The sequence below is a fragment of the Antechinus flavipes genome, chromosome 2, assembly GCF_016432865.1.
Source record: "Antechinus flavipes isolate AdamAnt ecotype Samford, QLD, Australia chromosome 2, AdamAnt_v2, whole genome shotgun sequence".
In the NCBI taxonomy this organism is placed as follows: domain Eukaryota; kingdom Metazoa; phylum Chordata; class Mammalia; order Dasyuromorphia; family Dasyuridae; genus Antechinus; species Antechinus flavipes.
In genome coordinates, this window is record NC_067399.1 from 608,473,354 (window position 1) to 608,617,532 (window position 144,179).

At 34.4% G+C, this 144,179-nt stretch overlaps 1 protein-coding gene and 1 pseudogene across 2 annotated transcripts; one reads left to right on the forward strand and one right to left on the reverse strand.

Annotated features, from left to right (window-relative positions):
• Positions 1-2,842: 2,842 nt before the first annotated feature.
• On the forward strand, positions 2,843-109,197 carry HECTD2 (HECT domain E3 ubiquitin protein ligase 2). Of its 2 annotated transcripts, XM_051981633.1 has the most exons (22): positions 2,843-3,525; positions 3,891-4,164; positions 33,697-33,826; positions 44,275-44,413; positions 49,195-49,297; positions 49,704-49,793; positions 51,186-51,250; positions 56,208-56,253; positions 58,645-58,754; positions 59,883-60,031; positions 60,675-60,798; positions 61,047-61,143; positions 74,819-74,926; positions 75,673-75,805; positions 78,452-78,540; positions 82,326-82,484; positions 89,830-89,904; positions 95,904-95,991; positions 96,098-96,204; positions 100,857-100,972; positions 101,519-101,662; positions 109,044-109,197. In XM_051981633.1, exons 2-22 carry the CDS (start codon positions 4,006-4,008, stop codon positions 109,162-109,164), a joined length of 2,352 nt encoding a protein of 783 aa, XP_051837593.1. In that variant the 5' UTR covers positions 2,843-3,525; positions 3,891-4,005; the 3' UTR covers positions 109,165-109,197. The 2 variants fall into 2 exon arrangements, with proteins under 2 accessions (XP_051837593.1, XP_051837592.1); XM_051981632.1 differs by lacking the exon at positions 2,843-3,525 and having other exon boundaries at positions 3,788-4,164.
• On the reverse strand, positions 100,338-100,734 carry LOC127552299 (60S ribosomal protein L32-like; annotated as a pseudogene).
• Positions 109,198-144,179: the final 34,982 nt, after the last annotated feature.

Consider the following 144,179-nt stretch of genomic DNA (forward strand, 5'->3'; position numbering starts at 1 on the left):
TCAGGGCATTCTTGACATCAAGATTCTTAAGCAATGATCAATTTACCCTACCAAGTCCTGTTGCTAATTATTGCATGGAGATGATCCTGGGTTCTAAAAAACTATGCTCTTGGATCACACTGGAATGTGAACCTTATAATAGACATTTTTTTTCCCTGAGGATGAGGCAGGCCAAGTCAGAAAGGATTCATCAACAGGTAATTAGGTACCTCATGGCGAATTTTGTTGGCCACTGCAACTCATAAACCCACCATCTATGGAAGTACAGTTTCTGATCTACTTCAATGGAGTCAATATCCACAACAATGAAATATTAGGCCATCTGAATGAAAAATTCATGCACAGGGAAGCTGCTTGCATGATAGCAAAACTGCCATAGCACTGTGATTTTTCTCATGCTTCTCTGTTAAGTAAGTAATTAGGTGAGCACTGTGGTCCCTTCTTGTTCCTAGCAACCTAACCTTACAAATAGACAATAAAATCCTAGAAACATACTTACAGAACAGCTGTGAAAAATGAATAAAGACCATTTTTTCTCATTTATCTGCAGTTCTCTGGCATCCCAATTCCACCATCATTCCTTACAGAAAGAAGATAGAACTGACTATGCTTACTGTAGTACATAAAAGATTAATTCCAAAATATCTGAAGAATTCCACATAATGAAAGTAATCAGGTCTTAAAAAAAGAAGTAGGGAAATGTATTGTAAGTCTTTCTACTATAATCCTAGAAATTCAAAATTCAGAAATAACTTTTTATAAACATTTACTTTTAAATATCTTATTCTATTAAATCTTACCACATGCATAGACATATACCTTCATTATTGTAGCTGTGTACCAAAAAAGAAAGCACAAAGGGTAAGAAAGAATAGGGTATTTACTTTTATGTCCTTTCTCAGCCAGGCATTTGTATAGTGAACTACTGAATGTAGTTGAAAATTATAACTCCAGGAATAATTTTTCCTAGTTATTTGCTCCCACAAAACAAAACAAAGCTAAAACCATAACTTCAATATTATTCAAATTGAGGTTCTATAATAATCATACTTGGAAGTTAGTTATACACCACTGGCATGGTTTAAAATTGAGGGAAAAGCCTGAAAACAAATTCAAGAATAACTGGGTGGAGAGGGGGGGAAGGGAAGGAAGGAATAGGGAGAGAGAAAAAGAATGAGATTTCAAAGTAAAGTCATTTAGTAATGTCTAAAGATGAATTATTTTCCCCTCCAAGGGTGATTAATAAATACTTGTCTGTTGAGTAGATAACACATTTCCAAATCATATTCAATGAAAATAAAAATAGTGACAGCTCATGAATTACAAGAAGACAGATTTTCTTGAAATTAATAAAACCTAGCATTTTTAATTTGGAGAGGTTTTTTGCACATTGATTTTAACATTGACATTCAATGTTGTAGACTGATTAGTGCAGACTATGTTTACAAAACATTTTCACCAGAAAATAGCATATCATAGTATTAAAGATATTGAGATGTGATTGTCTTTGCTTGTGAAAGGCACATGATATTATGAATAAAACAAAATGTTACCATAATTTTAAAAATCATTTATATTTAGATCAGTAAAGCCTTAAAAAAGCTGCTTATAACAATATAGGGCTAAATATAATATTCTAGGAATTCACAATACTTTAAACTTAGCAGCTTAACAATTGTATATTTTTGGTCAAGTCACTTGATTTTTCCTGTTTTTTCAAAGATCCATTCTAGTTCTAATATTTTATCATTTTATGCTTAATCCTGGAAATGTATAGCAACATTCCTATTTCTGTTAAATTAGAAATGTCTAAAAATATAAGATTGAATGGATACAAGGAGAATATATGCATGGGGAGAAGAATACAATCTATTGAGAATTTATTATACTTTCAATTTTAACAATGGTGGGTAATTTTTAACTTAATAGTAGTTTTTTTTCAACTCACACTCTTAAATCCTTATTAGAAAAGTGCTAAATAAATGCAATGTTTTACAAGGATCTAGAGTCTGTTCTTGATGTTCATGTCATTAGTACATATAAATTGTAGCAGCAGCAAGATAGGTCATCTGTTATCTACAGAGAAAAAAAGAATAGGATGGGAGAGACAGAGACAGAAAGACATAGAGAAGAAGTGGCTGAGGCAGGGGAAATTAGGTCTATGAAAACTTTTTTCATTTATATTTTAAAACTTAAATCAGGGCCTGGCATGGCAGTAAGAGATTAATAAATACTTATTGATTGGTTTACAGGAGTCCCTTCCTGCTCCACCTATTGCTTGTATCTTCTCTCTGAGATTAACTTTCATTTATACTACATATGTTATGCAGAATTTTATATAAGTATATTGCTATGTATTTAAATATATAGTATATGTTATAAGCAATTACATATAATATATACTTGCAAGTATATGTACATTTAGTATACTAAATCTGTGAATATAGACTTAATACACCATACTATTCCTTGTTCAGTCCCATCTGACTCTTTGCAACACTATTTGGGGTTTTCTTGGCAAAGATGCTGGAATGGCTTCCTTTTCCAGCTCATCTTACAGATGAAGAAATTGAGGCAAACTAGTGTCACATAGCTAGTGTTTGAGACCACATTTGAACTTACAAATGCCACTTAGCTGCTTTCATACAATTTATTTTGTATGTACACATATATGTTTTATGTGTATGCATATCTGTATATAAATACAGATGTGCATATGTCTTAAGTATTAGAATCCTTAAAGAATCCTTCTTTGAGGGAAGAGACAAGTTTTTGCCTTTCCTGTTCTCACCTGTAACATATTAGATTGGTGGAGTTTAATAAAGAGTTCTGGATTGATTAAAAGAAGAGAGGAGAAAAAAGTAGGAGTGGAGACAAGGAATCAGGGAGCAAGATGGGACTAGGGAAGGAGACGAAGCAGAGAGAAGATCGGGGAGCCAGAGCTCGCTGGGAAGGGCTGTTTTGGCGGAGGCCTCCCAGACCCCGGGGCCCTCCTCCAGGCTTGGGGTAGCCAGTCGCAGGACCAGAGCGGGTTTCTCTGCCTGCGGCACGGCCCTGGTCTGGGATGACTCGTGCGTCCTCGGGCTGCAGCACATGGTGGAAGGATGCCAGGCTGAAACCCTAGGAGGGGGCAGTGCTCTTCGGCAGGAGACGGAACCGGTCACAAAGCAGCGGAGGGGAGAGGATTTCAAGAGACCCTAGAACCGCTCAGGCCGGGAAAGGGCCGGAGCGCAGTGGAGACAGCGCGTACGCCGCGGTATACGCCAACCCTACCCGGGCGCTCCGCCCCTGCGGGCTCTCAGGCCCCGCTCCAGCCCCAGCCCATCCACAAATATGGCGGCTCCGGAGGCGGCCCCTCCTCCCGGGGCTCCCGGACTAACTGGGGCGGGTCGCGGCCGGCGGCTGCTCGAGAGCCCGGCCTCCGCTTGATAGCATTCCCCCATAGCGCGAGGCCGGCTGCGTGGGCACTGGCCGGCGCGGGCGGGAGGAAGGCGTGGGGCAGAGGCGGGAGATGCGAGGCCCCAGGTGATTGACTCACCGTCGCGCGGGAGGGGGGGAGCGGGGCGGGGCGCGAACCCCCAGGTGACGGAGCTGGCGCTAGGGAGCTGGGGGCGGCGGGGGGAGGGGCCCGGCGGGCGGGCAGGCTGGCGGGAGGAAGCCGCTGTCGCCGGCGGCGCCGCGGGGCGGGGGCGGGAGCTCGTCGAGGGAGGGAGGGAGAGAGCGAGCGGAGGGGGAGAAAGAGAGAGAGGCAGTGGCTGCCTAGTGTTCCGGCCCGGGGGTGGTGGGGACGGGAGGAGGTGTTTGCCAGTGGCTGGAGCGGAGCCCTCTCGCGGCCGCGGCGTCAGCAGCATCCCCTGCATCCCTGCATCCCTGTATCCCTGTATCCTCAGCATCCCCGCTCGCTAGCATCACAGTTCCGAACAGCGGTTCAGCCCAGCCGCCCGCCGCTCACCGCTTCTCCCTCCCGACCCAGACGAGGGTATCCCTGGGCTGTTGGGTGACACCATGAATGAGGACACTCGGGATCCCTCTCCGCCCGCGGCGGGAGCAGCGGCAGCGGTGGAGGAGAAAGAGAAGAAGGAGGAGGAGGAGGAAAAAGGGAAAGAAGAGGAGCGGGAGAAGCTGCCCCCTGTCCTCAGCACTTCCAGCACTGGGGCTTCTGGGGTAGGTCTGCCTGCTAATGTCACTAGGGAGCTCTCGGTGCCGGGATGCTGAGTGTGTGTGTCTTCAAAGATTCCAAAAGAATCTGTATTTGGGAGAGAGGTTGAGAAAGGGAGATTAATTACCTTGATGCATGATCAAAGTCTTGTTTTTTGGTAAACATAAAGAAAATATAAAAGCAGAGTAGGTAATTCATTTTTTAATATTAAAAATAGTTTTCCTCTAGACTTCTAGGGCAGTTTGCAAATTGAACATGAATAACTTCTGAAATATTGGTAAGGTTTTCCACTCCTATTTTTCAAATTATTTATTTTTCCTCTTAGCAGAACTCAGTAACAGGAAGCTAGACTGGAAACTGGGAGATCTAGGGTTTGAGGCTCACTCTTGACTCGTGGTGGTTGTGTTGAACCTAGGCAAGTCATTTTAGCTAAGATAAATAGCAAAGAGAAAAGGTGTTACGAAGAGAGTATCTTGACCTGAAAGTTTCATTTACCGATGAAATCCCAAGGCCACTCCCTGTCCCAATGTCATTGTGTGTACTCTGTATCTAATAGGCTGAATTATTTAAATCCAGTTGTATCACTTGTTCAGGGATGGATTATCTGAAGGATGCCTGCTTGCCGTGTAAGGCAAGGAAATCTTCCTCATGTCCTGGTTTTTTCTCTTTCCCTCATCATTCTGAACTTGTTCTCTAAGTGACTTACTCCCTAATTGTGACTTTTCCATTTCTGTCAAGTAAGTGGGAGGTAGATATCTGATAATATTATTTTTCATATGGTATAGAATAGTGACTTTTAAAAGCTTCCTTAGACCTTCCATCTGAAGCTAAAGTTATTTAACCCTTATCCAGAATGATTTTTCTTCAAAGACAAATTTTAAAGAACTTTCAAGGTTTTCAGTCTTCATATGTCATTGAGCATGGTTTAGTTTTCTTCAGAGTATCCTCTCTCCTCCTTTCCTTTTGCTGACAGTTGTAACACTGGTTAATTTGGCACATGAAATTCAACTCATCTTAATTTCTTTCTATGGCACATACTTTAAGGAAAAACTTTTTTTTTTTTAGCTTGCCTTGTTTAAAAAAAAAACCTTGATAATAACAACAGTGAACTTTACATGACAAAATAATAAATGAAAGTTTAGTGTGAATTGTAAATTTCCATTATTAATACTTTGTAAATCATTTTAAAACCACCCTCAAATGACTAAGTGTCTTACTAAAATAATTCAGTCTTTTTTTAATGTGTTGTATCAGGAATAGTGTTTTGAAGCTGTAGATTTTTAAAATGTCTATGCATAGCTAGGTGGCGCAGTAGATAAAGTGCTGGATCTGGAATCAAGAAAATTGATCTTTCTGAGTTCAAATCTGGTCTCAGGTACTTATGAGCTATGTGATCCTGAGCAAGTCACCTAACTCTGTTTGCCTCAGTTTCCTCATTGTAAAATGAGCTAGAAAATGACAAAAACAAACCCCAAATGGGGTCACAAAGAGTCATATATGATTAAACAGCACAAAGGCTGTAATAAATAGAAAGAAGAGAAAGTTAAAATCCTAAATTATTGTAACAAATAGTGAATTATAAATGAATTAAGTAAAGTTGATTAGAAAGTCAAACCATTAATTATAGATCAATTTGGGGACAGGATGTTTTAATGGAATTCTTTACATACTGCTTCAGATCTTGTTATTTCTGGTTCCTTGGTTACTATTCTCAGATATTAGATTAGTTCTGAATGGTGTAATGTATGGTGTTCTAGTAGTGTAAATAGATTATATGGCATTTCATTTATATGTTCTCATAGAAAATATTATAAATGGTGTTTAGGTTCCAAGGTTGGTCCACAGATAATCTACTCAACCCTCAACATGCTGAAATAATGTATATCCATAATAAAATATAGTAGAAATGAATATTGCTACAATACCAATAACTAAAATTGAAATATAAAATTGCATAAGAAATAGTTCTTTATGTGACATTCCAGATGTTGAAGAAAATCAGATTTATATCCAGAAGCATATGGAGGCAAATGGAGACTTTTAGAGATTCTTAAATGGATTTGTTTGGTTCTGTCTGACACCTGACTTTTTAAAAGTGTTTTAGAAGTTGATGGCATTAATTCTTATATCTAACCTTTAATCATATGACTTTCATAGTTACTGGTATATCATTAAATTATATATATTTAGCAATGATTAAATCTTTTATTTGACTCATATGTGAAGAGATTTTTTTCCCTGAAGTAAAAGTTGCAAGAGGAAGGGAGTTTTTGAATATGAATGAGAACAGAATTGCCTGAATTGATATAAACAGTTTTCAGCCAGTGAAGGAAAAAAGACAGGTTAAGTACTATCCTCCAAAGAGGAAAAATGACATAATGTATAATGATTGTAGGTAAAGCTGTTTTGTAAAGTATTACATGGCTATATATTGTTTATTGTCACCATGATAAATGAGAGGTCTTATCTTCAAATGCTAGAAAAAAGGTGATCTTGATTTAGATTTTACCCTTAGACAATAAGTATTTGATTCTGACGGTTAGATTTCCATGCTAATAGCTAGTATTTGTACAGTCTTTAAAACTTTTGAAAAATTCTTTATATTTTTCTTTCTTTTGATCCTCACAACAATCTTGTGAGTTATTAGTAATTAATAATAACATCATTGTCTGCATCTAATAGGACAAGGAGAGAAGGCTGAAAAAATTGAAAGGATTATATGGATGAGAGATAAGTGTGTGTGTGTGTGTGTGTCTGTGTGTCTGTGTGTGTGTATGTGTGTGTGTGTTTAATATTTCTTTTGCAAATTGAGTGTAATTAACTTGAAGCAGGACTATCTTTTTAAGGGTAACAATGTGATTGTTAGAATTGTGTCATAACAGTTTGCTTAATTCTGATGTTTTATCAAAATTTTCCAAGTTACACTATATATTTTTTGAAAATTTTGAACTTATGGGACAAATACAGCTGTATATGATAACAGTAATTGGCAGGGCGCTTTGCAATAGTATTACAACAGTATTATTTTCTGTCATTTTCCATGGCAAGTGTGTAGTATTATAGTGATTTAACATATTAAACAGGATTTTATGAGCTAACCTGAAAGCCTAAGTAGCATTTATGACAATGGTTTATGAAAAGATGTGTTTAGATTTTTCAAGAACTGATTATAAATGGCTTGTATTCCAGAAGTTTATTTTAAAGTTGAGGGATACTTGAAACTCTTACTTTCTTATTTTTGGTAGTTTGAATATTATTATTAGTGTGGTTAGTCAAATTTTCTTTGTCTTCAATATTTGAAAGAATTGCACCAGAGCTGAAGAAGTAGATTGCTATTTTTGGACCCTGGGATTAGGTTGTTGGGGGACTAGGAGCAGGGAGGTGATTGGGTGGGGGACAAAACTAGGATCAGTGAATGACAGTTACAAAGAGGCAGATTTACTTTTAGTGTGAGGAAAACTTTCAAAAATCAGAAATGCCCCAAAGTAGTGTGATGAATAGCTCAAACTATCATATATTTATGAGTATGGCTCTTGCACCACTCTACCCTCCTCTTATTTTAGTGAAAACAAAAGTTCAAATAATTTTTTATGTATTTGGAAAAATAAAATCCTATTTAAAAAAAAGAAACAAAAATTCAAATAAAAATAAATCAAGATGAGGCTAAAAGGCCAACCTTGCTCCATCTAACAACAAATGCAATGTGTCATTATTTAAGAAGGTATTCAGAAAAGAGCTCAAGTTTGAGTTGGCAAAGCTCAAAATCCAGAAGGATTTCAATCATATTTCAATCCTGCATTTAAAATTCAGTGAGTACACGGCATATTGAAATTCAGTGGGTACACAGGTTGCCATAAACCCTGTCATATTTTTTAACATCATCCATAAGTATTTTATAATCTGGTCTCCAAAATAATATAACTTTAAAAACTAGAATAACTTGAAAAATGTTATAAATAATTTTTGAACTTTTTAACATTTACATTTAATTATCGTCATTTATTTGTCCTTTTTTTTAAAAAGTGCAAATAATGTTCCATTATGATAGAAAAATTCATGACCAGTTTGAATGGAAAAGCCATTGAAGCAGCTAAAACTAGTACAAGCAAAAACAAAAGAGAAAATTTGAGTAGTGGAAATAAAGAAACACAAAGTAAAAAGCCCAGCTATACTATACTTCTTGGAATTCACAATGTTATTGATGGAAAGGAAAGAATGCTATGTTTGTTTTATGTGAATTATTTAGATGCCAATAGAATGAAGCATAATAAATGACAAGGCTCTCTTAAAAATGTATTGCCAAATATATTGTCCAAGTAAGATTTTTTTTTAAGTTTGTTATTAAGTGTCCAATTGGATTTCTTAAGGTTACTTGTAATTCTATAGAAATTTTGTTGTTACTTTCAGCTATTGATATTGTCAAATAATATGCAATGCATCTTTGAATGTTTCCACTTGTAAATGGCATGGAAGGAAGCAGATTTGCCCATATGTCTGAAACCTTTATGATCAATTAATGAAGAAACTAAAACCTTCCTGTTTTGCTTTATGAGTAGATGACGCAACATTTATAATTGAAGATGCTGGCTCATTTGTTTACATACATAGGGTACATAGTTGAAATTGATTATGGGGAAAATTTGTTATTTTGCAAATCTAATGACAATGCCCCATCAAGAGAAATTTTCAATATAATCCATATTGATTTTGATATAATCAATAATCAATGAAAATTATATAATGTGGGAGAATTTAATTGGACTGTACTGATGGAACTTAATCAGTATAAGCACAAAAATGCAAATCTACAAGTAATAGTTTTAAATGTGACCCATATAATTTGGAAGCATGACATGTTCCACAGATGAAGATTTCCATTGAAAGATATAAGCAGGAACTGCATACAGTTTTTCAAGTTATTAGAGTACTCTCTTTTTTATTTTTTTAAAGTACATTAAAATGAAGTCTTTAACTGTAAAACTGTAAATACTATTAAGGAGAAATAAAAAGTACTTGTATATAATTGTGAAACCTGCTGCCTTGCATTATTTTTTTTTACTAACATTACATTTATTCTTGTTGTTCAGTTATATTCTATTCTTGGTGACCCCAAGGACCATAGCAGAACAATACTGTCCATAAAGTTTTCTTAGCAACTTGGTAACTTGCCATTTCCTTCTCCAGGACATTACTTACCATTATTTTGGATTAGGAGAAATGGCCATTTTTCTTAGAGAGGATAAGGATGAAGCAAATTCTTTTCACACCAGAAATTTTCTCCTGACAAAGAGTCCATACTCTGATGCAAAAAGGTGAAGTTAGTATGTTTACGAGAAATTTAGAGCTGTAGGTAATAAATTTGCAAAGATCATATTCTTGAAATGCTCTTTAATTTTATTTTAATAATATTTTATTTTTCTCCAGTTACATATAAAATAATTTTAATATTTGTTGATATTTTTAAAGTTTTAGTTTCAAATAATATCTCTCCCTTACTCCCCTCTTCTCTTCCTGAGATTATAAGCAATCATATTAGTTATACATGTACAATCATATATAACATTTCCACAGTAGTCATTTTGCAGAAGAAAATTAAAAAGAGAGAAAAAAGTAAAACAAGAGCAGAAGAGAAAGAAACAGAGACAGAGAGAAGGTTTGGGTCTGTATTCAAATGCCATCAGTTCTTTCTCTAAAGGCAAATAGTCTTTTTTCACCACAAGTCCTTTGGGATTGTTTTATATCATTGTATTTCTGAGAACAGCTAAGTTATTTACAATTGTTCATCATACAGCATTGCTATTACTATGTATAGTGTTCTCCTGCTTTTGCTTATTTGACTCTGTATCAGTTCATTCAAAAGTCTTTTCAGGTTTTTCTGAAATCATCCTGCTTGTCATTTCTTATAGTACAATAATATTACATTACAATCACATATTACAATTTGTTCACTACTCTCAGTTGATGGACTTCCCTTCAATTTCTAATCCTTAGCCACCACAAAAAGGTGCTTCCTAATTTTAAAGATGTCTACTTCAAATGAAATAGAAGAAAGTACAAACTTGCTAATTAACCACTTTATTACAGAAGTAATGCTCATTTTAAATTAAAAATTAAATATTTCTAAATATGAAAAGAATATCATGGACAAATATGAAATATTTGGTCTTACTCCATCAGAAGAACAATTATTTTTGACTTCTTGTGATGGAATGTTGAAACAAATGTTTAAATCTTAAAATCTTACTATGTTCTACATTCAGGTGAGTAAACAATTTTCAGGTTTATCAAAGTAATACACATTTCACTACCATTCATAACACTTTATTTTATGAAATGGGGTTCTCTATTATTGCAATTAAAGACAAAATTTGATTTTGATAGTAGTTAAAAGGATTACAATTATTATTAGCGCCAACATATTTTAAGAGATATAGTTTATCACATTGTTAATTACATAATGGAAACATTGTAAAGGATTTTATTAATAAATACATTTTAAAATTTATAATAGATTTTTAATTTAACTTGAATAAAATACAGAGTAGTTAAAAATGTCAGTGGACATGACAATTTTTTAAAAGTGGTGTTCTTCCATAAAACATGGAAACCATTACTTTAGAAAAATTATTTAACTTTTTTGGGCCTCATATGTTTTCATATACAAAATGAGGAAGTTGCCCTAAGTGATTCAGAAAGATTCCTTTCTGTTCTGAAATTCTTCAATTCTGTAATTCTTTAAGAAATGTTATAATTTTCCCCATATAAAAAGATGCCTAGTTCTCAGCAAACTGCAAATTGAACTATACTTTAATGTTCCTAGATTTGGAGAATGATATGACAGAATTAAAAGGGGTTTCAGATGTTATCTAATCTAATTGATCATAATCCTCTCTATAGCTTGTGCAGTATTTGATCTCCAGCAAGTGCCTAGAGTACAACAATAATGGACAATTCGTTATATTTCAAGGTGCCTCATTCCATTTGTGAACAGCTATAATGTTAGGAAGTTTTTACTTACAAACTAGCGTGTCTCTTTAAGTTCAACCAAATGCTTCTTATTATTTTATCTGGGGCCAAGCAAAATTTAAAGTGCTTTCAAATAAAAGTACTTCAAATATTTGAAGACAGCTCTTATATTTCCTTAACACTTTTCCTCTATAAGCTAAATACCCATAGTTCTTTCCCTTGGATGTGTTAGCTACCTCCCACTGTAGGTCCTCCAGCTGGTCAATTTCCTTCCTAAAATTTGGCACCCAAAACAGAGCACAGTATGTAGTCTAATTGTATAATGGAACATTGTACAATAGAGCTATAACCTCTATTGTTCTATAAAACGTGCTGTTTTAATGTAGCTTAAGATAGCATCAGTATTTTTGGCTATCATATAACACTAATGATTTATATTGAGCAACTAAAACACTCTGATTCTTTTTTCTAAGAACTGTGTCATCTAACCCTTTCTCTCCTGTCTTGTACTTGTGTAATGATTATTGAAATGTAAGTATAAGATTTTACACTTATTCCTATTAAATCATACTTTATTATAGTCATTTTAGCCTGTTAAGTTCTTGTTGGATCCTAAATTGGATCCTAGTTATGCTCACCTAACTTTGTGTCATCTGCAGTTTTGAGATATATGAACAAGAATCAGGTCTTTATATAATATCATCATTGTTTAAAGTCTTGAAGGATAAGGATAGAGACAAGCTTCTCTTGTTAGTGTCCATGCCCAGATGACAATTTATCAGCATTTTCATTTCTTGGCATAAAGTAGTAGGTATAGAGTGCTGGACTTAGATTTTAAAGAAGGGTTCATAAAACAGCTTGACAGGAATGTTGGTATTGAACTACATAATCTACCTTACTGGTGTTTTACATGATTTATGAAGATTATAAATACTACCAATGTCTACAAGATATGATGGACAGACAGAACACTGAACTTGAGACGATAACCTTTGGGTTCAAACTCTGCCTCAGATATTAATTCCATGATCCTGAGTCATGTAACCTTTTTCAGCCTTTGTTGTCTCATCTATAAAAATTAGTAATACCTATGATACTTACTTTTCAGAGTTGTTGTAAGCATCAAATGAGATAAAAACTTCAAACTGATGTAAGGTACCAACAATTGTTTCTTCTCATCATTTTCCTTCCATCTTTGTGTTATTGGGGTATCATTATTTATACATGTATTCATACAGACTCAAGAAACTACTCATTCTGAAAAATTCAAAACAACTATCACTCACAGGACAACCAGAAACACATAGTGGATATGGAGAGATAGCAACACATTCTAAATAAAGGATTATGAAGGAGAGCTGAAATAAAAGATGCCACCAAAGATATATAAGAACAAAAAAGAAAGATAGGTTGGTAACATAATGAGAACAAGGAATAACAGAGAAGGTCTCCAGAATTGGACACATGTATTGATGCCCTTGTGGTGAACTTATGGGAAGACTTGAACAAAACTCCCACAGGATGGATGGCAGTCTTCATTACTAAAGGGAAGGTAAACATTATTGAGATTACAGGTGCATTTGAGTATTATGCATCCACAAGCAGCACCAGCTGCAAATTTCTCAGATTGGCTACGATGTCAGGAAAAGCTAATGATAAATGTTGGAGTGGATATGGGAAAACTAAGACACTAATACATTTTTGGAGGAATTGTGAACTTATCCAAACATTCTGGAGAGCACTTTGGAACTATTACCAAATGACTATTAAATTGTGCATACCCTTTGATCCAGCAAAGTCTTTACTGGATCTGTATCCCAAAGAAATCATAAAAAGGGAAAAGGACCCACATGTGCAAAAATGCTCTTATTGTGGTGGCAAGGAAATGGAAACTTAATGGATGTCCATCGGTTGGAGAATGGCTAAATAAGTTATAGTATATGAATGTAATGGAATATTTTTGTTCAATAAGAAAAGAGGAGCAGGCTGATTTAAGAAAGGTCTGGAAAAACTTACATGAACTGATGCTAAAAGAAAGTGAGCAGAACCAAGAGAACATTGTATACAACAACAAGATTATGGGACAGTCAACTGTAATGGGCTTGGCTTTTTTTCAACATTTAGGTGATTTAGGGCAATTCAAATACATTCATGATGGAGAGAGCCTTCTGCATCCAAAGAGAGGACTATGGGGGCTGAATGTGGAGTACAATATAATGTTTTCACCTTTTTTGAGTTGTTTGCTTGCTTTTTTTTTCTTTTTTTCTCTTTTGATCTGATTTTTTTGTGCAGCATAATAAATGTGGAAATATGTTTAGAAGAATTGCACATTTAACTTATGTTGGATTACTTGCTGACTAGGACAGAGGGGAAAGGAGATGGAGGAAGAAAATTTTGGAACACTAGATTTTACAGGGGTGACTGTTGAAAACTATCATTGCATGTATTTTGAAAAATAAAAAGCCGTTATTATAGAAAAAAATCTCAAAAAAAGTTTATGGTATCAAAGTGGTTCTCAACTGTTTTTGGTTCATGGATCAATGAGGAATTGTGCTTAAGGAACTGAATGCTTAAGATGGCAACAAGAAAGATTTCCAGGTTATTGGGCCTTGCTATTTCTTATCATTAGAATTCCTCAACCTCTCCTTTACCTCTCTCATACTTTCTTATTTCTTTACTTTCCCAGAACTCTTAATAGAAGATGTGACTTTGCACCTTCACACATACTGCAGCCATTGTGTTGATGCTAAGCAGGAAGATCAAGTTAGTTAGCCAACTAACATTTATTAAGCACTCACTATGTACCAAGCAGTACAATTCAAGGCATCACTTCCTAGAATTTTCTTTGAAAACCACAGATATAGATGATTTGCTTTTGTTCTTATATTCTCAGTGCTTACAGGGTAAACGATAAATTAATTTGTTAGTTTTTTTTTTTTATCTTAACTGTCAAGTACTTGCCAATCAGAATTCTCAAGCAAAGGAAAAAAGACATTGGAAGTAAGGTTGATTATGCTTTTAAATTTCAATTCCTCGAAAAATCCAGTCTATAGCTAATGTTATTCCCAGGGGAAGGTATCATATAGTTAGCCCTTTTCCTATGCATTGTTTAATGTCCTGATTTTATTCCAGACTTTTATAGATGTTTTGGGCCCTCCTAATGCTGCCCTACTTCCTGAGTAGGAGTCAGAAAAGGAAAGCATAAGAACAACTACTGTTCAGATTTTGTACAGTGTTGGAAAAGCAAAGTAAACTTGTTTATTTTTAACCAGTAGTTGAGTGTCTCTTGCTAGGGGAAGGGAGATGAAACAAAAAAAAAGGTGGAAAAACACAACTGGGAGTTTCTCACTCTCAGTGGGAAAACTACTAACAATTCTGGGAATAGCTGTGATATTTTCCCTCCTGGTTCTTTTCCTTGCGGTTAGGATTGGTTACACAGTAAAGATTTTGTCACATTCGAAAATAACTTCTTTTTGACCTTTATTTCATAAGTATGGTAGAAAAAGCACTAAAAATAGGTAAATCTGAACAAATCCATAAATTTATTACTAATTTGATAGAAAATAATTCTCTGGGCTTCAATATCATCATCTATAAAGTGAAGGCTTTCATAGTTTTTGACATTGTTAACCTCCTGCTCTATCTCTCCTCTCTTAACTTATGAGACTACATTCTCCTGGTTCTCCTACCTCTCCAACAATCCAATAAATATTAAGTGCCTGATATGTTCAAAGCACTATTCTTGGTACTAAGGGTACAAGGCAACAAAATAAGTTCCTCAAGGAGTTAAATTCTACTGGGAGAATCCAATACATATACATATAAGTTATATATAGTTATACAAAGAAATTTAAGAAAGAAAAAAGGAGGATTAGGAAATAACTTATTTTGTTGGCATTTGAAGTATAGGTTGCAGAAAACTGGGAACTATCATAAAGTGAAATGAGATAAAAGAGATGCCTCTACTTTTAAATGTTCATTTCCCTTTACTTGGTTTGATTTCTAAGAATTTCTGACACACTGGGAACTCTGATCTGTACCTGACTCCAACTGCTGCCATCTCTGGGACGACATGCTTCCCTGATGTATGGTGTTACTCAGGCTTCCCATCAGAGAAATAATCTATTACCAGTTCTGTTCACATTTGGTATTTTTGATCTCATTCATGATTTCACACTTCACAGAGTTTAAATATTAAAGTTCATAATGTTAAAAGTATTTTATAAGAGCAGTTTATCTACAACAGAAGTTGCCTTTGTTAAAAGCAGTTTCATTCATTGTAAAGTGGCATTACTTTGACTGCTAGAACAACTTACACTTGGTACACAAGAGAAAGGAGGACAGAAAAGAAGTCTCTTAAAAATTAAAAATAAATACCCAATCTGGAAGTCCAAAGTTCCTGTGGCATTTGTTGTCCTTTTCTTCCAGTGTCTAAAGAAAAGGGGTCAAGTCCTCTTGGATCCAGGCTGAAGATCTAATTCATGACTCTCTCCATTCCACAATTGTACTTGGTTTCAATATTTTTCCATAGCTTTATTCTAATGGGGACATGAATTAAACCTCGTCTAGCGATGCATCTACATTCTGTTTCTTTAAAATAAATCTAGACTCATTTGAGAATTGTTAATTGGGTTATTAAACTCAAGATCAGGAGATTAACTAATTTCCCTCTAAAGATATTGTTATATTCTTCATTTCTCCTGAAGCTAAGCTCTCCTTTCTCTCCTCTAAATTCCAAAGTAAACAAATAACAATAGTCCCTCAGATTATGTAGTTTACCAAGTTTCCATACAACTAAATTTCCTGGAATATCCAAACAATCCAGTCAAGCCCCATTCTCTATGAAGATTGATAGTAAGTATTTGTAGATCATATTTTGGCTGCTCAGTATTCAAACTGAATAAGTATTAATTATCCTAGTGTTCTTGTTGTTGAGTTATTTCAATAGTATCCAATTCTTTGTGATCTCATTTGAAGTTTTCTTGGCAAGGGTAAAAGAGTAGTTTGACATTTTCTTCTCCAGCTCATTTTATTAATGAGGAACTGCAGCAAATGGGATTAGGTAACTTGCCTAGGACCACACAGACCATTCAGAAGTGTCTGAGACCATCTTTGAATTTATAAAGATAAGTCTTCCTGATTCCAAGCCCAATATTTTATCCACTGTGCCATCTAGTTTCCCTATCCTAGTTAACTGAACATCTAAATTTATTATGTAAAATAGAGATGCAATGATGAGAAATGGTTCTATAGTAAAATCCCTAATGAAAGGGCCAGTATTCACCCAAGAATGAATACCCCCTTTCTAGAGGTTAGTATTAGTAATTAACTGTTGGGAAGATTCAAAATGAAGTCAATGGCATTTTTTCAGCTAGTCAGGAAGACACCAACATTGAAGGCATCTGCCCAAAGTTCCTGGAAAGAGGACTTTTTTATTCATAGCTTTCAGGAAGTTTGTGGTAGCACATGCCAACCAATCCTTGAATGCAGAACAGTTTCCAAGGAAGAGAAGGAGCAAACTCTGGGAGTTAAAAACAATGAAAGATTTTTTTAACAAGATGAAGCTCAATGGTTTGAATAAAGAGAAAGAGAGGAACACCTTTATCTGGAGTCAAGCAAGGAGATAAAAATAAAGAGTGTGTTGTGAGGGGAGAGGTGGAAGCTGGCTTCAGGTACAAGAAGCAAACAGCCTTTAAGTAAAGTCTTAGGGTATTATCAGGGTCCTATTCTGGAAGCTCAGTTATATTTTTCTGGTTTTCTTCAACAATTATTCTGTCCCTGACTTTAAAGAATGATAGAAGAAAATAAGGTTGCAGGACGTAAACCTTCAGTATTGCAGCAAAGAGGGACAGTTGCCTCCTCACTGAATAATATCAATAAATGATTGGATGATGCCTTATTTCCTTATTTCTTGTCTTTCAGGGAAGCTGTCAGGAATAATTTGTATGGGCTCATCCAGCCTGGAGGAAGATGAGAAGCAGAAAGGCTGATAGGGTGGAAGTGGGAACCAGACTAGTATAATATGATGCTCCATCTTCTGATATCTCAGAAAGAGGCTTTTTGGTGCAAGAAGGTATCAGGATCCCTCCTAAAGAAGAAAAGGAGCAAAAGTCATGGAGCCTCTCTGACCTTGTATCTATTGGAGGAGTCTAAATCCTAGGGGCATAAAGTTAGCACTGGAAGAAGGCCCCTTTGAGATCCCTTAGGACAACCTTCTTCATCTTGTATATGACACCTGTCCATACTTTCTCTCTGTAAACAAAATCAGCTTTAATTGTTTTCTTGTAAATCAAAAAACTTGTAGAGAGACAGATTTGGGGGTACCAAAAGGGAAAGCTAGCTATTAGCATTTTCAAGTTTCTTCTGAGTAAAGGAAAAAGACGTGAAAGAAAAAAGAAGTGTGCCAAGATCTTTCCTGTCAGGAGGGGGCCTTTAGCACAAGGATTACATGCAAATCACCAATGGTAAACCATGGGCTTCCATCGACTAAATCAAATATTAGGAGTTAATTCTATGATCTCATAAATCTTGGTTTGTCTTGCCTATACTCAAAGTAAACTGTTTCATCACATAATAATTTCTTTTGAGGGAAGGCATATGAAACTAGAAGGATAGGAAAGGTTAGAAAGAGGAAAATACTTTTATGATAATAATCATTTTGAACTGACATGAATTATACCTATGCATTAGAAAGATTGATTTTGCAGTACTATGGTGGAGGGAAACAGGATAAGAGTTTTAGGGAACAGTTGGGAGGCTACAGTAATCCTTTAAAAACTGAACTCAGATTTGATGTGGGTAAATGGTAGAAATTTTTTGGCAGCAGAAACAAGTAGGTTGAGAAAATAGTGGTAGGTAGGTTGAGGCTGTTAGGAGTTAGGAAGTCATCCAAGTAGGTTAATTTGCCACTAGAAGGATACTGGTGACTTTGGAGATGATTTAACAGGTTTTGTCATCATAGTGGAAATTCTGTCTGAGAAGTTAAATGCCTTGCCCATTGTCATACAGAGAGTGTTAAAGGCAGAATTTGAACTTGGATATTTGGGTTTTAAATTTTTTTTAAACCCAACCTTTCATTTTCAATAGTAGATTACCTTTATTTAAAAATATGATCCAAATTATAACAAATTCCAAATTAAAGGAATTCTGAATTTATACAATTTTATCATAAAATTCAGCCAATAAAAAATATACTAAACATAAACCAAACAGATAATCTTTGTTGTACCTCTGTGGACTGTCTTTAAATCTTGATGATTTTTCCTATCTCCTTTTCTAATATACCATATTAACTTTTTCAGGAGGATAGGGTTAACACATACTTCTGCTGTACTCAACAGGGTGCTCTCAATTATCATCCAGCAGGTTATTTGTATTCTCAATCAATGATGAAGAGTGAAGTTATAAACTCTGTCCTTTATCTTAACTTCCAAATACCAATAAGAAAGACATGGCTAAACACACAAAGAAAGCACTTATCAAAAGAGAAAGGATCCTTAGAATCTAAAAGAACCTTCACTTCCTCTTCCGTAGCACGCTACCCCTAACCTTCTATAATTCCAGGATTTTGAAGGGCAAAATTCCTTAATTTTTTTTTTTTATCAATCTTGGATGTTGCATAAAATAGCATTTCTTTCTTTCTTAAGGTTTTTGATAGAAAAACATGATAATTTTAAAAATCTAAGTCAGCTATAATGGGCAAGAATCCAATTCAACAAATATTTTTAATAGTTACTTTGTAAAGGGCACTGTAAATGTGGAAATGAAAAACTGGATCTTTTCTCTTGAAAAACTTACAGTCTACTAGGGAGCTATTCCTTTATACAAGTAAACATGATGCTGAGACTTGAGAAAAGAAAATGAGAAGAAAACTGTATATTCCCTTCAAGTTGTGCCAAACAGGCTGTACAAATGTTTAAAATACATGGAGGCAGGAGATAGTAGGCCAGGAGTGGGGAACAGTTAGTCATGGGAAAGTAATGAGAAATAAAACTAGAGAAACAGGATGGAACCAAGGTGTGGAGAACTTAAATGTCTAGTTAGAGAGTTTATATTCCATTCTCTAAGTCATAGGGGAATCATTGAAAGTTTGAATAGAGAAGTGTCACTCTTGGAACTGTGTCTTAGGAAAATTACTTTTGCCTGTATGTGAAAGATGAGATGGTTAGAGGAGAGAGCAGAGGCAGGAAGACCAGTTAGGAGAGACCGAACAGAAAGTGATGAGTGTCTGAACTAGGACAATACCAATGTGAGTAAAGGGGGAAAGAAAGGGAAAGAATTCAATGTTGGAGATTTGAAAATAGAATTGGCAGGACTTGGAAATTTATCAAAATCAAATTTGAAAACTAGCTTTCTACATATTAGTAGGTTTCATGAATTGTTATTGTCCCTTTTTAAAGATGATTTTACTTGATGTTGATTTAAAAATGTGTGTATATGTGTATGTATACGTATTTATATAAACATATATATGTATATATATGTTTTTTGAAACAGCCAATGTAATCTATATTAAGTAACTGAGAAATCTTTGAAAGTTGTGGAAACTAGTGACTGTAGCTGCTGCCCAAAGTATTCGTTGATAGTTCTAACATTGATGATGAACTAATGAGTACACAAAAATGTTTATTCAGAGAAATACCATTCCAATGTTGAGTTGTTTCCCAGTCATTCACAATTATGCTGTATTGTTTGAGATTTGGTTTCATTGAATTCTTAAAGTGTTTTTTCCTGCCCTTCCTGCTTGCAATTATCACACTTCAGCTTCCAACAGCTGCTTGGGTATCCTGCTACTGCCAATTTATAGTTGTGTGGTGATGAGCATCACTTTGATACTCATAGACTGGCCATGTTCCAAGATTCATCGCTAGTGTTCCTATTCAGCTAGGCTCATAGTAGATGAATGTTTCAAGAAACTGGATATGGAAGTTGTGCTTGGTTGAGGTCTCAAATGAAATGAGAAAGTAATTATTGCTATATATGTTTTAGTCTAAAGCTTGATAAGAAATTCATTTTTGTATGATGCTACAAAATAGCAGAACTGGTAAAAAATGACAATTTTTAGCCTTTATTTTTTCCCAAAGACAATGTTTCACCTGAGCAAAATGCTACTCTATCTTCTTCCACCTTGTTGTTGATCTTTAAGTATTATGCCAGCTCTACAAAATGGTCTTTCATTAATTCTTAATCAGTCATCTTGAATGCAGATGTTAAGACTGTAGACACATACAATATGTTTTTGTGAGATTAGAGACAGTTGGACAATTGAAAAAGATGCTTTGTGAGTCCCAGTTGCAGAATTTACTCCCTGGACCTAGAAGGAAAACAGATGAAGTAAAAGGCCAAAATCTCAGACACATTTCTTAGAGCCACATGAGCTAAAGAGGAAGAAGTTGTTCCCAAGTCTGTCCCCTTTACCAAAGGCATTTATCTGCGATAATTGAAAAAAAAGTCCTTCCCCCCATAGCTGAGCGCTGGGAAAAGTCCCAGTAGTCCAGAGAGTTCTGGCTACACAGCCATTGGAACTGTATAGTAAGCAGATTGTTCATGCGTAGGCCACTTCTCAGGTCTCTCCAAAATCTTCCCTGTGGGTAGTGCTATTTCAGTTAGTTTAGGCATGTCCCAAATCCATATTATAATTTTAACATTTTGTATTGTTAATATTTAGATTTAATCTCTAATATATATTTGCTGGTAGAAAAGATTTGTCTAAAATTATTTGCTTACTTGCATAGATGATACTATAGATGTTTGATTACTCACATAAGAGCATTTGTATCTCAAAAGGAAGAGAATTCTATAGCAATGAAAATCTCTGAGATACAATAGTAGACCAAGAAATTATTTCATTTTTGATAGTATATGTTCTATCCACTATCAAGATAAAATAACAATAATAACAATAATTAAGCAAATGCTTAATGCTAAAATTCACAAATCACTCTACATACATTATATCATTTGATCTTCAAAACAACACTTTGAGATAGTTATTAAGACCATATGAAAATTACAATTTGGTATAATTTTCAAAATTTACAAAATGGTGACTCTTATTTCAGATGTTAAACTAATAGATTTAGTTTTGAGCTGAAATTTAGAATAGTTAAGCTGTCAAAACACACTTCTCCATGTTCCTGGCAAAATATCAGCTGCTAACAGTTTTTATCTTACTGTAAAATATTATTTCTCACTAGGTATAAGTGAAAACACTAACATAGTGTAACCAAGCCCTTTAACATTTTAAATTTTGAAAATCCATCTCTTAAATGTTATGAAAAAAGGAAATATCCTTCAATTATCTGCCTAAGGCCCTATTAACTTTTTTTCCTAATTATGGTGACTAAAATATGATCATCTATAAAATGGTACCTATGTGGCAAGACTTAGAAAAGGAAGACTTGAGTTTGAATCTTTCTCTAGACATTTCCTTGCAGTTGTTATCCTAGGCAAGTCACTTAGCCTCTTTCAGCCACGGTTTAGATAATAATCACACCTATTTCACAGTTATTTTGAAGATCATATGTGATGATGTATATAGAGTATTTTGTAAAGTGTCGTATAAATGCTTTTTTAATTGTTCTTGCTATTGTTATGATGGCACGAAACTTCAATGACTTGATGGCTGTGCAGTCATCCATCTCTTCTTATATCTGAAGCAGGTTCAATAAAGCTCTGAGGTCTCATCATGGAAGCAACTCCTATTGTCTCTACTCACTCGCTGGTGATTATAGCCACTTTCCTACAGAAAAAAAGAGTAGAGAGGTCTCCTCAGTTACCATTCCCAGAAAGATTCCTATTTAGCCTACCTGAGTTATTTATATATTATCTCTGTCCCTTAGTTCCAGCCAATGATTGGAAAAGCTTCATGGAGACATAATCTATAACATCAGTATGCTATTAAATATGAAAGAGTCGTCTGCATAGAAAAACTTTTTTTTTATTTTGACTTGATTTTCTAAACCCTGATGGAAGGCACAGGAGAGATAAGTTCTAGTCCTGACATTAATTAATTATGTGATGTTAACCAAAATCACTTCCCCTTTATGATTCTCATTTTCCTTATTTTAGAATGAGGAGGTTAAACTAGATGATTTTATAGATTTGATTTACAGTCAACTGAGTCCCAAGTTGGATAATCAAAGTTGTTATAATTTGCTAGACTTTTATTTTCAGCTTCTAATTCAACTTTTTTTGCAGTAAAAAAATTAAGTACAATTATAGTTGTGTGGAGAAGCATTTTGTTGGAGTGAATGGAGACAAAGCCTTGTAGGCAAGAGGACATAGGTTCAAATTTTAGTTCTGGCACATATGAGATAAGTAATAAAATAGCTAGAATTTACATATATTTGAATATATATATTCTCAGACCTTTATCTGAGAAACTAGCTATAAAATTTCCTAACCGCTATTTTCTGTTTTCCTTCTGATCTTGATAGATTTGTTTTATTTGAATAAAATTTTTTTTAGTTTAATGTAATTGAAATTATCCATTTTATACCTCATACTACTCTTCAGCTCGTTTATTCATAAATTGTTCAACTGTCCATAAATCTAATAAATATATTCTATGCTCATCAAATTTTCTTGTAATATCTCTCTTTATATCTATCATGTATCCATTTTAATCTTACCTTGGTAAATCACGTAAGATATGCCCAATTTTTACCAGACTACTTTCTAGTTTTCTCACCAATTTGTACCAAATAATGAATTTTTATTCCAAAACTAAAGTCTTTGAACTTTGTACTTGTCAAATACAAGATTATTTTATTCATTTGCTGCTATAAATTATATGACTACTCTGTTCACTGATTTGCTTTTCTCGTTCTTAGTACCAGAAAGTTTTGATAATTACTACCTTATAATATAGTTTAATAACTCATGCTCCTAAACTCCCTTTCTTTACATTTTTTATTAGTTCCTTTGATGTTCTTAATTTTTGATTCTTCCAAATGAATTTTGTTATTACTTTTTTTTCTAATTCAGTAAAATAACTATCTGGTAATTTAATTGAGAGGACATTGCATATACAAATTAATTTAGCTATTATCATTTTATATAATTTTAAAATACATCATTTTTTTCCAGGGAATTCTAATTAAACTTATATCCAAGTTGTGTTTTTCACAGTTTTAGATTTTTTGAAGTTCTTCTTCTCTTCTGGATTTGTGTCTTAGGCATTCCTAGCATCACAATACCTCTTTATCTTCTTTTGTTAACTTATTCTCCAAACTTTCTGTCCAGATTGGGACCTTGTGGTTAGGGCTAAGTTTTGTACAATTCTTGTGGGACTATCCTAGCTTGCTCTGCTGCTGGGTTCAGAGAATGCTTTGGCTTTGTTCTTTGTCTAGGCTCCATGATCGCCTTTTCTCAAGAGAGAGATGTGTGATTCCCAGCTTCTTCTTCTGGGCAAACTGAAAGCTCAATGGCCTTTTGGTCTGGAAATTTATCTTAAATACTTTTTGTAGAGATTGGGGTATCAAGGCTGACGTCCTATTCTTTGCCCAGAGGTGAGTGTGATGTCCCCTATTTCATGTTAGGGGAAGAGAACTGTCACTCTTGTTTCCATAGGCTAAATCTTACAGCCCATCTCTCTAGTCTGAGGGATTGGATGGACAGCACTGAGACTCTATTTATTTCCTGGGATCTGTTTTAGAGTCTTCTTTTTGGGGATTGGAGCAACAGTGTGGAGACACTTTTCTCCATCAAAGATTAAATCTAAGACTTCAGTCCCTGTGTTTTGCTCCTGTGGTCTGGCTCCATGATTTGGCTCTACTCCTATTCCATAGCTTTTTTCATAGTTACATGTTGGTCAAATGTGTGAACTTGTACTGGAAAGATAAACCAGTGTAGCTTCTTTTATCTCTGATATGTTCTTAGTCTGGTACTGAGATATGATATCTTTGTATGATTGTAAGGGGAACTGGGCTGCACTGATTCCTTTCCTTCTCCCTCCTTCCCTCCCTCCCTCCTTCCCTCTCTCTGTTTTCTCTCCCTCCCTCTCTCTCTCTTTCTGTGTGTATGTACATGTATGTGTGTGTGATTGGGGTTAAGTAACTTGTCCAGGGTCACATAACCACTAAGTGTCAAGTGTCTGAGGCAGAATTTGAACTTGGGTTCTCCTGACTCCAGGACTGGTGCTCTCTTTCCACTGAGCCACCTAGTTGCCCTGCACTTCTTCCTTCTATAACTCCATCTTAGTGGTTTCTTTGCCTTTTTAAAGAAGCATTTCTTTATCTTGTCCTCTTCATTAGTTCTCTTCTCCTTATGTCTAATCTAAGGAGACACTTCCTGAGGGATTACCTCAAGCAGAGCACAGTTCCACTCTCAATATTTTTTGCCTTCTCTGCATACGGCTGGGCAGAACTGGAGTCTAGTGCTTGTTGCTGTGGGAAATACATGAGTGGGCAGTGTCAGCAAAAACTATAGTATGAGGTAAGTCCCAGAGAATATCTCAACTCAAGCCAATGTGTTAAGTTTGTGTGCCTTGCTGCAGCATGGACTGCTGAATGAGTGATGGGGATTGACATTTTTCAATTTTAATATATAAGGCTTTTACCTTGTTGGGCTTTTTGTTTTCTTGTTCTGTAAGACAAACTGTAATCAATTCTAGTTCAAGATTCCTCTCTTTAGGTGTGGGGAAAGAAAAGTGGGAAGGGGTTCTTAATCCTCATCTTACTCTTTTTACAATGCTTGACACTATGGTTGATGTTCTTCTACTAAATAAATACCACTCTCTGAGTTTTGTGACTTGAGAGGCCATCAGATGCATTCTTATCATTTTACACATTAGGAAACCAAGGTAAAGAAGGTTTAAATGATTTTTCCAGGGTCCAGCTACTCAATAAGTGTCTGATATGGGGTTTGAAATTGGGTCTTCCTGATTCTAAGGCCAACACTCTGTGTACCACAATAACTCTATCTTGGACCATGCTGTCTTTTTTTCTCTACATTTTCACTTGCATCATAAACTTCCATGGATTATCATCTCTACTCAGGTGTAGATCTAATACTTAGACCTACTACTTACTTTAAAGATAAGAGGATACTTGCAGTTATTGTAGAATCAGTATAACTCCATAGAATGCTGTTGAATCTTATCATAAGTGCTGGACAGAAATATAATAACAGCATTATCTATATTCTTATAACTTATCTTCTCCAAAGAAATAGTTTATAGACATTTTTTTCACTACTAATTTCTTAGTCCCATGAATCAGAATACATTAAAAAGCTGTGTCCAGCTCTACCATTTGATTTCCTTTTTAACACAAGTAAATTACATTCCCTTTCTCTTTCTCCTTTGCTTCATTGTTTGCTATTTTTAAGAGAATTAGAAGGAACTCATGAAATTTGTAGTGAAGGAGATTTAGACTTGTTGTAGATGTAAGGTTTGATCAGGGGAGTTTTCCAGACAATCAATATGGTGAACTTATTATTGAAATCTTTAAAATTTTTGAAAAACATCTCTCTCTGACCTACATAGACTGATGCTAAGTGAGATGAGCAGAACCAAGAGATCATTATACACTTCGACAACGATATTGTATGAGGATGTATTCTGATGGAAGTGGATTTCTATGACAAAGAGACCTAACTGAGTTTCAATGGATAAATGATGGACAGAAACAGCTACACCCAAAGAAGGAACACTGGGAAATGAATGTGAACTATTTGCATTTTTGATTTTCTTCCCGAGTTATTTTTACCTTCTGAATCCAATTCTCCCTGTGCAGCGGGAGAACTGTTGGGTTCTGCAAATATGTATTGTATCTAGGATATACTGCAACATATTTAACATATATAGGACTGCTTGCCATCTTGGGGGGGGGGTGAAGGAAGGGAGGGGAAAAAACGAAACATAAGCGAGTGCAAGGGATAATGTTGTAAAAAAATTATCCTGGCATGGATTCTGTCAATACAAAGTTATTATTAAATAAAATAAAATTAAAAAAAAAGAAAAACATCTCTCTCTGAAGAGTATGGACAATCCCTTTAGACGTGATCTTGTTAAGAGCACAAGGAGAATACTAGATTAGGTGCCAGCTTGAGATTGTCTGAAATCAGTTAGGTTTGTGGAGCAGCCCTTTGGTTCCTTCTAACTAAATGGGTTTTAAGCTCATTTGATTAAGAATATAGACATGCTCCTAAGATCATTTGGTTGGCTAAAACTCTTGCAGGACACACTTTTGTAGGAAAAGCTATTTGTCTATTCTGTTTTTTGAAAGTGAAATAATATTGCTGTTTATTTTTCTTTCCATTTTTTCTTTTTCTCTGTTCAAAGGACAGACTGGAATGTAGCAAAGCAGACCTGGGTTTTCATGTAGGCTTGGGTGGAAGGAGAGAGGAAGAGCAGAGAAAAAGGAAGGAAGTTTATGTATACGAACAGGCTTCAATCCAGGACCCACTAATAGATATCTTGGCATGTCATATAGAAGTCCATGATAGTTGCACAACCTCACCCATTCATGTCTTGCTCAGTGTTACTAAATTCTTGCCTCTCATTCCAGAGGGGGAAATATTTATGGAAACATGATCCCAGAATATAATCTTATAGCATATAATTCCTATAACAGAGAAAAGAGATTTGTGCCAGTTTTAGGGCTTTCCTTGAGAGTAAACTCAACCTCAAGAATTCAGAAATTTGACTTTCCAAGGAGAAAAGGAAAGTACTGAAGTACATATCTCAGGTTGCTGATCTTCTCCTCTGGTTACCATTTGCTAAGTGTCAGTCTCTTCAGGGCCATCTGCTGCTTTCTGCTACTAATTGCTGAAATACAGCAATTGTTAAACCCTGACAAGGGAGACTTATTCAATGTCTCTGTGTGACCTGGGACAATGAAATTTTCCTCTTTCTCATGTTGCTCTCTAACTGTGCATCCACAGAGGAATCTAAAAGCCAAGTGTAATGTCTAAGTGAAGGTAACAGAGCCATAAACATCAGTTTTTATTTCTACTTTTATTATGTATATCTATCAGTAACTGCTGGCTTTTGTGCTGAATTCCCTCCAATATGAAAATTCTGGTATTTTTACCTTTATAAATAATATCCTGAATCACTATATAAGCTGCCCAATCTCCTATGCTATCTTTGGCTATATTTCAGTGTATTCATAAATCATTTTAAAAATATTGACCTTGAGGCAATGGTAGACTTCAGAACATTATAGCTAGTTTAGAAATTAGTTACACATGATCCACCTAACCTAGTTTAGATACATTCTTATATAGTTTATTTTGTTCTGTAAAGAATATACATATTTTAAACTTTTCCTTCTACAGTTTAATTGATTCTTTGTATCAATCTGTTGCTATTTATTCATTTTTCTAGTTTCAAGTCTTGCTTTTTAGGCCAGTCATTTCTCCATTTCCCTTCTTTATTTCTTCTTACATATATGATCCCTTATTTCTCTGTGTGCCTAGAATTTAATTTCTCCCCTTGTCCAGTTAGTAACACTACACATTGTATTATTATTACAGGGTATTGAAACACTATGTTTAAATCTCATTATAACAAACTCTGTGGGACTACAGAATTGATTTGATTAGAAAAATTGTTGCAATGTATAAGTTCCTTGAAATTAAATTCCTAGGAACTAGTTATTATAAAGCTAACACCTGGCTTGCTCACAATGTATTATCAAGTGAAAAGAAGTGCTTTGAATCTAGTGAGATTTATTATAATCAGAATGAGGTTTTTCTGCATTAATAAACACATCTATGATAGATATGAGTGTGAAGTTAGTATTCAAACTGCAAATGGAAATGAGGCATATAGCCAAGCCAAGATCACCATTTAGGTGGAATTATGACTGAGTATGTGTTTATTGTAGCTGTTGTTCTGTAGCTGTAGGTTAATCATTGGGCTACTTTCCATTCAACTTGGAGAAAATCTATTTCATGAAGCAGCTATAGAATATGAGCAAGATGCCAGCTTTTGAATCAAAGATTGACTATTAAGGTATAAAGAAACCACCATTAGAAAGGAACCCTTGTTGATTTGCCTTAATAATTGATCCATTTATTGAGGTGCATTTTAATGTGTCCAGGAAAAAGAAAATAAGGTTTTATAACTCTTGGAAATCTCTGATAAACTACAGAGTATTAACAGGTTCAGTCTGGAACCATTAATTATTTTTTATGGAAATGAAAGATCATAATAAAATTGCTGTGGCAAATATTACTTTTTTGTTGTTGGAAGGAGCCTTTTTGAATAAGTTTTGAAAGCTGAGAACAGGAATAGCAATCCAATCAAACTGTGTCTTGACCAAGAGTAATAACAAGGGGTCCTTTTCAGAGAGAGATGGAATGAGAAATGTTTAGAGTTAAATTGTTAAGAAGGCAATTAATTCCTACATTCTCATAAGCAGAGACTGAGGCACATCATAAGTGACTAGGAGAATAATCTCAAAGCTCAAATTTTTCACTTAAATGTCTTTTTGTTCAGAAGTTAGAGTTAAAGTGACTTCTGGAAGCCAAAATGGTGGAGTAAGCAGTAAATTGCTATAACTCTCCCATGTTTTCCTCCCAATGACCATAAAATAACATCCCCAAACAAATCCTAGAATAGCAGAAAAAGCAAAAAAGATGGAGTGGAACAACAGTCTCTTAGCCTAAGAAACTTGGAACATCAGCAAGAAAAGTCTGTTCCATTCAAATAAATGGAGAGTACAGTCTAGGACAGGAAGCATCTTCAAGGGAGCCAAATTTAGGCCAAATAGTGCCTCCACCAATGTCTTTGTCACCCCAGACAAAGCAGCAATACCTTATCATCTTTTTCTTGCTTTTTCCTTTATATTTTGGCAGTTTGTTCCAATTACTTAATTTGTTTCCCAAGGGACTATCTACCAATATTCTCTGATCATTTTTCTCATTTCTCTCCGTGAGGGCTGGCTGGGACTGGGCCACACCCATTGAATTTGGACAGAATCTAAATTCCAAAAACACCCAAACACGCCAATTGTCGCCAATTGACTCCAGTCACCCTAGAAGGCCTAGCCAAGCCTACCTGTCCAGAGACCTAGAGTTTAAGACTCAGGGCCTCACAGAGTCCTATGAACGACAAATCCCCCCAAGACTGCAAGAGTTTCCCAGCGAGCTTAAATTAGCCTGGGCATTACGCTCCACCTCAGTAAACTAGTGGAAGATCCTGAGCCCCAATGTGGTGGGAGAGGCTAACGCCGGGATCCCCCATGTTCTTTGGCATAGCCATAGGGGAGCTGGCAGAATGCCAGACTGCAACTCTGAAAGGCACTAAGTGGTTTAGCATCCAAATTCTTTTTTTTTAATTTTAATTTTTAAAATTTTTAAAGCTTTTTTTATTTTTAAAACATATACACAGATAATTTTTCAACACTGACCCTTGCATAGCCTTGTGTTTCAGATTTTCCCCTCCTTCCTCCCACTCCCTCCCTTAGGTGGCAAGCAATCCAATATGTTATACATGTTAAAATATATATTAAATCCAATATATGTAAACATTTATACAATTCTCTTGCTGCACAAGAAAAATCAGATTAAAAAGGAAAGAAAATGAGTAAGAAAACAAATTGAAAATGAACAACAACAACAAAAAAAAATGACAATGTTATGTTGTGATCCACATTCAGTTCCCACAGTCCTCTCTCTGAGTGTAGATGGCTCTCTTCATCACAAAATCATTAGAACTGGTCTGAATCGTCTCATTGTTGGAAAGGGTCACGTTTATCAGAATTGATCATCCTATAATATTGATGTTGCCATGTACAATGATCTCCTGGTTTTGCTCATTTCACTTAGTATCAATTCATGTAAGTCTCTCCAGATCTCTCTAAAATCATCCTCCTGATCATTTCTTATAGAACATTAATATTCCGTAACATTCATATACTATAGCTTATTCAGCCATTTTCCAACTTATGGATATCCATTCAGTTTCCAGTTTCTTGCCATTACAAAAAGCACTGCCACAAACATTTTTTCCACATAGCATCCAAATTATTATTATTATTGTTATAATTATTATTATTATTATTACTGAGGCAGTTGTGGTTAAATGACTTGCCTGGGGTCACATAACTAAGGAGTGTTAAGTGTCTGAGCCCAGATTTAAATTCAGGTCCTCCTGACTTCAAGGGTGGTGCTCTATCCACTGTGCCAACTACCTGCCCCTGCATTCAAATTCTTTTTTTTTTTAAATAATAACTTTTTATTGACAGAACCCATGCCAGGGTAATTTTTTTTACAACATTATCCCTTGCATTCTCTTCTGTTCCGATTTTCCCCTTCCCTCTCTTCACCCCCTCCCCTAGATGGCAAGCAGTCCTATATATATGTTAAATATGTTGCAGTATATCCTAGATACAATATATGTTTGCAGAACTGAATAGTTCTCTTGTTGCACAGGGAGAATTGGATTCAGAAGGTAAAAATAACCCGGGAAGAAAAACAAAAATGCAAATAGTTTACGTTCATTTCCCACTGTTCTTTCTTTGGGTGTAGCTGCTTCTCTCCATCATTTATCAATTGAAACAGAGTTAGGTCTCTTTGTCAAAGAAATCCACTTCCATCAGAATACATCCTCATACAGTATCGTTGTTGAAGTGTATAATGATCTCCTGGTTCTGCTCATTTCACTTAGCATCAGTTCATGTAAGTCTCTCCAGTCCTCTCTGTATTCATCCTGCTGGTCATTTCTTATAGAACAATAATATTCCATAACATTCATATACCACAATTTACCCAGCCATTCTCCAATTGATGGGCATCCATTCAATTTCCAGTTTCTAGCCACTACAAACAGGACTGCCACAAACATTTTGGCACATGCAGGTCCCTTTCCCTTCTTTAGTATTTCTTTGGGATGTAAGCCCAGAAGTAACACTGCTGGATCAAAGGGTATACACAGTTTGATAACTTTTGGGGCATAATTCCAGATTGCTCTCCAGAATGGTTGGATTCATTCACAACTCCACCAACATGCATTCAAATTCTTAAAGGAGGAATTAATTGAGTTACAGGTTCATGATCAAATAAGAGATAGAGAACATTACAAAGTATAAAATAAATAATTTTGATTATATTAAATTTAAAAAAAAACTTATGTACAAACAAAACGAATGAAATCAAAATTAGAAGAAAAGCAGAAAACTGGGGAAATTTTTATGCCAAGTATTACTTGTAAAGACCTCATTTATCAACTCTATAGGGAACGGAGTCAAATTTATAAGAATACAAGCCATTTCCCAATTGGTAAATGGTCAAAGATTATGAATGAACAGTTTTCAGAGGAACAAATTAAATCTATCTTTAGGCATATAAAGAAATGATGTACATCACTTTTGATAAGAGAAATGCAAATAAAAACAGCTCTTAAGTACCACCTCACATCTATCAGATTGCTCAAAAATGACAAAAAAAAAAGAAATTGATAAATGTTGAAAAGTATGAAAATTGGTATACTTGTGCACTATTGATGGAATTATAAATTAAACCATTCTGGAGAGTAATTTGGAACTATTTCTAAAGGACAATTAAACTGTATATGCACTCTGATCCAGTAATATCACTACTAGGTCTGAATCCCAAGGAGATCATAAAAAAGAAGAAAGGACCTACATGTGCAAAAGTGTATATAGCAGCTCTTCTGGAATTGGAATTGGAATTTCAACATTGAAATTAGAGGAATAGGAAATTGAGGTAATGTCCATCAAGTGGGGAATGGCTGAATAAGCTGTGGTATATTAATGTAAAGAAATAACATTGTATAATAAGAAACAATGAACAGGCAAATTGAAGAAAAATCTGGAAAGATTTGTATGAACTGATACAAAGTGAAATGAGCAGAACCAAAAAAACATTGTATACAATATCAACAACATTGTTTTATGATCAGTGACTCAGGTCTTCTCAGCAATACAGTGATCCAAGACAAGTACAAAGGACTCATCAAGGAAAATGCCCATCCACATCCAAATAAAAACCTGATGAACTCTGAAGGCATATTGAAGCATAACTTGTTTCACTTACTTTATTCTTTTTCTTGTTTTTTTTTCTTTTACAACTGCATTTAACATGGAGATATGTTCTACATCATAGCACATGCATGACCCATATCAAATTGCTTATCTCAGAAAAAGGGAGAGGACAGAGGGAGGAAGAAAAGCTACTCAAAATTGAATACTTAAAAAGTATCTTGACATGTTAAGTGGGAAAAAATCAAATACATTCAAATTTTTTTAAAAGAAGGGATAAATCAAATATTCATTGTTAATTTAATACTAAATTATATACTGTAAAATGCATTAGTGTTTAGATTTTTGGTTATATGAATATTTCAGTTATTCACATTCACAGCAGTCTAACTATTGGACCAATATACTTAACTAGTTATAACCTACTTGGATGTTCACAGAGGACTATTAGCTCTGGTGTGAGGGTTTGCTAAGCTACTTTCAGGATGTCTACCTATGTCTCCAAGAATTTGTAGCATTCACAGTGGCCATATCCTGGCCATGTCAATAGACAAGCTAAACCAGGTTGAAGGTAACCCACTTGTTAGTGAGTTAGGATAGTGTATACCCCAAGAATATGAAGACTTCACCTTGGAAGAATGGGCAAATTGAAACCATTTGTTCCAAAAGTCGTGAAGGCGGCTGAAGCAGGTGCTGTGGAACACTTAGAGTTTGGACACACCAAGGTCATCCATCCACAGTCATCCTGATTTTGTCTCGTCACTACTAGACTTTGATGACTCTGGAAGAGGAAGTGAGACTGAAAACTGTGTAACTCTGCTCAAATTAAATCCAATCTATCCATGAGTCAAGATATTACCTCATGATGCCATTCATACTCTTGGAAAATGAAGAACAAATGACAACAGTGACTCAAAGTACAGTGTGAATTCTCAGTCAATCTGAGAGTTTGCCTTATAATCCAAAACCTTTTAATAGATATCAGCCCTCAGAATAATCTTTAATAAAATTAGAAGGTTCAACTAGGCTGATTTATATGATTCTTTCTGGCTGTAATTTTTATCGACAAAGTGCCATCTGAATGTTTATGTGAGAGAGAGCTATTTCAAAGTGGACTCTCTAACTCAGGATTTGACCTCAACTCTCATCTCAGACACACCCTGTTTATGTGACCCTGAGCAGTCATTTTACTGTCCCCATCTCCAATTTTAAGATTAAAAAGTGTATGGTAAGTGCTGATCTACATTGGTGGGAGGGAATTCCTTCACTGAAGTTATAGTTCTTCCTAAAATAGCACCTTGTCAGTGCAAATTAGTGATCAGTCTAACTTGTCATTTGTAGATTTCTCAGATATCTTTTCTAAAGTGTTGATAACTTATTTTTAGTTGGATAATGTTAATGATTGTCATTGTATCCTGATTTGAAATAATTTGCTTCTAGTAAAAATTCAATACATGGCATATATAAAAGCATCAGATATACCTGGTTTCAGATTAAGAAATTTGTTGTAAATATACATCTTAGTGATGCAGCTCACTGAAATATTATTTAAAGTGGTAGCTATTTAAGCATATTGAAAAAAACAATTTGCTACAACAACTGCCTTCCTATTTCCAGGCGGTGGAAAGAGGAGCCAAAGGCCAGCTTTCTACTTTCAGCAGTTTCATTTCAACTGTTAGCCAGAAGAAAGAAGTGGCTGGAAAGAGAAGTTCACCCACACAACTTGTTACACCTAACGTCAAGAATGGTAAAATAAAACAACTTTTGTTCTAAAATTCTGAAATTGTGGCAGCAATTAATATGTCTAGCCGTTCTTTGAGAATTAATCATATTTTCTCTGACCTTTTGAAAAGATTTTTTAGCTTAAAATAACCATGCAATTAGCAGCAGATTCATATGGTTTAGACACCATGAAATTTTCTAGGCAGAAAGATATGTATACATATATTTTTTATATAGTTATATATTGTTATTATTACTGCCACTGTCTTTTTACATCCTAGTCCCTAACTCCACCCTCCTCAACTATCTAGGTCACAGCCACAGAGCAAATTAAGTCTGTAGTCATGTAGGAGTGGTTTCTCTAGCTTACCAGAATTCTGTTTCCTGGAGAAATTCCTACTTCCCCAGGTCCAAATTTCAAAGTTATAGCTCTGACTCATAATAGTAATATAACTTATGTAGCCATAAAATTCTCCTACCCCATTAAGAATTAGTGTGTTACAGTGTTGGTGCCAGGAGTGCCAGGAGCAAGAAATGAATGCTGGAAAACCAATGAGGCTGGTAGACTAATGTTATATCTCATTGCCCTGAGGTTTCCTTTCCTTTCTTCTGCTTTTATTTTGACTCACTTTGCCAAAAATCTTTCCCTGGGAAGATTGGCAAAGAATAAATGAGTGAATCAGAGAGAATCAAAACCTTTGAGATGGAAGAGATATTATACAGTGATGATTGAGCTAGTGAAGTTTACCTACTGAGAAGCTAAACATCTTGACTGAGATTACAGGGGTAGTACATAAACCCAAGGCATATCTCCCTTAGTGCCTTGGACATTATACTGAATCAAGTTACTCTTTTCACTTGCTTTTTCTGCCCACCCACACATATTGATTGAGCCCCCCTTAGAGGCCAAGTGCTGTCCAGGGTTCTATGTGAGATTCAGTGAAGAGTAAGACAGACTCAATGCCTTGACTCCCTTAGTTGTTGCCCCTTCTCCCCATTGGTGTTCACGTAGTTATCAATATTTGCCTTCAGGAGCATGTAAGCTTCCTGAGAGCAATAATAACTATTCTGATTTTGTATATATAATCATAGTGTCTAGTATAGTACCTAGCATAGATAATTAATACATGTTTTGTTGATTGATTAATTTATTATCTTTAGTGAGTAATTTTGTTGAGGAAATATATAAACATGAAAAGTCATGTTGCAAAGCAATATGTGATAAACACTAAGTGACTAGCAGCATAAAGAATTGTTCAGTAGATTGAACAGTGACCTCCAGAAACCTAATCCAGAAATTTGACAGGAGATTTTTCTGGATGTTTTGGAGCTGATAATGTGACTTGAGGTTTGTAACACAAATCTCCTTTTTCCCACCTCTTAAAATACACTAAATCAGATAATATTGAGAAAATGACTATAAGGTAGTCTGTATAGACACTGCTGTTTTCTAGTTTCTGGTTTGAGAAAAAACTTGTATAAATATGCTTCACTGTTGTGCAAATGCCCTTTAAAAACTACATTTAAAGACTTGCATTTCACATTGAATGGCAAGAAGCTCAGATGCACTAGAATGGAATTTTGTGTGGCTATGGGGGGAGGAAGAAGTTGATATCTGGGAACGCATGTTTCAGCCTCAGATTAGAGGTCTATCCCTGAGATACATGCTTGCCTTTGCTTCTTCATTTGGCCACACTAAGGATCCTTCACTGTAAACCCTACTTGTCCTCTATCCGTTGCATCTACCCACCTTCGCTTTCTCTGTGGGTTGGGAATTTGTTTGGGTGGGGTTGGCTATGCTTCAGGAGCACATACCTGATTCTCTGACAAGCAGAGGACCTTGCTCTTCCCGGCACAGCTGCTCCTAACCAAGGCAGGCTGACCTGTGTACCTTTTCTCATTCTGCTAGGCTGGCAACAGCAGTAGCTCTGGGTTAAAACTAAACTTTGATGTTTACAATCTGTGTGACACTGGGCAAGCCCCTTAACTTCCCTAAGCCTCAGTGCCCTTATTTGTAAGAGAAAAAAAAAAGAATTGGATTAGATGGCTTCTCAGGTACCTCCCAGGTACCTACAACTGTGAGCCTGTTACTCATGCTATGCATGGAATTGTCTGCAGCATTGGGATGTGCTTACCCATTTGGAAGCTTTTACATACATTCAGTGAACTTTCCTGGACTTGGCTTCCCCCAGCAACCTCTCCAGCAATCAATTCTGGGAATCTTTGTCTACCTGATTATGCTGGAGTCGTTATTCCTCTGCCCTCTTCATGGGACTTTGTTTCCTGATGTCCAAGGTTTCTTTCAGGTCAACCTTCCTCCTCCTCCCTCCCTTTTCCCTCCCAAATACTTTTCAACTGAGTTTAGTGAGTAGGGATAAATGACATACACATATTTGCTACAGTTTAGGAAATTTTTTTTTAACAGCTGAATGGAAAATGGATAAAAGTGGGGAGAGAATGGAGGCAGGCATATCCAACAGCAGCTTATTACATTAGTCCATACTTGAGGTGATAAGTACCTGCACTAAAGTGGTGGCAGTATCAGGGGAGAGAAAGAGGAAGGATATTGCAAAAGTGGAATCAAAAGGCTATGACCACAGATTATATATAGAGAGTGAGAAAAATCATGAAGAGTCAGAGATGACATTCTTGTTCTTACACTTTGTTTCTGTTTCTTCAAAATAATTACCTCTACCTTCTGCTTGAGCATATCTGCCTCACCCCAGGACTCAAATCAAGAACAGATAAATCTGATCCATCCTTGGCACACTCTCCTTATCAATAATAGGTACAGAGGTAATTTAGCTAATAGATATGCAAAATATGAAAACTAAAAGCTAAATCATTCTTTGTATTCCCCAGTGCTTAACATAGTGTCTGAAACAGACTGACGTATAGCATTGATCTGCTCTTGAGTATTTCTTGTGATAGTCTTTTTTCTGCAGTAGTATTTTTATTTTTCCAAATATATATAAATATAGTTTTCAATATTCATTTTTATAAGACTTTTTGTTCCAAATTTTTTTCACTTCTTCCTTTACTTCCTCCCTTCCCAGGACAGCAAGTAATCTATTATAAGTTAAATATGGGCAATACTTTTAAACATATTTGTGTATTTGTCATGTTGTACAAGAAAAATCAGACAAAAGAAAAAAAAGATGAAAATACTATCCTTCCATCCACATTCAGTCTCCATAGTTTTCTCTCTGGACACAAATGGCATTTTCCATCCCAAATATAGACTCTTTTAGTATAAGGGTACTCCTATTCTCCTTTAATGGACACTGTCTCTATAAAAGTCCCAGAATCTGTCCTATTCCCAGAATTATTTGAAAATGACCCAAGGTTAAATCATGCTTCTGTGTTTAAGATCCAGTCTATTGAAATTAGCCACATCAGGTTGAAAACAGCTCTTTTAGTTCTGGCTTTCTTTATTCCCTTTACTGAATGTTCAAACCTCTGATAAGATTGTACTAAAGAATTACTATTTGCTAAAATATATGAAGTATAAGACATTCTATATTTTTTATTAAAGTTACACTTTTTAAAGAAAGAAATATTTCTTAGTATAAATAACATTATAATGAAATTCTTCCAGTATTGTAATTAGCCCATAAAGGAACATTTCTCCCGGGTCCATAACTGGAAAATCAAGTTACTTGGGGCAAAATCAAAAGGCAGAGAAGTCTGTAGCCAGACTTCCATTTTCACTGTTGACCCACTGTATACCCATGACTTCACAATCCTTGGAAATGTTGTCTAAAGTCCTTTTGGTGGTATCATTTACACCCACCTTAATTACTAGAAGTGGGCTGTAATCATCATATTGTCAAGGCTTTGAAGGTAGGTGGATGGGAATGGTTTTCCATTATATTTTAGATATATGCTGCCCCCCCAAAAAAACCCAACATAGCTATCTGTTGTTTTTATCAGGTTGCTACATTGCTGCCTCCTCCTCCCTCTGGCCATTGGAGAGTCACCAGTCACCACTATGCATTTCTTCCTCTGACTCATGTTAGGTGATCTCTGACCACAGTACCTGGGGATTCACATTGTCATTCCTTGGAGGACTAGCAGCAGTTTCATACTTACAGGGCTCAGTTTCCTCTCAAGGTTGATAATAGTGGGAAGATAAAGAAATGTTAGATGGTTTTTACTATAAAAGAAGTTACAGTTTAATTGAGATAAGCCATATATACATGACAGATAATTAACAGTATTTCCTAACAGATAAATGCCAAATAATTTGAATAGTATAATCCGTATAATTCAGAGCAAGAAAAAAAATTAGATATTTATGCATTAAGACATACCACATTTATTTATATAATTTATTCCTGCACAGTGGTGTTATGAATTAAAATCCCAGACCTGAACCTGAGTTAAAAAGTAAAAAAGTTTGGTGAAAATATACTACATTATCTTGATAGTAAAAAAAAAAAAGTGGTGTTTTAGTGTATTACCTTGATTTGGTAGTACTTCTATTGCTAATACTATTATTTGTAATGAATGGGGAATGTTTATTGAAAGCAATGATATGTAAATACATAGAATTTTAAGTGCATATCATTTTTTGTTTTCATCATTCTAAGACATATGCTATCTTATAAAAATTTATGCAATATAATAAAAATTTATAGAAGGAAGAAATCATTTCCAATTGTGAACATGCTGGAGAAAGTAGAATTTGAAATAATGGAAATGGTAGGACTTCGATTGTTTTAAAGAGAGAGTAATTATTCTAAATTGAAGAGGAGATTAAGCTATAAGCAAAACCATGGAGGCAAGAAAATTTAAGGTGTGGCTGAAGAATAGTAAGTAAACGATTTCAGCTCTGGGTTTCAAAAGTGACAAATTTATAATGATGTGATTTGATGGCCAATTTTCCAAAAGGAATTCCAAATTGTTACCTATTTTTATACCTATTTATATGACCTTGGGCATATTATTTAGGCAGATTTCCAGAAATGATTGTACTAGATGAGAATCTGTTTTCTTTTCTGGCAGCCTGCCATTTGGATATCTCATCATTCACTGACTCTTAACTGGAAGATAGGATTGAGAAAATAAGAAGTGAAAGTTGTTTTTGTTAATTGGCCCAAATAGTCACTTTGGAAATTGTTAGTTTTGGTTAAAAAAATTATTGAAGATGAAGTTATAACTTAGCTAAAATGAGTTTTAAAAATAACATTCATTTTAATTATACATTTTTCCTTATAGCTTTGGTTTTCAGTGTAAATTCTAGTTTTAGAGGTCATTTTCATTTGGACTTTAGCATAGTCTCTCTATTTTGTGTTCTCCTTCAATTTAACTCAGTAAATATTAAGTGCTCATTAAGTATGAGGCACATATATCACAATACATTAAAAACTTGAATCATCATAAATTGTTCCAGACATATCAAATATAATTTCTTTCTGGTGGGATAAAATTTAGAACTCTGAATTTTCATTAGACATGGAAACTCTCACAGCAAACTTTGTTGTTAGAGATTCTCTTTAGAATGAAAAGAATGAAAACTGGGGAAAACCTTTGCTTGCTATAAGCCTAAAGTATCATGCCATTTGCAACTTTCTAGCTTCATTCTTTTACTATCTTTACTCTCTCATATATACATGGAAATGGTCCCAACTTTTCTGTGATATGGCAAATTTAAAATGGAGGCCTACACATTTGTGAAGTGTCTTCATCTCCAGTTTTCCTATGCTAACAAATCAAAACTGTTTTCTTGTCAATATTTCTTGGCTAATAATCTTACCATATCTTACAATGTGATATATTTTTCATAATTTTCATAATGCTGCCAGCTCTAACCACAGTCCTTATTCTTTCTGTACTCGTTTTAAGTGTTTTTACTTAATGTTTCTAAGCAACCAACTAAAATTGGCAACACTATATTAAAAGAAAGGAAAAAATGATCACTGCTTATCAATTCAGCACACAACGTTCTTAAGTATTGGCTGAAAGAAAACTAAATGACAGGTTTTCAACTGATAAATGCATTATAGCTTATTTCACAGCATTGTAAAATTCTATATTTCAAACAAATCTGCATGTGCTAAAAAAGAAAGCCTTGCCTATTCTATTTTTAAAATAACTTTGAGTTTAATGTCATCTGTCTTCGTCATAGTCATTGATTGCTTCCTTTTGATTCTTATTTTTAATATCCATTTTTGAGTATAAGCAAGAAATTGTCTCTCGAAACAAAGCCTTGATATTCAGGGACATTAGAGCAGCTGTGAATTACCATTTCCTCCTCCCCTTAATAGCTGAATATCATATCCTGTATTTTGGCTTTCATTCACTAATGTGAGGAAAAGGATTTCATCTTATTACTTAACTCCAGAGTTTCATTAAGATAGAATATACTAGTACTCTGGATCCCTTTTGTCTAGCCCCAGAAAAACCTTCTTTCTGAACTAAATATCACTTCTATCTATATACTTGGATTCTTTCAACTGTAGAATTAGGCTTTGTCTAACATTGCTCTCTACTAAACCAAACTCTTCTCTGTTTTTTGGTGTCCTAGCCTTTCCATTTTTTTTCATATTTTCTTTTTTAAAAAATTGATGCTTTTTATTTTTTATAGCACAAACACCCCTACCTACCTTCCCAACCCTTTCTTTGTCACAAATAAGCATAGTGATTAACTTTACTATTTCATTAGTGTATCAATTAGCAAAATTACTTTCATGTTAATATTATTTCCTTACTAACTCTTATCTTCAAGCACAAACTGAGAGCTTTTCTTGGTCCTCACGTTGGCCTCCGTATTCCCCCTTGACTCCCTCGTTTTTTCCTGGCCATTACTCCTACATTTATTTTACTTTCTTTCCCATAGTTTTTGGGGATAGGTCACTTTTTATTGTAATCCTAGCTTTTTTGCCTTCTGGAATATCTTATTCTAAGACTTCCTCTTTTTTAATGTTGAAGCTACCAAATCTTGTATGATTCTGATTGTGGATCTACACTATTTGGAATGATTTTTTTCTGTTTCCTTAAAGTCCTCTTCTTCCAAACCCTCAACCCCCAGCATGTTCTGGAATCTGTACATCATGTTCCTTAGGAATTTTCATTTTGCAATCTCATTTAGGAGATTATTTGTATTTTACCCTCTAAATCTAAGATACCAAAGCAATTTTGTTGAATAATTTCTTGAAAGATGATGTCTATCATCATTTGATCAGATAGTTCCATAATTCTTATTCTTCTTGATCTATTTTTCAGATCAGTTATTTTGTTCAATGAGATATTTCACATTTTCTTCGATATTTTTCATTCTTTTGACTGTTGTATTGTTTCTTAATTTCTTATGGCGTTATTTACTTCTGTTTGTCCCACTTCCAATTTTGAAGGAATTATTTTCTTTTGTGAGCTTTTGTACATCTTTTAATTTTTGCTTAGTCCTGCTTTTTAAGGATTTGTATCTTCTTTTCTTCAATGAATTTTTGTATCTTCTTTTCCATTTGTCTAATTTTGCTTTTTTAAAATTCTTCTCTTCAGTGGATTTTTGTGTCTCTTTTACTATTTAGCCAATTCTAACTTTAAGATGTTTTTTCTTCAATATTTTTTGTGCTTCTTTTGCCAAAATGTTAATTTTGTTTTTATAAATTTCTCTGTATTATTCTTATCTTTTTCTTTAACTCTTCCAGGAACTCTTGTTGAGTTTGAGTCCAATTACCATTTTTCTTTGAGGCTTTTTTTTTTCTTGGAGACTTTTTTGGGTTTTCACATTGTTATATTCTAGGTTTATGTCTTGGTCTTCCCTGTCACCATAATATTTTTTATGGTCAAATTCTTTTTGTTGTTTAAAAACAACAGCCTATTTTTTGATTTTGAACTTTCTGTTTAAGTTGGACTCTGCTCATCTGGGAGTAAGAAGGTACTATCCTAAGCTTCAGGGTTTTTTTTTTTTTTTTTGTGCTGCTATTTTCAAAGCTAGTTTTAGGGGTCTGAAAGTTGTTGTTGCTTCCAAGATATCATATGTGACCTTGGGAAAGATATGGTCACTGTTCTTATAGGCTGTGTTTTGGGCTTTTCTTGGGAAGAGACTCATCCCCAGCAACTCCAAACAGTATCACTGTACTTTGTTTTGTACTCCCTTGTGACTAGCCATCAGTACTCTTCTCTACTTTGGAACTGTGACCTAGAACTACATAGGGACAATAAAATGGCTGATTAGAATAATTTGCATTCAAAACCAGTAGAGGGTCCCATGTAATCTCTTTCTGACCAGTCGATGACTTCCAAGCTGAGTACACTTGAAGCTATTGCTGTTGCCACCATTGTTGCCTACCACATGTATGAGTTCCAGATAGGCCATCACCCTGGTATCACAGACTCCTATTAAGCCCTTTAAAGTTTTTAAGACCAAAAAAGAATCTCTCCCAACCTTTTGTTGGTTCAGTTCATTCAAAATTTGTTTTGAGGCATTTTAAAATTGTTTGAATGAAAATATTAGGAGAGGTCAGATGAGTGGCAAATCATTATGTGCTATTTTATCTCTGCTCCCTTATTATTTCTTTCAGAAATCTTTCAGATTTCTTTTTTGGTTATGGATTTTAGGTAGTTCCAATGATTCTTAAATTATCTCTCCATGATCTATTTTCTAGGTCAGTTATTTTTGATAGGAGATTCATTCCACTTTTACTATTTTCAGTCTGTCTTGGTTTAATATTTCTTTGTTGGCTTTTGGAATTATCAATTTCTATTTGAGTCACTCTCATTTTTAAGGAGTCCATTCCTTGGATACAGTTTTATATTTCTTGTTAATACACGTTGTTAATTCTCCTTCCAAATCTCTCCTTTCTTTTCCAGTTTTTTTCCTTCAGTATTGTTATATTATTTATAAGCTAACTTTAAATTCTTACTTTATTTCTTCCAAAAATTCTGTTTGAATATATGTTCAAGCTTGCTTTTTTGAGACTTTGCTTGAAGTTGTTTTAAAGTCCTTGGCCTCTTCCAAGTTTATGTTATGATCATATTTGTCACCAGCTAGCCCTTTATAGTAGAAATCTTTCCTATTGCTGCTGTTGTTGTTACTTAACTTTTCATTCTTCTCAAATTGGGATTTGTTAGACTCTGTATACTACTAGGGGAAACATCTAGGTCTCGTTTAGTACTGATATGAATTTTCTGGGTTCTGGCGCTACTTTCTCTGGGTATTGAATGCTGTGTTCTTGAAGGATATCAGGAATTACTTAGGAATTGAAGAATTCCAAGCTTTCAGTGAATTTTCATCTAGATTATCCAAATTGTACCACAATTTGTGGATACCACAAGGGTTTGTCTTGGGAAATATTCTCTTCTCTGTCTCTGCTATTTCACTTGGTGACAGTCTCTTGAGCTTAATTATTATCTCTATGCAGATGATCTCCAGATTTGTGTATTTTACTCTAGGTCTATTTCCTGAGCTTCAGGTCTGTATTACTAGTTGCCTTTTGGTCATCTCAAATAAAATATACTATAAACATCTCAAAGTCAACTTGTGCAAAATAGAACTCACATTTTCCTCTAAACCTCATTTTGTCAAGAGCATTGCAATCATCTATATTTCCAACCTTGTCTTTTCTCTCTCCCTTAATCCCTATATCCTATCATTTACTAAGTCTTATTGATTTTATCTCCACAAAATCTCTCATATCTTCCCTGTCTAGACTTATACAAGCTTCACCCTAATTTGAGTTCTCACCACTTTTTATCTCAATACAGGTAGCTTGTGAGCAATACAGGTAGAATCAGTGTGGCATTTGGGATGATTCTTAACCTTTGAAGGTATTACTTTCCTCATCAAGAAAATGAAAGAATTCTATTAGATAATTTTTTCCTTAAATGTACCTTGTATCTTTAAATATTTAACCTCTTCTTAACTCCTGTGCTATTAATTGGTGTTATTATCAATGGTATCGAACTCAAATAGAAATGGATCTTTGACATTCATATATTTAGAAAACCATAGTTTTACATCCTGTATGTTTTATTGTATTTTTATTTATTTTGTTAAGTATTTCACAATTACACTTTAATCCGATTCAGAGCACTTGGAATTTTCTTGGCCTAGTATGATGCCTCTGGTCTATTCTATTCATTTAATATTGTTTTATTTTTATGGTACTGGACTTTTATATTTTTTTGTACTTTAATTTAAAATTTCCTTATGTTTATGTCTTGATTACTCAACTTGATTGCTGGATTGTAAACTGCTTGATGAAAAGAATCTTAATCTTCATACTTATTGCATTCTCCATGGTGTCCTTTGTCTAATTAACATTTGTTGATTTATTCAATTGCTTTGATTTCTATTAAACAAAAAATTCCATACCACTTTTTCTTTGTTACAAATAAATCCATGCTTAGTTAGAAAAATAAACTTTATACTCTATACCTATTTTCTTTGTTCATATTAATCTAGTAATTTCATAGTTGGGAATAGTGGTTTATAATTATACGAATATTCTGTTTTATCCCTCACAGTGAGAGATCTACCACCAATTTGCCTTGATGTTAGACAAAAACAGCGCCTGTCTATTGATTCATTGTCAACTGAAATGAAAGCACCAATTCCTCCAGAACCTGTCCTTCCTATTCGAACCAAAACTATGAAAGACTTTCAGTAAGTTTCAGTTACCTGATTGATATTTACAAAACTTTGTCTTCATGTCCTCTGAGACTTTTACAGAATATATTGTTCTTTGCTTTTGTGGAGTGTTGAGTTCATGGGTTATCATGGAATTCATCAGTTATTAGTGCTTATCATTTAATTAACTTATTAGCATCTTGGTCAATTAATTAGTGGATCAGTATGTTTTATATACCTTGGATCAATTAAAATAAAGTATTACCAAATTCTTAATATTTAGATTGATAATGTAATTTATACCTTTTTGCTGTCATCTTTTCTACTTCTTTTCAATTATTTCATCATTCCTTATTGCCTCTAACACTGATTGACCCAGAAAAGAAGTGAAATTGAAATCAGTTCCTTTTTCCATGTGTTAGCAACTCTGATAAAAAAGATTTTATAACACAGATGTTTATTATTAATACCAACAATTGCGGACTTTTATATAGTCTTCTATGAGTTAAGAACTATTATATATTATATGTCATTTTTCTTGTTTGAGCCTTACAAAAGTCTTTTAAATCTGAAATTCATATGAGATTTTATGTGTAATAATTTTAACAAATAGTCAAAGAAAGTTTAAGAAGCAGAGTAGTGTCGAAAACCATATAACAAAATATTACTTGCTGTTGGTTTCTAAGAAGCAATAATAAGAGTCAGAGAGCACTTGAAAGTATGATAATCATATTGCAGTGACTACAGTTAATACAGTACCTGTCATATAGTAGGCACTTAATAAATGTTTATTGTGTAGAAAAGGGATGATTTTTAAAATTGACTTTAGAGGCAGCCAACTGGCGCAATGGATAGAGTACCAGCCCTGAAATTAGGAGGACCTGAGTTAAAATCTGACCTCAGACATTTAACACTTAACACACACTTAGCTGTGTGATCTTGGGTAAGTCATTTAACCCCAATTGCCTCAGGGGAAAAAAATTGACTTTAGTAATGGCAGACAAACTACAACCAAAGGGCAGATCACATGTATAGGTATAATAGAGACTATCCATGCACTGATGCCAGTTGTTGTTTTTACATTTGCAATACAAATATTAAGGCTTCATGAATCTTCCAGTAGCCTGTACAAGTTTCTGAAAAGCTGTTTAATATGGCATACTTAAAACTCTGCTTTCAAAAACTATCTTTTAGATAAAAGAAGGAAACTTCAAAAAAGGCACAGGAAGATTTTTAGAAAGAGAATATAGTATAAAGGAAAGAATGCTTAATTTATACTTAGAAGATCTAGATCTGAATCCTTTCTCTGCCTTTTACCAGCTTGTGACCTTCGACAAATCACTTAAACCGCCTGATCCTCAATTTCTGTTCCTCAGTTCACTTGAAAAGTGAAGATAATAGTATTTATATGATCTGTTTCTTAGTATTGTTGTGAAAATATGTATGAAGACCATTAGATATATGTAGAGTTTCTAAAAGTCCCAGGAGAGTTTTAAACTTGGATACTCTAAATAGCTTTGGGGACTCTGTACAAATGTAAGCTAGTCAGCCAAGAAATAAACATTTATTAAGCACTTACTGTGTCCCAGGCACTGTTCTAAGTGTGGAAGGTAAAAATATATAAAAAGGATAGTTCTAGTCTTCAATGAACTAACACTGTCAGGGGAATGTCAATGCATAAAAGGAAAGAAAATGGGAAGAGAGGGGGAAACAAAGGAAGTCCAAATACATGTATGTAGTAGAGTGGGTAATGAAGAGATGGCTGGCCTGAGTACCCTCCTTAAATGGAATTTTTGGAAGAAATTCTCCATTCTACCTTCCATTCAGTAGGGACTCAGTGAGAGAATTAATGGAGTGTTTGTCTCTATAAATTCAGAATAGCAATTAGCAGAATGGAATGTAACTAGTTCTGTCCTGTTCCAGGTTAGGAGACAAGTAGGATAAAAATGAAGCTTTGCTTGAAGTGCTCACATGTGATTAGCTTAGAAATGTTCATTTATCCTCCCAGAAGGAGCTAAAGCTCATTTTAATGATTATCAATGTCTGTGGTGGGAGGGAGAACATATCTAGCAGTAAATATGTAATAGGCATATTGGGAAGCTGTACCCCCTGGAGTACTCAGCAAATGGGGAAAGAAATTTAATGGCCAGGAATAGGAATATAATACTTGATCTTCCTTTCTTCTAAGTGCTCATCCCTAATCTGTAATAGGACATACTTGCTTCTACAATTGTGTATAAAAAAACAGAGTTTAACTTTATCTCTTTCTGAGTTTAAAAGATTTATTTCTCATACCAAGTACAGAGGGTACCGTTGAGGTGTAAGTATCAAGACTAAAGCAATCTTGCTCAATGATGTGGGTCCTGGGGATATAGCAGAATCCAAAAAAATATAGTTAGGTTTTACTATGGCCATCAGGGCCCATAAAGCAAAGATGGAGAATATGATTTTTAAGACCATGTACAATTGTGAAAATGATTTTCCTTTTAATTTACCCCTAAAAATCACTTTTTAATGGGTTTATTTTCTTTCAAAATTATCTCTAGTCTATATTTCTAACCAATCTTTCTTAGCCTCTTGAAGCTTTTTAATTGTTGTCTGTGTAGAAAATTGGGGGAATTTTTTTTTAAAAACCTTTCTTTCTTGATCTTATTTAACTTAACTGTTTATATCAAAAGTATATGCAGTTCTGTAAGTCAATTTAAAATATACCTAATATTTAAAACCAGAAAGAGGTCAGAGAGAAAAAACTATAAATCAGTATCCCTAATGAAAATTGATGCAAAAATATTTAATAAAATATGAACAAAGAGATTAAAGTCATATTTATGATCTTTTAATGAATTAAAATCTATATCTAATATTTCCTGTCAAGGAAATTGGATACTCATATTGGTCAGTTAGGATACACTGTTCCTTAAATAATGTTGAATAACCTCTAAAAATTTTTTACTCTTTGGCTACCTTTTTTCAGAGTTTCATATAGAACCCCACACTCAAATGTTATGAAAAAAATCAAGTTATAATATAGATAAATAGTTTGAAGTTTTTTTGGTGTTTGAATGGTTTCAAGGACATTGTAACTAAACTTATAATAACCAGAGCTTTGCCTTAGAGTACCAGTTAAGTAATAATAATACTTTATTTATTTAGCAGCCTGTCTGTAATGCCATATTAACACCCCTAGGGGTAATAGTAATAACTAACATTTATATAGAACATTAAGATTTGCAAAGCACTTTATATGTGTTATCTTATTTGATTCTCACAGCTACCCTGTGAGGGAGATTCTTTCATTATCCAGTTTTATAGATGAAAAAACTAAGGCAAATGAAGACTTATCCAGAATCCATAACTAGAAAGTGGCAGTAGCAGGATTTGAACTCTTATTTTACTGTACCCCAAGTGCAGTGCTCTATCCACTGTATCAGCTAGCTGCTTAAATATCTTTCTCATGGAATTGTGAGAGTCAAATGAGATCATATAGACCTTTAAGCACTATTTAAATATCCTCTACTATTGTTGTTTTGACTATAAGTCCAAAAATATCCAAAGAAACAGAAAACATTCTCAAACTATTGAGATTTATGGAAAGACTAAAAAAGTTTCAGTTTTCACTGGAGGAGAGATAGCAGAATCTAGAGCTGAAAAACCCTTTGATGATCATCTGGCGCAAACCTCTCATTTTATAGCTGAAGAACCATAGACTTAAGGAAGCTATGATTTGTCTAGAGCAAGTTTCATTTAAGCAGTAGAAGGAAGGAACAATTCAAATGTTATCTTTCAGTTCCAAATCAAGTACTTTTCCATCATCCGAATTACATGAATGAAACTACAGAATCATCAACATATGAGGCCCTTCAAATCTCTGCTGGGCCCTATTTGAACCTTGTAGAGTCTTATATACCTCCAGACTTGAAGACCACAATTTAAATTATTAAGATCATAATATTGTAGATTCAAAGCTAGAAGGTAGCTTAGATCAATCCTCTCCTTTCAGAAATGAAAAAACTAAAGTTCAGAGGTTGAGTACCAGTGGTGAAATTTAAATCCTGGTTCTTTCACTCTAATTCCAATGCTTTTTCTACATATTCAGTATTTATTTTTGTTTTTAATCCAAGATGTGAAATATTTTCATTCATACTTCACATTTACTTATAGTCTAGGGTGATATTTTCATTCAGGTTAATGAGGAAAATGCATTTATTAGAATTTCTGATGATAACCATTAAGAAACCTGAATCCTAATGTCAATTTCACTACTAACTAACTAACCAACCTTCTCTTTGCTTATATTTCTACACCTAGAAATCTCCTAGCTATCTCACTAGGTTACAGTGAGGGGAAAAAAAGAAAAGAATCATTAAAAAAATTATATAAATGTAAATTATATTTTTCATGAAAAGGGAATATTTGAGGTAAAGGCAAATGATTTACAAATGGTAGATTGTAGCTATAGTAGGAATTTATTGGAATAATAGAACCCTCTTTGGATTTGGATATGCATCATGCCCTTGGTAACTAGGCACTTGGCTATATTAGCAGGATGAAATAGGACTGACACCAAATTGGAGGTGAAATAATGTTGCAATCTAATTTAAAAATCACCATGTCATGAAACTGTATTTAAGAGCAAATAACAAGAATATGCTAATCTGAAAAAAAAAACCCTCAATATTCACTTGTATTTCAAAATTACATGCTTCGGTCAGTTTCACCTGTAAGGAAAGAAAATATTATTTTGGAATGAGAGCATACTGTAATTGTGTGGGTATTAAATTTATTTCTATTAAAGTAATCTTTGCTTTTCATTTTAGGGAAGATGTAGAAAAAGTCAAGTCATCAGGAGAATGGAAAGAGGTCCATGACTTTTATCTAACAACATTTGATTCTTTCCTGGAGCTCAGTGCTACATTTAAGGTTAGTTGATACTTTTCCAATTCATTTTGTATTTTCTTAATTTAAAATTCTTTACAAAAATTTACTTTGATTACTTTGTCCTTTGCCTTATCTTTTATCTTTCAGAAATTAACACAAATATGCTTGAACTAATGATGATTTAAATCCTATACAAATACTATTCTGTTCTGTTATGATACAAACATTATTTGTTGTATGATTCGTTTTTCAATATTAAAAAATGAATATATATATATACACACACATACACTTAACTAAATAGCTTCGCTTTCAATATAAGTAATTTTTAAATAAAAAATTCTTTTAAATAATCAGCACAAAAAAAGTAGGTATAGTTTCAATTTTATTACTTAGAACTGCTTTTATAACCTTATGTGACATAGTCAATCATTTAATTGCTTTGCAGAAAGATGCCAATACCCCATTTAATACTATTGAAGATTCTGGGATTAATGCAAAATTTGTGAATGCTGTGTATGATGCCTTACTAAATACTGTAAGTATTATAAAATAAATTGCTTAAAATACATATATGTAAATGTTCTAAAGGTTAAGTGAATTCATAAGTGTAGAATTTACTCTAACTTTTTTTTGAAGCTAAAGATAAAAGATTTGGAAATTACCTATATAAAGTGATATTTTAAGCTGTGAGATTCTTTGAGCTTGCCAATAGGAGAACAAATCAGTCCAAATGTAGATCTCAAAGAATAGAAAAATACAACTGCACACTATTTAAATTCACCTACAGTCTTTAATGAAGAGGTACAAAGCAGTGGCAGACACAGAAAGCTATAAATATACATATGCCAACAAGTTCTGCTAGTAGCCTATTTTTTTCCACAAAAAAAGCATGCTTCCAAGTAATCCTGGCTCTTTCCAGAATTTGAAGATATAAATCTGAGTAATAGCAAGGACTAAGGCTAGTATTGTTTCAGAATAAAGGGGGTTGCAGGGTTTTTTAATGCATCAATAGATGCCTTTTAAATACAACAATCAAAATCAAAATCCTAGGTTAGGATGTACAAATGATTGGCAGAATTCTTCTGGAGGTAGAGGTCTTCTTTTAATGAGGTAATTAAAGAGGTAGTATACTCATTAACATATCAGTCAAGTTATTCTCCCTATTTCTATCTACTGACCCTCTTCTCTCTGTTGAGAGGATTCCATAGTTTGATCAACTGGCATCAGAACAAGGTTGGAAAGGTTGTTAGACCCAGTAGGCCCTTGAAGAGTTTGAATTTTTATTTCATAAACATTTGAGAGCCAGTGAAGATTTTCGTTATGGAAAGTAAGTTTGTTTAATGAATCCCAGAGATGGGTATTTTCTTGTCATGTGACTTTTATGAAAGCACAGCACATATTAAAAAATTCTCATTAACCAAGGTTTTAGTATGTTAACTGTGTTAGTATGTTAACTATATTGTTATTAAAAACAAGTCATTAAAAAGTGACATTTAATGTTCGAAATATATTATGTAATATACTTTATATAAAATATTTACTGTATAACAAATTTATTTGAAATATATCATTTATTAAACTGCATGACATTTTAGGATTTTTTTCAATTGCTTTGTTAAAATTCTCATTTTGATTTTTGCTTTTAATTCCTTTATTTTATAGCATTTAGGAAAAAATTTTACAAAACTTAATAAAGTAAATTATATGCAACTTTAATTTTGTATTCAATATCATCTCTTTTTGTTGCATCCTTGTCAAATTATCCTATAAAAAGAGAGAAAACAAAACTTTTTTTTGCTGTGCAATAAATGTTATTATAGATCAAATATAGATTTTCCCTGTTAAATCCATAAATATATCCAACATGTAAAAGTAACATTTTTAAAGTAGTTAAATGCTAATATTTTTGGTTTCCTTCATTTTACAGCCTCAAGATATTCAGAAGTCAGTACTGAAGGGTACCATTAACAGTCTATTAAGAGAATGGAAAGGGTAAGTGTATTATTTATTTTATAATTAAATTTTAACTCTCTAATACTAAGTAAGGTGAAAATATAAGTAACTTATACTTTTAAAATATCAAATTGAATATTTCCAGTGAAAGTCAAATAAGAATATTATTTTTTCTTAGTATTTCCCCCTAATTTCTTATTATGTAATGTCTGATACCATCTATACCATTACTTTTAGTCTAATGACCTTGTGACTCATCCAAATTATTTATACTTCTGTTTTGAAAATGAATGCATCATTAAAAATTCCACTCCAAGACTTCTGGACCTAGAGAAGAACTCTTAGCATCATAGATTTGAAGTTAAAGGAGCTTTGGAGCAATTTGCTCCAACTCCTTTATTTCTCACATGAGGAAACCATGACCAAAGGTCATTACTTAGTGGGGAGCAGAACTGGATTTTGAACACTGTTCTCTGACTACAAATCCATTTTTTCTTAAAGCCAAGTTAATTTGTTCTTCCCTATTTGCACAATGGACTTACAAATGAAAAGATGTACTTTGAACCCAATAAGAAATTAGGCTGTGACCTTCTAAAAAAGCCTTGACAAATGTCTGTTGCTTTGATTATATGTGTAAATTATCTTATCACAGATCACAAGAGTGATGGTTCCTGTCATATATGGACAAGTCATAATTTCTTTCTCCAGACAACTCTCTTAAGATGATAATTATGGATGAGTTGTTGCTCTGCATTGGTGAATGAATTTTTCCACAGTGGGTATTATACAAACTGATAAAATCACATATCCCAACTATCCTACAATGCTGTTTCCCCCACTTTCTATCATAGAATTGTTATTATAAATCACTCCCCTCCTAAGAGGAGTTGAAGGATGCCATATCAAAGAAAACTAAGGAATATAGATGAAGTCGACAGCCTAGAACAAAAAAAAATGTTTAATTTCTTATGGGGATTAAGACTTGCCAAGCCTTTTGGAAAATGAACTGAGAACTGCTAATACTTTAGACAAGAAACAGATGCTTTCTGAGTAAGAGTTTTGAAGTAGGTAGACAGCAGAGGAAATTTCCTTTAGCCACGGGGAGTAGCTGTTATGACGTGAAGAGAGTCTCTAAAGAAGGCATGATCCTCAACAAGTCTTTCTCAGAGCCTGTTTCCTCATCTTGTAAGTGTGGAGGTTTTACTCTTTAAGGCATTTACTATGATCCACTTATATCCATCCTCAAAGCCACGTCTATTAGGGAAGTGATGAGATGCTAAATTAGAAAAAGAGGTGGAGAAACAAGATTTTGCTGAAAAGTAGAACCAGTCTTAGCAACCTCCCACTGATTGTTCTTCAAGCAAACCAAACACATGTTGAAAAATGAATCAGATGTAAAAGAAATCTTTCAAGAGCCCAAAGCCATGTAGACTTCCAAGAAAGTAAACAAAAGTACAGCTGCAGGCTAAGTGAAGGATAGCCAGGAGCTCAGGAACAGAGAAAGAAACCTCCTCATTTAGAGACTGAGGAATACATCAGTGGAGCTGAGAGTCAGGAGCCAATTGATCAGTTAACAAGCATTGATTAGTCACCTACTGTACTGAGACTGGAGGTACAAGGAAAGCCTGTGGGGTGGATGTATGATGCAGTCCAATAACATTGATGTTTGTACAATGTTGCTGTGAGGGCTACCCTGTGCTTATATACAGAGTACCACCTGGAGTATAACCAAGGAGCCTGCATTCGGTAAAATGTTAAGAAGCAAATGCAGGGGCCAAGGCCTCAGCCTTCTAAGGTCTGTCAACTAATAGAATTAATCAATTGAACTGGAATAAAAAACGTGTGCATCTAAATTTGTTTATTTTTCCTGTTTCGCTTCAGCTGAGCAAACATAAAGTATATACCATGTGCCTACATGATATGTACTTTATGTTTGCTCATACATGAATTATACTTTATGTTTGCTCAGCTGAAGTGAAACAGGAAAAATAAAAAAAAAAATTGAGAAGTGGAAGGGAGCTCACATACAACTCATCACTAAATGGAATCTCCATAGCTAATATTCTCAGTCTTTACCAGAATTTTCATTGCTCCTGGTTGTACCCCATTGGGCGAGAGTAAGTTTGGTCCCTTTTCCATGAATGGCCCTTCAAATATTTGAAGAGGGTTATAAAGAGTTTTCTGTTTTTCAGGCTAAACAACCTAGTGTCCTCAAACAATCTACATTTGTCTTGAGCTCAAGGCCTTTCATCATACTGTTTGCCCTCTTCTGGATACTCTTCCATGTCTGTCCTTAAATTGTGGTGCCCAGAATTGAACATAAAATCCCATATGAAATCTTGACAGCATCTATGGCAGGAGTTCCTAACCTGGGAGTAAAGTGGTTTATTAAAATATCATTACTATTTTCCTTTGAAATCCATCATTTTTTTGCATTTAAAAATCTTATTCTGAGAAGGAATCCATAGGTTTCACCATGTTGTCAGAGAATTTCTTGACATCCAAGTTTTACTCCTTGATATTGTAGGACTATTGGCTTCTTATTCCTGGAAGCAATGTTCCTCTTAATGTTGCTCAAGATCACATTAGCTCTCCTTGTATTCACATTACATTGCTAACTCACACTGAGCTAACAATCCACTAAAATCATGAAAATTTTTTTCAAAACAACTGCCATATATCATTGCCTCTCTCAACCTGAATTTATTTTTATACCCATTTGTATGACATTACATTTAGCTCTGTTGATTTCCACTTTATTAGATTATTTTAGATATTGGTTCAGTCATCCAGTGTATTACCTCTCCTTACCAGCCTGATGTACAAATTGAAAATTTGTTGGACAAGTCATTTATGTCTTTAAGTAACTGATAAAAAAAATAATGAATAGCATAGTTCCCTATGCATCTAGAGACCTGAGACTTGCAGTTATATTGACAATGTGGGACTTGTTAAAGTCACTTCAGTGAGGTCCACTTATTGCCCTTGGGATCTGGACCTGGGCCTGGACTTGGACTGGAGTTTCCTTTGAGCTACTGTTTTAGCGTAGTCATCTAACCAATTTTAATTCCATGAGATTTTGTTTGCTGTGTTGTGTTGCACAAGCAGTATTCCTTGACATATTATGAGAGCTCACCTCAGAGTGATATAAATTGACTATTATGTTCTTAAATTGGGTATTCAGAATTGTGTAATGTCGATGTTGAAATTAGTCATTCTGGGAACTCCTGTGAAAACTTTTCAACGTCAGACTATGCAAGTGCTTTTATCAAATTAGTCAGAGCCTGCATGATAACACCTACTAAAAGAGATTTTCACAGTGAGTCTTCTATTGCCTGCAAAAAATTTTATACTGCACTTAGTATCAAAAGAAATACAGGAACCTTTATCAGTGTAACATTAACCATTTTGAAGCTGGTTAGTTTTCAGTCGTTTAAATAAACTTGACAACCTGATTTGAAAGCTTCCTTAATTTTATTTTAGATTTAGTCTTATTTTAGTTCTCCAAAGGCTATTAGAATTACTTAAAGTGGTTTCTTTGGTATAAGTTTGATCATACTTTTGGCGTTAAAGTAGTAATAATATACATTAGTCAGTCAATCAGCAAGTGTTTAGTAAGGAATTATTATGTGCTAGCCACTGTCTTGGTTTACCTATGACTATTAAGCAACTCATAGAAGTATTTATAGGATTTATGGTAATTAAAAAACATTAAAATTCAGAAATTAGATTTTTGGATTGAACTACTAAGAACTGAAGAAAGGAAATACTATGCCATTATTTATGTTAAAATATATTTTTCATAAAAATTAAAAATTATTTACTCACTTATCAGAAATAAAAGATGAACCAAAAAATATGCCTTGTTCTTCAACATTTGTGTTTAATTCGGTCCCAAGCTTTTCTCACTTTGAAATAGTAGCAACAGCAGCAATAATAGTAGTAGTAATAGTTATAGTAGTGGTAGTAGAAGTAGTAGTTATAGTAGCAACAGTAGCAGCAATAGTAGTAGTAGTAGTAGTAATAGAAGTAGTAATAATAGTAGTAGTAGTAGTAGAAAAAAATTAATAGTAGTAGTAATAGTAGAATTAATAATAGTAATAGTAGTAGTAGTAATAATAGTAGTAGAAGTAGTAGTAGTAGTAGTAGCAGAAGTAGCAGCATCAGTGGTAGTAGTAGTAGAAGAAGAAATAGTAGCAATAGTAGTAATAGTATTAGTAGTAACAGTAGCAACAGTAATTGTAGTAGTAATAAATAGTAATAACAGCAGCAGCTAGCACTTAATATAGCACCTACAATACCCTAGGCACTATGTAAAGTAAGTACTTGTAAAATATTATCTCATTTGAAACCCTGGAGGTCGATGCTGTCATTATGACCATTTTACAGTTTTGGAAACTGAAGCAAGAAAAAGTTAAATGATTTGGCCAAAGACCAAGACCAAACTTGAACTTAAGCACTCTATCCACTGCCTCACCTGAGTGGCCTCGAGTTGTATTTATAGGCTATGGTTTAAATATCTTGTTAATACCCATTTGCTACTTCTTTACTTTGAGCCACAGTGTCTTGAGATGATATCCTGGTAAACTTCTTTCTTGGTTTTCAGAACAGCCAGATTCTCTGCCCAAATATGTCTTTTCTTTCTGCACCACTCCAAAGCAATGTTCTTTTATTTACAGTTTATGAAGAAGCATAAAAATCACAAGGTGTTCAACCTAGAGTAGATTTTAAAGTTATGTAGTCTAACCTCCTCGTTTGGCAGGTGAGGAAATATAGGCCCAAAAAAATTCCTCATAGTCTTATTTGGGAGACAAAATAAATGCTAAATGACGTCTTTGTGAAAATCACTCCTAGGCTAACTAATCCTTCCTTTCTCAGCTCCAAACTCCTAAGCTCTTTTGGCATGACTTAGTTCTTCTGGGAAAATTTTATTGATCAATTCAGGAGAAATTGAATACTTATCATAGACATTGATCAGATCTTTGTTTCTTTTCAGGCCACGATCAAAAGATGACCTTAGAGCATATTTTATACTTTTACAGGTAAGGTCACATTAGCCTATGTATATATAGTGAATAATACAGAGTAATAAAATATAAATTGATATTTAGGGTGAAATATCTTAATATTTTAGAGAATCACAACTATTTGTGACCAAAGAAATAAAACTATTAACATGTTTGTAAAAGACATCTTAGCCAAAGTGGATTTTAATTACTTTCATTATCACATGAACTTTAGTTATGCACATACCCAGAACACACAGGGTAAAAGAACGTACATTTGGCTTGATAGTTAAATAATTTCTTCTCTTTAGTTACCTTCTTTTAGTTATTAGGTTTCAGATTTTCCCATTTTTTTTCTCACAAATGTTTGAGAAATACATTTTATAAGAAACTATGAATCCTTCACCATAAAACCAATGTACAAAACTTTTTAAGGGGAGCTTATGAAGGACGTAGAACCATTGTGAGGGGAAAAGCAATTGACATCCACGTACAAAAGTATATAATTTTTTTTTATTTTGTAGGGTTGTTTTTAAGAAAGCAAGCAAATATTCATCTTGTCTACCTTTAAAATTAAGAGCAGAGAACATAAAACTGCATGAAAGAAATGAAAAATTATGAAATTTATTTCCACTTAATGAGTGATTTAAAAACAAAAAAGGGAAGGAGATAGGACAAAGGAGTAAAAGATGGAAAAAGATAAAAGAAGAAAAAGAGGAGCAAGAGATATAGGAGATGAGAAAAAAACAAAACAAATACTGCAACAAAAGGAGCAAGATATAGACAAGGAAACTCAGTTTCTACTCTTGTCATGTTTAGCTATTCATTTGAGCTATGAGCTATGGGTATCAGACTGAGTTACTTATTGTGACTATCATCTTTTGAAAATCTGCAATCAAGCCATCTTCCTCTTCCTCCTATTCCTACTTTTCAGTATTTGAAGTGAGGTTTATTGTACCATGGAATTCTTTGAGGTGTTTTTGTACATTTTTTGATATGATGACAAAGGTCTCAGAAAGGCATTTCAAAATCTTAAAAACATTTGGCAATTTACTTTTTAACTTACCTATACTTGAACTATTGGCATTTAGAAGTTGACATTTAGGAACTATCAATTTAGCCACAAAATAAGCATTTATTAAGCAACTACCATCAGGAAGAAACAGAGCAAAACAGAAATAGATCCTTTTCTCAAAGAGCTTACAATCTAATGAGAGAAAGAATATGTAAACAATTACATAGAAACAAGATATCTTCTGAATAAATTATAGATATATTTATATGGGAAATTAGATCCTACTTATAAAATACTTCACAAAGTTTGGAGTCAGAATCAGCATTTATTTCATTTTCAAAGTATTTTTGTCAAATCAGATGTAATTTTTAGTTGGGTCATACTTCAGCAAATTTGAGATCTCATCAATATGAATACTCCATCAGTAAACATCACAAACTACCTATGTCTTTTCATTCTGTGTTACTGAGCTCCCCAAGAGCCTAAAATGTCTTTTGCCTTTATCCCCAGTGCTCAGCATAGTGCTTGACACATAGCAAGCACTTAATAAATATTTATTGACTGACAGATTCTTAAATCATCCCATGACTTGCCCAAAGAGGATCTGCCCAAAGTACTAAGGGCTCTTTTAAGTTTGTTTGGGGAATGGTGGAGCACTTGGGCTGGTTATCTCTTGTCCCTTGCTTTAGGTCCTCTCCTTTTGCTGTTATCTTTCACATTTCTTACCCAGGAGAGTTTGTGGTAATGTTCTATAAATTACTTAGACCCATCCTGTATATTTTCCCATTGCCCTTTGGTTCACTTGTAATTTGGATGTTTTCAGGATTGTGATGCCCTATGATTCATAGTCATTATAATTAATAAATTAAGATTAGTAAGTTAAATCACAGTAGGATTGATAAATAGTGAGAACAAAAAAATGAGGGGGAACTCCGTAGAAATAAGAGGGAGAAAGAGTTGGCGCTTAAGAAAGGGGAGGGTAAGGTGTCTCAAGTTTTAATGTTATTATGCTCTACAATTGTTATTATACCCTACTATTCATTTGAGCTATAGGCACCTAAGTTATTATGATTGTTGTCTTTTAAAATTCTGAGTCACTCTCCATCAATTTAGAATAGTCTTTTCTCCCTTGGAAAATGGATAATGTTTTCCATTCCTCCTACTCTCCTCTTTTCAAAGATTGTTTTTTTTTAAAATAAATATAATCATTTCCCTATAAAATTCTAGACGTTTTCTGTACATTTTGAAGGAACAATTTAGACATTAAAGGATATTCACTTGATATTTTATGTTTGAATTTGTTTTCCTAAATTATAATTTATCATCAGATATTTCATTTTATTTAGAATGTGTTATGTATTTCCTTTTAGTGTTACAAAGTTTTAACAGAATGTCTATAATGTTTTTTGCAGAATCCTCAGTTTAATAACACATCTACTTATGTCATCTATGCCCACTTGCTAAGACAGATAGCTACCTTAGTGGAAGCGGACCATCATTTCCTTGTTCACTGGTTTAAAAAGTAATTTATCCATGATACTATATGTTATAAGTTTTATTGTTTGTTTGAAACCATCTGAACGATTTAATAGTGAAATGCTTTGAAATATTTTCAAATATATTATTAGTAACATTTATAAATTAAAGTGCTTCAAAAACATGGTATAAATATTACTGTACAAAGATATTAAATGTATGCTTTAGTAGAAACAATCAATTTTGTATTATTTTAGTGTTTTTAATGTATTTGTTTTATGAGGTAGATTTCTATTGCTAATTTTTCAAATATTTTCAAAATGATGATTTACCATAATGCTTTTATTTCCATCTAATTTTTTTACCTTGCTTATTATTAATTATTTAGAACTTTATGGGAAGGAATATAATAAAATATAAAAACTGAGGCAGAAGACTTGGGTTCATGGCTTAGCACAATTACTTTATTAGTTATTTGGCCTTGAATAAGACACTCTGCCTCTCTTGGACTCAGTTTCCTCTTCTGTAAAGTTAGAAGATCAGACTGTTGTTTTCTAAATATATTTTTCAATCCTAACATTCTGTGGTTCATCCTATTTAAAAGATGGAGGGGGAAGCTAGATAGTGCAGTGAATAGAGTACCAACCCTCGAGTAAGGAGAACCAGAGTTCAAATCCAGCCTCAGACTACTTAACATTCCCTAACTGTGTGACCCTGGGCAAGTCACTTAAACCCAATTGCCTCACCAAAAAAAATTTTAAAAAACATGATGAAGAAAAAAAAATGAAATGCAGATTGGCTACTTGTAAGCAATTTGTATGAGAAATAATGCTCCATTTTGTAATGTATTGAATCCATTTTCAAAATAACTTTTATGTTTGACTTAAAAAGCTAAAAAAAGCAAAAATATCTCAATATCAGAAAATGATTAAAGCTTAAAAGTCCAATAAATTAACTACCTGCTAATCAATTTTATAATAATTATATTTTGGTGTTTATTTCTTATTTAATTAAAATCCTTATTCTAAGAAGTATATATTTTTAAATTCCTCCTAAACATATTGATATAATTTTAAAAGAATGTTAGAGATTTTTGCATGTTTTGCCCAATCGACATGTCACCCAAGTGTAGAAAATGTTAATTTGATTAAAATTATTTCTACATCTTTCCTAGATTATCACAAAAAAGATTCAAGCAATTGGTAGACAGATTGCTACAGTTTATTTCCTTACGCCTATTTCCTGCAAAACCTGAAGAATTCCCACCTATGACAAAATGTTCCTGGTGGATTCCATCAGCAGCCAAAGTCTTGGCTTTACTTAGTAGGTTTTTTCTTCTACTAATTTTATTTTGCATTTATTTATTTAAGTGGATTTAAGTATACAATCTTTCCCCTGTAGATTCCAGTGTCCTACACAGATAAACTAAAGTTCTCTCCCACAAAGAGAACTGTGAAGTAGGTTTTCATTTTAGTAATAGTTTTCTTAATGAATTTACATGAATAATAAAGCATATTCTTAAATATTTTATTGAATTATGTCCTCCTATGTATCAGTGAAGTTTCAATGACATTTTGTAAAGCTAGCAGTTACAGATCACTTACTAAACTAAGAAAGAAATTTCCATTAATTTATTGGGGATCATAGGAGACAATGACTAAGGTTAGAAAATAGTATATGGAAATGGTGGTCTGTGCCCTTTACTGCTGAAATCACAATGGGGTGTGGGGATATGTGTGAATATATGTTCATGTGTGTTTGTAAAGAAATCATTGGCAGAAGTTTCCACTCAATTTAAAAGCATTTTTTGCAAATGGAATTAGAATTTATTGAAATGAGAATCTCAAACAAAAACTTATTTTGTACATTAAGATACTTTATAGCAATAAAACAGATAAATAAGATGCTTGAAAATCTGTTTCATATGTAAGATGATGAAGATCATGCTGTAAGTTTTTTTTTTCAGATGCTGCAAATGATCTGGCTCATCTTCCTCTTATTCCTTATACTGATTTCTATAATTCTACACTGGATCATATTGATCTCATGGAGGAATATCACATCTGGCAGTGCTTTGGAAACTCGCGAAGGTAAGATGGGTAACTAACTAAATGCAACCCTTTCTCACCTGATCATGCATAGCATTGAAAAAAATTTGATTTAATTAAAAAGTAGTTTTGTTATTTACTTTCAGAAGAAAGGCTTATTCCAACCTGGTAAATAGATTATAAAAGGGTATCCATTTAATGGTGGTTTTTTTTAGGTAGATTCCCTTGGATAGTTCACTAAAAAAGAAATGTTTTTCCTTAATCTGTTTTCTGTTTCTGTTTTTGAGCAGGTTTTCCTTCTGTCAGTATCCATTTGTTATTTCTATAGCTGCAAAAAAAATCATTATTCAGAGGGATTCAGAGCAACAGATGATAAGCATTGCCAGGGTAAGCCAGATCATAGAAAAAGTTGTATGTTGTCTATAATCAATACAGTGAACATGCTTTTTGAATTTTCCTAGCATAATTGGTGAAACTTCCAAGTAAACCTTTAAAATAGTGGATAACCAGACAATATCAGGAAGCTCATGTTGAACACAAACCTCTCCTAGATTTCAGCTTCATAGAATCTCAGCCCCTCAGAGGTGTAAGGGGAAGTTAGAATTTATCAAGCCCAATCAGCCCCTGTGTAGGAATCCCCTTTACAATACAACCACCTACGGTGACAGGAATCCAATGCCTCCCACGGCTTCCATTCCTCTTTTAGACAATTCTAAGTGCTGAAGAAGTTTTTTTCCTATAAAATCTATTTCCCTTTAACCTTCACTTCTCCTCCTCATTCAACCTTTTAGGGCCAATAGGGGCAAATCTAATCCCAAAGCCATGTGACGTTTCTTCAAATTCTGAAAGCCAACTAGATATTGTAGCTCCCTTCTTTACAGTTGGAGGGAACCATATTCTCCAGTCTGACCACCCCTTATTCCTCAAGCTATCCTATCATTATAGTATTTTTTCTATTTTATTTGTTCTCCTCTTGATTTACTTCAGTTTGTCACTTCTTTTCACAAAATGTGACACTCAGAAATGAGCATTATATTCCAAGTGTGATCAAACGAAGATTAGTAGATTGGGAATATCAACTAATTTTAATATGTATGTTACTCCTCCATTACTGAAGTCCAAGATTGAATTTGCTCTGTTAGCTGCCATTATTACATCATCTCATCAAATTTGGAAAAGTAGAAGAAAGATGAAATATTGAAATATCTGAACTATAATTTATATATATTAAGACTTAGTTTAGCATAAATCTATAACTATATCAATCCAAACTTAAGTAATCATTGAAATATTGACTAAAAGTATAATAGTCCTATTGTGTCTTCATGGGCTTGTACTGAAATAGTTGGAATATGTGAGAGTTTTACAAAAAAGCAAACACATCTTCCAGAGTATTTTCCAATTGCATTTTAACTTGATTTGACTACACTTGGAAATGTTGCTGGCCACCAACACCCAGATGTGTTTAATATTTTGCATCAAAGCATCACAAAACAAACAACTTTATGTCAAGATAGAATTACTGAGCTTCCCGTTTATCTCTAAAGATTTCAAATTGCTTCCATTTCTTGTTTAAGCTATACTTGACTGGGGGGGGGGGCTTTCTTTTTTTCATGATTAAATATATATAACAAAAAATGTGAAAACTTTGACAAATATTTCCTGTGTTAATTAGAGTACTATGAAGTCATTTCCCCTTCAGGAATATTAAAGTCAATTTTATTAATCAAAATGACTATCTTAGAGAGGCTATCTCATCTGTGCATTCTTTTTAATGTATGAAGATAGTCCTGAACTCATTGCCCACATTCTTATAACAAATAATCATAAGGAAAATTCTCTAAAGATAGCTTGCTATCATCATGATATCCTTATCCTGACAGCTTCACTTCAAGTAAGGTGAGGTGATGAAGGATGAGAAAAGGAAGTCTGTCATAAAAGCTCTCAGTTTTTTTCTCAGTGTATTTCAGTTGGGTACTAGGAGAGAAGTTTGATTAAGCTAAGCTTACATTATTGCTAGTTGCAGCTATTTCTTGCCCAGAATGTATGCTTGTTAAGCCAAGTGAATTTGTTGACTGGTGGAATTTCAAGCTGTATGACAGAGATGTTTTGGAATGGACCTGGAGAGGGTTTTTCCTTAAAATGTCACTATTCAGTTCAATCTGTCTATATATAAAGTGATCTTTGAAATAGGAGAATTAAGACTCTCTTAACTCCTTCTTTCTGATGTGACAGCTGTAAGATGTAGAAAGGTCTCTTTCTCTTTACAGGACTATTTAATAACTTTCTCGGGAGAAGAAAACATCCTTTGCTTTACCTCCTTTCCCCCACAAACTTTCTCTGTGGGCCCTAAGACCTCATTTGGCCCAATATGATATTCACCAATAGAGAAGATAGAGGTATTATTGTTCCACCTCAAGTAAATTTAATTCTGAGTACCTCATTGTATTCTATATACCAGTTCCCAAACACATATGTCTTCTTGAAGACTCCTTGAAGATAATGCTAACTAAAAAATCTTGGAATCCCTATACCATTATGTCTTCTAAAATCATGAACTCTTAAAATTGCAAGATACCTCAGAGTCCATCTAGTTTAATTTGTACTTGAATAAAAATATCTTCTAATAAACACCTTGGTAGATGATTTCTTTAACCTAAATGTAAGACTGCATTTATCCCTATTAATTTCATATGATTAATCTAACTTCTTCCCGAAGACCTCTGATAATGGAGAGCTTGATTATCTTTTTATCTTGATTATCTTTTGGGTTGGCCCATTTTACATTGGGACAGTTATAATTGTTATAAAATATTTCCTTATGGGGAATTGAAATAGGCCTCTCTAGCACTTCCATCATTGCTCTGACCTCTGACATAATAAATCTAACACTTATATTCTGGATAACTAAGTGGTACAATAAATAGAGTGCCAGTCTTGGAGTCAGGAAAGCCTGAGTTTAAATGGAGCCTCAGGCATTTACTAGCTGTGTGACCCTGGGCAAGTCACTTACTCCTGTTTGCCTTACTTTGCTCATTTATAAAATGAGCTGGAGAAGAATATGGCAAACCTCTCCAGTGTCTTTGACAAGAAAAGCCTAATGGGGTTACTAAGAGTTGGACAGGATTGAAATGGCTCAGCAACATTTATATAGAAATCACTTTTTAATATTAGCATCTCATTTGCTCTCTAAGAGATACATACTATTATTATTCGTGTTTTATAGATGAGGAAATTGAAGCTAAAAGATATTAAGTACCTTGTTTAGGGCCATCTGTAGTAAAGACTTGAATTCTGGTCTTTGCAACTGGATATCTAGCACTCTATCCTTTACATCATCTAAGTGCCACAAAAAATCTGTCTTCAGTTATTTTCCAGTTTTCTGCCACATTTCTGGTTCTATACTTACTACAAAAAGTGGTTTTATAAATGTTTTCTTGTGTAATTCTATCTGTGAATCCTAGATAGCTAGAAGTGAGATTTCTGGATTAAAGATTATGGACATTTTAGTCATTTTTTTACAACATAATTCTAAAATGCTTTCTTTTTTATTTTTTTAATAACTTTTTATTGATAGAACTCATGCCAGGATAATTTTTTACAGCATTATCCCTTACATTCACTTCTGTTCCAATTTTTCCCCTCCCTCCCTCCACCCCCTCCCCCAGATGGCAAGCAATCCTTTACATGTTGAATAGGTTACAGTATATCCTGGATACAATATATGTGTGCAGAACCGAACAGTTTTCTTGTTGCACAGGGAGAATTGAATTCATAAGGTATAAATAATCCGGGAGGAAAAACAAAAATGCAAGCAGTTTATATTAAAATGCTTTCCAAAGAGGTTGGATCAATTCAGAGTTCCACAACATCTTTTTAAGATGTATCTCTTTCTCGTTAGCCCTTATAACAATAACTTCTCATCTTCTATCATCTTGCCAAATTTTTCAGATATGAAGTGAAACTTCAGAGTAATTGTGATTTTAATTTTTCCCATTATTAGTGATTTGGAGCGGTCTTTTGTATGTTTGGAAGTTTCCTTCTGAGAACTGTTCATTCATTTCTTTTGGGGAAGGATCCAGTCTTTCGGCCAGTTCTGAATTTATTCTAATTGCCATCACCTATCCCACAGCTCTCCAACCTGTACACAAGACTATCATGAAACACTTTGTCAAATGCCTTACTGAAATTCCAACATTTATCCTTCATATTTCTCTGAGCTGTCAGTCTCCTAACCCTATTAGGGAAAAAATATGTAAACATCATTTTACATGACTAGTTCTTAATGAGCTCTGCTCATTCTCAGTGATCACCTCTTTCCTTTCAAAATGTTCATAATCCCTGTATATAACATATATAACAAGAGATTTTCTAGGAATTGAAGTTATATATTACAGAATGATAGTTCGAAATATTTATTCTTTTCTGTTTTTGAAAACTAAGAAAATATTTGCTTTTACAGCCTTGTGTCATCTCTCTATTTTTCAGTTTTTCAGATATGAATAACAGTTGATTTCTTTCAGTTTTGTAGAATGTGGTTCATCCAAGACTAGTGACTTGAATTTACTAATGGTATTAGATATTCCCTTTCAGTACTCTCAGTTATTTGGTGTTTCAACTCCCTATCAATTGCCTTTGTTCTAATCTTTTCATTATGATACTTTTCCTTAGTATTAAAAAAGTCAAAGCAAAATAAGAATTGAGTAGTTAGTCCTCTCTTCTCTGTATCATCATCATCTTTTAACATTGGAAATTTATCTTAAGGAACAACCAAGATGGTGGAGTAGAAAAAATACTACTAACCTTTCATTAACAACTCCTCCACAAAGATCTAAAAAGCTCGCTAGATTGAATCCTGACTGGACCATCTAATAAAAAGTCACAATGGCTCTTTTTTTTTTTTTTCAGAATAATTGGCATAAGGAGACAAACAGAGAAGCCTGGGGATAGTAGGGATGGTATATAGCCAGGATCAATTGTGCAGAGTATTTTAGTTTATCTCCTGAAAGAGGATTGAGCCTGTTCACCAGGTAAAGAAATCCTAGAACAGAGAGGGCTGTTTACAGAAACGTGCTAACTGGCAGCTCTGCCTATTCACAATCTAGTTCTGAGTCACAGATACATAAAAAACTGAGGAGGGGACCTTCTCCTATGAGCAGCATTTCCTGGAAAGAAATTATCCTGGGCCCTGGGCTATAGAGTGTGCAAGAAATATGTTCAAAAGCAAACAGCAGCTGTAGATCTCTGACTCTGAGAGTGAAGTAGAATAGAAGTCTCTGTTTGTGCCTCTAATGTGAAACTAGCAGCAAAATAATCTGGGCAGTTAGTCTGTACAAAAGGGAAGACTGCTATTATGTCACTCAGGATCAGCAGAGCTTTTTTCCAGTTGGCTGATTATGGCTAAATCCACAGTTATTGAAACCCCAACCAAGGAAAAGCCCACAAGTGTTTCTCAGAACCAAACCCAGGTCAGGAGCTTGCAGAGTTTAGCTCAAAAGGACTATGGTCAGACTTTGTTCCTTAGGAGCACTGAAAGCTTACAAGTCCCCAGCCTGAGCTATTCTTGAGGTCTTGGAATAATATAATACTCAAACACCCCCCCCCCTCAAAGCAGTTATCTGCCTTAATATAAAATCCAAAGTTAGAAAGTAGATTGGAAGAACAAGGAGAAAAAAGAGAGAGAGAGAGAATCCCACCATAATTATCATAATAATAGATAGTTTCAAGACTCAAACACAGAAAAAAGAATGAATTCAAAACTGCTATAAGCAAGGCCTCAAAGAATACTACAACTTGAACACAAGTTCACCTAGAGTTTCTGGAAGAGATGACATAAGAGTTTCTAAAAGAATTAAATATTTTTTATTAATTAAATATGAATTGGGGTAGGGGAATTATAAGGAAAATGAAAGTCATAGAAAAATGTTGGAACTAGAACTAACAGTTTAGCACAAGAGTTATGAACCTTACCTGTACAGCAAACTCCTTGAAAACAAGAATCAACTAAATAGAAATTAATGGCTCCATGACACAACAAGTAGTATTAAAACAGTCAGAAGGCAGAAAAAAAGTAGAATATAAAATATTTCATGGCAAAAGCGGTTAACCTGTAAAACAGATCAAGAAGGAAAAAACCCTTAGGAATCATTGAACCTCCTGAAAGTCAGGACCTCCAAAAAGGAAAGCCTGGACATCATGTTTCAAGAAACCATAAAAGAAAACTACTCAGAGCTCTTAGAACTAGAGGTCAAAATGAAATTACCATCCTTAATTATCCCCTGAAAGAAAACCCAAAATAAGAATCCTCAGAAAAGATGAAGACAAAATCAAGGGCTTCTAAGTCAAAGAAAAAATATAACAAGGAGTCACAAAGAAACAATTCAAGTTCCAAGGAACTACAGTTTGGTCACACAAGATCTAGTATCTGTCACTGTAAAGGAACAGAGTTCAGAATATATGTCAGAAAACAAATAGGTTTACAACCCAGAGTAATTAGCCAACAAAATTAAGTGTAATCATACAAGAAGAAAAATTTATTTTTAATGAAATAAAGGACTTTAAAGCATTTCTGAATTTAAAAAATACAAGATCTGCATAGAAACTTTGAAATATAAACACAAGATTCAAGAGAAATGTTTTTTAATTTAAAACTGAGCAAATGTTTAGTCACAAGGTACTAAACAAAGATAAAAAATTTACATTCTAATATGGGGAGATGGTATGTGTGTTCCCTCAGAACACAATAATAATCAAAAGTCATAGTGGGAGTTTAAGAAGAAAGAAAACCTGAAGGTAGTTTTGTTATGTTTTGATTATCTTAAAAGAAGACAAAAGGAAAGGAATATAGTATGGAGGGGGGAAGGAAAAGAAGAGTGGGGAAAATTCTTTTATATAATCACAGTTTGCAAGTAGAAGACTACAGCTAAATACAGATTAGTGCAAATAAGGAATCCTTTGAAGTGATTGAATGTTTTAAAGCATATCACTATTTAAAGTTAGAATTATGTAAAATATGTTAATTCATTGCAACCCAATGGAAATATATAGTGTGAATACAAATTATTCAGCTACTTCAAGCAGATTTATTCTGCACACTAATCATGACCTAGTTTTATACAGAGAGGAAAGGCAGGAAAAGAGTATGGAAGGAATTCCATTCTAACCAGAATTGTTCAAAGAAGGGAAGAATATAGGTGTGGGGAGGGGAGGGAGGGAGGGAGGAAGGGAGGTAAAGAAACAAAGAGAAGGAGAGATAAAGACAGAAAAAGAAAAAGAGAGGTGAGAAAATCAGAGACAGACAGAGAGACAGTTGAGTACCAAAGTACATTTAGTTCAATAAAGATATAGGTGGGGAAAGGAAAAAAGGAAGTAAAAGGGCAAGCAAAGGTAGAGATTATTCCTAAGCAAAATTAACTAAAGATAGCTCTCAAAAGGGGACTTAAAAAGAAAATATAAGAACCTATTATTAAGCTTCTTAGTGAAAGAAAGAGAAGTAAAGGAGTAGAAGCAAATTACATCAAATTTATAACACTAGTATTTTTATACTCTCTCTCATATATTATTCTTCTTTTTTAAAAATGAGAGCAGAAAACAAAGAGGAAAAAATTAAGAGAACAAGGTGAAAAGAAAAATCCAATTCATTATCATAATAGTGAATACGAATGGGATAAAATCACCCTTAAAAAGGAAGAGAATAGCAGAATGCATTAGAAAGCAAAATCCAGCAATGTGTTTCTTATAAACAAAGGGGAAAGGAAGAGAATAAGCATTTATATAGCATCCACTATGTACTACACTATGTACTAGGCATTGTGCTAAGTGCTTTTTTTTTTTTTTTAACAAATATCTCATTTGATCCTTACAATAATTCTCTATAGTTCTATTATTATCCCCATTTTACAATTGAGGATACTGAGGCAACCAGAGATTAAATGACTTACCTAGTGTCATACAACTAGTAAGTGTGTGACTCTGGATTTGAACTTAAGTGTTCCTGACTCCAAGTCCAGTACACTATTCACAATGCCATCAACTGTCTCTACGAAACACATTTGGAACATAAAAGAATCATAGAGAGTTAAAGGGCTAGAACAAAAATCTATTATGCTTTAGATAAAGTAAATATGCAAGAATTATGATCAGTCTAATGACCAACCCTAATTCCAAAAGTCTGATGATGAAGCACGATACCCAAATCCTGAGAGAAAATATAATTTTAGTCTTAGTCAACTTATCATAATGTAAAAATATGTTTTGCTTGACTGTGCAATGTGTTATAAGAATTTTCTTTTATTCTTTTTTTCAGTTAAAGGAAAGAAGGAAGAAAAAAATCATTGCTTGATAATTGATTTTTAAAAAGTAAAATAAAGTTAAATTACATTTTTAAAAAAAGAACCACTAAAAATGGTCTTATCCTGACTTTGATTTTCCTTTTGTTTCCAACATAAAAAAAAGTTTTGTCCTTATTGGTCACTGTCAGTTTCAACTTGCTCTGAGCTTTGACATTTGGCAGTATTCTTAAAAAGATATGCTATTCAGTTACTTAATCTTCTGTATATACATTTTAAAATTTAAGTTGATGAAAGGCAATGATTTCAGGGGTAAATCATTGTAAATGGAGTTGAGACATGAGTTTCACATTTGCCCCTGAAGCTCACTAGTGGTATGAACATGAATCAAATCACTTAACATATCAAAGTTTCATTTTGCTTATTTTTAAAATAGGGAAAATAGTGCTTGAAATAGCTATAAGACATAGTTGCCTTGAGAATCAAATAAGTTATATAAAAGTACTTTGTAAACAATAAAGAATTTTGTAAATCTTAACTATTTTTAATGTTGTTCAATAATTTTTCTGTCATGTTTGACTTTTTGCGAATCCATTTGGGATTTTCTGGGCAAAGGTACTGTAGTGATTTAGCATTTCCTTCTCCTGCTCATTTTACAAAAGAGGCAAATAGAGCGAAGTGACTTTCCCAGAGTTACACACCTAGTGTCTGAAGTCATATCTGAACTTAGGAAAATAAGTTTTCCTTATCCAGGCCCAGTACTCTATCCACTGTGCCACCGAGCTGTCTCCATCATTGAGGAACTCCTTGTGTGTCCACATTGACCTCTCTAGCCCATCCTTACTTTTATTCTTCATCTCATTTATTTTTTGTGTGGTTGGAGTTTCATTTTTTTAAATATTGCATCTCTCCTGGGCCAAATTCTCCTCTTTAATTTCAGACTATGTGGAATTCCACTTATCTCAATCTGCTGATAAATCAATTTATCTGGACACTATCTTCTACTCTTGAATCCTTTGTTTCCTAATCTTATCACCACTGCTGCCTTGTCCCTATTATTCTAACAATCTTCCTCTTTTGTTCCTGCTCACCTACTTCTGAAAAGAATTTGAAGAAGTCATAAAACCATCCTGGGTCAACCAAATATTTTTATTGACTATTCCAAACTGAGCCCTCCCTGAAATCCTTCTAATCCTGCTTAGTTGATTATCAGGCATGACCATGTAACACACAGTCCCCTATCACCATACCCCCAATAAACTCTCATAGCTCCCTATTATCTCTGAGCTCAAATATAAATTCTGAAGTTCAGCCATACTGCTCTTCTTATTGCTGCTTTTCTGGAAAATATTCCATCTCCTCTGCTTTGCAAAGGTCTGTTCCTTATTCCTGGATGCTCTCCCTCCTCACCTTAGAACTCTTAGCTGTCTTCAAGAGCCAGATCAAGTTTTGCTTTTGGCTAGTGGCTTTCCTTGGACCTTTCAGAGGTTTAATATAAATCCTTAATATAAATTACTTATAATTAATTATAAATTAATATAAATTACTTAGTATTAATTACCTGGTACATGATACTTAAATTTCTGTTGATTGATTGGTTGATATCCAGTCTCTGAGCTCTTTGAGTCTATCCTCCCAAGGATAATGCTGAGTATTTGTCAAATTATGTTCATCTTTTTCCTAATTATCTAATATGAAATTTATAAATAGATCGGTCTTATCTCTTCCCACTGTTCCTTTCATTTCTAGTTTTTACTAGTTCTTTTTGATAAAAATGAATTTTAGAAAAGAGTTCTCCTTTTCACTTTCTCCACATTTTGAAAAATACACACACACACACACACACACACACACACACACACACACACACACACCCCTCCAGAAAATCTCTCTTATCACTATTGTATCTTGCCTCCATGACAGATTTTTAGTATTTCTTGAGCTTATTATTCAGTTCCTCACTCTGTCTAATGACTTGTAATATGCTTTCATCCGAAGTCACTTCTTTTTCTCCTTAATATTTCCTTTACCATTCTCGATTTAGACTCCTACATCATTGCTACTTTTTTTTTTCTGATTTGTTCCTTTTGAACAGTGTACATATTCTGTCTTTATATTCTAATCATTAGTAACAATCAACCAGGCCTCTGTAATTCCTAGGAGGTTGAATTGACCTATTTGCATTAAATATTGTATTTTGTTAATTATACACTGCACATTCATCTATAGATGTCTGAAACCTCTCTGGATAGTCTCCTGTAAAGTATTGGTTTCCTGAACTGAATTTTATTCCTGTTTTTATACTCACCAATCTCTATTGAATCTTGTTCCTGTATTTTGTACTTGCCATTGTATGTAGTAACCAGTTGGTTGAAGATTCTGACTTAAATACTCTTGGTCAAAAGTGCCATTCAGATTTATTTCAAGCTGCCCTTATGAGATGTGCACCATTACTGGCAAGATCCCATCATTCCTTTATTGTAATCCATTTTCCAAAAATCCATACCTCATTCTCAGCTAATTTCTTCTCAGCCAGCTATTTATTCTTGCAGAAGCCTTCACTCAGACTTTATAGTTTCCTGCTCCACTTCTGCTAATCTTTTCTATTTTTGACATCAGAAATACTTTCTCAACACCAGCTCCTAGTTTCTCTGCATTCTTCCTAGTCCCAACACCTGATTGTTTTGTTTTGTTTATTTTTCAGTGTCAAATCCCTTATTGCCCAAGTTTTTGCCCACACAAGAGTTAGACCTACCCTTGAAAAGCAATCTTTATTTCTTCATCTACCATCCCTAGGAGTTTGCCTGTTGTGTAATAGGATAACATAGAATAGCAAATCTCTGAGAAAAGTTGGTCACAGCCAAAAGTTCAGGAAATTTGGCTTTGAACCTTAGATCTCTCTTAACCATTTATAACCAGTTACCATGGAGCAAAGTTATTCAATTCAATACATACTTATTAATGTAATAAATATGCATGTCATTAAATTTGTCATATTGACTGTGTTGTCCATTTTATTTATACTTTATTGACACTTTATTTATCATACTTCAAAGATCTGTAATTTTCATCTGTATGGGTTTTTCTTCTGCAAATGTAGATCATAACCCCTTTTTAATTTGATTAATGTTTTTCTAAGGTTACTGTTCCTGAAAAAGTTATCTTTGTTTTTCTGATTCTTTTGGACTTTACATCACCTTCCATCACCTTTTCTTCCTTTCCCTTCTCCTCCCTCTCTTTGGTGATGAGTCTCTTCAATTTTAACTAGGTTATTCCTTGAAAAAATGAGCCCATACTCACAGCTTTTTCTAACTTAATAGCACTTAAAAGTAAGCCCTACTTGCATATCCTTGAAGAACAGAGGGCCCTCTCCATACCATGATGAAACATGTGAATATAAGACATTAGTGGAGCAAAATGGCACTCCGTCTATATTTAGGCACATAATTTATTATTCATTCATCATAATAATCTGTTCATAGATTACAGTAAGTTGTAGTACTGTTTGTGTTTTAATAAAAGAAAGTACATAGGAAAAAGAAGGGGTTTTGTGTATATGTGTATTTGTATGTGTGTCTGATTTGAGAAAATAAAAAGAGCCTTAGGAGCATAATTAGTATAAAATCTAAAGATTATTTCCTGTGGTAATTCAGTTCCCAGAAGGCAAATATTTCTTTTTGTCACAACCCAGGAAGAAAGCTTTCAGTGATTGGTGACATGCGTAGTCAGCCTTTACTGATCAAAGGACTCAAAAGGGCTATGAGTATGTGGGTACTAGAAGAAAGTTCATTGATTATGCCTGCCAAGAGAGTTCCAAAGCCCACACTGCCCCTTGGAGAAAGAGTTTAACAGGTATTTTTTAGTAGAAAAACTCACCCTTGATCTTGTGTAGATGCTAAAACCCAATAGTGTTTAGTTGAAATAATTCAAGGGGTAGTCCCTATCACTAAATCTATTATGCTTTCTTCCCTTTATTTTCACTCATACTATTTAATATTAATTTTTATTATCTTTCCCTTGACCTATGATTTTTCATATGGGGAGGGAGGGTAGGAACCCAAATCAAGACTGCAAAATTTTGTCAAATTTTATTTTAGCAGTTGTCCATTTGTAGGTAATTTTCTTTTCTTATATTTATTTTACATTTAAAAGAAATAGATATATTTAGTAGATTTGCAGTTTCATATGCAGTCTTTTTATTATATTATGATATTTATGGAAATGCTTGTGTTATTCCATAAATTTAAAAAATAACGTTAAAAAAAAGAACACATCACATATATATTTTGCCACCACCTATATCCCTGGGTATTTATTATTCCTTAGGGGGTCTAGATTCAGAGGAAAGGGAAAAGGTAAATAATAAATTATTGGGTTCAAAAGTACCACTTCAGAACAACAAGGAGAACTTAAAATGACAAAGGTTTTTTTTTTTTTTTTACAGTCTAGAGAGTGCTTTCCTCCAACAGCCCTATGAAATATAAATAAATGTGGACCCTGTTTTGCAGGTGAAGAAGCTGAAGCTGAGTTTTGAAGTGATTTATTTCTAGTCCAAGAGAGCTAACAAGCATCAGAATTAGGTGGTAAACCCAGATTTCAGGGGTCTGAGTCTACTCAGCTTTCTAGTATGTGTTAGGATTTGAGGTTTCCAGAGACTCCTTTAATCAACATTTTTTCCTCTAGCCTGTCTCAGTACCAAAAATTCCAATATTTGAGTGAGAGTCCTTTGGGTCATAACTCCTATTAAAATATTCCCATTGGAGAAAAATCACATTCAACTTACTGATCTTTTAACATCTTAGTGTGCTTTAATTTATGGAGTCTTTTCCAATATGGCAACTCACCAAGAAAGTAAATCCTCCCTGAAAACAGAATACTGAACAAAGTAAAAAGAAAAGTGCAGAGCCAAAGATACTACTGCATAGGAAAGTCAGAACCATTTCATATGCTATATTGAGGAACCTAAGGGCGATTCATAAGAAAGTATTAGTCACCAAGGAATGAAGGTCTTTGGACCCAGAAAATTTTAGTAGAATTAATTGAACAAATCATGAAAATTGTCTTATATATGGATCCTTTTTTAAAGTAGTTTTTTTTAAAATTTTGAAATAGAACTTGTAGTACTTATCTTTTCAATGATAATATTTTTGCATTTTATCTAATACACAAGAGCTCTATTTTCTTTGTTTCAAGAAGTAATGTCTTGTGAGAGATATTTTTATTGAAAGTGTGTGAAGGAGGCTTGAATATGTCTTCTTCCTGATCATGGTTTTAAAAAGTCATTTATTTATAAAATATTCAAGATATCATTTGCCTGACTAGGAGATAACATTTTCTGTTTTGTATTTTATTAATGATACTAGAAAATTATCTAGCTTTAGAAAATAAGTTGGAAATTCATTATAAATACTTTTAATTTCCTATGATTTGGTTATTCTAGACTCTATGAGTTAAATTACTCTAAAATGTTAAAAGATCACTAAGACCTAATTCTTGGATCCCATCCAAGGTAGGTTGATGACTGAAATACAAAAAGGAACCTTAAAATAAGGCAGTTTCACCAATAAGATGGACTTGTGGCACCTATTTATAATGGGTGCCTATAGTAAGATTCCAAAGTATAACTGTTGTTAGTTTTTCAGAATTATCATGTGATATCCTGGTGTTAGCAAAAATATTATGTGTTTTTATAAAATCTTATTCTTTTAATAATTAAAGTTTAATAAAATTATACTTTGGAAAAACTGAAAATGTTCTTTCTCTGATTAAAATAGCAGAGTCTGGTGGACAAAGTTTCTCGAAGGCAAAGACCTGACATGAATATGCTATTTCTAAATATGAAAGTAAGAAGAACGCACCTTGTTAGTGACTCACTTGATGAGGTACAGTGAAATGATTTCTCATTAATATTTATTACTTGAACACTTAATATTTTCAATTCATTCTAGGACTTGATATATGATGGAAATATTGCTGAGTAATACTTTTTTCTAAATGGCAATGAATATTTCTAATTTTATTTAAATATTGTGATGACAGTTAGAATATATAGTTCTTAATAAAACCCTATATTCAAAGGAATTATAAATTACCAGAACTGGAAAATTTTGGAGATCATCTATTTTTATGTTCCTTTTTTATAGCTGAAGCAATATAAATTGCTAAGATAGCACAGCTGAGTTCCAATCTTGGACTCAGATTTCCTTATCCCTTTTTGATAGAATAGTTTCTGACTATTCATAATTCAAAATAGGCAAAGATAAATTGAAGAAATAGAAAGCCTGGGCCCTTGTCCTAACTTTGTCACTAACTAGTCATCAACTTTACAAAAAACACTTTTCATTATCTATAAATGAAGTTTTGAGATTAGATGATTTCTTAGGACACTTCCAATCCTAAAATGATTTGAGCTATTTCTAGATAATAATCAATTTTCCTCTAATGTCCAAAGTTTTACCTATTTTTCAGCTGGAATAGAATAGCCATTTAATGTTCTAAAATGATTCAAGTGGTTTTAAAATTTTAACAAGTTGATGAATTAGAAAAGTAATTAATGCATATTCCCCTTAGTTAAAAGACAACATCTTCATTTTTAACATCTTCACATTTGGGTAATATTTTTAAACAGTTGACAAGGAAAAGAGGAGACTTGAAAAAGAAACTAAAAGTGACATTTGTGGGTGAGGCTGGTCTTGATATGGGAGGTTTGACAAAAGAATGGTTTCTTCTTTTGATTCGCCAGATTTTTCATCCAGACTATGGTAAGTACTTGTGATGAAAGTTTTTCAATTAACATGCCCTCAAATTCACCTAGTTAACAAATATAGTAATTTCAATCTAGATTATAGTGACTTGCTTTGCCCTCCAAAAATTATGTAATCATAGACACAAATGCCAAAATGTTACTTAGGTTGTAAGAGAAAAAAGTAAAAGTTTTAACAGTTTCATGATATGACTACTCAAGTGGCCCTATTTGGGAACACTAAAAAAAGAATATTAATGCAGAAATTATCAAAAAATTTTAAGACACATTATAATTACAGTCTTATGTGTTATGCTATTCTATAAACTACTTCCATTTATCCTAATAAATTTATTTTATGAGTGTTTTCTATTTAAAACTATTTTGATGATTTATTACAAGATATTCTGTTTTTAATTTGTTAACTGAATTTATCAGTGCTGTTAATACTTTCCCATGAAGATTATTCATTGTTCTCTGACTTTTCATTTGAAAAATGCAAATGATTTAAAAGGACTACACTAAGATTACTTAGTTTTTGTCCAGAAATATGATTTTGCAACAATATTTTAAACCATTAGAATATAATTTGCTAAAGGAACTAAATACATATAAAAGTTGTCATTCAGTTACAGGGAACAAGATATAATAGTAATGAGCTGTACTAGATTTTTGTGCCTTGACATTTGAAAATAACACAGAATTCTCATACTTGCTAATTTGGTGTTTAGTCCATGATTTCATTGGAATGAATTGGAATTCATATGGAATCTATTCCATAGATAGAATTGACAACCCCTTCCTATCATTTTATTCATGTAGTTTTCATTCATACCTTTCCACAAAGAGATCCAACACCATGTGCTAGAAGGTCCTTCCTCAGGTAGTTTCAATATCCTTAAAGTAACATAAAGGCCTAATACAGCTCTTCATCATAGTGTAAATGTGATCTAGATTTCTCAGAGTATCTTAGTGGAATACTAATTCTGGCAGATTTTACTATGCATGAAAATCTCCAGGTAGAGTGTCTGCTTTCTGAGGACTAACTTACTGAAGAATGGAATGATTTATCACAGGTACCCTGGTTACTTCGTGATACATTCTTTGGCCATAGTGCTCATGAAACAAAAGAAAATTTAAAATATGATCTCTCCTGAGCTTCAGTTTTCTCGTCTGTAAAGTGGGACTAATAACAAGTCTTATGACTTCTTTGGTATATTGAATTCCAAGTAAAAAAAAATTTCTTTATAATTCAGATCAATACTGTCATGCCATTTGTCTCTGGCATTGAGATGTTAAGGGATTTGCACAAGGTCACACAGTCAGGGCAGAACTTAAACCCAATCCTTCTTGACTCTGAAGCTATCTCTTGGGTGACTTGAGATCCCATTGCTATTCCAGCTGCAGCTTCTTTATGTTTTATCATTACCAGAAGGCTGAGCACGAAGGAATTTTTTTTAATAAACTATGGCAACCCATAAAATAGCCAATGGATAATTTTATGCAGCCCCCTTATGCTTCTGAAGTGATGGTGGCAAAGTAATGGGAAAGGGGGAAAAAATACTAAAAACTGTATGATTCTATGTGTAGAATAAATTGATTTATTGGTATTTGAGGTATAATCTTTGTCAAAAAGCCAACAGTAAAACACAGTACTAGAAAAAATTAGCCACATAAGAGACTTGTCACAGTCTTTCAAATGAAACAGCCCCTGCCCCAAAAGGCAAGAAAGCCTTGAAAACGAGTTTTTGATTCCTTTAGAGAAAGCTTAGATAACATATAGATATAGATGCATATGCATTCATATGTACAGTAATACACACATGTATGTACATAAATATACATGTATATACATACAAATGCACACGTGTGTGAAAGCCAAGGGTGCTCCAAATATCTTAGTCCTGTTAAAACTAACTAGAATAAGATATTTGAATACCCTGTATAAAATTTTAAAGATCTAAAAAAGCATTTTGCATATATATTATCTGACAACGATACTGATTGACATTATATTTTTATTAGATATCATTTGTCTTCTTTAGAGTAGAACTTCAAAAATTATCCTAAATAGGATGTTTTTATAACTATTTTTTTCATCATCTTCATTAATGGAAGTAAGAAAGTCACGGATAAATAAAACCAGTGAATAGTGCCCAAATTTAATTTTGCATATTAACAGTTGAAGTTCATCTATCTCCTGTGCTGCACCAGAACAATCAACACGATCATGTTGATTAAGTAGAATTTCATCCACTTTGTTTCTGTATCTACCCTTAGTTTGGAGCTGATGATCTCAAGATAGGCATCATAAAGAAGGAAAACCTTCACAATCCAGCAAATGAGTAACTTATTCCTAAATAATCAAAGCTGACTTGATTTTTTAAAGTTATGCTCTTGTTGATTAATAAAATGTCATTCTCTTCAAATAGTTATGTGTTACCAATACCAATTGTATCAAAATAAGACTATGTGACTGATGATAGGTAGATGATAGATATATGGTGATTAGGTTATAGAGTTTGTATGAAATTGTTTTAATGGAAAATAAATTTAAGAAGAAATCCCTTTACTATAAAGAAACTTCTATACATATGAATTTTATTGTATACTATTCACTTTTGCTAAATATATTATTTTAATAAAATTGTTTTTCCTTCCTTAGGCATGTTTGCATATCACAAGGATTCACTTTGTCATTGGTTTAGCAGCTATAAATGTGATAACTATTCTGAATTTCGGTTGGTTGGAATTGTATCCTTTAAACTGTCCACTAGGAGGTGCTAACAGACTAGAGAAAAATGTATTTCTGCATGTATTTTTTCAGCAGATTACAGCCATATGTGTAAAATAAAATGATCTTATTAAATATAAACTTTACTAATTTCCACTAACTCCTACTATTGCTGCTGCTGCTACTACTATTACTACTACTACTACTACTACTACTACTACTACTATTACTACTACTACTACTACTACTACTACCACTACTATTACTGCTACAACTACTACTACTACTACTACCACCACCACCATTACTATTACTACTTTTACTGCGGCTGCTGCTGCTGCTACTACTATTACTATTACTACTGTTTATCATAAATAGGATAAATCAATTAGATAAAAATATAAACATTAAAAAGCTAGAAGAATAATTTTCATTTTTTCTAGATAATCATTATACAATTAAAATTATTTCTATTTCATATATAACCTGAATTACAATAAACTCAAATGCTTCAAATTGCAAATTATTTGTTCAACCATGATTTAATATTTCCATAATCTTTAATTTGCTATTTATTATATAAGGTACCAAAATAGCATTATCTGAGATTAGTTTATTCTTAATGAATTAGCTTGAAAATTTTCCTAAATACATACATATTTACAAGAAATAATTTATAGGTAATTTAGAATTGATAGAATAAACCCATTAAGAAATTGAATATGGTTTTAAGCAGTATAAGTAGCATAGAACTTTTATTCTTATAAATTCTTAGATCTAAATATTATCAAGAAATTAATTATCACAATCTGATTGGGGTTACAGAACATATATATATATATGAATAATCATGTAAGGTAGTCAGTGAGTGGTAGAGACAGCAAGTGCAACATAGGTTCAGAGGAAGAAAGGATCACTCTGGATTACCGTAATTGAGGAAAATTTCACAGAGAAGGCAAATTTGAATTGATTCTGGAAGAAAGACCAAGATATAAATTAACCCAGAGGAAATGGAGAGGCAATACAAGTACAATTAATTGCATATGGGAGAATATGGGACATGTTTGAAGGATGAATAGATAAATTTGGCTGAAGCAGACAGACTATGTAGGAGAATAGTAGAGATGAGGCTGGAGAAAGGTAGAGTTCGTGCTTCATTGTCAGAGTAGTTTTTAAGTTTTATTCTGTTACCTGCAATAAATGCCAAGAAAATCAGTAGGCTTGTAGAAAGAAAATATATAGTAATAACTTGGTTCTACAAATAGAGACATATTATACAAAGGGCATTTTATGGAACTATTTTATGTCTCATTAAGTCATTTACTTGTTCAATTTGTTCAGTTCCACTTTTTATTGAATTATTTTCTTCAGTTTTTTAAATTTCCTTTTCAATTTTGTTAATCTCCTTTTGCATTTGGCCAACTAAACTTTTAAATGAATTGTTTTGTTCATTGGATTTTTTTTTTCCATTTCAGAAATTCTGTTTTTCAAGGAATTGTTTTCTTTTTCCATTTCCCCAAAACTATTCTTTAAAGAATGATTTTCTTCAGACAATTTCTGTGTTTCCTTTTCCAGAACTCTCATTTCCTTTTAACTTCTTTTTTTTTCTTCTAACTCTCTTTTAAAATCCTTTTTGAATTCTTCTAAGAGAGCCTTGTGAAACACCAACCTATATCATATCACCTTTTGAGGCTTCATCTGGAGATGTTTTGCCTTTAGTGTCCTCTGGATTTGAAGTCTGTTCTTCCCTGTCTCCATAAAAGCTATCTATGGCCAGAGCTCTTTTTTGCTTTTTTGCTCATCCTTAAGGATTGAGATCTTCTCTTAGAGAAAAGGGAAGATTGTCCCAAGCTTCCTCTACAGGCCACAGTGGCTTTGTGCTGCCCTAGGGTCAGTGTTGCCAGTTTCCTTCCTCATACTGGGTGAGTGTGGCCAAGTTCCATTATGCTGGGGTTCAGGGCTCCCTATTTGCCTTCTCTATTTGCGTCGGAGGTCTCACAGCTGGTCTGCTGATCTACTGGCTTCTGATCTAGGACAGAGTAGCCAATGCTGCTGTATTTTGGCCATAAGCCTTGTACTAGACTCTCCCAGTACCTGAAAGCCTCTCCATTCTAGGTCTCTCTGCATTATGATGTGCTATGCTCTACCTGGGCTAGTCTGCAAACCCCCTCCCCCCTCTCCCCCCACAAATGAAATTTGTTAAGCTCCAAATAATTGTGGGTTCTGTCACTCCAAAACCCATTCAGAGGCTTGATCTGGAGTTGATCTGAGAGAAGCCAGAAAGAGCTCAAAAACTGTCTACTCTCTGTCATCTTGGCTCTGCCCTTATGGAACTATTTTCAGGGTGCTGAGTTTCTATTTTGTACTATTGAGCTCATCATATATTTTCTAAATAGTCACATAGTTATTTGTATTGCACAAAATTATGATATAATTTCCATTTTCAGATCATTATTAATTTTCATTCTGACTTGAGCAAGCTGGAATGCCCAGTTTTCTTCATGATGTTCTCTTTATTTCTTAGTGATATAAAAACACATTCATAAACAAAACTCAGAGTCCTATGTTGCAGTTTCCCCTCTGAGACTATAAAATGAATAGCTTCATTGGTGACCTATTATAATCTTTATTTAGTAGAAGTTTAAATATTCTGGAATGTGATATAAAACTCCTGTTAGCAAACGGGTCAGTTACATTCCTCCCACACATCTGTCATAATATAAATATAAATACATACATACATATATATACATACATACATGTATACATCAAAAAACCACAAACCTGGAAAATTTATAAATATATCCATGTTACTTTATTTTAACTTTGCTATTCCACAGTAATGGTATGAAAAATGGTATGAATTAACTTTTCACTGTAAGATTATAACTATCCTCTAATTTGTCAATAGCATATTTATACAGCTTAACCCAGCTTATTTTCTTCAGATGCTCTAATTTTAAATTTCCTAAAATGACTATAGCCAGAATCAACATTGAGGGTTACTCATTTTAGTAAACTGCTTCTTCCATTCAAATCACCTACCTACATGTTGACCTAATTTTAAAATGTATTAAACATTCTCTAGAAGTGTCTAAAATAGATACCTTTTGTGGTCTTGGATCAAGGTTTCTAAGTATGTCATGAATTATGTCAATTTGACCTTTCTTGTTTTGTTGTTAATAAAAGGATTTTCTTAAACAAAATTAAGGCAGAAATCTTTGAAAGAGAGAAAAGGAAGCTAAATTAAATCTAAAAGAAATTGGAATGGGTATATGAAAAGGCACATGAAATGCTTACTCCGTGCTCTGCTCTGGACATATATAAGTATGAAGTATGAAGTAAGAAAGCAAGATATTTCCCTGCTCTTCAGGAATCAACACATATAGAAAGTTTTTATTAGAAAGTTAAATGGAAAGGCCCAGTGGTCCTTAGGGCTCAATGACAAAGCAGATGATAATTTTAATGTCCATTTTCACTGATAAAACCATGTCTCTTACTGATATTGAACTATTTCACAATGACAGTGGCTGTGATAAGTACTTTTTTCTGGGTTTTCAAAAGCTATTACTGTTGACGAGATGGGAGGGCTTCAATCCTGCAAAGGTACTTGGCTGGTCACGGTGGACACTTTCCAGGGGTTTTGGAATTCCCTGCCTTTTAATGGCAGTTGATCCATGGTTATTGGGGTGGTGAGGATGAGGGTCCCCTTCTTTACAAGGCTTCTTCCCTGGATGATACTCTTATTTAAAATGCAATTGTGATCATGGCTTCAGTTTTAATTCTTAACACTTAACATACATAGCTTATGGGACTAGCTGTATATAACAGCATTACCTTAGATATACGTTTCCCACCCTGCTGTTACAAGAAGCTCCTGAGTCCTCCCATTGTTCCCAGTGATCAGAATACACCAGTCGGCATCTGCAGTGTGACAATAGATGATTTATATCAGATTATGCCTGTAAGTATAAATGTGTTAATCTCTTCCAATTCTACAGTGACAAATCATTTCTTTTTCTCCTGAGTATTCTCTTTGTAGCAATCTCTCTCTTTTAGCCTGTTTCTTTATCGCTCATCCATTCATTTTATTGTACTCAACTCCCCCTTCCTTTATAGATACATTTCAGCCCATGTTGAGTTTTCCTTGGCTTGTAATGGAAATAGAGAAACTAATCATGTCACTAGATGTATGGGAGTTTCAGCAAAGGCAGGAGTAAAGATGGAATCAAATGGGAAGAATCTGTCTCCTGGCTGGTGTGTCCCTGAGATGGGAATAATAATAGGTTCAGTGAAATGGATTGATTTGTAGGGTTAGGTGGATAGAGAGTAAAATGATACATTTCCAGCAAACAACTGATTTTCAAATTATCTCTGCATAGATATCCAGATTTCAAGAATCTTTATTCTTTAGGTTTGGCTCTTTCCTTTCAATACTCCTTAGGGACTTCTTTCCCATATGTTTTTTGTTTTGTTGTTGTTGTTATTGGGGTTTGTTTTGAGGCAATTGGGGTTAAGTGACTTGCCCAGAGTCACACAGCCAGGAAGTGTTAAGTGTCTGAGACCTGATTTGAACTCAGGTCCTCCTGACTTCAGGGATGGTGCTCTATCCACAGCATCACCCAGCTGCCCCTTTCCCATATATTCTGATGACTGTGCGCTACTTAGCTTAGGATAATATTAAAACTCTAGGGAATTTGCTCTTGTAGTGTGTATTTGAACAGAATCTGCTGGCCCTACAGGGACTGTAGTTGCAAAAGGATGATCCTATTGCTGTTATTAATTCATCAAGTGATGATCATAGAAGATTGACAAAATCAGTGTCCTATAATGATGCTACAGCTGGGTCAGAAAGGTTATTACAAGAAAACAAAAGGGAGATTCCTTTTAGGCTATAAGGCATATATCTCTTGAGTGTTTATTTCATGTATAAACTCACTTAAACGCTAAATTGGGAAAGCCCAATAATATATACAAGACTTGGAATCTTATTTCCAAGTATTGCCAGAATGTTGCCTTTGCTTCTGCTAATTTTACAGAGAACAATTATAGGAAGTTATTGATCTCATTACACATACAATACATAGAATTTAGTTTTAGAGGCCCTCTAAAATAATGAAGTCAAATCTCTCCAAAAGCCACATATTGACTTAGAAAATCACATGTTAACATGCATGTTTCATGGTATTTTTTATTAATTTTGTTAAATATTTCCTAATTACATTTTAATCTGATTTGACCACAATCAGGAATATTGTGGGCAGTATGCAGCCTGAACTGTGAAACAATTCTCTAATTTTATATATGATAGAACTGCTATCATTGTGTAAATCAGTTTCTGACTTAGAGCCATAAAATTTAGTGTTTAGGGCTTGAAATTTTTGCTTCAGCACTAAAAACCAAACATAAAATCAAAGAGTAAAAGGACTTAATAAGATGAATTATGATCATCCTCGAGCATTTTCAAAGACAGTCAAGAGTCTCATTTCCAGTAGGCAGAGAGAATAGAGAAAATTGTATAGTCACTTACAATAACTGAATTTTTTATATTTTCTTTACAGTCAAGTGACTACTTTCTAAGTTCAAAATACAAGCTGGTTTTTTCCTAAAAGAAAAGTTGAAGGGACTTGAGAAACACCTCTCTTAAGGCATCAGAGACAGTGAATTATGAATTCTTTTTTAAAAAAGAAATGGAATTTTCAAAATGAAAAAGGAGTCAAAAGGATCTGAAGAGGAAAAAGAGAATCCTGAATTGTCTTGGGAGGTTGGAGAATAATAAAATCTCACACAAAGGAGGGAAAGAAGAAAAAAGAACCATGGAAAAATATAAAAAAGGATAAATATGTAGAAACACAAATACATATATACACATAAATTTGTGTCTTTTTAAAAGAGAAAGTGCTAACTAACCTGATGAAAAAAAAAAGTTATTTGGCTCTAAAGAATAATGAAATAGAACTAGAGGTAAGAGATCTTCCAGTAGTGGTCAAGAAAAAAAGAGGAAAGCAGGCTCCCTGTTCTCTCCATGTGGAGTAATGCACTCCTCATGTGCTAGACCATGTGACATTAATAAGATACCCTTGTAAGAAAATCCAGGAGCCAGATGGTAAAGAAATATGACAGAGAGAACATTTTGAAAATCAATGTGCCAAAAATATTAGGCACTACAAGAAGTTCTCTGGGTGCTATGGTAAGCTGGCAGCCTATATTTGAAAAGCCCTAGGTCTGACAATTTCTAAGGACCCTTCCTTTTAGCTCTAAAATGCTATCATTCATGTGCTTGATTAGATTATATATCTAAGATCTCTGAGTTCCACCATTCAATGATTTCTATTTCACTAGAATCTATATTTTAAATTTTTCGACAGAATATCACCAACAAATTAACTTTTTAAAAAATTGAAGAGATGCAGTTTTTACTGATTTACATCTGTACTTTTTAAGTTACGTTTCACTTGATTTTTTTTTAGTGAAAAACTAGGATCATGGACAGTTCTGAATGATAGCACACTTAAACGTAAGTAAATTAGTATCTGTCAGATTAAACCAGGTTCTCACCACAACAAAGAGAATCATAGAGCTCATCTATTTAGAACTAGGGGAGCTAAGTGACACAGTAGGTAGAGCTCTAGCTTGGAGTCAGGAAGGCTCACTTCATGAATTCAATTCTGGTCTTAGATAGTTCCTAGTCATGAGACCCTGGACAAGTCCCTTCACCCTGTTTGCCTCAGTTCTTCAACTGTAAAATGAGCTGGAGAAGGAAATGGCAAACTGCTCCAGTATCTTTGCCAAGAAAAACCCCAAAAGGAGGGTGTGACGAGTCAGACATAATTGAAGAACAATCACAAATTTAGAGCTAGAAAATATCTGGTCCAACTCCTTCCCTATTACAGATGAATCAGCAAACCAAACTCTGTTAGGTGCTCTGGATACAAACCCTAAAAGGAGATAGCTCTTGCTCCCTAAGAGCTTCCATTCCGTTAAAGAGAACTGCTCAACTGATAAGGAAACTGAATACCAGAGAGCTTTGCCTGATATCCTACAGGCATTAAGTATCAGAGCCCAGGTTTTTTACTCCAAAGCCAGTCCTCATTTCTTTGTATTCCCTTGCATTATTGGGTGCTTCTATATAATATGAAGTTAATCAAAATAGATCCACAGAAAAAAAAGATGAATAGAAAATCCAATGAAAATCTGTCTGTGAAAATTCAACACTTAAATGTTTCAGAAGAGCAAAATGAGGTAGAAAGATGCATTAAGGTCTAAGAAGTGAATCAACATATTCCAGGCTAACAAGATTAAAAAAAAAAAGTGATATATTTGTAAAGAATTTTAGATTTTGACAAGTTAAAAATTTTAATAAGTAAACAATCCAGTATGACCTCATGAGTAAATTTATGTGTGTTTATCCAGCAAAATGTTGTTTGTCATGGAGGAGACAATTCAGCATGATGATGAAATCAGATTATCCAGGAACAAAAATTCTTTCTAGAGCAGGACCATAGTTAGGAATTTGATCATTTCCTTTGCAATTTGAAACTGATAAAGGATACATGAATTTGTATCCTAAATCGGCCTTTTCCCCACCTCCTAAATATGCCCTATAAAATGAAGGTAGATCTGCAGAGGGATCGTGGCCTGTGGACTTAAGTTTGAACTTGGGAATCTGAAGGACCTAAGGTCAGATCATACCTACACTTTTGGGACCATGGACAAGTCATTTAATATGTTTCAGCCTGAATCTTCTTCTTTCTAAAATGAGAAGAATAATAGTTGTATTATTTGTCTCACAGGTTTTGTTGTGGAGTCCAAATAAGATAATGTATCAAGTTGGGCTTTGCAAACCTTAAAGTACCATATAAAACATTAGTTATTTATTCTAGTGGATTGTAAACTTATTTCAGTCAGACTATCATCATATATCTCTCCTGTGCTTAGATCATCACCTTGTTCAGAGTAAGTATTGGCAAGTGGTTCAACCTTCCAAAGTTCATTTATCTTTAGAAAGGAAGAAAGAAATTAAGAAGGGTAGCAAGGAAAGAAGAAAGGAAGTGCTATCATGTTACTACAAGTAATTTCCTAGATTGGCCATGAATAAGAACTTAATATATGATTAAACATTGAACATTAATATTGAATATAAAATTCAAGTCTAGTCATTCAAACAACATTTTCATTAATATTTTTACATAAAACTCTAAATTTCCATAAATTTATTTTGAATTATTAGTGAAAAATGGAAGTAAGATAAAGTTCACCTGGACAAATTTAAAGACACTTGTCTGTAAATTCTCTGTCCCATTAAAACATTTACAGAAATCATATTTTTGTTCATTTTCTTAATGAACAAATGTTACAAATGTGTTAATAAAAGTTGTAAGTTTTGGAATTTGCAATTCTGAAATTTGGAATTGTTACTAAGAGTTCAGGAATCCAAAGGATTGTGTAACAATTGGTCATTGTGTAAATCTATCTAAGCAAAGGCTGAATGAATCTTGAATGACAAAATAAATGAAAAGGCCATTACTTTTTCTTAAAGTGATATCCTTTTAATGGAAACCAAAATAATTATCTGGATCATCTATATAGACTAACTAGAACAATGGAATACTCAAACTTTATATAGCTCTTATCACTCCCTGATACTATCTGGTTTTGATTCTGTTTGACTGATTACAATACCCATCCCAACATCAAGCGATGTAGCCAATCTAGACTAATTTATTTCAGTAAGGAACATAGTAGGACTCTAATCCTTTGTATTTTTGGCATTGCTACTCCATATTTTCTTCTCTAAATAGGTTTGTCAAAAGTCCAGTGGAGAAAAATTAATTGTTTGTTTTGGAAATATGAAAATAGCTTAGTTTAAATTATTAGATTCTATAGATGATAGAAAATATATTGTTTTATAATTTATAATAGTTAATTACAATATAGAACACAAAATGAATCTAAGTTTCAATTATACAATGCACAACACATTTTTACATTACTATGCTTTAATTACCTACTAATTTGAATTTAGTTCCTATTGAAAGGAATTGATAACAGGAAGAAATAAGAAATTTTGTCATGAGCTCAAGGGATGAGAATGATTCTGAACTTCCTAAGATGTAAATCCCTCATTACTTCATGTAGCATATAAAGCTTTGGCAAATAGTAGTTTATTTCTAGTGTTCACTTAAGTATGAATTGCCTACTGATATTAACCAATTTTACTAATTTAAACCATTTTTGGTGGTATTAATTTAAACCCAGTTTAGCTTCTCCCAAATTCCTAGATTTTCAGAAATGAAATTGAATTTTTGAGTTCTGCTTATTCATTATATATGTGACAAGCAGGGAAATCTGTTCTTTAGGAGGGAAAAAGGTTTCTGATGAAACTAGCAAAATTATAGTGATAATTACAAGGAGATGCTTTCAATTAACTATTGAAGGCATCCTTTCTGTTATAATTTTTAGTGGATATTTTCTTGCATTTTGTTGATTTTTTAATATAACATTTCTTTCCAAGTTTACCCCTCAGTTATAAGAAAGATTTGAGGAAAAATAATTCAACAAATCACCACTCTTGCTGTTTATGCACTATTGCATTTTTATCATGTTTAACCTCTTCAACAAAAGGAAGATGGTGAATTTTCTCATCTTTAATCTGGAATCAAGTTTGGTTTTTATGTAATTGCACAATACTCAGTTTCATTTTCTTTTTCTTCGCATTTACATTGTTATAGTCACTGTATATATTATTTTCTGCATTAATTCATATAAATTATCCCACTTTTTTAAAATAAATTCTCCATATTTGTGACTTTTGCAGTATAATAATATTCTTTTTTTATTATAGCTTTTTATTTACAAGATATATGCATGGGTAATTTTTCAGCATTGACAATTGCAAAACCTTTTGTTCCAATTTTCCCCATCCTTCCCCCTCCACTCTCCCCTAGATGGCAGGTAGACCAATACATGTTAAATATGTTAAAGTATAAGTTAAATACAATATATGTATACATGTCCATATAGTTATTTTGCTGCACAAGAAGAATAGGACTTTGAAATAATGTACAATTAACCTGTGAAGGAAATAAAAAATGCAGGCGGACAAAAACAGAGGGATTAAAAATGTTATATTGTGATTCACACTCATATAATAATATTCTTTTGCATTCCAGCTTTTTAGTTTGTTTCTCAGTTCCCCAACCAAAAAACATTTTCTTTGTTTCCAGTTCTTTGCTACCATTAAAAAACTGTTGTTATGAATACTTTGTTGTGCTTGAGACATGACTTTCTGTCTTAGATTTCTCTAGGGTATGTGTCTCCAAAATGGGATCTCTGACCCCAGTCGCTGTGGATATTTTAATCACTTCTTTTTAATGTAATTCCAAATTGCTTTCCAGAATGATTGGACCACTTTACAGGACCACCAAATCCTTCCAATATCTCCTCCAAAATTGACAAGTTTTTGTCATTTTGAAAATTTCTCAGCTGAGAAAAAAATCTTAGAATTATTTAAATTTGCATTGCTCTTATTATTTACTATTGATTTGGAACTTTCTTTAATGAGATTATTACTGATAGTTTGCAATTCTTTTGAGAACTGTTCATATCCTTTGACATTTGTTTCACTAGAGGAATGGTTTAGTCTTTTATACTTGCTTTATTTTGCTACATAACTTGCGTATAAAAATATTTATTACTGATATTGGATACAATGATTTTTCTCAAGTCAAATTTCCCTTATCCTAGTTGGATTGATTTTGTTCACAAAAATTAATGTACTTGAAATTGTTTTTCCCATGCTCATAATTATGAAAAGTACTTCCATCTATTTCCTTTGTGTATGTATATTTAAGTATTTAAATAATTTATCCATTTGGAATATATTGTGGATGGTACAGGATGCCCATCTAAATCTCTTTTTTTGGTTAAATTGCTTTCTAATTTTCCCAACAGTTCTCAGTCAAATATGGAGTCCTTAGCAAACTAGTTTATGTTCTTGGATAATGTTGACATTTTCCTATTATCTCACATATCAGAAAACTTTTCAATGATTAAAGAATATTTTGATAAGAAAATATTTCTTGGGAACATATTTCAAGTTATAGCAGAAAAGTTTTCAGAAAAGCATCTCCTTTGTTAATAAAGATATACCATACAAACTGACATATAATTAAGTATACATTACCATTGTTTTATTATATAAATAGTATATTTGTGGTATTAATTCTTAATTTAATTGAAATTACATCTGTATCACTTTATTTAATGTAATTATTATTAAAAATAACACATAATATTCATTTTTATAGGAATTGGCCCATGGATTAACTGAACTTTTATCATATGATGGTAATGTCGAAGAAGATTTTTACTCAACGTTCCAGGTAATAGAAATGTAAAAGAAAATGATCTGTAATATTCAAATCAGTATCAAATAAAAACTTTATTGTCACCATTCAATTTTTAGCACCTGCCCAGTTCATGGTACTATACTAAATATTTGAAAAATGGTCATTTTCAGTCATGTTTAACTCTTTTTGACCCCTTTTGTAGTTTTCTTAACAAAGATACTAGAGGGTTTGCCATTTCCTTCTCTAGCTCATTTTACAGCTGAGGAAATGAGACAAACTTGCTCAGGGTTACCCAGCTAATAAGTATCTGAGATCAGATTTTTTAACTCAGATCTTTCTGACTCCAGGCTCTGTGCTATATCTGCTGTGCTACCTAGATGCTTATTTAGGAAAGATAACAGAGTCTAATCACAGTACTGTTATTTACTCTCAAGAATCTTAGAAATAATGTAGTAACAAATACATTAGAATGACTTTAAACATAGATCACTGGCCATCACAGATGAAATGTTGTTATAGGCCTTAGCATCTTATAGAGAAGCAAAGGTATCAAAAATAATAGTGATGAATAATCTGTAGGTAGCAAATCAACACATTCCTAGCTCAACTACTTTCTTTGTTCTCATTTGAAACAAACTCTTCGAAATTCTGCCCTCAACTCAAAAAAACTTGTTGGAAGAATTTAAAACTTACAGACTACTCCATTCCTATGACTAACTGAAAATAGCAGCATACAAAATCTGAATCTTGAGACAGTACCCCTTCTACTACAGCAACAAAACAAAACAAAAAAAAAAATCAAGTTTAATATCAAGAAATAGGCTGGGAAGATGAGCAAGTAGCAAAAAAAAAAAAAAAAAAAAAAAGGAGGAGGAGAAGATGGGAAGAAGAAGAAGAAAGAAGAAAGAAAGAAGGAAGAGACGAAGAAGAAGAGGAAGAGGAGGAGGAAGAAGAGGAGGAGGAGGAGGAGGAGGAGGAAGAGAAGGAGGAGGAGGAAGAGAAGGAGGAGGAGGAAGAGGAAGAAGATAAGAAGAGAGGAAAGAAGGAAGGAAGAAAGGAAGGAAGGAAGGAAGGAAGAAATAACAAACTGACCATAACAATTTATTCTGGTGACAGGGAAGATAAAAACACAAACTCAGAAGAAAACAAACCATTCTGAAGCCAGAAAGAAAAATGTGAATTGGACCCAAGACCCAACTGATTTCTTTTTTTTTAATTTTTTTTTATTTTGAAAAAAATTTCTTTACAACATCATCCCTTGCACTTAGTTCTGTTCCTACTTTTTCCCTCCCTCCCTCCTTCTACCCTCTCCCCCAGATGGCAAGCAGTCCTATACATATTAAATATGTGGCAGTATATCCTAGATACAATATATGTGTGCAGAACCGAACAGTTCTCTTCCAACTGATTTCTAGAAAGAGCTTAAAATTCAGTTAAAAAAGCAAATAAGAGGAGAAAAAATAGGAGAAGAAATGAGAGAAATTCAAAAAAAAATGAAAAATTCAACAACTTGGTAAGAAGGCACCAAAAAAATGAAGAAAAACACCTTAAAAGACAAATAAATAAAAAAGTAAAAGAAGCCCACAAATCCACTAAAATGAACTCCTTAAAAATGCAGAATTGGCCAAATGGAAAAAGAAACACAAAATTTCACTGAGAAAATAACTCCTTAAAAAGTTGAATTGACCAAATGGAAAGGAATTCAAAGGCCTCCAAAAGAAAATAATTCATTAAAAACTGAAATTGGACAAATGGAAGCTAATGTCTCTATGAAACATCAAGAAACAATAAACAAAATCAAAATAAGAAAACAAATAGGAGAAAATGTGAAATATTTCATTGGAAAAATAGCTCAACTGGAAAATAGATTGAGCCAAGGTGATTTAAGAATTATTGAACTTCCTGAAAGCCATGATCAAAAAAAAAAAAAAAAAAAAAAGGACTTAGACATAATCTTTCAAGAAATTATCAAAGAAAACTGTCTTGATATCCTAGAACCAGAGGGTAAAATATAAATTGAAAGAATACACCTAAAGAAATCCCAAAATAAAAACTCCAAATTCCAGATCTCCCAGGTCAATGATGAGAAAATATTCCAAACACTCAAAAAGAAACAATTCCGGTTCATAAATATAGAATTTAGCAACTTCTTCTAAGTTAAAAGATTAAAAGGTTTTCATATGCTGGAGGGCAAAAGAGATAGGATTGCACCTAACTACACAGCAAAACTGAATATAACCCTTATTAATGTAAAAAAAAAATGGGTATTCAGTGAAATAAAGGAATTTCTAGTATTTCTGTTGAAAAACCAAAGCTGAATAGAAATTTTCACTTTCAAATACTAAACCCAAGCAAAGCATAAAAAAGTAGACAGGAAAGAGAATTCATAAAGAATTCAATAAGGTTAAATTGTTTATATTTCTATATAAGGAAGATGATATTTGTAATTCTTAAAACCTTTATCATTTTTAGGGAATTTAAAAGGAATATCCATAGAGAACATAGGTGTGCAATGGAATAGGTTAGGTTCAAAGGACAAAACAGCCAGTAACTTTAATAATCTAGTGTTTGACAAACTCAAAGACCCCAGTTTTTGGGATAAGAATACATTATTTGACAAAAATTGCTGGGAAAATTGGAAATTAGTATGGCAGAAACTAGGCATTGACCAACACTTAACACCGTACACCAAGATAAGGTCAAAATGGGTTCATGACCTAGGCATAAAGAATGAGATTATAAATAAAATGGAAGAACAAAGGATAGTTTACCTCTCAGACCTGTGGAAGAGGGAGGAATTTATGACCAAAGAAGATCACTATTGACCACAAAATAGAAAATTTTGATTATATCAAATTGAAAAGTTTTTGTACAAACAAAACAAATGCAGACAAGATTAGAAGGGAAACAATAAACTGGGAAAACATTTTTACAGTCAAAGGTTCTGATAAAGACCTCATTTCCAAAATATATAGAGAATTGACTCTAATTTATAAGAAATCAAGCCATTCTCCAATTGATAAATGGTCAAAGGATATGAACAGACAATTCTCAGATGAAGAAATTAAAACTATCTATAGACATATGAAAATATGCTCCAAATCATTATTAATCAGAGAAATGCAAATTAAGACAACTCTGAGATACCACTATATACCTGTCAGATTGGCTAGAATGACAGGGAAAGATAATGTGGAATGTTGGAGGGGATGTGGGAAAACAGGGACACTGATACATCGTTGGTGGAGTTATGAACACATCCAGCCATTCTGGAGAACAATTTGGAACTATGCTCAAAAAGTTATCAAACTGTGCATACCCTTTGATCCAGCAGTGTTTCTACTGGGCTTATACCCCAAAGAGATACTAAAGAAAGGAAAGGGACCTACCTGTATGTGCCAAAATGTTTGTGGCAGCCCTGTTTGTAGTAGCTAGAAACTGGAAAATGAATGGATGCCCATCAATTGGAGAATGGTTGAGTAAATTGTGGTATATGAACGTTATGGAATATTATTATTCTGTAAGGAATGACCAGCAGGATGAATTCAGAGAAGCTTGGAGAGACTTACATGAACTGATGCTAAGTGAAATGAGCAGAACCAGGACATCATTATATACCTCAACAATGATACTTTTGAGGATGTATTCTGATGGAAGTGGATCTCTTCAATAAAGAGAGCTAATTCAGTTTCAATTGATCAAGGATGGACAGAAGCAGCTACATCCAAAGAAAGAACACTGGGAAATGAATATAAACTGCTTGCATTTTTGTTTTTCTTCCCGGGTTATGTATACCTTCTGAATCCAATTCTCCCTGTGCAACAAGAGAACTGTTCGGTTCTGTACACATACATTGTATCTAGGATATATTGTAACTTATTTAACATGTAAAGGACTGCTTGCCATCTGAGGGAGGGGGTGGAGGGAGGGAGGGGAAAAATCGGAACAGAAGTGAGTGCAAGGGATAATGCTGTAAAAATTACCCTGGTATGGGTTAAAAATAAATAAAATTAAATTAAATTAAAAAGAGAGAACATAAGTGTGAATTGAATATGATGGGATGACATTAATTAATTAATTAATTAATATTAATTAAGGAGTAAGAAGGAGGAATGTGTTGGTGGAAGGTGGAAGGGAGAGATAGATTGATTTAAATTATCTCACATAAAAGAGGCACAAAAGAACTTTTATAGAGGAGATGAGAGAAGTAGGGGGATGGGATTGTGTTTAAACTTTATTATCATCAGAATTGGCCCAAAGGGGAAATAATACCAACATAATCACTTCGGTATAGAAATCTTTTCTACTCTATAGGAAAACAGGAGAGGAAGATGATGGGGGTGGTGAGAGCAGTACTGATGAAAGGTAGGCACAGATTGGGAAAAGCAGCACAACACTTTTGAGAATTGACAGGATGAAAGGAGAGTAAGAGTAGGATAAATAGAGGGGAAATAGGACCTAGAAAAATACATAATAATCATGTCTGTGAAAACATTTTACAGCAAGTTTTCCTAATAAAGGCCTTATTTCTCAAATAGATAGATAGATATAGATATATATGTTATATAATATATATATATGTGTGTGTATATATATATATATGTATATATAAAGAATTGAGTCAAATTCATAAGAATACATGTCATTTTCCTTTTGATAAATGGTTAAAGGATATGAACAGGCAGTTTTCAGATGAAATAATCAACATTATCTCCAATCATATGGAAAAGGCTCTAAATCACTATTGATTATAGAATTGCAAATTACATCAACTCTGAGGTACTACCTCACACCCATAAGATTGACTTATGACAGAAAAGGAAAGTGACAAATATTGGATGTAGTGTGTGGGGAAAATGGGACACTAGTGCACTGTTGGAGTTGTGATCTGATTCAATCATTTAAGAAAGCCATTTGGAACTATGCCTAAAGGCAATCAAATCCTTTGACCCTGTAATATTACTCTAGGTCTGAATCCCAAAGAGATAAAAAAGAGAAAGGACTTAATATTTACAAAAATATTTATAGCAACGAATTGGAAATGGGGATGCCTAACAACTGGGGGATGAACAAGTTGGGATATATGATTGTGATAAAATACTATTGTATTAGAAGAAACAATGAGTAAGATATTCTCAGAAAAAAAATTGGCAAAAATTATGTAAACTAGTGTAAAATGAAATACACAGAACTAGGAGAACATTGTACATAATAACAGCAACATTGCATGTTTTTTTTTTCTTTTTTCTTTTTTCTTGCTTGAATGCATATATATAAGCTACATATGTCAAACTGCTTATCTTCTATTTGATGTGGTGAGGGAAGTATTTGGAACTAATTTTTTTAAGGATGTGAAAAATAGTATTTTTACATGTAATTGAAAAAAATAAAATGTTAAACAAAAAATATCTCAAAGCAGAAATGTCATCTCTTTTATTGGGATAGAAAAGCATGTTAGACATAAAATAAAAACTGACTTCAATAGTAAACTTTCTGGACAGCCAATTTTATTTTTGTCAATTAATAAAATGTTAAACAAAAAATATCTCAAAGCAGAAATGTCATCTCTTTTATTGGGATAGAAAAGCATGTTAGACATAAAATAAAAACTGACTTCGATAGTAAACTTTCTGGACAGCCAATTTTATTTTTTTCAATTAATAAAATGTTAAACAAAAAATATCTCAAAGCAGAAATGTCATCTCTTTTATTGGGATAGAAAAGCATGTTAGACATAAAATAAAAACTGACTTCGATAGTAAACTTTCTGGACAGCCAATTTTGGTAATATTTTTATAAAATCTTGGATAAGCATGCTATAAGGGGAAAGGAGGGAACTGGTCAAGATAGAAGACAAATTATATAAAATTGTTTTAAAATCCAACAAGTGATCTATTTCAGCATCTTGAGGGTTTAAAATGTAATGCAATAGTATTTTCCCCTGATTTTTATCTCTTGTTTGAATATTGCCTAATAATGTTTTCATCATAGAAATATTTTAAAAACTGTATTGTAATGGCATCTCCCATCAGGTTTTTCAAGAAGAATTTGGAGTAATCAAATCATATAATTTAAAACAAGGTGGTGATAAAATTCCAGTTACCAATCAGAATAGGAAAGGTATGTTCAAAATATATATTTTTGTCTGAAATGCATCTGAATTAACTTATTATTATTATATTATTAATACTTATATTAATTAATCAGATGTATAATTTCTTTCTAGAGTATGTACAGCTATATGTTGACTTCCTTCTCAACAAATCCATCTATAAACAGTTTGCTGCATTTTATTATGGATTTCATAGTGTATGTGCTTCAAATGCACTAATGGTAAGTAGAAGTTTAGATTTTATTAAGTTACCAAGTGAGCATTTCAATCTACAAGAAAAAAAATCATTTAAAATAACAGTTCTAATTTTGATTATTTTAGATAGATAAGATTATATAAGATAATATAGAAAACATTTTCAATTAATTAAAACATTGCTGGAAATAACCAGTTGTCAGCTACTTCAAGGAAAGGCATCATAGAGTATCTGATGTGTAGTTGGACTACCTTAGTATAAATCCTGGCTCTGCTGCTTTATAAGCCATGTGACCTTAGAAAAGGCATTAAAAATCTCGGGATCTCAGTTTCCTCTTCTGTGCAATTGGGATAATAAATATCATCATACTACATTGCCTATTTTATATAATTTATAAATATCTTTATACTTTAGCATTATTAATATTAATTAGACAAGTGAACTGGATAAAATTCAGGTAGCCACAAAATCTCAGAATTGGAATGGATCTCAAAGGTCATCTAATCCAACCCCACCTGAAGGAGGAATCCCCTGTACAACACCCAGTATTAATTCCTAGCCTTATTTCCTTTCTTTATGCAAAAGAGTAATGACCACAAAAACCTTCCCAGATGACTGAAGACATTCTACTGATCCATAGTTAATGACCTTCTCTAGTATAGGAAATTTGGGTTACAGCAAATCTTTGTGGGAGGGGGAAATAGTTAGCACTTGTCCCTAGTGGTGTGGGGCTGGTGTTCAAACTCTCCCTTTCAGGAACAACTTTTATTCAATCAATCAATTAGCATTTATGAAATTACCTACTATAGGCCAAGCCTCTTCGACTCTAAGGAAGTAACACAGACAAGTTGTATTGTGCCCTCCAAAATATAAGCAACAATGTAAAATCTCTTCTGAATATTATTATCTGAAACAATAAGTAAGAAATTCTTTTTTTCTATAAAGTTGAGAACCCAGAATATCAGTTTCTTTGGGAAAAGTTGTGCATCTATCCCCTTGTGTTTTCATATAATTGTAGGTTTTGTTTATTTTTATTATAAATGAAACTATCGACAGATTCAAATACAAAAACAATTTTTAAATATTTAAATTAAATATTTTTTTAATTTAAACAAAATAAGATTTTTATGTGAATTAACATTAGTAACATAATAATTAAAAGCTTTGCTTCTATATATGCTTTTTTATTTATTTGTTGTTATTGCTGTTGTTGCTGTGGAAATTGAGGCAAACAGGGTTAAGTGATTTGCCTGGAGTCACCCAGTAAATGTCTGAATGCAGATTTGAACTCAAAGAGAACCTCCCTGACTTCAGGACCAACTTTCTACCCACTGCCCTTTTGGGAAAAGACCTCAGGATAAAGCCTTCTGCTTGTAAACACACCTCTCTCCTCCCTTCTTAATGAATCCTCATTCTGATATTCCTTAGCTACCTTCTGAGATCTCTCCTCCCGTTCTCTGCTAAACTTGAAAAAACTTGACTGCTTCTTCTGGACTTTCTTTTACCTCCCATTTATGTCCCTGCAATTCAGCTTCCCATTTCTTCAATCAATGGAACCCTATCTTTCCAAACTTAAAAGCAATCTGCAAAGTGCCAAATCTAATTATTGTTTCTCAGTCCCCATCCTTTTTGTCTCTATAGCTTTTCACAGTCTTAAACACTCTCTCACCTCTGGTTTTTCCTGCCACTTCTCTTAGTCTCCTTTGCTCCATTATCTGTGTCATATCTTTAGTTGTGAATAAGTCTAAAGCCATATCTTGGCTTTTGTTCACTTCTTTCTCAATTTCTTCTCATTGAATTTAAGTCCTGTCTCTGATCCATCCTCATCGTGTGATTTTAAACTCTCAGTATTCTGAATAACTCTCTAAAGCCATAAGTTGAAGAGAAAGAGCCAGCCTCTACTGTAGAGGGAATTTCCTCATCTGGGAGATCCCTAGACCAATGAAATAACAGGGCTTATGCCTATATAATCTAATCTATTTAAGTTGACAATGAAAAATGGGAATGCATGGAGTGATGGACATTGATGCCATTTATAACAATTTCTTGCAGAAGCTTCCCAATTGTAGATTAGTTTCCCTAAAGAAAAGACCAAAAAAGTATATGAATCACCTTCATAACCTAACCAGTTTGCCATGTAAAGAGAGATGCAAGTCAAGAACAACACCAATTTTTAATATAAATTCATTTGTAAAATCTAATGGACAAGAATGGTAGATGGAATGGTAGATGAAGGTATTGTCTTAAAACAGTGAAAAGCAAAAGACAGAAAAAAAGAAATCACTTAAACAAAGTTATCCCAAGTATATTTAAAGATGAAATTGGAAGGATAAACAGTTGAAATATGAAAAAGATCTGCAGAGATTTTTATAACGTAATGTCTTCACCTTCTGGGCACTTTAGGAAGTGACTATATCCTGTTTTGTGCCATTCTCTAGTTTTTTTCATATGTATATAGGTCATGTCTCTATGAAAAGATTGGATAGTCCTCAAGGGAAAAGACTTTTTTTCCACACCCTACAGTTTATATATATATTGGAGTGTGTGAGGTGTTCAGAGAGGACCTTTCTAAAGATTGCTCATCTACCTTTAGTGTCCATGTGATTCACCCAACTCTCACCTGTGACTTTAAGAAGCTATAGCATGCTGGCCACACCTTGATGAAATGTCTCAACAGATAGGATAAATCAGGCTAAGGTAACCTATGGACCTCAAATCTGTCAGTGAAGAATTTCCCTGGCAGAATGGGCAAATGAGAACAATTTATTCCCACAGCCATAAAGGCGATTGGAGCAAGAACAGTGGAGCACTTAGAGTTTGGTCAGCCATCTCCCAGGCTGTCCCCAGTCATCTTGTTTTTTGCCCTGTCACTATACTTCTATGATTCTGGAAGAGAGAGTGAGGGTAATGACTTTATATAACTCTGCCTCTTTTAATTCCAGTGCACAAAGCAAGTCAAGATGTAACCTGTGATGTCACTGGTTCTCTCTGAAAACAAAAGGCAAACAATAACACGTTGTATAAGCTTAGTAAATTGCTGGATTGAAATGAATTAAGGATTCATTTCTGACTCCCCAAATGAGAAACCATTATCATTTTGATTCTATCATCATAGACTTGGCTTTCATTTTTTGAACATTTTTAGATTTCTTATAGAGGAACTGAAAAGATCAGTTAAAAGGACAAAAAAGGAAAATGTAGCTGGACTAGCAGTAGACAAAGAGGAATCCCATACTGAAGTGACACAATTCTGAAAGAAATGAGAGATTCTCATTAGCTAAAAAGAGAGAGAGAGAATGCCAAATAAATGGAAAAAATCTTGGACCTCTTTGCTACCTTTTTGATTACTGAATCAAAAGCTAATCACCCCATACATCTGTTTTTTCCATTTATATAAATATAATCACCATTGTTATTGAAAAGATGCAATGCAAAAATTACTGTTAGGTGGTGAAATTTACCACATATTCCTTTTTGTGAGTAACATTGTGCTGATTGATTCAATCCCCTGACTACTGCAAATGTTCTCCAAAGATGAACTCCAAAAAAATTCATTGCCCCTAAGATTCCCCAGACCAGAAAATACTTCCCTGACTTATATTGCTTTATATGTTATCTCCTTTTTCTAAATTATAAGCTTCTCAAGGGCAGGGGCTGTTTCTTTAAATTTGTATTCCTGGGGTGATATACCCAAATCTATGCAAAAAATAAAATAAAATAAAAAACTGAAACTATATGACTTTATGGAGTTACTCTAGGGAAATTTTTTATAAATCTTAAAAGCTCTACATAAATCTGGATTATTATAATAATAATTTTATAGGTATAAAAGTAGAATTAGTGCCACTGGGGAGCAGATGAGCCCCAATATACTGACCAGTATTCCCAATTTGAATATTTAAAACCATAAAACACTACATAAATGTCATAGTTATTAATGACCTGAAAGACATTAATTTATTCCCAAAGTTTAAAAAAAGTTATTCTTTAGAAGAATTAGATTTATTAAAACTGAGGTTGAGAAAATGCTTCCTTGGTGTAATATATTTTATTCATTATAAGAAGCTACACTTGTGATTTCCAAACATTTCCAATTTCAGGGTTTTTTGTTTGTAGTTTAAGTGCTTATTTAACGCAAATAAAAATGTGCAAAGTTTTTTACTCATTTTCTTCACTCCTCAGTCTAGCAATTGGATTGGTGATCTTGATGGCTAGCTCTCTCAACAATGACTTTCCAATTCTTAGAAGAAACATTGTAAGCAAATTCAGCACAGTAAGATTTGTTGCACATCAGGCGAACTTCTAGCTCTATGACATTGTACACCAAAAAACTTCCTGAATCCACTTGGTAACATGTGTTTTGTCTTCTGATTGCTTCCATAACCAATACTGAGCATCAAGATCTGGCCCTTGAATCGTCTTCACATTCTGCTATCAATGCTTCTTGGTTTATACCATTTTCTCTTGATCTTGACCTGTCAGACTGGTGCTGGATGAACTTTTTGGTTCTCTTATTGTACTTCATGAGAGGTTGGAGGGCAGGAATTGTGCCATGTAAGAGATTGCAATCCCTCCACAGGAAATACCAAGAAAAAACCAATTTAAGTTGTTTTAAGCCATTGTCAAAAGTTTTTTATTATGATTAATATAATTATTTTAATTTTTAATTATTGGTAGCTGCTTCGTCCAGAAGAGGTAGAAATTCTGGTCTGTGGGAGTCCTGAATTGGATATGCATGCTCTGCAGAGAAATACTCAGTATGATGGCTATGTGAAAACTGACCTTACCATACGGTAAGTTATTTCTGCTTACTTAAGAAGTAAGCAACATATTTTAGTCATTTATGCTCATTCAAATAACAAAGGCTTATATGAGTCTTCTTAGCACAAAAATACTATTTTGCATATTTTAAAAGTAGAAGCACTTGGTGTTCCCCAGGACAATGGTGACAAAAATGTAAATTTCAAAAAAAAGAGTTGATAAAAATTGAAGTACAATTTTGATCATAGAGTATGCAAGTATATGTATGTATGTTTATATATGTTGATGATGAATAATTTTAGTAATAATATTATAACTAAAAACTTAGATTTCATAAGAGAAAATTACTTTGATGTCTCCCATAATTAGACCATTTAGAAGTCTTTTAAATTCTACCAGAGAAATTTTCTTCATATACAGAACTACTTAATTTGTATAACTTTAAATCAAGTGAGTTACTCTATTTAAAGGGATTTATTTCCTTTTTAAAGCTGATTTTAATCTAGATTGTAAGATTAAAGTTTGGATTTGTTTTAAAAAATCTTTTTTAAATTGTTTTTTTTTTAAATTTTGAACAGATACTTTTGGGATGTTGTGCTTGGGTTTCCTCTTGATCTTCAAAAGAAGTTACTACATTTCACTACAGGAAGTGACAGAGTACCTGTGGGAGGAATGGCAGATTTGAATTTCAAAATTTCAAAGCATGACACTTCTACTAACTGGTAAATTTTCTCTTTTTTTATATTTAAAGCTTTCTTTTAAATTTTCAAAACATATGAATAGATAATTTTTCAAATTCACCCTTGCAAAACCTTGTGTTCCAAATTTTCCTCTCCTCCTCACTCCCTCCCCAAGATGGTAGGTAATCCAATATATGTTAAATGTGTTAAAATATATGTTAAATCCAATATATGTCTACATATTTATACAACTATTTTGCTGTACAAGAAAAATCAGATCAAAAAAGGAAAAAATGAGAAAGAAAACAAAATATAAGCAAACAACAACAAAAAGAGTGAAAATACTATGTTGTGATCCATACTCAGTTCCCATAGTTCTCTCTCTGGAGATAGATGGCTCTCTTCATCACAAGATCATTGGAGATGGCCTCAGTCATCTCATTGTTGGAAAGAGTCATGTCCATCAGAATTGATCATCATATAACTGGAAATTAGTATGGCAGAAATTAGGCATAGACCCACACAACACCATATACCCAGATAAGATCAAAATGGGTCCATGACCTAGGCATAAAGAACGAGATTATAAATAAATTAGAGGAACATAGGATAGTTTATCTCTCAGACTTGTGGAGGAGAAAGAAATTTGTGACCAAAGATGAACTAGAGACCATTACTGATCACAGAATAGAAAATTTTGATTATATCAAACTGGAAAGTTTTTGTACAAACAGAACTAATGCAAACAAGATTAGAAAGGAAGCAACAAACTGGGAAAACATCTTCACAGTTAAAGGTTCTGATAAAGGCCTCATTTCCAAAATATATAGAGAACTGACTCAAATTTATAAGAAATCAAGCCATTCTCCAATTGATAAACGGTCAAAGGATATGAACGGACAATTTTCAGATGATGAAATTGAAACTATTAACACTCATATGAAAGAGTGTTCCAAATCACTATTGATCAGAGAAATGCAAATTAAGACAACTCTGAGATACCACTACACACCTGTCAGATTGGCTAAGATGACAGGAAAAAATAATGATGAATGTTGGAGGGGATACGGGAAAACTGGGACACTGATGCATTGTTGGTGGAGTTGTGGACAAATCCAACCATTCTGGAGAGCAATCTGGAATTATGCCCAAAAAGTTATCTAACTGTGCATACCCTTTGATCCAGCAGTGCTACTACTGGGCTTATACCCCAAAGAGATACTAAAGAAAGGAAAGGGACCTGGATGTGACAAAATGTTTGTGGCAGCCCTGTTTGTAGTGGCTAGAAACTGGAAAATGAATGGATGCCCATCAATTGGAGAATGGCTGGGTAAATTGTGGTATATGAATGTTATGGAATATTATTGTTCTATAAGAAATGAACTGATGCTAAGTGAAATGAGCAGAACTAGGAGATCATTATACACTTCGACAATGATATTGTATGAGGATGGATTCTGATGGAAGTGGATTTCTTTGACAAAGAGACCTAACTCAGTTTCAATTGATAAATGATGGACAGAAGCAGCTACATCCAAAGAAAGAACACTGGGAAATGAATGTGAACTATTTGCATTTTTGTTTTTCTTCCCGGGTTATTTATACCTTCTGAATCCAATTCTCCCTGTGCAACAAGAGAACTGTTTAGTTTTGCAAACATATATTGTATCTAGGATATATTGCAACATATCTAACATATATAAGACTGCTTGCCATCTAGGGGAAGTGGTGGAGGGAGGGAGGGGGAAAATCGGAACAGAAGCTAGTGCAAGGGATAATGTTGTAAAAAAAAAATTACCCTGGCATGGATTCTGTCAATAAAAAGTTATTATAAAATAAAATTTAAAAAAAAAACAAAAAATTGATCATCATATAATATTGTTGTTGTCATGTATAAGGATCTCCTGGTTCTGCTCATTTTACTTAGCATCAGTTTATGTAAGTCTCTCCAGGCTTCTCTAAAAACATCCTGCTGGTCATTTCTTATAGAACAATAATATTCCATAGCATTCATATACATAATTCAGCCATTCTCCAATTGATAGGTATCCACTCAGTTTTAGCTGGTAAATTCTCAATTTTATTTGTATTTTTTATTTTACAAGGTTGGAGCACTGTCTTTTAAAAAAAAAACACATTTCTTGGTAAAATACATCCTTTTGGCAGAATATATTTTCATTTTCTCCTTGTGCCTTCCATTTCTTCTTTTCTATCCATTTCTAGATATCAAAAATTATTAATTAACACATATGACAAGTCACTGTGACAATTTGGCACATTCTGAATATCAAAAAATCTCTGAGCAACAACAACAGAAAATTATTAAGCCTGGACCCCAGTATTAATCCATTTGTATAACTTGAAAATATCATTAGGTGACTTGCCAAGTAACAGGTTCCATTAAAACACTCCTAGTCACAATGTAGTAAATGTGAAACCCCTAGCCATAGGAGAAGCTTAGTGCTTCTGAGGATCTGTTCCTTCTGAGAGATGTCAGGTTGGCCCAGCCAATCATAAAGGTTTCTGGAGAGTTGTAGGTACATGTATGAGGCCATTTCTCAGCCCTGTCCCATTTTATACTTGTCCTCTCTTACACTACATTGAGTTTAGCTACTGTCAGAATTCTTCAAATTCTGTGATATTCCTGATGCTATTATTGCAGCATGAAATTTTATATTGTTTGGATGAAATGGAAATGTCAAGAGATAGAACACCACTAACTAATATAGCATTACTTTCTATAGTTTTCTACTTGAAAGATCTTGTATAACGTTTTTAGTTCCTTCTTAGTATTATTTGTTAGATCTTAACACAAGGTTTATAGTCAATGTGAAGGTCACCAATGTGATAAGAAAATCAAGCAAGCTGTGAAATAGATAGTTTTCATGAGTTTCTGTGGCCAAAAAAGAATCTCTCCTGGCGACTGTTCCTCCAGTGATGAGCTTCTGTTCTCAGACAGCAGTTATCCAGATTATCCCTGTACCTACACTCAAAACCTTTCCAGCTGGGCAGGGACTGCTGTTCCTTGTGTTTCCCCAGCACAACACTCTGGAGCCACCTTTCTATCACAACATTGGATTGGAGGAAGAGTCAGGCTCATATAACACGATTTTGAAATATACCAATATCTGATTTCTAAATTATGTTCTAAATTTAATAATGACTTTTATGATATTATGTAGAAGTTAGGAAACTTTAAGGTGGTACCTACATATACTCCTTTTAATTTGAGAAAAATATGGACATTATTTATTATGATATGATCAAAAGTAGAATTTTTTAAAGCTATTATGCTGTCCTTAGTCTGTGAATATAAGCATCATGACTTAGGAGAATATGAGGTTTGGAATAATAAAAACTTTGGTTTCAATCCATGCCTCTGTGCTTTCTGACAGTATAGCTATGGCCAAGCCAAAACTTTCTGAGCCTCAGTTTCCTCATCTGTAAAACTGAAACAATTCTATTTGTGCTGTCTGAGTCTCAGATGAAAAAATATATGTAAAGTGCTTTGAGAATCTTAACCAAGAGGTACATTTGGGTCTATATGATTTTATGATTTACCACCATTAGCATATATTCATGAGAATATGAATAATACTTTTTATAAAGACCAACTTTTAAAGCCTTATAATTTTTTTATTATGTTGGGAATGGATATGAGTTTAGGTTTAATTTTCTCAGGATTTCTTCCTTAAAATTACTTTTCTCTAGTTAATTCTGTTCTTTATTGGTTATTTAAAGACTAGGGTTTAGACACACAGAGAGAAATTGAGACAGAAAGAGAGAAATAGAAACAGAAAGATAGAGAAAGGGTACTCTTCAGAACTCCAATAATTATACTTTACATATTTGAACTGAGTTGAAAATAGCATTCAAACTCTAGAGTCATATGAACTGGATCTAATTTAGAGGGAGAAGAAAGGGGGAGGGAAAGGAGTGTTGCAATAGCCAAGGAGAAATAGTACTCTGTTATATTCATATCCAGGGTTGTAGGAAATCTCAGACTATAATTTGGATATAACTCCAGGTCTCCATAGATATCCTGTAACAAAATACAAGGTAATGTATGTGTAACTTTTCAGACAGCCTTTATTCCACCTCCAGTGAAAATGTAAAACTACATAACAGACATTCAGTATCCAGCAGACAAATTTTCCTCCCTCTCCAGTAAATCTTATCTTCCTCCAGAATCCTAATATGCTCCACATTTGTAAGAGCACCCTGTGGTTTGGATTCCTCTCAGATGAGTTTGGGGTTGTTAGGAAAGAAACGTTCCAATAAATCCCTCTTTCTCTCTAAAAAACCCTACAGGCACATTTATCCTTAAGATCCTACCCTCTGTTTGGGCTGCCCCCAGGAGAACACCCTTATGTTGCTAAAGAGAAAACTTCTATCAGATCAGACCTAAATTGTCCAAATAAGTCACAGTAATGGTAGAGGACAAAGTCCAAATCCCTCTTACCCACCATATCCGAATTTTAATGCCTTGCTATTCCTCCAGCTTTAGATACAAAGTACAGGATTACTTCTTCCCAGATGGCCAGAATCCTCCTTCTCATTGCTCAATAGCTAGATTCTTAATTGTGCTGTCTATAGATTGTTCTCTTCTTTATCCAGAAGGCTGGAATTAAAGAATTCTCGTTACTTGTTCAAATGTTTCCTCTCTATTTATCTGCCATCTATGTTGGAGAGGTTATAATATAGCTTTTCCAGTCTGGGCCAGGAGCTGTTTCCAGGACTCTCTTCTTGAGCCATGTGAGGGAAAACTTCAGGAGGCTTTCCATGTACTTCTGCCTTGGGGCAGAACTTCTACTGCTTTAAAAAGAGAGAAAAGTATCAAGTCTACAACTGAACAATTCCTACTTAAGTCAAAGGATAAGGACAAACAATTGTTTTTTTTTTGTTTTGTTTTGTTTTGTTTTGTTTTTTTTTTTTTTACAAAATATGCATATTTTATACAAAAACACATATATACATACATATATGCAAAATACAAAATAAAAATTACAAAATATGCACATTGCAAATAGAGAAACTCAAACAATAGAATCTCTGTTCCAATTTTTTTTCCCTCCCTCCCTCCACCCCCTCCCCTAGATGGCAAGCAGTCCTTTATATGTTGGATATGTTACAGTATATCCTAGATACAATATATGTTTGCAGAACCGAACAGTTCTCTTGTTGCATAGGGAGAATTGGATTCAGAAGGTAGAAATAATCCGGGAAGAAAAACAAAAATGCAGAGTTCACATTCGTTTCCCAGTGTTCTTTCTTTGGGTGTAGCTGCTTTTGTCCGTCATTTATCAATTGAAACTCAATTAGGTCTCTTTGTCAAAGAAATCCACTTCCATCAAAATATGTCTTCATACAATATTGTTGTCGAAGTGTATAATGATCTCCTGGTTCTGCTCATTTCACTTAGCATCAGTTCATGAAGGTCTCACCAGTCCTCTCTGTATTCATCCTGCTGGTCATTTCTTACAGAACAATAATATTCCATAACATTCATATACCACAATTTACCCAGCCATTCTCCAATTGATGGGCATCCATTCATTTTCCAGTTTCTAGCCACTACAAATAGGGCTGCTACGGGACAAACAATCGTTAAGAAAGAAATTGCAAACTATTCACAACCATGCAGAAAAAAATGCTCTAAATCACTGATTAGTAAGAGAAATGCAAATCAACACAACCCTGAGATTTTACCTTACCCTACAAAAATGACAAAAATGGCAATGGCATTGGAAGGGTTGTAGAAAGATAGACATACTAATATATTGTTGGTGAAGCTGTGAAATGACATGATCATTTTGGAAAGCAACTTGAAATTACTCAAAGTGACTAAAATACCTACATCCTTAGGATCAGATAGTTCATTATTAAACTTATACCCAAAACAAGCTAAAAATAAGGGAAAATGTTCATATACTATAGCAGCATTCTTTGTGATAGCTAAAAATAGCAAACAAATTAAAGACCAATCAGTTGGGGAAATAGCAAACAAATTAAAGACCAATCAATTGGGGAAAGGCTAAACAAATTGTGATACATGAATATAATGGAATATTACTGAAATATAAAGCATTATGTGCATGATGAAGACAGAGAATCATGGAAAAGATCTACCTGAACTGATGCAAAAGGAAGTAACCAGAGTAAAAAAAAACAATATACACAATGACTACAATAAATGTAAGTGGAAAGAACTACACATCAAAAAATAAAATCAAAAGTAAATGTAATGAAATTATGAAGATCAAGTGAATTCAAACCAAGAATTCAATTGAATCCTATATGGAGGAGAAAATCCCCAGGTGTTACATACTTCATATGATTTCAGATCAATTTCAGGTTTTTCAATGTATTCCAGTTATGGCTAACTTTCTTTTCTTCTTCTTAAAAAACCCTAGTAGACACATGATATAGCTTTCAGGGAGAAGAAAGAAGAGGAATAACAGGTTATTTTTATGCCATAAGAAACAGAAAATATCAATTAAAATTTTGAAGAAAAAAGAAAACTTCCCATTTATAGTCCATCACAAAAGATTGGTTTCTCTCAAAAGCAGTTCATCACTGAGGAGGCCATTATTGATTCATTCATACTTCCTGAGATCCATCTTTTAGGAGGTACCTTTATACATATTCCATAGAATGATAGATATCAAGAGAAACCTCAACGTTTTTCCATTTGCAAAAATTTTAAGCATTTGCTCACTCACTGAATGCTTATCAAATTGATCAGGGAACTTCTATGATTAACCCTTGAAAAGAGAAAGAAGGACTAATTGTAGAAACACTAAATAAAGAAATACATCATCAGCAAAGAAACATGAGGAAACTTGTTAAAATAAGAACCCCAGAAGGAAGATAAAGTTTATGGTCTTTGAAAGCAAGATTATGTAAAAGTTGAATGTATCAGATGCCTCCAAAATGTGCTCAATACACCTATCTAAAATTCAAGATTTCCTCAGGAAATCTGGAAGGCTTGGTTTGATCACCTAACTTTAAGAGAATGGGGACATTTAAGGGAATGGGGACATTCAGGGCAGTCAGCAATTTGAGGTTCACTCTCAGCAGCTCTGTCCTTTAATATTCTAAGACACCAGGAAAGATTGAAACCACTTCTTCAGTAGACTGCAGGCTGGTGTTTACATCTTCCAGAGCATCTGTCATTGAAAACTGACAATCCGCAAAGGGTTCCAATTGGCAAGAATACTGTGGTATTCAAATACTTTTTTCATAATTGCCAAATGAATTATAAAGTTTAATGAAACCTTGATAATCATACTCTAGTCCACTGTAGCCTTCACCAAAAAGTTTCTTCCCAATTGCTATTGATCTCAAGTAAAGTTTCTCTACATTTTCATATTTTGGCTTTATTTTTAAAAAATGGATTACTTAAAGTTTATTTTTTTTCTAGGTTACCTGTGGCCCATACCTGCTTCAACCAACTTTGCCTGCCTCCTTACAAAAACAAAAAAGAGTTAAAGCAGAAATTGATCATTGGGATTTCAAATTCAGAAGGTTTTGGGCTGGAGTAACTTTGGACTTGAAATAAAGTATTTTTATATGTAGCATCCACTCTCTTCTCATTGTGCCTTTAACCTTTTCATGCTTCTGTCTTCAGCACTACAATAAGCTAAACAATTTTCAAATGCTAACTTTTTGGATTATTAAATGTGAAGTACATTTAATCTACATATACTTTTCAAAAATTACAGAAACTTTGGCACAGGGAGGGGGGTAGTCAATAGGTAAAAATAGGATTTTTTTTTAGGATCTCTTTTTATAGCACTTTACCAGTCTCCATAATTATGTCACATGTGCCACTAGGGGATTGAAGTGCAATAGTTAATGCATTTCTAGAATAGAACCCAGTGGCAGATTATGTGTTATTAACACACAGTAGCAAAGCATAAAGCTACAACATCATTAATATAAGGCCTGTAGCCATATTTTCATACAGAACTGAATAATTTTAATTGCAATGGAAATTTACAGTGTTTTTAATATTCTGGCTTTAGTTCTATAAGGATTAAGCCGATTGTTGAAAAGCATGTAAATAATTGCTGGGGGGTGGAGTTTTTAATAGTGCTATTTGTTGCTAAAGATTTATTTTTTACTAAATAAATTCAGGGCTTTAGATGTGTATACAGCTTTTACAAATCAACAGGGATGATTGTACAGGAATACAACTTTTCAGACTAACTGGGCTTAAGATATATGCATTTAAGTATCATGGTTAAATATTAAGGTATTTACCTATTGAAATTAGCAGAAAACTAGTTACTTTGAAGGCCTTCTGATTTGTATAGCCATCATGTTTTGAAAAAAACCTGGAGATCAGAAAGTGAAATTTAACCAAATTAGTTGTGAATGAAATAAATCCTAGAACAGCACAAAATGAAAGGACTTTTCCTTTGAAAAATTGACTGATGGCTTCGGCTTATGTCTGGTCTTGTTTTTAATGGCCAGTACTACTGGAACCAACTTTTGGAAAAATAGGCTGAAATATAGGGCAAAATTGTATGAACATATCATCAAGCAAGATTTAGTATAGATTTGATATTTGGACCAAAATATTCATTTCCCCTCAACAAATTTTAAGTATAAAAAATACAAAAGTTCAAAGCAGTACATAAGGAAAAGAGCTGAATTTCATTTCAAAGCTACTGATGCATTTTTGCATTAGTAAAAGTGAAGCAATTTTCTTAGTCTGTGACAGGTTTTTTTCTTAAATAGAGATTTATTTCCTGGAAACATTCCTATATTTTCTTCTGACAATTCAGAAGCTGTTATTGTTGCAATAACAACAAATGATGCCAGCATTTATTACCAGCAAATACTCTTTTTAGGTACACTTTCCCCATCTTTTTCTGAGTTTTGCTATCTTCTTGTTATATCCCCAGCAGCAGAATTCAGCATGAGTGAAGAAATGAATAAACTCATTCTTCTGGGGTTTTAAAGCAACCAGTGTTTGGAGGAAAGGGCGGACCTTTGTATGAACTTATCTCTCCTTCTCAAAGTGGCTCTGAAATACTTTGGGGATCTTAAGTGATCTGTAGTAAATAGTATCTTTACTAAGAAAATATAGAGGCTAGAAAAAGGTAGCAAACTAACTGGTTTAGTTTGTTAATCCATGTGCAAATAAAATTGCTTCTCTGTCATGCCGCCTGAGCTAGACTGGGAGGTGTTTAAAGTAGGTTGATAATAACTAATAAGCACAAAAGAATTCTATGTAAGTAATCAGGTTTAAATGTTTAAGATGTAAACAAAGCTCTTATTTGATAAAAATGATTTATGGTTTCTTGTGCACGTTTAATGATGTGTCTATATACATCAATAGCTATGTCACTTTAGAAATATTCAAACCTGTTGTTTTTAATCACTTATACCCACAATTAACTGGAAAATTTGTGTCTGTTATGAAAATGAAAAATACAGCTGTTTTAATCACTAAATTACACATTGCCTTTATTTATTTATGCTCTCTCTGGTTTTAGTTTACAGTGTAATAATACCTCATTTTTTAAAAAATAACACTGCTGTTCTATTTTGTTAATTTTCAATTCCCTAGTCAGTTCATGTAGTTACATTTTTATATATCTGTTGTTAATAAACACTATTCAATTTTTGTATTTGCCATAGTAAATTAAAGTATTGCACAATATTTCTTAGTAATTATAAAATGTCTCTAGTTATTCTTTATTTTTAATCTTGACTTCTTCATTCCAATTATAAGGTATTTTTTAAGCTCCCTTTTTCATAATAATATGTATTGTAACAAGTTGTTTATAACTTGAGTATTAAAGTTATGCTGTCTTTCAGGACTCATTTCTTTTTTAAAAAGTTCTGCACCAAATCATTTAAAGGAATAAGCTTTGACTGTCTTGGAAATCCCACATCCACATACTTTTCTCTGAAATTTATCATTTCAGATCTGTATATTTGTTTAAAAAAAAAAACTAGCTTCACAAAACTAGCTATGCACAAAACCTGAGAATCTGGTTTCCTTTCCCTCCTTACCCTCCCCCCAGTATTTGTTATGCTTAAAAGGAAAAGACATAGAATGCAAGAAAAATTATAACTCACTCTTAAGGATTTTTAAGTACATGATTTTGTGTGATTCTCACAACCATCCTCAGATATAGACAGGATGATTCAGTTTAACAATTAAGCATTTACTACATGCAAGTCATTGTTATTCCCTAGGGAAACAATGGCCAAAAAGAAAATCTGACTTTGTCTTCAAGGAGCTTATTCTCTACTGAGAGATTCAACATGAATACAGTGGAATAAGTGAAAACTAAAGTGAAAAGGATGAATGCATAGCTGGTAGATCAGGAATGGGTCCCCAAGAACTAAGCAGTGAAGGAAGCAAGGGATTTAAAGAGGTATTGTGGGGGACAATAGAATGCTGAATGTGGGGTCTAACAAAATGTTGTGAAGGGGAACAATGTAAAGAAAATTAAGGAAGGAAACTGGAGCAAGATTGTGGAGGTCTTCAAATGCTAAACTTTGGATTTTTAACCCAGAGCAATAGAAAATCCCAACAGACTTTTTCATTTGAGAATAACATAGGGCCTGTGCTGTACAAAGACCTTTGACATAGAGGATATACTGGAGGGTAGAGCCAATTACAAAGCTATTGCAATAGTTCATGAATTAGTGGGATGGCCATATGAGTGGAGAGAAGGGAATTAAGAGGGGAGATATCGTTAGGTAAAAGTGATTAGGCAACCGGAGTAGGTCAATTATGACAGCTGAGTGAGGAAATAATGGTTTCCTCAAAAACAATCAGAAAATTTGGAAGAATTTAGAAGTATAGGGGGCAGGATGAGTTCCATTTTGTATATGTCTTTGAAACATCAAGAAGTAAATGTCTAGTAAGTAGCTGACAGTGTAAGACAAGTTAATTAGGAAATTTGGAATAGACTCATCTGAGTAGGAATGCTAATTGAACTAATGAAAACTGGTATGATCACCAAGAATAAATGCAAGAAGACATAAAAAGTGGATACAAGAAAGATCCTTGAGAGACATCCATGCTTAATGGGCTGGAGTCGATCACCCAGCAAAAGAGAGAGATAAGATAGGGAAGAGATAAAGTGAGAGAAGTCCCAGAGATCAAAGTGGAAAAAAGATATATGTATGTGTGTGAACATATATGCATACCTGTATATAGACATATAAATATTCTTTGTGTGTATGTGTATACTTTTTTGAAAGAAAGAAATGATGATAATGATGATGGAAAGTGTTTAAAACTGTGTAAAGGAACACAAGAAAAGGTCTTTAAAAATGAGCAGTTCAAAAGTCGCTGGTAACCGTTAGATAAAAAATTTAAATTGAGAGGTGAACTCAGATGACCAGAGACAGAAAAGTGAGTTGAGAGTGAAGAAATGGAGTCAAGGAACCCAGACAATGCTTTCTAGGAATTAAGCTTTGAAATAGAGAAACGAGGATAGCTTGAAAAGAAGGCAATGTCAAGATAAGATTGGGGTTTCTTTGGTTTTTGAGAATTGGGGAAACACGGATATGGGATCATAGATTTAAGGTAAAAAGAGACGTCAAATTCAACCAGTCCACTCTCTTCATTTTAAAGATGAGAAAACTGAGGCTCTGGGAGTGATTAGGCTAAAGCCTAAGTTGACTCCAAGTCCTACTCTCTTTCCACTACACTATCTTGAATTAAACATCAAAAAAGGAGTTGTTCTATTTCTGTGAGTTCTCCAGCACAGAATACGACTCTTCTATACCTGTAGTGGAAACATTCTGAGCAGTTACAGACCAAGAATTCCCCAAAATACATCATCCAGTATCCAATCTTCTGCTGATGAACTGCTCCAAACTTAGCTTAGTTTGATCCTTACACAACTTACATGCTACATCCCTGAGCCTATATTTGAAGCCATTCCAATTTGACAGAATGTTTCAGAATTTTTTGCTCCACTAGAGAACCCTCTATATAATCGTACATTTATCGTGTTTATGTCGTAAACAGTTCACAAAACAATTCCCACTATCTCCTTTCTCCTTTCTCCATCTTTTGAGGTCTTAAGACAATACCCACTCCTTAAGAACAATCAGTACAATTTCCAAACTCTACATAAAATTTGTAGGTAATCACTTTGTTTAAAAAGCCCCATAGAACTTAGGAGACTTTAATGGTCAGCCAGTCCAATCTTCTTCATTCTACATATAAGAAAGTTGAGGTCCAGAGAGTAAAGGGATTTTTCCATTCTACAGTTTTGACATCTAAAAATCCCAAATAGATAACATTTTTAAATCTTCATTTTATAGTCTCCTGACGTCCTTGACTTCTTTCAAGTCTCAGGCAAATCCTCCTTTCTACAAGAGCCTTTCCCAGATTCCCTCAATGCTAGTATCTTTCTTCTGAGATAACCTCCAATTTATCAGACATATATCTTATATGTCTATAGTTGTTTGCATGTTGTTATCGACACATTCAAACATGCTTTTCTTCAGAACATTTTCACCAATTTCTATTTTCACTTTTCTTTGCCTCCCTGGTGTATAACACAGGTCTGGTAAATGCTCATTGACTTCTTAACTTAAAATTCTTCTCCTTCAAAATCCATAACCAAAGTCAAGTCCTCAGAGGAAGAATAGAGCTTCTAGACTCTCAATAACTTAGGAGTGGTGGTATTATGATTGATCCAAAGAAAGCTGTGATCAAATTTTCCATAAGGTAGCAGCTCAGAGGGTCCAACATGATGATTCCCCCTTGTCTCTCATTGCTCTAATTCTTAACTAACCCTTTACCTGCTTTATCTCCAATTATCTCTATTTATTGTCCTCTTAGTTCTTTTTTCCACTAAAGAAGTAGATTGTAATAGAAGTCCTGAACTTCAAATCAAAACACCAGGGTGCTAGTCCTCCTTCTCCCCTATACAAGTACACTGACTATGGTCATTATTTACTATTTTTGTATCAATTTTGCCTTAGGTAAAAGTTATTGTCACTTTTGTAGTAACCTTTGGCAACTGGGATCAAAATCTTTCTTCTTATGTACTAAGAAAATCAAGGCCATTTGACAAAGTGATCATAGGTTTAGAGCTGAAAGGGACCTTGAAGGAACCAACTCTTTCATTTTACAAATGAGGAAACTGAGACCCAGAAAGCTAAAAGGGCTTTTCCCAGATCACCTTGGTGGGTTATAGTAGAAATGAAATTTGAACCCCCTCTCAGATTTTATACTGAGAACACTCTCTTCTTTCAGAACATGGCTCTGTCCTGGTTTTCTATTTATCTGACTACTTCTTAATCTCATTTACTAGATCATCATCCCTCTCTTCCTACAAATTAAGGGTATTATCTAAGTCTTTGTCTTGGACTTTTCTTCTTTTTTATACCATCTTTCTTATCGATCTCATCAAATCCTATTGATTAAATTATCATCTCTAAACAGATAGTTTCCAAATCTATATATCCAGTTCTAATCTCTCTCTTGAATTCCAGTAGAGAAATCTAATACTGATTTTTACCTTCTGAACATCTGATGTCCTAAAAACATCTCCAATATCCCAAAATGAAACTCAAATTCCTCTCCTTACAGAACATTCAGAGTCTATATGGTCAAAGAATCCTTCTAGTTCAATCCATTTCTGAACAAAAATCCTGATCACAAAGTGATCAGCGAGCCTTAGCTTAAAGATTTCCAGTAAGGAAGATTCTACTAGCTCTCAAAAGAAACCCTTTCTGCTTTTGGTCAGCTTCAGTTTGTTAGGAGTTTTTTTTTTCTTCTATTAAACCTAATTTTGGCTCTTTATAGCTTCTACTTATTGTTCATAGCAGCTAAACTAAGATATTAGAACAAGTCTAAACTCTTTTCCAATTAATAATCATTAAAATAACTTTAAAACAGTGACTATGTCTCTCAAATCTTATCTTCTCATGAAAGATGAGATGTTATTATCAAAACTTATTTCATACCGTTTAAAAAAATAGAAAAGTTAATCAATGGAAAAGAATAAGCTAAGTAATCAAATCTATAAATAATCAAAAACAGCAGCCTGATATTTCACAAACTCAACACAAATTACTAAATTGTTGTTTTTACAAAAACTTCTGAGAAAATTGGAAAATAGTTTGACAAAAATTAGGATTATACCAACATATTGCACGATATGCTACAATAATCTTCTATTTGGATAAATAGCTTAAATACAAGAAGTCATAACATAAAATATTAAAGAATGGTTGAATGTACTATGTACTTCTGTGATTAGATAAAGGTTTAAAGAAATCTGGTGATTACAAAAAAAAATAGAGTGAATAATTTAGATACAAAATCAATGTGTTTAGAATGAATAAATATTGGAAGATGTGTGGTAAGACAGGCACACTAATTCACTATTGGTGGAACTGTGAATTTGTACAGTCATTCTGGAAGGCATTTAGAAATAATATTTTTATGTTACTAACTTGTTTGTCCCATTTAGCTCAGTGATAACAGTGCTATAGCAGAGAAGTCAAAATCAAAGGGATATGTCCCCCATGTGCAAAAAATATTTAAAATAGCACTGAACTTTAGAGAGAATATGGCTTTGCAGAAAAATCAATGAGGCAAAGAACCCAGAAATCAGGTATGGGCATATTCCATAGGAAGATATATTTTCTTCTTCTCAGAGTCCTAGACTCCAAGTTCAAAGATCACTGTTTTTGTGACACTGTGGGTACTCCCACATCCAGTGTCCTTAGTCCTTCTGGCAACATTCATTGATTGACAATCAGTTAATCAATAAATATTTATTAAGAATCTACTATGTGCCAAAAACCAGACTAATCCCAGAGTTAAAGGACTACATATAAACTTATATTGGATTTGCTCAACATGATTGTGACTCATTCTTGCTTCCTTTTAGCAATACCACGAACAAGAACAGAGGTGCTAGATAGTGGGAATAATCCGATGTTGGACAAGATTTAAGGGGATTAAGACAAAGGCAAAAGCTTTGAAAATACAGGATGGTGGAAGGTTAAGCTAGCTAAATAAAAAATGACTAATTGAAGCAGGGTGGAAGACTAGGAAGGTTAAGCTAGCTAAATAAAAAATGACTAATGGAAGCAGGGTAGAAGACCCAGAAAAATATTGAGGGATGGAAGAAAAGGAGGTCAAAGGGAGGACAAAAAATAACTCCTTTTAGAAGGAGTAAGGAATAGGAAGAAATGGGCTGATGATCATAATCAGATAAAGAAATTTCAGAGTTCTTGATCAATGATGTGGAGTAATTGTGGAGATGGTATGATCAAAGGTATAACCATCCTTGCATGGAGCTGAGGTAGAGTTGACAACTAGGTCACGGGAGTTGAATAGACTGAGGAAAAGGGTGTTTGAGAGAATGTATGCATGTATATTGAAGTGTCTTAGTATAAAAAATGGGATATGGTAGAGAGGAATACTGAGATGCAATTGAACTCACTGAGAAAAGGAAGTTTTTGCCTTAAAATGAACATGTTCAATCTATAAATTGTTGAGGTTCATGTGGACTCTTTAATTTATCCTTTTAGCAAGACTATGAGAAATGCACCAGAGATAGCCTTATTCTTCCCATTTTACAGATGAGGCTAAATCTCAAAGGAAATGATAATTTATTCAAGGCCCATCATTTAGACAATAAATATAAGAGATCTGAACCAGGATTTCTGGCTCTTTCCACACTACAGCTCTTCCTCATAATTTGAGGATGGGTCAAGGAGCTATAAAGAAAAGTGAAGATCATAGGTTCTGGAGCTGGAAGAGATTTTTTTAAATTCTCTATCTTAACCCTCCCCCATTCTCCTTTTTACAGGTAAGGAAATTAAGACTCAGAGAGATAAAAGCCCCACCAGAAGTCAAGCAGATAGTAAGTGACAGAGTCAAGATTCCAAGTACAATATTCTGACTTCAATAAATGGGTATTGACTCTGTAGAAGGTTGCAGAGAACCTGACTTTCCAGAAGTGTGGAATATATGTGCATGAATGTACATAAACTAACATTTATGTGTGTGCATCAGATTTGTGATTTCAATGGTACAGGAAACCCCTTGTATCCATCTGCACCATTCTGAAAATCCTAAAGCCTTAAGAAGTTACATGAATTGACCAGGGTCACGTAGCCAATATGTGTGAAAGTCAAGATTTGAACTCTGCTCTTTCTGACTCTAAGACTTGCTCTCCACCTTTCCACTATTGAGTAGATGTGTTTTAGTCAATTAGCAAATGCATTTTGACAATTTGTTTGGTATAAATTAGCACAAGCATTTAAAATGCCAGTGGCCTCATGTCCATTCCACAAACGAGGCATTCCATCTCTTGGTTCTGAATATTTTTTTTCTATTGCTTATACCTAGAACTCACGTCTCTACTCCAATCTCCCTGACTTCTTTTCCACCTTCTGGAAGCCTTCCCTAATTTGTCTAAATTCCAATGTTTTCCCTCTTTAATTATTTCCTATTTATCACAGTTTTCTTTGTACATATTTGTTCACATGTTGTCACAATGTTAGCTTTTTGAGCAGGGATGGTCTTTTGCCTGTTTTTGTGTCTCCAGGACTGAGCATAGTGTCTAGCATATAGCAGGCACATAATAGTAATAAATATTTATTGTATTGAATTGAATTGAATTAAAAGGTCCAGATGTTCTGGGATGTTCCTAATCTCTTTCCTTCAAATAAAAATATATAAATGTTCTACAAGGATGTACTATTCTCTCTCTATGCTGATGCTTTGCCTCTCAAGGAATCAAATATATAATTCATTTTCTTATTTCCTACCTAAATCACTTGAGATTTCTAGGTCGTGGGCACTCCCTCTATCTTTTGAACTCCTCATAACTTAGTTGTATAGGATCTTATGGAATCATTATTCCCAAAACATTGATAATTTTTCAGCCAACCCAGAGATGAGCTTCTCTCAACTTAGTGAGTCTGGTACTAAGCCTTCTTAGTTTGTTCTACCAATCCTTGCCCTCAGCCTATGTGTGTTTTTTTAACTTCAGGGTCACTTTGACACGATAATGAGGCATCTGGTAAGATGACTTAACCTCAGAAGTGAAACTGGTTTCAGAAGATCACTTGCTTATTTTTTGAACCAGGTATCTTGTTATTCCTTGCTAATGCAAAGGGCAGGACTGATTCTGAATTCTTGGACCATTACACACTTAAAAGGTACCTTGTCAGGAGGAAGTATCTCAAGGGCTAGCATGACTCTTAATGTTGAAATGCTTGACTTTCAAGCAAGTCACGGAGACATGACTATTGCTTCCCAGGTATTCAAGGAAACCTTTAGTAAGCATTCCAATAAGCTCCCCAGTTTCCAAATTATCAGCATATCTCTGCATTCAAAAGGAGGATGGTGAAGTAGACAGGGCATGGAAATTCAATCCAAGTAGACAGAACGAAAGAAAGAAAGAAAGAGAGAGGGGGGAGGAGGAGGAGGAAAGAAAGAAAAAGGAGTAAAGAAAGACATAGAGAAAGGAAGGAAGAAAAATTTAAAAGAACTACAGAAAGGAGGAAGGAAGTAAAAGAAGGAGATGTGGATGGAGGGAGAAAGGAAGGAAGGAAAAGAGAAAGAGAGACGAAAGAAAGAGAGAGAGAGAAAGGAAGGAAAAAAAATTTTTAAACTAAAGAAAGGAGGAAGGAAGGAAGAGAAGGAGAGATGGACATAGGGAGAAAAAAAAGGAAGGAAGGAAAGAAGGAAGGAAGGAAGGAAGGAAGGAAGAAAGAAAGAAAGAAAGAAAGAAAGAAAGAAAGAAAGAAAGAAAGAAAGAAAGAAAGAAAGAAAGAAAGAAAGAAAGATTAATGAGGGAGGGAAGGAAGGAAGGAAGGAAAGAGAAACAAACAAACAAACAAATGTTCTGGTTACCAGTGACAAATAGAACAAACTCCATTGAAGAAGGATGTCCTTCTCCCACAAAGAAGTAGTAAACTTTCATATGGATACATCTTATTTCACTGTGGTGCATTTGAGGTAGCAGAAGCAAATTTTAGTTTTGAAATACCTGTTAGCTGAGACTGGCATGGGAGAGACTGATTGTGGACACGAATGGGAAGGAGAGGAACAAGTCAGCCTGGAAAGATAGGTAAGACAAGAATAATGTCTAGGTCACCCAAAAGTCCATCTAAAAAGTTAAGATGAACTGATAAAAATTTCTATTACCTTTGTCATTTCTCCCTTCACTGTTAAGAGGCTGACTCACTCATGAGAAGTTCTCAGAGTCAAGAAGGTGTGGGGGCAAGGATACTCTCTAAAAAATCCTGTCTCTGTGATTCTGCACAAGTCTCTCCCTTTCTCAGGACCCAATTCAGTCAGCTGTCTGAAGCCATAAATTGCAAAATTATGGAGGATCTGTTTGGAGGTTTCCTCACCATCTGTATGAAAGAAATCACAGGTGTAGACACACACAAAATTTCCCTTTTTGATATAGTGGGACTCAGAAAAACAAGTCAAAGAAGGTCTCTCAGTCCAGATCTTTGGTTGAAAAAGGAGAGGATATGAAGGGAAGCGTGACTAGGCTACAGCAGCATATACAGGATGACACATCCATGTTGTCTGGGATTTATGAGTTTCTCAAGTCTTTGGGAGCCATACCTGAGGCACAGATGTCTCAGAGATATGAATTTTGCAAATGACTGATACTTTACCTTTTCTCACACCAGAGAGAAATGAGAAGTTTGCCTTTGTCCAAATCCTACTTAAAAGCAATTGAAAACTAAAGTTTAAAATGATTCCCAAGACAAGAAAGAGAAAGACAAACTTCAACTCAGAAGGAATTTCTGCCTTTGGGAAGTCCTGGATATGGGTACTAAATGGAAAATTCATTTTATGTTGCTGTCACCTAAGACTCATGCTGTCAACTTTATTAACCTTTATTTAATTTGATTCAACACGTATACTTCAATGACAATGGGAGAGGTAAATTAATGCAATATATAGCCAGGAACCTAACAAATGGGAAAAACCAGTAGGATGACTTTAGCATAATAGCCAATACATAGTTGGTGCTTATGAAATTTTTTAAATTATTACCCAAAGAAGTTAACTTCTAATGGTAGAATTCAAGGCACTATGGCACCTGGTCAAAAAGGGGCTGGTATAGTCAGGAAAAAAAAATTTCCCTGGAATCCCTAAAATCATACCACCTGAAGTGATACTAGTTCTTCCTTCTCTTAGGGCCTCCTTTTTTTTTAATAGCTTTTTATTTACAAGTTATATGCATGGGTAATTTTACAGCATTGACAATTGCCAAATCTTTTCTTCCAATTTTTCTCCTCCTTCCCCCCACCCCCTCCCGTAGATGGCAGGATGACCAGTAGATGTTAAATATATTAAAGTATAAATTAGATACAATAAGTATACATGACCAAATTGTTATTTTGCTGTACAAAAAGAATCACTCTCTGAAATATTGTACAATTAGCATGTGAAGGAAATCAAAAATGCAGGCAGGCAAAAATATAGGGATTGGGATTCTATGTAGTGGTTCATAGTCATCTCCCAGAGTTATTTCACTGGGCGTAACTGGTTCAGTTCATTACTGCTCCATTGGAATTGATTTGATTCATCTCATTGCTGAAGATGGCCAGGTCCATCAGAATTGATCATCATAGAGTATTGTTGTTGAAGTATATAATGATCTCCTGGCCCTGCTCGTTTCATTCAGCATCAGTTCATGTAAGTCTCTCCAGGCCTTTCTGAAATCATCCTGCTGGTCATTTCTTACTGAACAATAATATTCCATAATTTTCATATACCACAGTTTATTCAGCCATTCTCCAATTGATGGGCATTTACTCAGTTCCCAATTTCTAAGGGCCTCCTTTTTAACCAATCTACAAGCATTTATTAAGTGCCTACTATGTACCAGGTACTGTTTTGGTGTTGTAAGATACAAGTACAATCTCTATTCACAGTAAGTTTATATGGAAAGGAGGAAATAAGTCCATAAAAAATATATATGGCATAAGCATACATTTGTACATTTTACTCCTGTGTATGTGGATGCATACATTTAACACACACGTCCACATACAAGGCAGTAAAATACAAGTAATCTGGGAAGGTTTTGGAGTCATGGGGGAACCAGAAAGGACTTCATGCAGAAGATGGTATCTGAGATGTACGTTTTAAAGGAAGTACTTTGCAGTCAGTGGGGATGGCCAGTGCAAAGGGAGACAGATGAAAGATAGAGTGTTGTGAGTGAGGAACAGAAGGTCAGTTTGGTAGGGTCAAAAGTTTGTGGAGTTTCTTTCCATGAAAGAATTGGGAGTTTTCAGTTGGATGATTCAACTCCTGAGCTGTTTGTTATTTCTCTATACTTCAGAGTAGCTGGTTTCAGAGCTTGGTTTGTCAACAACCTGATTTATTAAGTAAAACAAGGATTTTTCTGCTGGCCACTGATGTTACACAATTGCTCCTTGTTTATGCATAATCAGGCAAGACCTTGACCTCGGAGTGTCACTCCTGCAATATCCCGATCAGAGTGGGAAACCCAGGACTTGAAAGTCCTTTACCCCTTTGTACATAGTGACCTAATAATCCAATTTTTACTTCTCTTTCCAGGGCTTCAATAGTGTTAGTAATTTTGAAAGAGGCAGTAGATTGTTGTGGAGAGAGAACTAGATTTAGGATCAAAAAACGACTTAGAATCATAAGCTAAATGACCTTGGACAAATGTCTCTACTTCTCACAGTCTCTGTCTTATTATTTATAAAGTGGGGACAATGATACTTCAACTACCTACATCAAAGAATTAATGTAAAGAAAACACTTTAATCTTAAAGCACAATCAAAATATAGTTAATTAATCATTTCCTACTTTATTGAATTGTTCTAAGGAAAATGCTTTATAAATTGTATTGTAAAGTCAGATAAATAGATAGACAAAGCTAGAAATATATAAACCATTCACAATTAAGGAAATAATAATACTGACAAGTAAGAGAGAAGGCTGGCACTGAACCCCAGCCCCTCTCAAAGGTTTTAGCTCCCAGTATTATGAAGTATATAGGGTTCAGGAGGACTAGCACTTCTGGTGGAAGGGCTTGCTAAGCTTTTTTCAGGGTTGCTTATCTACTTTGGTATTCACCTGATTCATCAAACTTTCTCTTGTGGTACTCTAAGAAGCTGGAGAATGCACAATGGTCATTCCCTGGTGCACTATCTCAGCTAAACTGTGTTGAGGTTAATCAACCCTTGAACCCATTAGTGAGTTAGGGTAGTACCTGGTCTAAGCATGTTAAAACCTTCTCTGTCAGACTGGGTGTTTGAAAATAATTTATTCCAATGGCCATGAAAGAGACTGAAACAGGCTCTGTAAAGTCCTTAAAATTTAGTTGAGCAAAATCATCCACTGATGGCCTTTCACCAGCCCATCTTGACTTTTGTCTTGCCATGAGACTTTGATGACTTAGGAAGATGGAGCAAAGCTGATGATTTTATGCAACTTTGTTTTTAAATATAAATTCAAATGTACAGTCAAGTCAAGATAGGATTTATAATATTATTGGTTGTTTTAGAAAATGAAGGACAAACAATGGTACCCATCTCTTTAGGCCAACAGAAGAACAGGGAGAATATCAGGGATGGTGCTGGAGCAGAAGAATGAGAAAGGTTATAAGACCAAGACTGTGACCTTAACCCCTGCTCCATGCCATAGCTATTGAAGGTCAGTGGTATCAAACTCAAATAAAAATGGGGGGCTTTAAGCTATACAGAAAGATCCCTATGGGTCATGTTGACCTCAAAATAACCTCATATGTTTATATATTTATTTTATTAACAGATCAATACATAAAAATCATGTAGGAACAACAATTAGATCTGATTTAGTCCATATTCTGAAGTGCTATAGGCCACATTTTTGACATCTCTGCTCTAAATCTTCCCCAAAGCTGACCAAGTAAGCAAGTTCCTTGGAAGGATTCTGGGTTCAGGTTCTCCTAGTGAAGTTCCCCATGTTTTTTCAACTCTACCATAGACCTGTTACTCCTTCTACATGGTAGGACACAATATATTGGTGGAGGCTTGAGCCCTGATCTAACCTTATATCAAACCTTTAATTCATGCATATGATCATGAGATCACACATTTAGAACTGGAGTAGATTGTGAAGAACATCTAGCTCAATCTTCTAATTTTATAGAGAAGAAAACTGAGCCCTAGAGAGGTTATATTACTCCTCCAAAGTACCCACATATGTAAAAGGCCTCTGAGGTCCCTCTTGATTCATAATCCTAGGTAAAATGCTCAAAAAAAAGGTGACATGGGAATTACATGGAAGAGCTGAGATTTTAACTCAGGTTCTCTGACTCCATATTCATAATCCATTCCTAATATAATTCTCCTTCACATTTATTCATTCTTGAGTATATTTCTCCTTCATGTTTATTCATTCTTAGTATAATTCTTCTTCATATTATTCATTCTTAGTATAATTCTCCTTCATGTTTATTCATTCATTCAAATAGCACTTACTAAGTGGCTTCTATGTACCAGGGATGTTAGTGAGCACTGAATATACAAGGACAAAAATAAAACAGTCCCTATCCTCATAGATAAGTAAATACTAGATAAAGGCTCCCAAAATACATAGTTATTGGAAGGGAGCTTGCAATGAATAAAAGTGAATGAAGGCTTCCAAAAGGCACAGACATAAATAGTTAGCATTCCAGGAAGGGGGAACATCTTACACCATGATATGGAGGCAGAAGATTAGAATTTGATGCACAATGAACAACAAGGAAGCCAGTTGGGGTGAAAAATAAAATTTGTGAAGGGGGATAATGTAAAATCAGCTTGGAATGGTATCTCACTTGAATTGACCCTTAAATTTAATCAGCTTCCCAAGTCTCATTGATTTCTCCACCTGTGGAAACCATTCCCCTTTTTTTTCCATTGGTGCAACCACCAATTCAGAAAACAGAGTCAACGTAAATATAGTAAAATGGCCTTAAGCAATCCTGAGGAAAGCAATAAACTAGGAAAACATTTTTACAGCTAAAGGTTCTGATAAAAGCCTCATCTACAAAATATATGGAGAATTGACAATAATTTATAAGAAATCAAGCCAATCTCAAATTGATAAATGGTCAAAGGATATGAACAGATAATGTTCAGATGAAGAAATAAAAACTATTTCTAGTCATATGAAAAGGTGCTCTAAATCATTGTTGATCAGAGAAATGCAAATTAAGACAACTCTGAAGTAACACGACATACCTGTCAGATTGCCTAAAATGACAGGAAAAGATAATGATGAATGTTGGAGGGGATGTGGGAAAAGTGGGACACTGATACATTGTTGGTGGAATTGTGAACAGATCCAACCATTCTGGAGAGCAATTTGGAACTATGCTCAAAAAGTTATCAAACTGTGCAGCAATGTTTCTACTGGATCTGTATCCCAAAGAGATCTTAAATAAGGGAAAGGGACCCGTATGTGCCAAAATGTTTGTGTCAGCCCTTTTTGTGGTGGCCAGAAACTGGAAAAATGAATGGATGCCCATCAATTGGAGAATGTCTGGGTAAATTGTGGCATATTAATGTTATGGAATATTATTGTTCTATAAGAAATGACCATCAGGATGAATACAGAGAGGCTTGGAGAGATTTACATGAACTGATGCTGAGTGAAAGGAGCAGAACCTGAAGATCATTATATACTTCAACAACAATACTACATGATGATCAATTCTGATGGACGTGGCTCTCTTCAACAATGAGAGGATCCAAATTAGTTCCAATCAATCTGTAATGAATCCAGCTACATCTAGAGAAAGAACACTGGGAAATGAGTATGGACGACAACATAACATTTCCACCTTTCTGTTACTGTTTGCTTGCATTTTTGTTTTTTTCTTTCTAGGTTATTTTTACCTTCTTACAAAATCCAGTCTTTCCTGTGCAACAAGATAACTGTATAAATATGTATACATATATTGTATTTAACATATTCTTTAACATATTTAACATGTATGGGATTACCTGCCATCGAGGGGAGAGGATGGGGAGAAGGAGAGGAAAAGTTGGAACAGAAGGTTTTGCAAGGGTCAATGTTGAAAAATTATCCATGCATATATTTTGTATATAAAAAGCTACAATAACAAATAAAATTAAAAAAAGAAATCCTGAGCAAAGCTTTGACCTATTTGTATTCCATGAAGTGGTTTGGACCATCTAGGAAAGATCCTTTTCACTTTAGGGAAAGTGCCCCAAATTCCATCACTGGAGATGACCTTAGCATTGTTTTCTTTGCGAGAACAACCTTATATCCCTAAAGTTGTATTGCAAAAAGATATAGAATGTCAGAGCTTGAAGGGGTAGTGAAGGTCAGCCAGAACAGCCTTTTAATTTTGTGGTTAAAGAAACTGAATCCCAGGACAGGTCCCAGAGCTGGTTTAGACTAGAAACAGCCATCTACTAACTCCTTTCCCACTTTACCTCTCAAATGTGATTAGCTTATTTTCCTCTATTACAGAACAGTCTGAGATGATAAAAAAGAAACAAAAAGACAGACAGAGACAAAGGAAGAAGCAGAGAAGTAAACACCCAGAAGTAGGGAAAAGGGGGAGATAATAGCAGTCATACTATCAAATCAGATAATCACTTCAAAGAGCATGGAAAACAAGTTTTGCTAACTTCACAGTATTGCCTGGGGCTAGCCCTACTTGGAGAAAATGTATATTATATAAATATGTATAACATATATAAACATACTGATTAGTTATGCCATAATTATATTGCATATTTCATGTTACAGGCAATGATCTATCATACCTTCATGAAAGGATTTATTTCTCTTTTACATTGAGTTGTTCTCATGTAGACAGTTTACCAAGAGTCAGTCAGTTATGTACCAGGTACTGTGCTAAATGCTAAGAAACCATCAGAATTATCCCTTACATTTTTGTGGACCATTAGAGTTCATAGAATATTTTTACATACAACAATCCTGTGAAATGGGCAGGATCAGTATACTTATCCCACTTAACAAAAAAGGAAACTGAGGCAAACTAATTTGCCAAAGGTCATATGGCTAGCAAAACAAATTCTTAATTCCATTACCTCAGCCAAAAGTTGGAACCTTTTATCAGAGATTTCTCTTTTCCCCACTTTTTTTTTAGTTCCTGGATAGTGATCTGCTGACATAAAAAGGTAGCAGGTCAGTCAGCAGTTCTAAAGCAGAAGAAATGTAGGTCAGTTACTGGGTAACAAGGGAAGACTTACCTTGGAAAACATTCAATACCTTTATACAGAAAAGTTAAGTGTTGTTCTTCTTAAGGGAAAGATAAGTAACTTACTCAGGCCTTTTTCATCCTCTTTCCAAATACAAATAGGGGTTTGACAGTGTGTGGAATTGTTGTCACACAATGTTAGAGCTGAAAGGGACTTTAGAAAGCAGCTTTTCCATCCCCTTCACTTTCTAGACAAGGAAACTGAAAATCATGGAAGACTGTATGGGTTGAGTCTTGCCCAAAGTCACACAGGGAATGAGGAACAGGGGAAGCTTGTCCCCAGCAGTTTTTTTTCACTGTGCCCTGCTTGCCTCTCATAATGTGGCCTTAGACATACCTGGGAAAGATGTTTATGGAATAATGGAGGATACAATATCACCTCCCAATATTTTTTCATACCACAATGGCAACCCACGGGATGTACAGCCTAGTGAGTGTGATCCAGAACCTGTCCTAGGCTTCCAAATCAGCCAGGTAGGGAGCTCTGCTTGGTCCATGCTCACCAGCACTGAGGTTTGGGATGCAGTTCTGAGTGTTCTGTGGGACCCCAGTTTCCTTATATCACTTTCCTCCCTGGATTCTCTGGTCCAGCCAAGCTAACCATTTCTCCATTGCTCAAACATGTCACTCCATCTCCATCTCCATGCCCTTGCCTGGTCATCCACCATGCCTGGAATGCACTCTCTCCTCACCTCCAATTCAAAGTATCCCTCCTTCCTTTAAGACACTGCTCAAGTATTCTCATCTGCCTTTCTTCCACGCTTCTTCCAGCAGTTAGTGTCCTCCTTCCCTAACTTCCTTCAACTGATCTTATATTTTTTCTGCAAAAACATATGTATTTTGTTGTCTTCCCAAATGAAAATAAAAATTTTGAGAATAGGGATTGTTTCTTTTATCAATTCATTTGTTTGTTCTCTCCCTCCCACCCCATTCTCTAAAAGAGCTCCAGGAACATAATTAGTGTTTACAAAATGCTTAGTTAACTGAGAGCCTGAATCCTATAACTTGCACCATCCTAAGTTTTAGAGATGGCTTGGCCACTGAGAACTTGGAGTCTTGGCTGTTGGGTCTTTGTAAACTCTCTGTTCCAAAAGTCTGCCAGAAGGATTTGTAAATGATCTTATTAAGCGTGTTTTTTTTTTCATAAAATGTCTCTTTCCAAAGGACTGAGGCAGGGTCTACAGAGCCACAGTCTGTGTGATCAACAGAGCACAATTTTTTCCAGACCACCCACAGTCATGAAACTCATAGCACCAGGATAAAGGACAGCAAGGGTGGAAAGACAATGCAACTGCTTTCATTAACTGATTCCTTTTCTCTGGAAGCTCTCCCTTCCCTATAGCCAAATAGCTAAAGTCAGACAGCATGTTTCACTCAAAAATCTGTTTGCTCAGCTGGTTTCAACATCAGGACTGTTTGCCCAGGGTAGTCCCCCTCCTCACTGGGAACATTTTTTCCTCTTAAATGATAATTTGCAAATTGAAATGTGAATCATCTGAAAGGATAATAAGCCTCAGTTTATTCATCTATCAAAGGGGAATAATTCTACCTTGTACTTCCTTTCTTACTGGGCTATTCAGGAAAAAGCATTCTGCAAAACCCAAAAGGTTATAAAAATATGAGCTTGGTGAATCATAGTCATTATCAACACTACATCCAATTCAGTAACTTTCAGTTCATATAATTGGACAAGATGCTTTCTTGCATCTTTGCATATTTGCATATTTGACCCAAGTTTACTTCAGTAGGGTGGGGTCCATAGCACCATTTAACACAGCCTTAACCTAGTTTCTCATCTCCTCCTGCTCCGTGACTTTAGGTTCCCTTTTGTTGTGTCTGTTTGCATATTTGGATAACCACCAGTTTGTCTCTAAACAAAACGGAAATCTTCAGGCTTTGAAGAAATTACCAGGTCTCATTTCCTTCCAAAGAAGCTGCCTCCAAGTCCCATAGTAAACCCAAAATTGAATTTTCTGTGTGTCCTTAGAAGGCAAGACAGATGCCAGGCAATCTGTGCCAGGGTGGGATAATGCTTGTGCAGCTGGGGTCCTTTGCAGATAAGCAGACCCTCCTATCTTCATAGTCTAGTAGTCCCCAAGGGAAAAGAGTGGGGCTTTTGTCATCACCTAGGTCTTCCCCATCAGGAAGAGTTTTGCCCTTTTCCCACCACTAGTGCACCTTTCCCCACCCCTTCCACGCTCATTCCTGACACTCATTCCTGTTTTCTTCTCCTCCTTTTGTTATACTGTCATAAATATGCAAATTTCTATAAGAACTATGAGCTCTAGGGATTCCACATGCCTGTCCATTTCTCTGGTTTTTACATAAGTCTCTTGACATTGTAATCGCTTATTGGCACACCTAGTCTTGAGAGCTAACATTTCCAAAATGGGTCATTTTTTTCTTGAATTTTTTTTCTCTCCTCTCTCACGGGTTGTGGCTATTTAAATATTGATGGCAGGTCAATGATAGGAGCAGGGTGACTACAATGGCATAGGGACAGGAAAGATTGATGACTTTGGAACTAGAAGAGTTGGACTTGAGACTCAACTCTGGCACTTATTAACCTTGTGCTCTCAAAAAAGTCTTTGATTCTCTAAACCTATTTCCATATCTGTAAAAAGGAAGAATGACTGCCCTGTCAATTTTACGTAGCTTTTGTGACCACTGAACACAGTAACTTCTGTAAAGGGCTTTATGATCACAAAGCATTCTATAAATGTAAATTATTATTAAATTGGTCTTTAAGATGCTACAGACTTTTAAATGTGTAAAGGAAGAATTCCCAGGACTTAGTATTCTATAGAATCTCAGAGTTGAAAGGAACCTTAAAAAACATTTGCACCAACTTAGATCTAAATAATTATTATAGTAATTATTATGATTACTATTATTATAGCTAGTCTTTGTATAGTACCTTAAAGTTTGCAAAGTGTTTTACAAATGAAATAACATTTGTAAATTTCATTTTGCCCTCACAACAACCCTGAGATGCTATTAATATCCCCATTTTATAAATGAAGAAACTGAGACAGTTTGAGTCGATCAAAATTTATTAATGTTTCTATTATGAGCCAGGCACTGTGCTAAGCTATGGGATACAACTAAAAGTCAAGAAGCTAACAATCTAATGGGAGAAGACATAAAAAGAGACTAAAAAAAAGAAGGTATAGAAAGAGTCTTGGTGCACAAAGGGATGATGAAGTCTTGTAGCTGGCTAGGAAATGATAAGATGTCAGCCATGAGCCTCCTCCTTCAAGGAAAGATCTAGGAGGAACTCCCCATGAAGCTCCACCTTCTCCAATCAGAAGGAGTGAGGGGCTCCAGGGATAAAGAAGACTGGGCATGTGTGAGTTTTAGAGTTGATGTGATTTTTCAGTAAAAATTAATTTCTGTGGATATTGATAAAGTTTAGGACAGTGGGGAGTGGGAAACAGGCAGATAGAGTTAAATGATGTGATCAGAGTCGCCTAGCTGGTGTTATGTGAGGCAGGATTTGAATTCAAGTTGCCCACCTAGAATTCCCTCTACAACACACCCAAGAAGTGATCACCTGGACTTAGCGTGGAGATCTCCAGTGCAGGGGATCCAATGTCCTACCTTCCAAGACAGCTAGCCTTTCCACTTTAGATTAACCAATGGGTTAAAAAATTTCACCTTACATCAAACCCAAATCGAGTTCTCTCTACAACATTCAAGTTTTCCTTGGAGTCAAAAGACATAAGTTCTCTGCCTTAGGGAAATGCTTTAAACAATCAAATAATCAAGTAAGTAATAAGAAAGCATCTACCAAGGTCCTGCTGTTCTATGTATTAGATATACAAAGAATAAAATACTCCCTACTCTCAAGGAGTTTATGTTCTAACAATGGAGACATGAAGCACTTTGTAAGTGCATAAAAAACAATGTAAAGATAAAACATCCAAATTAAAGGCAGTTAAATGCATGATACTTCGAAAAGGAGGGCAGGGGTCATCAGGAAAAGATTCATATAGAAAAAAATGCATTTGCTCTCCCTTTAAGAAAGAAAGCAACACTTGGGAAGCAAAGATGAGAGGGAATCTAACCTTATCTGAGGCTAATTAAAACAAGCTTTCTCTGTCTGCCATAAAAAGCTTTAACTTTCCTGCTGCTTAACCCCTGATAATTTCTTCACCCATTCCACCATCTAGAGCCCAAAGACTGAAAAAGAGAGAAGAGACGTTGGATGGCAATTTGGGGACATGGTAATATTAAATGAAAGAGGTTTTTTGCTTACCCATTTGGTTTTTTTTAAATGGGTGAGATCTGGGTGCCCCAAACAGCAGAAAATATGTAAGAAGAAAAGAAAAATGAAGAAAAGGAAGACACTAGTGATTATATGACTCTTTTTCCCTAAAAGAGGCAGTAGAAAGTGCTTTTGTAAGCAGAAATTAGTTGTTCTGTGCATTATGGAAGTTGGAATTAGCTCCATCCCAACATAGCCAACTTTTCGAATGGAAATGAACCAACTGTATTATATTCATAGAAAAGAGCCAGGATTCTGTAATTTTTAAAAAGTGTATCTAAAGACATCCATCTGGGGAAAGGGAAATGTTATTCTTAGATATCTCTTTCCTCACCCAGGAATAGAAGATTCCTTAACTGGTTTCCGGAATTGTACAGTTTTATGTGGGAAATGCCTCTGCTCCTGATGATGAAGTGATTTCCAAAAAAGGCCCATGGATTTGGCTGCTTTCCAGAAGAAGAGGGGAAAAGTCTGAACTCACTTAGAACACAGTACAGACACTGAGAAGAAAGGCAAAGGATGTAAATAACTCATTATACTGGGTGTCTAGAAAGTCTTAGTGAAACATTGTAGAAAGAGAAGAGAGATAAGGACAAATGAGGATACAAAGGAAAGAACTTGCTAAAAGAAACTAAAGGAAGGAGACAGGATGATGTTCAGGTAAGATGAAGGGGGTAGGGAAGGCTTCATTCAGGAGGTGTAGCTAGAATGATCCTGAGGCGATAAAATCCCCAAGAAATTCTTTAAAGGAACAAATATGGGAGAGGACAGAACGGGGGAGTCACATTCACTCCAACACAGGAATCTAGGATTCTACACCTGCTTTTGCCACTGGCTTATTGTGACTTTAGGCACATAACCTGCCATCTCTGGGCTCAAAATCAAATGAAAGACTTGGATGATCTCTAAGATTCCTTCTGGACTTCTGTAATTTTTGTTGATTCACTAATTTTTTTCCCTTCTTGTATTTTGTAATCTATGTCACATTTATTAATAATGATGTATCTTAGAGGTAGCTAGCACCAATGTGCCCTCGGTCTTTGTGGGAATAGGTTAGTGTTTTATAGGGACTCCAGATGGATGGCATCTAGGGTATTTCATTTGATTCCAAAAACCTACTTGATCTAGAGAGTCCACGATCTAGTTCCAACCAACCTTTCCAGTCTTATTTCATATTTCACTCGTTTTACATTTCTCCCAAACTAGATTGCTCTCTGATCCTCGAATTCAGCATTACATCTTTTAAAAAAAAAAAAGTAAAAGGCGCTCTCTCCTTATCTCTGCCAGCTGGAATTCTTACTTTCCACCATTAGTTAAGGTGTCCTCTCATCCATGAAGTCTTCACCATCATCCCATGCTGAAAAAGATTGCTCTATCCTCAAATTTTCTTAGAGTGTTGTCTACATTTCTCCTTTATCCCTTCTTAGGTCATACTTATTTATGTGCATGTCTTATCTCCCAAAAGATCCTGGAGGGTAAAACATTGCAGTCATTCATCTTTATAATAGAGACAGCCTGGAGATATTCGTACACTGCTGGACTTGGAGTAAGTGAAAGCAGATTATACTTGTCATCCTTCAGTCCTGACCAGCTGCACAATATGTGGCAGGTCGTGTCATTTCTCTTTGCCTTATTTACCAATGAGGATGATAATAAAAATAGCCGGCATTTATAGTCTTTTATAATTAGCAAAGCACTTTGCAAAGATGATTCCATTTGATCTTCACAAGGATCCTGGAAGATGGGTACTGTTATAATCCTCATTTTACAGAGGAGGAAACTGAGGCAGACAGAAGTGAAGTGATTTGCCCAGAATCACATAGTTAATAAGTTTCTGACACTGGATTTGAACTTGGGCTTCCTGACTCCAAGGCTATTGTAAGTTTCATTGAGATGAAATAATTTGTGACCCTTAAAGTGTTATATAATGTCAGTTATTATTATTTCCAGACCATTCAATATGAATACCAGTTGGAATCTGGAATACTTAGCAAGAAGAAGAGACTTAGGGGAGACCTGATATCTATCTTCAAATGGCTGAAGGACGTTATGTAAAAGGCTATCCTTATTCTGACTTGGACGCAAGTCAGGATTAGGAATAATGAATAGAAGCTGCCAAGCTTGACTTGGACTCTACGCAAAGGAAAGCTTCCTAATAAATAAAGTTATCTCCAGACCTGATAGATCATTCTTCTCATCTCTGCTAACTGAGGAGACGGAGACTGGTGAACTTCTAGAGATCAGGAGTTCTGAGCTGAATGAGCCAAAGCCAATCAGCTGTCGGCCAAGGACCACCATGCGGGCTGCCTAAGGAGAGACAAGCCAGATCAGATCAGAAATAGAACAAGTCAAAATTTCCCTGTTGGTCAGTAATGGTCTCAGGCACATGAATGGACTTCAAGCTCTGGAAAAGTGGACACAGTCTAAAAAATTAATGAAATGGGAAGAAGATTGTAGATTCTCCCCAATTTGAAGTTTTCAAATGGATGATGGATGGTGCACTGAAAGTAGAAGGCACAGAGTAGATCAGGGGACCTCTGAGGATCCTTTCAAATCTTTAATACCTTGATGGTTTGGGACATTTTTGTCTTTGTTCCCTTGGAGTTCCTTTTTGGAGAAAGTAGTTAGTTTGTTGGATTGAGTTGAAAGATAGGAATTGAGAAAAATAAGTGGTCCAAGAATGTCTTTTGTTCAATTTTGTATTTGTTCAATTTTGAGTTATTAAGTTAAGATTATTATTATTATTAAGATTCATAGAGCTTTATTGTTGTTTCATCCTTCATTTTTGAAGAGGATCAAAGCCATCACAATACAATGGGGAAATGTCTTGACTTGCACTGAATTGGATTTAAATAAGTTAAGTAAGAGTTGTGCAAATCTGTCAGCTTCATTTTCTCTTTCAGTGTCATCAAAGTCCAATGGCAGAACAAGTCAAGATGACAGATGATGGCCCAGGATACAGTAGATGACTGTGGTATCTTCAGTGTCTGACCAAGCTTTACCAGGGGTCCTCAAACTTTTTAAATAGGGGGCCAGTTCACTGTCCTTCAGACTGTTGGAGGTCCGGACTATAGTAAAAACAAAAACTTTGTTTTGTGAGCTTTTAAATAAAGAAACTTCATAGCCTTGGGTGAGAGAAATAAATGTCCTCAGCTGCCGAATCTGGCCTGCGGGCCATAGTTTGAGGATCCCTGCTTTAAGCACTCCTCAGAGACTCATGTATATAGCACTGGAAGGAAGGCTGCAGTTAAATACATTTGGACTTATAGCTTCAAACCCTTCCCCAGATTCTTATGGAGTTAGCACTCAATTACCCAGGTAATTTAGTTCATCTCTCTGAGGCCCTCAGCTATAAAAAGAGAGATTGGACAAAATGACGTCTAAGAATTCTTTCTGCTCTCAAGCTATTCCACTATGATATCCTGACAGTGGTCAGGTCCATGTTGTAAGAAAATCACTTTAGCTTCTATGCAAAGAGTAGATTGAAAAGGGAAGAAGCTAGAATAATTAGGAAGGTTCTGAATCAATCCAGACTATGGGACTAAACTAGGGAGGAAATACACAAAGAGTTATGAAAGTAGAATTGATCAGATTTAACAACTAATTGAATATGGAAGATAAAGGAGAATGAAGCATTAAAGATGGCCCTACAGTGAGCCTGGATAAACAAAAAAATGGTGATGTCCTTGGCTGAAATAAGGAGCTTAAGAAGAAAGGTAAAATTGCAGGGGAAATGATGTTAATTTTTGTATATGAATATAATAAAATTCTCCTTTGTCTGACACTTTCCACTTTTCAAAGGTCTTCTATATATATTATCTTAAGTGATCCATATAACAATTCTATGAGATGTTATGTCCATTTTATAGATGGGGAAGCTGGGGCTCACATTAATTTGCCCATGGCCAACAACTAATGATTGGTTGAGTAGGATCTCCAGCCAAAGTCTGGCTGAGCTGTGACAGGCACTAATGGAAGCCAAAATCAATTGATGCGTCACTTTTAGTTCTTCTTTTGAACAATCTAAATTAAGCTTACCCTTGCCAATATCTCATGGTGCCAGTAATGGAGCTTGAGCAAATGCATCTGTTAGAATTGCCCCAAAACAAAGAAAGCCCTGGCTCTACTCCTCCTTCCCCCCAGATCTTTGGGAAGGCTGACCATCTTACACGGCCGCTGACTGGTGGCAGCGAGCACTATAACAGTAGAGCTAACTAGCCATGTGTAATCAACTGGTGACATTGGGTGATTTGAGAGAAACCAAAAGGGACAGCCTTCCTCACTTATACCCTATCCCACCCACCCCTCACCATACTGCTGCTTCACTGATGACATTTATGGCTCATAGAATGTCACAGAGAGAATTTCAGAGCTAAGAGAGTTCTGGTAGACCATCTAACATAATTCTCTCATTTTATAGATGACTAGAAATCCAAGAAACATAAAGGGACTCATTTGAAGTAGCCCTGGAGAGACAGTAGCAGATCTGGGACCAGAGCCCAGGTCAATTGATTCTCAGTTTGTGATGAGGGGGGTGGTTGATTGGTGAGAAGAAAGAGAAGAAATCTGGAGAGTGAGTTGAGATACTGGTTGGATAAAGCTTAGTTGGGATCTTTCCCAAAATAGTGATAGAGGCCAGGTGGTTACCAATCAGGAAAGGTTTCTTTAGAGAAGGAAGGCAGTTGATGAAGATGAGAGTTCTGGAGAATGAAAGAAGGAATGAATGAAAAAACTCCATTGTTAACAAATCCAGTCTGACATCACAAAAATACTTATGGGCTATAGAGTAGAATTTATTGAGATAAAAAATATCTAGGCAGGTTCTAATTAATGCTAATCATGAATCTCCTTAATTGACTTCATTATTTAAATTCACAATAAATATTTTCTTTGGGTTTGAGTCAATTACCATATTTTACATAATTATAACCTTGAATATAATTCTAATATTCCTATGTATTCTAATTCTAATACATGTGACTGCTTGAAAGGGATACAATATTTACAGTAATCAGGATTATATTTATTTTTTAAATGTCCCTTATACTCTACCCATGTTCTTTCTAACCCTTAAATTCCATATTCTGATATCCATAGTCATGTGGACATCCAGTTTGACTCTTCATTCAGTTACAAAGCAGTAGAGATACCTGTCCAAAGTCCCATAAGTGATAAATAGCAGAGCTAGATTTTAATTCCTGGCTTCTGATTGTAAGGCTAATACTCTTCCACCATGCTCTACACCTTTCCTGACACTGAGGCATTGTTTGAAAATTCACTAGATAATATGGGGATCCCAAATAAAAAGTATGTAAAACAATTAATTTCTTAAAATTGGAGAAACAAAGGAAGGAGGAAGGAATGGGGGAAAGGGGCCTAAGCATGGACTGATTATTGCTTAGGGAGACACAATTTTAGTGGGACTACTCTAACACTCTTCAATCATTTGACCTTTAGGATCACTCCAACTCCCTTGCCTCTGTTTCCACATCTGTTATTAAAAAAAAAAAAGGACTATTCTATACCTATTAGTTGGAGGAGAGGAAGCATGTGGAGGTCAGCACAGCCTTACGAGTGAGGAAACTAGACTCTAATTCTAAATTTTAGCTGTGCTACTCTTAGCAAAAAATATCTCCTGATCTCAGTTTCTTCTCAAATCAGGTTATTGCATTGGATAATTGATAATGTCTCTTCTAGTTCCAATAGTCTCTTAGTTTCATCTAGATCTGTGAGGAAGCCCAGGAGAAGAAAATAAAAAAGAGGAGTTTCTATATTTCAGCCCATACTTAGTGGTCTAGAGACCACACTGCCTCTAGAAACAGAAAATGTGGTTTGCAATTTTTTACTAGAAAAATGGGGAACTGAGTTTCTGCCTCTGTAAAATGAAGGGACTATATCAGATAACTTCTAAATCTAAGATTAGATCCTCTGAAAAGCCTTATTTGGTATTTCACAGTGAGGCAGATGTGCTGATAATTTTTTCTTTGTTTTTTTTATTAAAGCTTTTTATTTTCAAAACATGTGCATAGATAATTTTCAACATTCATTTTTACAAAACCTTGTATTCCATATTTTTCCTTCCTTTAACTCCACCCCCTTCCCTAAATTGCAAGTAATCCAATATGTTAAACATGTATGATTCTCCTATATATTTCCACAATGGCTGATAAGTGTTTAGTGAACAACTCTTCAAAAAATGTAGGTAGTATGCACTTTTAAGTTTCACTTGCTATCGTCACATTTTCTATCATTTTCTTAAGTCCACGCAATCAGTAAGACAATCAATCAAGCCTTGATTTATGGTATTTATTGATTTTCAAGATATAAATGTTCACAGAGAAATTGTAACAGTCAGTTCTCCTAAGCAATAGCAACTGGCTTCAGTATATAACCCCTGGAGGAATCCCAACTAACCCAACTCCAGTTCTGTGCAGGAATTGTTTGCCTTCTCTACAGAAAGGGAAGACCCATGCCTTGCTGGAAAGGCTTTATAGAACGCTGTCTAACAGATGGAGTGACCTTAACTTAAGAACACATTAGGAGGTCCATACTGTGCCCAGCCAAGTCAAAACATTGTGAGTAAGGAATAAAGTCAAGAGAACAACTATTTAAGTTCCCACTGGGCTGGGCACTTGTGCTAAGCACATTAAAATTCCACTAAATATTTGCAGACTATCAACTAGCTGCAAATTTGATTTGTGTTTGTCAGAACATGTGGATAATCCTCTGGGTGTGGGATGGTCTGGGCTGAGATGGTAAAGAAGAGGAAGCATCTGACACGTCGTCGGAAAAGGTAATGGCTTGGTGGCAGCCTAACAAGACTTACTGCCTGCTCATAGACGAATAAATCTAGACCTGGAAGGGCCCTCAGAGACCTACTAGGACACTTCTTCATTTCCTAGGTGAGGAAACCAAGAGTGAAAGGAATGACTTGTCCAAGATCACATAGGTAGAAAATATCCAAGTTTTCTGACACCAAAGCCAGACTTCTCTCCATTTTCCTACATTGCCTTTGGCCATAGTAAGCACTTAAATTAATTAGTATCTATTGACAGATGACAATAACAAATATTATTGATGATAAACTCCAGGGGATCCCTAGCACTTTCAAGTTTGTATATAAAAGTCTCTGTTTATATTTAAATTCATTTATAACCTACCTTTTATGGGCTTTTCTAGCTCTATACATTATCCCTCAGTCCATCAGTCAGTCAACAAACAAGCATTGATTTAAGTGCTTACTATGTGCTAAGCACTAGGAATAATGAAATAAGAAAAAAAGGCAGTTCCTGCCCTGAAGATGATTACATTCTAATAAGAGAGAAAAAATTGAAAATGTCACATAAGAGGAAGTTAAGGGGTAAGGGTAAGGGGGTAGTATAATTCAGTAACACTGGCTTCCTTGGTATTCCTACTCCATTTCCAGATTTTGGACATTTTCACTAATAATAACCCAAGTTCACCTTCTTCATTCCTGCCTCCTGTCTTAATTGAATTCCTTCAGGCTTCTTCAAGAAAACTTTCTCAATCCCCCTCACAGTATCATCCCTCTGAGATTACCTCATGTTTACACTGCATATATTTTGTATTTATAGAGTTGTTTGCATATTGTCTCCTCAAGTAGAGTGTGAAATCCTTGATAACAAGAGTCTGTTTTGCTTCTCTTTAGCAGTGTATGACCCATAGCAAGCAGCTTAATAAATACTTATTGATTTGACTTGAATTGAATAGAATTTTGTTGGATTAGATTAGATTGGATTGGATTGGATATAGGACCCCTAGGCTACAAAAATAGTGACTCCAAGAAATGGATCTATTTTAGGGGATGGGAACTTCTTCTTGTCCACGCCATGGTCTGACATAATAGCCCTTCCTGTTCTTGTTAAAAATCCCATGCTGATTCCAAGCTACAGTTAGTAAGTAGATTAGTCCTTTAGTCTCCTGGCTTTCTGTCACTCTGTTTGAGACACTCTCCTCCTCCTCCTCCTTCTTTTCTTTCTTCTCCTCCTCCTTCCCTTTCTCCCTTCCCTGGCTGTTGGACAAAGTTATAACTGTGTGCTATTCTTTCTCTCTCTCCCTCTTTCTTCATGAGCAGTAGCTGCTGCTCAATCTGTTCCTTTTGGCCTAACCTCTGGAATTCCCGGGGAGGCTCTGTGGGTCCCCACCTCAGATGGATGCCCTGCTGGCAGTTTCCCCTTTGCCAAGTGTCATAGGCTAATGCAAGAGGCTGCAATTGCTTTACAAAGCCCCCAGTCCGGACATTAACACAGCCCATGTCACTGGCGGTGTGTACGCCCACTGTGGCATTTAAGTAGAAAAATATTGCTCTCCACTGGAACAATTGGCTTCTATTGGAAAGGGAGGAGTAAATTATCTGAGCCAGAATGAAGTGCTGTTAGCTTCAATGTTCTGTGGACTAGGTCATTCTCCTGCCCCCTGCCCAAGGTTATTACCCCTCAGGGATCACAAGAATAACACACGTACACTCTACCCTCCCTACTCTGAGAGTGAGTGACTTCTCTCAGCTCTCCAAGGAATGGACGTTTGAAAAACCCATGGGGCACTTGATTTTACCATGAGGCTCTGTGGCCCAGCAAGAGAGTATTCATTGATTCTATCAGCCTTCCCATCTCTTTTCTGACATCAGAAGAGGAGGAAATCCGGCATCTCTGAAAAGAGACCATTGATTGAAGGAGATGGCCTTTACCTCCAAACTGGTTCAGCTTGTAAAGGGAAAAGAAAGTTTTAAAAAGAAAAAAGCTCTCCTATTTAGCTGTTTTCCTGTAGAAGGCCATAGTCTTTCTTTCTAAGGACCTCTGAAAAGCAGTGGCTGAGTGCAGCATGCTATTTTGGTTTTTTGTAAATGATATTTTATTTTTTCCAACTACATGCAAAGATATTTTTCAACATTCACTTTTATGAGATTTTCGGAAGACAAACAATCTGATACAGGTTAGATATGTGATATCATGTAAACATATTTCCACATTAGTCTTGTTATGAAAGAAGAAACAGAACAAAATGGAAAAGCCAACAAAAAATAAAAATAGTATACTATGATCTGCATTTAGACTCCATATTTCTTTCTCTGGATATGGATAGCATTTTCCATCATGAGTCTTTTGAAACCTTCCTGCATCACTGTATGGCTGAGAAGAGCTCACTGAACAATGCCTTTGTTCCTATGTACAATGTTCTCCTGGTTCTGTTCACTCTGCTCAGCCTCAATTCATGTAAGTCTTTTTAGATTTCTCTGAAATCTGCCTGCTCATCATTTCTATTTTCACAATAGTATTTCATTACATTTGTATACCACAACTTGTTCAGCCATTCCCCAATTGATAGACATTCTTTCAATTTCCAATTCTTTGCTACCACCAAAAATGAAAAAAAAAAAGCTGCCATAAATATTTTTGCACATGTAGGTCCTTTTCCCTTTTTATGATCTCTTCAGGATATAGACCTAACAGTACTACTGCTGGATCAAAGGGTCTGTACAACTTGGTTGCCCCTTGGGCAGAGTTCCAAATTGCTTTCCAGAATGGTTAGATCAGTTCACAACTCCAGAGGATGTTGTTTATCCTTCATTCTCAAAGAGGGCCAAGACATCAGGGAGAGGATGCTATGACATTCAAGTGAAAATGGATTTAAAAAAAGGAGGGCTAGGCAAGGTCACCTGCCTCAGTTTCCCCTCCAGAGTCATCTGAGTCCAGTGGCCAGATATAGATCAAGAGGAATGGAGATGGCCCTGGATGCAGTGGAGACTTTGGACTTTTTAAGCTAAGGTCTTCCACAGGTCACAGTTTGATTGAGACAACGCCCAATCAGTGATTAAGACTAGGTAAGAAATGAGACAAAGAGTCTCCTCTTTCACATGGTCAAAAAAAAATCTAAATCAATCTATCAATCAATCAGTCTGGGAGGGGAAGACCCTCTGGGGTTTCTGACTAAAGCAGGAATTATTGCTATTTACATCCAATCTGAATCATCAATTGACAACTCCACCAATAATGCATTAATGTCCCAATTTTCCCCACATCCCCTCATTTTCCCTTTCTGTTGTATTAGTCAATCTATTAGGTATGAGATGAGAACATAATGATATTAATCACCTTTGTGGATATAGTATTTATTCAGTACCCCTGAGGCAGAGCAGAAAGCATGTTATAACATATTAGAGTGGGTGATGAGCCTGAAAAAACTGAACTTGTGGGTTTTGTTTCGGATATAAAAAGGTGTGGGCCTGTAGAAGGGATGTGACAAGTGCTTCCAGTGTGGGTTCAAACTGTTCCTCTCCTACTTTTCTCCTCTCCATCATGTCCACAAATCCATACCATGTATATACTACATAAATACATCCCCTGATAGCCCCTGACCTGACTTTGGCAGAGGGCCCATTTTTGCCTCTTTAACTGTTATTGCAAAAAAGAAATGTTTTCTTACCAGTTAAAGGAAATAACATAAGGGAAAGTAGCTTATGCAGTACATAATGTACATGGGAATCTCATCCTAAAAGAGACCATAACCAGACTCAAAGAATTTGTTTCTTTCTTTCCTTCCTCTCTTTTTCTTTCCTTCCTTAGTCAACTAACTGCAGAGCTATAATTAGCATTAGAAATGCTTATTATTAATTAATTATATTAGAAATATAAGGCTTTTCTCCTAGTTTCTGATACCAAAAAGGGGCATATTATTCCCTCGTAATGACTAATGTGTTTTTACTTTTTCTTAAGGTTCTTTGCCAGGGATTCTCTGGGACAGAGATTCTTAACCTTAGGATTGTGAACATTTTTTTTAAAAAACCTATAACCATATTTTGCTATAATTCATTTCTTTTGTATTCCTGTAGATTTTAATTTTTTGCATTTAAAATCAGTATTCCAAGAAGGGATCAATTGGCTTCACAGAGAAGTCCATGACCAAAAGAAAAAAAATTAAGAATTACTACTCTTGAATGTAAGTTGTCCTCTCTCCCTGATATATCTCACCTGTAGTTGGACCATCTTCTGTGTTGAGTCATTCCTCACCCAATCCTCAACATATACTGTCTTCTGAAAACTCCCCAGTTGAAAAAAAAAACTATTAGTTACAGCTTTGATTAGCCATCTTCCTATTTAAGGAACATCTGGATCCAGCCACCATGTAGCAGTTACCATGCTGCCTCTGAACACATCTGGCTCAGGGATACCATTTCTTTTGTATGTCATTCCCACAGTACCTTTAAGCCTTTGCCTCTAACTAACCCCATTATCAACTTTAAGAGTTCTCCACATTAGCAAGTCTCCAACCTACTGCCAATAAGGAAAGGTCTTTTTAACAGGAGTTTTGCCTTTAGATGGAGAAGAGACCTGGAAGATCATTTAGTCCAATGCCCTCACTTTTATAGATAAGTAAACTAAGGCTCGGAAAGGTTAAGGACTTTTGATGTTCTATATAATACTCTTGCTACTATATCATATAACCTATTAATAAATCAAGAGCCTGTTATTTTGCCATGGGGCAACTCCCTTCACCAAAGCAGATGGCAACCGGTTTATGATCTACCATCTTAGAGAGTTGCCTAAAGAGGTTAAGTGATTTTCTAGCAATCACAAAGTCAGTCAGTATCATAAGAAAGAGTGTAAACCAAGATTTTCTTATTCTAGATCTAGCATCCTTCTAATTTTTTTGGCTCCACAATATAGATTTATTGTTTGTTTGTTTGTTTTTGACAAACAAAATTCAAAATAATTGGTTTCCTTTGTAATTTTTTATTAAAGCCTTTTAATTTTCAAAAGATATGCATAGATCATTTTTCAACATTAACCCTTGCAAAACCTTGTGTTCCAATTTCCCCCTTTCTCCTGATCTTCTCCCCTGGATAGCAAGTAATCCAATACATGTTAAACATGATAAAATATATATATAACATCATACTTATTAAGTCTCATTGAATTATATCACAATAGAATAAATAATAATAATAATAATACTTTAAAATTTATAAAGAGATTTCCTTAAAACAACCAAAAACTGAACTTGTGGATTTTGTTTCGGAAATAAAAAGGTGTGGGCCTGTAGAAGGGATGTGACAAGTGCTTCCAGTTTGGGTTCAAACTGTTCCTCTCCTCATTATCTTCTCCCCATCATGTCCACAAATCCATACTATGGATATACTACATAAATACATCCTGTGAACAGATAGCCCCTGACCTGGCTTTGGCAGAAGGCCCAGAAATAGGTAGCACAAATATCTCTAGCCTAATTTTTTGAATGAGGAAACAGAAACTCAGGGAGTTAAGTCGTACTGCCCAAGGTCACATAGCTAGTAAATAAATACTGGCATCAAGGCCTGAACCAAAATCATTTGACTTGATGACCAGTACTATAAAACTCTTAATTTGTTGGACCAATGAATATATGAATCCAAATACTGTATTTTCCATTAAAATTGTGTGTGCTCTCTTTATGATTTCTGTGATTTCTTCATGCATTTTTAAATTATGCAGGCCATTCATTCATAAGGCTTTTTTTTCCAAGTTAGAGTTTCAAAATATTGTCATTTCTCTATTTTCTTCTTTTTCTCTATTTCTTCTAGCCAATCAGACTCCATGAGAGCCCAAAAATTGTCACAGAAAAGATAATGGAATAAAGGGGATCTGGGATAAAGAGACAGAAGAAAAGATGAATAAAAGAGTGGGAACAAAGAAGAAAAAAAATCTGCAGAATTTGTGTGGAGAATGACATTTGGTGTTTTTGTCATCATTAAAATAACAAGAAATATCTGGACACACTTTTAAAGAATATCTACTATATGATTCCACTCAGCATGTTAGCTCCAAGTTTCCCCCAAACAGTTGCCAAAATCCAAAAAGGGCAAGGCAATGTTTTATAGCCAGGTTGCAAAATCTAAAATAGGACTCACAGCAGAGCTCTTGGAAAAGGAAGACATCTGCCAATGAATAGTCTCTTCTCCAGAGAATTGATGGAGTCTTAGTCATTTGGAAGTCAGATAATAGGAGGGCTCCTGCACCATCAGCCTATGGCTCCCCATTGAGATTTCCCTGAGAC

Excerpts from the sequence above, each read along its gene's own strand:
- HECTD2 (XM_051981633.1), top strand. The coding sequence starts at position 4,006 with ATGAATGAGGACACTCGGGATCCCTCTCCGCCCGCGGCGGGAGCAGCG. Across the intron at positions 58,755-59,882 it reads CTTGTTCACTGGTTTAAAAA|ATTATCACAAAAAAGATTCA; the intron begins GTAATTTATCCA and ends CATCTTTCCTAG. Across the intron at positions 60,032-60,674 it reads CAAAGTCTTGGCTTTACTTA|ATGCTGCAAATGATCTGGCT; the intron begins GTAGGTTTTTTC and ends TTTTTTTTTCAG.